Genomic DNA, 119706 nt, shown 5'->3' with positions numbered 1-119706 from the left:
TAGAACATATTAGCTAAGGGTATAGAAGTAATTCAAGCGGTCAAGCAACTTACACGGCGTGGGAAGCGGCAAAAGAAGACTTGATTCATTTAGGGACGTTTTGGCACGTGAATATCGCGTGACTTGTCCACAATTTTTTAATTATTATTTATTTTTATATATGTGCGTTTTTGACGCCGTTAGGGTTTCTGGTTGCATGATTTAATTGGTTTGCATGAGTTCCAAGGTCTTTCACGGCACCGTTAGTGACGCCGTTTATTGTCTGGTCCCCCATTCATTAGTACAATAAAGCATGCTTTTCTAGTGTTTGAGAGGGTGAGTTTCGGTATTTCACTTTTGCTTCATTCGGTGAGCTGATGTGTATTTAATGGATGTGATCAAGAAGGGCCACCGGTTCTTCTGGTCTTCTACGGATAAAATAACTAAGGGCTCGTTTAGATGGGTTTAATAAAAGCAGCTTTAAAATATTACTTTTGAAAGTGTTGAAACTTATTTTTAAAACAAGCAGTTATGCGTTTAGATAAAAGTGCTGAAGTTGCTATGCCAAACGTGAAAAGGGAAAAATGGAAGAAAGAGATGTTTGTGTTAAGTGGCTAATTTGGAGATTGTATAAAAATATTAAAGGCAAAAAGATAAAAATGTGGTCAACTTAAAACAGCTTATAAGCTAAAAAAAAAGCACCCCTACCCCAGCTTTTAACTTTTGGTTTAAAATAAGTTTTTTTAACTTACAATAAGTTATTTTGAGTATTGCCAAACAGCTAAATAAGTCAAAAATAAGTTTTTAAGTCAGTTTGACCAGCTTTTAAGCTGAGCCAAACATGCTCTAAATATTGGAAGACAGTTTTGGCGGATTATTTCGTGGATCCTCTATTCAAAAATCAGTTATTTTCAGTTTATTGGTACTGTTACTACTATTGTCATCGCTGTTGCGCAATTTGGCGGCTGCGACTTCTTTCTACAAACTTTTGATATTCTCTTGTTTCAAAATAACTTTGTTTTACACTCTCTTTAACTGATAGTAAATAATATTTTATTTAAACATGTGTAATTTTATTTTTATTTTAGTTACGGTATTCGATTAAACATAATATTTTGGGAAAAAAAGTCAGCATAGAGACTCATGGTTTCTGGCAGAAATTTACTTTAAGAACGATACTGTTACTTGGGTAAAATTTGGAAAGACTTCTAATCTTAATGAAGCAGATTAGAAGGTCATTTACGTCTTGCTGCCAATTTTTCCTCTTTGATTTTTTCTTCTGAAATTGAACTTTGTATTTTCTTTGTTTTATTGGCTTGAAAGTTTTGAGAAACTTTTATTTTGTATTTTTGATATTCTCTCGTGCATACATATTTTTTTAAAAAAGCTTTAAAAGCTAAGCTATAGTAATTTTTAAGTTGAAAAGTTGGTGAGTACCTATTTTCAGCTTTTAATTTTTCTGAAGTCATGTTAAATTTTTTTCAAGTTATTCTTAATTTTATCAAATACTCTAAAAACTAAATAATTTAAAAATAAAATTTAATCAACTTTTAAATCAATTGAGATAGCATTTTAGTTGCACCTAGTGATATCTAGTAGCATAGAAGCTGTAGGAAGATAAATGATTAGAAGGTCAAACTATTAAGTTTTTTTCAATATAAATATATGTTCTCAAAGTTTAATTTAGTATAATTTGATTAAATAAAATATGGTATTGAATGTTGAAGATAAAGATTAAAATTAATAGATAGTCGATCATTATTGTTCTTCATGTGACTAACCTCCTCTTTGCTTCTTACTAGTACTATTATTCCGGAGTAGTCACATATTTTTATTTTGTTATTTAATGCTTATATACCATCTGTTATTTTATTTATTTTGTATTTTTTTTTACAAGTTTTAATTTCTTATATTGTAATCTTAATTTTTTAAAATCAAAGATCTATTGGAAATAATCTATCTATCTTATAAAAGAAAGAATAAGATTTTGAAAGATTATGCTAGGTATGTTATTTGTTAAGAGCGGATGAGGAATAACGAGCTAATCTCATTGCATTTTGTTGAAATAACGAGCTAAAAGATTTAAACTGTTTGTATTTTGCACCTCAACTTTACTTATGTTGATTAAAAATGTAGTGCAAGCAGCCAATCGTACATTTGGTTGACAATTCAAAATAAGTCTACATACAATAAATTCTTGAAATTTAAACTTTTTTTTATTTTATGATATTTTTGATTGACTTCCTCATTGACCTTGTCGATTAAAATAATACCATCAAGAAAAACATACTTCTTGAGACCTCATATTTAGTATTGTTTTGATCAGTTCATTCATAATTTGAGTAAATAAATAGGGGTTAAATGCCAATTCTTGGTGCAGACTCGCTGTGTTATGAGAATCTCCTTTGCATCTTTTTATTTATTACTATTGTTTTCACATAAATGGTGGCTCAACTTAATTAACATTAACAGCTATTAACAAAATAAGAATACATATCATATAAGTAAACCGTAGTGTTTATTTTTATGTGCCGAATGTCGATGAATTCTCAAGTACTTTCTTCGTAAGACAATAATTTTTTACTATTAATTTAACATAAGGATTAATAAATAATAAATAATAAGAGTAATTTTACTAGAAATCCCCTTATTAAATATAAGTCATTTAAAACATTAAAAATGAATAGTATTTAATAATAAGGATAAAATAGATATAACAATTCAAGTTATTTATTAATTTTATCAACTAAACAAATATTATTAAATATTCTAAAATAGTATAGTAAATAAGTAAAGATTGAATTTTATATTTATCTCTCCAACTTATACTTTTTTATGTTGTCGAGTTTATTTTGAGTTTATATTGAATTATTCTTTTGATTTGACTTGTTAGATGCTTTTGGCGGGTAACTTTGATATTTAAAATATTCTTCTCAACTCTCTTTTTCTTAAATGAACTTTTAGCTTTAATAATGGTAGTGCATGAGTCAGTTTATTTATATAAAATAGTTTTATGCGTACTTAGTATCTTTATTGGTACAAGTTTTAGGAGTGTTTAGTGACATAATCACCATTTTAATGAAAGTTCGTATGATAAGATTAGGAATAGAGATGCAATATTAAGTAACTTTGTTCAAATATTATATTATATTAGAAAGTTTTTTTTTAAAATATATACAACTATATGATTGTAAGTTCTGTAACTAAAACTAAACTTCTTTTATGGTACTCCTATGAAGGGTTCACTAGTAAATAAACTTCAGTTACAATTATTATGAGATTATGTGATACAGATTTGTAGAGTACACAAGTGCGAGTCTCATGCGAAAAAATTACCTAACCTCTCAAGGTAAACACATGGCTAATATTATTTTCATCTCTTGATAATTTTTTATTTTAGTGAGTAATAAAGTGAAAATTAAAAATCACAAGTTCTGATACAAACATGTTACTCTATTTTCTTTGTTTTAATTTATTTATTTTATTCTTTTTAAAAATATATCTTTTTAAGTTTAATTTTCACATGGCTTTTTCACTACATTAAAGACATTTTATTTATTTCCTACATTCATTTATGATCACACAATTCTAAGTTTCTTTTAACGAAAAATTTTTGCTCCTTCCATTCAAATGTTTGTGAATAAAATTATTCAAGATTTATGCTGATAATAAGAATTAATCAACGTACATGTGGATTAACTTAAATATCATGTTTATAGAATAAATTTAAATTGGGAGTGGTAAAATCAAATTCAACCTATCTAATCTATCTATATTTGGACGGATTGTTGATTTGTCCATTCATTACCTTAACCCATTTCAATTCATTAAAAATTAAGTTGATATATAATATAGAATTAACTCATGAAAAATTTTGTTAAAATAATTTTAATTTTTTTTTAACTTGATATGTTGTATATAGGCTAATAAAGGGAAAAAAAATAATCTTTTGTTAGGAACTAAAATAGATTAAAAGAACATATAAAAAAACTTAAGCTAGTAAAACTTGGATTGGGTTCTAAATTACTTAACCATCTTGATTCTACTATATCTAATTGAATTGAATCTTGATTCAACTATTATCTTAATCCATTATGATCCATTCAAATTCGATTTATCCATCTCATTTGTCACCCAATTTCAAATGTAACATACTTATTACCTAAAGGATTGATAAGCAAATTCAATTTCATTTTTAAAAACCAGTCGGCCATTGTTTTACAAATACGCCTCGTGAATGTCGAGAGCCAAAGGAATCTTATCTGCCTTTTCTCACTTTCATTTCGCTGTTTGTTTGTGTTTTGGGCCCAGTGTTTTCCACTGTTCACTGCTAAAGCTACTCATAGCAATAGGGGGGTTCTCGTGCTAATCTTCCTCTTGCTGACACGTGGAGTGGAGAAAAAGTCTGGTTAGTTACTCTATTTTGTCATATTAAATATATGAAAGTATTAACTATTATCTAGTTTACTTTGTCTCCTTATATATTATTAGATAATTTTCGTCAAATTTGGAAATAAGTTTATATGAGTACAATCAATTTTACAAGTGAGGGTTAGAAAACTTCCTCAACCAAATATAGCTATTCCAGATATAAAAAGAAAATATAGCAAAAACTATACAAAATTTACCAGAAAGAAGCAACACAATAATAAAATAGTATTTCGATTAAAACAGATAAAAAAGACTAAGATAGATTATTGAAAAACAAAAACTATAGTAATTCAATTAGTATACATGTAAACATCAATCATCCTACACTTTTTTTTAATCTAAAACTAGTGCTTGATAAATATAGTAATAATTTATTAAATATTTATAACTATTAATTGTATATCCAATTATTATTATAATAATAACTTGTGAGTTAAGATCAAAAGTCTATTTCTTGTCGTGGTATTCAAATGAGGCTCACCCAATTCCTATTTCACCTGATATTCATTTGTTATCACTGAGAAAAAAATTAGTATAGTTAGTTACTCTATTTTGTCATGTTATATTATTACTTTTGGCTATTTGTATTTATGTGAGTGTTTGGTAGGAAGTTGCTTTAAGCAAAGCTGACATGTTTAAGTATTTGTCTCATGAGTCCAACGTTGATTATGTGATGTATGAAGAAACGGTTTATAGATGAGCCATTATAGTATTCAACTCTTTCTCCGGTATTTGGGCATGGCAAAACTTTTTTCACAAAAATCTTTTAAAAAGTTATAAAAACTTTTTTCACAAAAATCATTTTTTCATTTTTAAATAAATTTCTCTGAATAAAACAATTTTTTAAATTATTTTTAAATTTATCATAGTAGTCTCTGCTCATATATACATATTTTTGGTGATCTATCCGAATTGATGATATGATTATGATAAGTCTGTTAATTTATCAATAAGAATTATGGCGGAGTTATATAAATATTCTTTCATTTTTAAGCAATAGTTTTCATGTTCGAGTTTTGGATATGAAGGTGTTTTTCTTAGGGAACGATCTATCCCCAATGTGAGACTTGTGTGAATTTAAATTTAATTGGGACTTTAATGTGGATATCAGATACAAAATAAAAAATCGAAATCATCAAATCCTAACCAACTAGCTCACTATATCTGGCAAGCGACTATATAGCTATTTTTGAAAAGTTTATTTGAACGGGGATAAAATTTGGAAAGGTTATTCAATTTTAAATATGATTAAATTTTTTTTTAATATTCTGTTTGTGCAAATTATTCTAAGCATGGACTTTGTCTATCTTGTGCAACTTGCTTCATTTGGGCTTCATGGATATTATATGGGTCATTTGATATAGGCCCCAAGCAACGGAGTGTTGTCTAATTTAGGTGGGGTAGAGAAGGTTGCGGATATATGATTTTATCATCATCATATATCATCATATATTTGTGTTTTATAAATAACATTGCATGTGTTTATTTTTTGATAATTTCTAAATAATGTTTGAAGATATTTTAAATTTTAGATATAATATTTGAAATTTCATAATTTTACCTAAACTTTAGTCATATATTATTGTAGATAACAGAAATACTTGATTAATAATTTCCTCCATTTCAATTTATATCTTTTCAAGTAAATTTAGAACGTTCACATTCAACCTCAGCTCATGTCTTCAAATGCCACAAATTTTCTAGAAGATAACCGACTTTAAAGTAACTTTATAGGTGAGCTTTAGTATCAAATCCACACTACTTATTATTGCAATTATTGGAACACATATTATAGCCGCCGTGCATGGTTAAGGTCAATTATAAATCTATTTTTTTTTTTTAATTTTAAATGAAAAAGTTATATTAAGAAGAAAGATATAGATAACAGTTCAACAATTTAATATCTGCTTCGATAATATAAATTGTTATTAAAATTCATAAATTATGAAGAGTGAGACTGAGTTTTATCTATAATTCTATAACTTTCTCATCCTAAAGAGATATTTTCTCTATATCATGAGGTGTATATACTCCTATATTTTGGAATTTATGTCTTGCCTCATTCTTTTGGGAAAATGGTAAGTTTTGTGTTTAACACCTTAAGTTAATTTACAAAAAAAAAAAAGGATTTACCTTTCAGATAGGAGTTTTAAGGTTAAAATCTTTTCCAATGCTTTTTTGATCAACCTCATTACATAAAGTTTGTCCTAGTATAATTTGCCTCTTATATTTAATTATATAAACCATATTATACGAAAAATGGAATTTCTCTTCTATTTTTTTATAAAAAAAGAAGAATTGCGTAAGTGATTCACCTACATGCAAGTTGAAGTTAATTGATGTGTTTTTATCCAATTTTTAATAGAGAAAAGTGTTGGAGTGCATCATTGACTAGGTTGATGCAATTTTCTAAAATAAGTGTAAATGATTTAAAGGACTTTGTCTCCACGCCTAAATGATTGAACTTGGGAAGGAAGGTCCACCTACTCCAATTAGCCATTACTTAATTATTTAAACCTCTCAAGATAGAGTTGAATTGTGTTAAATTTTACTTGTTCATTATTAATTTCACGTACTTTTATAAAATTATAAATAAAAGAATAATTTTTTTTTAATATACTTTCTCTATTCTTTTTATGTGTCATCCTTACTATAAATAGTTGATTTATAATACTTCTTATTTCATTAAATCAATGTACAAATTACAATTTTTTTCAAATTCTGGATTGCAATCATACTTAAAAAAATGGTAAATAGTCATCTAACTGTATTTTAGTTTTTGAAATTTGGCATATTTATTATTTATTGAAAAATTAACTTTAAAAAAACATTACATGAGAGTAAAATTATAAACTTATTTAATTTCTTAATCAAGTGAGTTTTAAAAAGATAACATATAAAAAGAAATTAAGAAAGTAATAAGTACAATGTCTTATAAAAATGTAATACGAAAATAATTATAATTAATTTTAAGAGTAAATTAAAAATCTAAGTATAACATTATTCACTAAAATTTTAAAATAAATAAATATTATTGAACATTTTAAAATAATTCAGTGAACAATTATTACTAAACGGAGCGAGAAATAAAATTTTATCATCTAAAAGTTCATTATCCCAGACAAACGTATTTTATATTCTTTTTCTATAGTTCCCACATCCCAGGAGATCAATATCATTACTCCCTTCCGGCTTTCGGTAAAGGTATTTTATTTTATTTTATATTTTTCGTAAAAGATATTGATTGGATATCAATGTGTAAAGTAATAAAATAAGTAGTAACTAATGATGATGGACACAGTTTTTATTTGTATCTGATATTAATATCAAATTAATATATATATGATAATAATATATACACGGTGTAATATCATGAAAGTCATATATATAAATATATTGAGATATCAAAAGGAAATACTTAATTTTCTTGAAAGAAATTTAAAAAGACAAGCATAAATATATAAATATGAGGAGTTTATACCACGTATAGTTACTCAATTATGCACTCTTTTCTTAAAAATTTACTCAATTTTTAATTTTCACCTAAAAGTCGGTTAACTATGCACTTCTTTCATAGAAGGTCACTCAACTTTGAATTTTAACTCAAAGTTCACCCAAATATTCACTCTTTCCTAAAAAAGTCTTTCAATTTATTTAATTATTTTTAACTAAAATTTAATGATATTAATTGGTTATATAACAACCCAAATTTTTTTAAAAATAAAAAATACCATCCATTTAGGATGAAAGGCAAAATAAAATGGATCATATTATATTTTTTAACCGCTCGGATTAGATGGGTGGATCACTAAATGGTTAAAATGATATTTTTTATTTTTTAAAAGATTTGGATTGTTATAAACAATTAATATCAGTAAATTTTAGTTAAAAAACAATTAAATAGATTGAGTGACTTTCTGAGAAAATAGTGGATAGTTATGATTTTTGAGTTAAAATTCAAGGTTGAGTGACTTTCTAAGAAATAAGTGTATAATTGAGTGACTTTTGAGTGAAAATTGAGTGACTTTCTAAGATATGAGTGCATAGTTGAGTGATTGTGTGAGATATTAACTCTAGATATGAGATATGTATAACTAAAAAGTTATGCAAATTCAATCTTTAGAATACCTTTTGATGGGGCTTAATAATTTATGCTTGATATTTTAATGTTAGAAGTCTCGAGTTTACCTTCTGAATCAAACTTGTCATATCGAACTTGACTAGTCTGATAAGTGGATTTTTCTTGTGATTAAAAAATGTTTCACTCTAGAATAATCAAATATGTATTTGAAATACATGTCAAATAAGTGGATTTTTCTTGTGATTAAAAAATGTTCCACTCTAGAATAATCAAATATATATTTGAAATACATGTCAAATTCCTCTTCTTTTTTCCCTCTAGCATTGATTAAAAAATAAAAAAAGCATTGAATTGTGGAAGAATATTATGACTAAGTTGTTGATGACCACCACCGCTTAGAACTTATTCCAATGTGAGGCAAGTGTTCTTATTCAATGACTATGCAAGTGGGGATATGAGATATTTATTCTTCGATGTCTATCATCACTTAGTTTACCGAAATATTTTTTTGTCTAAATATAAAAAATAAATTATATCATATGCATATATTTAACTTCTATAATTTATTTATAAAATTATACATGATATCTTATTATTAATGTTTGTTATCACAATTTACCAATTGCATACACTTTATAACAAACAATACCAAAAATTTTGTTTTATAGTTTTTGTTGTTGTAATTATATGATATTCAAAGTTTTTGAATAATTTGAATATGTGTCGAGTAAATTTACTGTAATAGTTAAAAGCGCGCCACAAGAGCTTTTGAATTATAAGTATTGTTCATCCTACTCCGTCATAGTTATCTTATAGCATACTTTCTTAGAGAGCTCAGAAAAAATATTCTTATTAGATTCTTTTGTTTACTCGTGATGTGGTCTAATAATTAATAAAACATTGATTGAAAATAATAAGATTTTTAAATTTATATTTCTAGTAGAAACAAAAAAAAAAGATGGTTGACTACAATATATTTAAGCTTTAGAGAATAAAGTTATTCCAATTATATGTATATATATGAATGTCTCAAAAATTGCTCTTCTTCTATTTATTGGATTAAAAATACTCTATCACTCACCTATTTGAATCAAAAATATCTTTAGAGTTAAATTTAAGCCTAAAATTATCTTTACTTTTAACAGAAGCTGATGTGACAAATATACATTTTTAATTAAATATATGACATTATTTTATTGATTCACATATAATTAGGTTCATTTTCATTCACAATCAACCCTAACCCAAATCTAAATCCATTTCTCCCGCTTTCTTCATCTTTCTTCTAAAAGATTATTTGGAATATTAATAAAGTAATATCAATACAATCAGTAAAAGAACATGATATACCAAGTATTTCTCAAAAAAATTCAAAGTATTTCATAAGCTAATTGGAGATTGAACTCCTCCTCAACCATTAGAGGTTTCATTTTTTTTTTAAATGTGATAAACATGATTTGATTTGATGAGTGTCTTGCTTACTTGAAAGAATGAATGTATAATTTTTTTTTGTTCCCGTCTCAGTAAGTCCATTCATTCTTTTGATACGTTTTGGATACAAATTAAACTGCACTTATCTTTACTATCACAAAATTAGTAGGTCATTTAAATAAAAAATTCGAAAGAATGATGATATATAAAAGAATTTATAACTTTTTTTAAAAATTCAAATTTACCGAAAGAATTTGATAATATTTTATTAATCCTCATAATAATTAAGATGAAGATGAACATGAAGGTAGAAAAAGTAGGGTCTTAAATAAATAGGTTTGAATTGATGGATATAATTGAGAATGAAATTGGGTCTAATTACATGTGGACCAATAATCATAATGCAACATGTGAAATTTTAAAAATTATTTTTGTCATATCAACTTCTGTTAAAGGAAGGAATATTTTAGGTTAAAATTTAACTCTAAAGACATTTTTTATCCAAATAAATGGATGAAAAGACATTTTACTAACAGATGAAAGAAAAACATTTTTGAGTCATTTCTAATATCTTAAAGGCATTTTTAATCCTTTTTCCTTACCAAAAAATTACATTTTCACTAATATTAAAGAACAAAGAAACAGTAGTAGTACTTGGTTGAATACTTGTTCATCTTTTTGTTATGTGACTATTTTAGCCTTTGTTATATTAGAAAAAGATTTTACTGTTTACTCTGCTGTTTAAGTGTGAGGTCTCTCTCATACACAGAGTATTATAAAGAATTTTAATGTAAAAGAAAAGTATTAAATAATTGAGTCGGTGGTACTTTAAGTTAACCCAAATTTAATTTTTTATCCTTTTTATTATTGGTGTTTTATATTCGTTTTAAAATTTCAACTAATTAGAAATTACTCCTTGTTAAACTTTTTCTTTTTTCTAACATTCGAATTTGAGAACTTTTATTTTGACTATGAATGATTTTTTTTCCCTATATACATAAACTAGACTCTTCCATCTCCAAATTAACAAAAGCAACATTCCCAAAGTCTTTGTTATTTGATTTTGTTCGATATTTGTTTTGAAGTTTTAATTAATTACGAATTGTGTTGTGTAAAATTTGTTTAAAATAGTAATTGCTTGTTATAAAGATATACTTTTTTTAAGAATTCGAATTTAAGACTTTTGATAGTGAAGGATAAAATATCGTTGCAATTAATTATATTTAGTTGGTAAAGTATCATACTTTCGTGGCGTTCGAAAATATTTGCAACAAGAAATTATTATTGCAGTAAACTAGAATTTTCACTAACAATTATGGTTGAAAAAAATTGGCGGGAAAGTTAGTTAATGCTAAGACTGTTACGAAGACTTTTTACCAACAATGGAAATTGAAAATGTCCTCTTTGTGTTTGTAAATTGTTAGCAAATGTCATATTAGTTATGACATTACTAGTAAAATTAATACTAAACCACTCTGCAATTATATATGGTTTAAAATTGTACATTATTAACTAGTTGAAAGATGAGTTATACATACATTTTATTTATGAATTAAAAGTGATTTAAAAGTTAATTAGTGAAAATCTTAAAGATTTTTCACGAGAAAATGTAAATAACTAAATACCATCAATGTGAATACTACATGAAATAAGTGGCAACAAGGAAGGAGCAGTTGCAATATGGAAGATCATAATGTCAGTAATTTATATATTTTAAATATGATGAAATGAGTAAGATTCGTTCGTTTTTAATTAGGAATTTTGTGTTTGATTTTGAGAATGACAAAATTTCTAATAAGGGGTATTTTCTCCGTTCGTGAATATCATTAGACATAAAATTGTATACTCATTAGATAGAATTTATATAAATTTTATTATTTTTATCTTTTATAGAAACAGATAAATTGTTTCTGAAAAACCCTAAACTCAAGTAAAATACGTCAAAAAATATATAAAGAAAATAGAAATAACATTTTGACTTGTCGAAAATATTTCCGATGATATTCCAATGAAAACGTCCATAAAAATATTGCATGTTTTCAAATAGATATTTTGTAGATATATATGACACCTCCCCCTCCCTACCCCCCACCCCCACCCAAGTGGTTTTTTTAAGTAGGGACAATGAAGCATGTATCGATGCACCTATCTTTTTGCCAGCATCAGTAAAGACGATAAAAGCATTCATTAAAGATGGGTAATACAAGGATGCCTTATCTTATTGCTTTATCGAAACTTATACACATTCGATATTTATATCAAATTAATTATATTTTATTATATATTTTTAAATATATATCTATTACTTAATTATGATTAAGTAATATATATATTTACTTTAATTATTAAATATTAAAATTAAATTATTTAATTTGATATAAACAATTTGTTCAAAGTACAATAACTTAACCACCACCTACCTCCATATATGTCAATTTACTCATTTTTGTCTGTGCATTGGAGTCATTGCCAACCCCCACCACTTTGCCTAAACTCCAAAATGGTGTTATAAATTAAAATATTTCCACACAATTACCGAGTTGTCTTGTTTCATGTATGTGTGTGTATATATATCCACAGCCATAAAAGTTGAGACATGCATTAAAAAACAAAAAGATATACACATGGTATAGTATTATAAATTTACAAATAATATTAATATATTCAGTATAATTTTACCAAATAGAATGTAACGAGGATAAATAGAATATAATGAGAATAAAATATGTGCAATTATTAGGTTGAAAAAAGCAAATCTTCAATTATAAGTACAATATCTTGCGTTTTCTATCCAATATGATTTTTCAATCAGAATCAAACTCATTATTCGTGGAACAAGATTCTTTTTTTATTAAAATAAATTTAACTCAAAAATATATATTATTCCTTATTTTACAATATCCTCGATCCTCGAACCTAAGATGCTTTTAGAAAAGGTCAACGTACGGACAATCAGAAATAACCTCCAAATCCAAAAAAGTTAATTCAAATTTATATAGCTGAGATTTTATATTCGCCTCTATACATATTTAGGATATAATAAGAAAATTCTAAATTATGTGAGAATATTTTCATAAATTATTATATAAATTCTCAAAGAATCTCCATATAATTCATACTTTTCTTTTTCTTGTAGTACGACTATCTATTATCTTGGCCTCTATTTTATTTTGAAGATTCCAGCACTAGTCATTTTGATTTCCAGAAATTGAGAGCCATTAAGCATAGCACGTGTAAGTCGCTTGTTAAAATTTTCAAGGCAACTAAAATATGAAGAGATTATACTATAATTTATATTTTTATGGTATTAATTTATATGACACATTTTAAATTTCAAAATTCAAATAATTTTATTTTGTTAGTGAATTTTTCATTCTTTTAAATATTTTGAATTATTAATTATCGTGATTTATAATTTTTTTATATAATTTACAAATATATAAATTTTATTTTAAAAAATTTGAAGATTATGTAAATAAATTCTCAATCAAACCTAAATTGTTTGACTCAAAAAACGAAAATGTGTAACATAATATATTGAGACTTTCATCTAAGTAGCCTAGAGAATATGTTGAAAATTCGCATTCTAACCAACCAAGGTAATGGTGGAGTGGTAAGTACTTCATCTTTAACTTATAGATCTGGGGTTCGTGTTTCCTTGAATGTAGAGTCATCTTTGTTAGCGAGTATTTTATCCCAATATAGAACTTTCCTACCGAATTTAAATTAAATCAAACTCTAATATGAATTCGAATTCTACTAAGCTCCAATATAGATCACTCTTAGAATAAAGAACCATAAGAGACATTTGCCCTTTCACAAGTTCAAACATTATTAAGTCATCATTACTTAATTTCCTATTGTAATATTTAAATAACTTGTTCCGATCAAATGAACCAAAGAGTCCTACGTTCTTAAAATTAAATAAACGTAGTAGGTTGGCTTTTTAGTTATAGAGAACTTAAAAGGAATAAAAGTTGAAGCAAACCTAACCCTACTGATTAGTGTAAGACAACCAAATTATATTGTTTTCAATACTTCAATAAAATATTCCACATTCGTTCTTTTTTATCTGAAAATTTATCGAAAAATAACCATTCTACCCCATGAAAATAGACTGCGTATGTTGTTGCTTCAGCATTGAAACAGAAGTGCAAATATTGACTGGGCCAAATTTGGATCATAATAAGAGGGCTGATTTGTATCATCTTGGTGTTTATTCAACATCTTGGGCCTTAATTTGGATCACAATTACAATTTAGAGGGCTTAAGCTTGCTTCATGTTAATATACATTCATCATAGTAGGCCTTAATAACCCATTACATTTCTTGTATACACTTTGTACATACTGTATAATTTATAGTACAATGTGTATAATCAGAGTGTATGCATTATACACTTCCAATTTTATATCACCCTTCAATTCGAATAAGCAAAAGCAATATCTCCTTTCATTACTATACAGTCAGTTCCCGCGTCGTTGCCGCATGGCCGGGAACCACCATAAATAGAAAAAAAGATGAGCAACAATTCAATTTGATATGGACAGTACTGTTACATATCTGAATTTGCTTCAATCTGTAGTAGATTAAGAAAATGAGTCAAATATGTCCTGAGCTTAGTGGACAGAATCACCATATACATGTTGCCTGGTGGAACGTAGCAAATATCTCCTGAAATTAGTCAAGGTGCATACAAAAAACTAGAAAGTCGGGAAAATCATTCGAAAATTTCAGCACACATTAGTAAGCTGCTCCAAGATTACAAACCATGAAAAATAATTCCATAGTTGGCATTCAATACAAGCAGCACATTTAAATCCTGCCATGATAAAGTACATCTAGTGTACAAGTTGGTTCTGGAAAAACTTTCAAAAGCTAAGCAATCAGTTACAACCTGGATACAGTGTTGATCCTAACTGAAATAGATTAAAAGATTACTTTCGTAGAGGAGATGAGAAAGCTGCATAGATAGGGCAAAAGCTCGAATTTGATGTAATATTCATTCATGAGTTCGTCCCTTCTCATGCTTGGGTAGTGCGGTACAGTGAGGCTAATTCTGACTCTAATGCACAAGCAACGTGGACAAACGATTGAGCTAGTAAACGTAAGGTAAGATCCTGTAAGGAACAAGTTTACGGTATTCAGCCCACACATCTTTGTACTTCTCTGCACATCTAGCTTCGTCCCTTCTCTCCCTCCATATGAGTAGAATGAGAAGATATATGGGGTAAAAGTATGGAACCACAGAGCTGCAGGCATACACGAGTAATGTAATTTTTTTCACTACTATGCAAATTGTCATTGAAACTGAAGTAGCAAGAGTTCAAAATTATTACCTTATACCACAAGGTAAACTAAAAGACGATGCCAGCAACAAATCCCCGAGGTAATTACAGTGCCGTGCAATGCCCCTTCAGAAAATATATAATGATTTAGAATTTCGAAAATTTGAAGAACTGAAGAGAATTTATGTGCCACTATGCCACATTTGATGAGCTTCAGAAGAAATGTGGTTCAGAATGAAATGTTCACGGACACTAATCATATAGTTCAAGTATTTATCCAACAGCTAGCTCGCATGTATCTAAATTAAAAATTACATAGTCTTTCTCAATCTGGAGTCATTTCGTGTTCTGGATTATTAAGATACCGATAACACAGAGTAGAAAAGCAAGATCAAGAGCTTACCAATAGCCAGAAGCAAGCAACTTTCCCCCAATAACTTTTGGAGGACTACCCCATATGGGTGCCTTGGGATCCTTTTTAAATACATGCTTCTGCTTATTGGCTCCTCTGAACACCGAGTACCTTTCAATCCGAAACAGGGGTCCATGTCAAGAAATGTTAGTGAAAGCAACAAATAAACAAAAAATTGTCTGAAAAACATAACAAAAGTGCACAATACAGATGACGGAGGAAAAAATAGTATTGAGATGGCCTTGCATGCTTACCCAATAAGAAAGACGAGGCAATTGGCAATTATTGCTGCTGTTGTTAGCTCCACTTTGTTACTCAAAAGCCACCAACCCTGAAAAAGGAAGAGAAATATTATTAGATAGTAAACAGGTTAGTCTAGCTTTGTATACTGTCCTGCATTGAACAAGTGCAAATATCCTCATTACAAAGTCTCTCTATATATATGAGTAGAAGCGTGAGTCATTACAATCCATGCATTCGCATACGCCCTTTTCTCCAGTGTTATATTCTCACAAGTCACAGATGTAATAGAACTCAAAGTTGGAAACCAGAATCAGCTTCATCTATCTCTGTTTGTTACTCTTGTATGCCATTAATTCCAAATATATATTAGGTAGTGGCTGCAGTGAAATGAGAACTCCCGCTCCTAGATAATATTTAACTCTTCTCTTGATAAGGTAAAGTCATAAGCCTTCTTCACATGTCCTTGGACATACTATAAAACTTTTCCAAATACTATCTGACACACATCAGGACACCATTGTACCCGAACACAAATTGTTTAGACTCCTTTCCACAATGAACCCAACCATGAAATTGGCACCATGATAATCACAATCAGGCCACAGAACTATCAATTGCCTGGTCAACAGAAAATACAAAAACATTCTTGCTACAATTGAAAATCAAGAACATTAATGAGGCAAGAATGTTTAGGGCCATTATGGTAGATTTCTAGGTTGCAAATATGTTTAGGGTCATTGAACTCGAGTGGGAGAATGTTATGTATAAAAATTTTACCGGTTATTTCTAATTATTCTGTGTTTAATGAAGGAGAATAGTTACTTGTCTTATTAATAAACGAGAACAATTATTTACCCTATAATAAGTAGAGTAGAACTCTTTAATCAGGATACCCTCTTGGATATTGTTTTTTTAATGACAATGGACCCTACGGCCGCTACCCTTCGAATGCGCACAGGATAAACCCCACTCCTATGGAATGGTCCGTAAACCACACAAAAGAGGTCAACAGCAACATACACACCCCGTGCGACAAGCTGAACCTAGAAGGATAATATCCTGTCGTCGCAGACAAGGGGTTTCGAACTTGAGACCTCCATAATGGAAGTCTCAAGCCAAACCATCCAAGCCACCCCAAAGGGTCCCTATTGGATATTATCTAAAACAAAGTTATCAGGACTTCTCTCATTCTGTATGATTTCACAGCGCAATGGGTACTTTTAACAACATAAGTTGTTCACGTTTTGATTATTGGGGACACATGGAAATATTCGTCTGTGTTTTACGAAAAACAAAACTTGTTCAGAACATTTTCAGGAAGGGGACAACAGTTTCCATACATGGTTTCCTCAGAAAATAAAAGATAAACAAACACATGTGTTTCTCCTTTTCCATTTCTCTTCTTTAACAGGCCCTTGATTCAAATTCTTTAAAACTAAACACAAACAAAAAGTTTTCTGGGTATTCAAACAAGTAGTATATCCATTAAAATATCGTAGCATGAGGCGAGGTATAAATTCCAGGAAAAGGATATGTTGCATGGCCTAACCTTTACCATTTCAAAAAAAAAATGTGTTGGTATCCACGAAACTAGGCATCATTACATATAGTAGGAGATGAAGGACACAAGAAGTGATAGTTCAAAACTATGCTTTTGAAGAGAATTCATTTACAAGCTATACATTTGTGTTATACTAATACCAATGGTGTCATATACATTTGTATTATACTGATATCAAAGGTGCCATAATTCATATATAAACAAGGATAGATTTGTATGTGGCAATAAGAATTGGTTGTGAATACATGCCTGAATACTGAAGGTGAACGGTATAAAGACTAGATCACCAAAAACCAGCATGTAGCCCAACCTCTCTGCTATTATATCCCATCTGAGAATGGAGAAACAAGACTTTACACAACCGTAGCTGAGAAACTTAATGGAGGAAGATAATATTAAGACTACAAAGAAAGGGAAAGGTAAGAGGAATAGATGAGGTGACCACCATCAATATATAATCACTGGTTAACAATTAACAAAACAAACATATCATTCAGCCAATAATGAGACATTTTAGGGCTTAGAAAGGTCAAACCTTATAAATTCAAATTTTCAATAAAAATTCATGCTCCCAATAATATTGAATTGGTACATGCTACGTACAAATTAAAACCACTCACTATAGCTAAAAAACAATCATATCATAATTCAACACCCACCCACCCCCAAAACAATCCTAACATGAGAATAGTGGTGCCCCAGCCAGACCCTTCCAAGGTTTCTGGGAGTAGTTGTGTTCCGTAGGGTTCAAATGTTAGCATCACTAGAGGTTCTTCAGAGTTGCTTCGTTTCAACTGACATGTTATTGGATGTATAGAACTCGGAAGAAGTTTCTTGTTTTAATTCTAACCCTTGTGACCAGGCTACTAATCAACCACCCCTAGACCATGCAAAACAACCTATGCTGCCCTAACTCCCTCCATTTCCTTCCAGTTGTTGATTCTCTGACCATGACACCAGGGACCAAACCCAGCTACCTCATAAACAACAACACCTCAGTCCCAAACAAGTCCAGTCGGCAAACCTCATAATCCTTTAATTATACAGCTTCCAGCATTACCTTATTAAAGCACGAAAATGACCAGAAACCATATTATCCTTCCCAAGCTAATGCTTCTCATGGCTAAACACCTAAACCTTTTCCTACCCTCTTCTAATTTTGTTGCGTACAATGTGGTATTCTTGTCATATGGATGATTTATTTTGAATTTTAGATCAAAGCATAATAACAACACAACAAATAAAGATGAAGAAACTGCTAGTGAAAGAGAGATAAAATTCTGGACAGCTGACATAAATTAAAGAAGGGATAGAAGAGAAACACCAGTTCTTGCTTCACAACAACTTTTCAATCTTAAAAAAGTTAAACGGAGAAGAAGCCGCCAACTTACGTGGAGGTCATGAACTCTTCATAGAAGAAGTAGTCAAGGATGTAGAGCTGCAATTAAACACATATAAAAGAAGTTTTAAAAATCACTAGCAAATACTCAAGAAGGTATACTTGGAAGTGTACAGCCAGCGACTTACCCCACAAAATAGCTGGTAGAGAATCATTGATTGGCTCAATTTAGCCTCTACAACACATTTTGCAAGAACTGAAAGATTGATAAGTAACCATCCCATCATACCAGCTCTAACAAAGAAAAATCTACAGCAGAAAATTCATCATAAGCAGAGAAGTCAAAAGAAATAACCAAATAGCCTTGATTGAAGCTGAGAGTCATTAGTTCATTACAACAAAAATAACTATTCTGGCCTCTCAAAATCTCTTCGACTAGGAATTCAACTATGCTTGGAGTTTGACAGAAAATGAGTTCTGGTTCATCAAAAACATGTAAGTTTTTCATGCCAAACATCAATAGTTCACTCCAAACAAATTAAGGATTCTCTATATTTTCTTCCTTCAGGTAGCAGAAGAAAGCATTTTTAGAGCTAAACTAAATTAGGTTACAAAATATACAATTCACTATTGGTGGGAACTGCTGAGTGCTTATGGATTGGTCATTAACATGAAAAGGATTAAGCAAAGTTACTACCGGACATATCGAACAAAATAAACTAAATAATCAAATTATAGCCTGATGAAAACTTTGAATTCTCAATGTTCACTTGTAACAATGGTGAAAGACAAGGTCTGAGATATGAGTACATACTTGAGATCAATGCCCATGAATTCAGGATTCAGTTGTATCCCAAACCACCTAGTCAAGGAAATAGGATAGAAGAAAGATTAGGAGAGTATTCATTACAATAAAATCAACAGAATCTTAATGTAGAGAACAAAATAAATATCTTGCTCCAATGTGGTGAAAACACAAGATGTTATCAGTCTACAGTCGGCTTAATTTAACCATATTCGTACTGTGTTTGACCATCACTACCTATATATGTCGAATAATAGCCAAAATCATGTTACCCTGATTTCTATTGCAGAAGCTTTCCAGCAGTGAGCTGAGGATTCATAATACTGAGGTGTTCTCTTCAACGACAAACTTTCGTTGTCATGTGTCAAACCTAGATCAACCTACTCTTTTTTAATGAAAGCTGAAAAACAATGAATTTCCACAGCTAAATTATTCTTCTCCTTTTTCTTTTTCCGAAAAATGAACTACCGGTTGTTAAGGTGCACTCAGAGTCAAGTGAGAAAATTAATGACTGTTAATAGTCATATATTATTACAGATATATTAGAACTCTCGATTCTATGGTTATCTAAGTATATCTTGGGTAAAGGCCAAAATGCCGGTACTAATTGAGAAAATTAAAATTATTCACTCCTGCTCTTACTATTTAATAGTAATAAAAATCTTATGTTGAATGGTAACTTCACAACAATTCACAAACTGTCTTATAAATACACAGATAGATCAAAGGATGGATGGAAGACAGTTCAATAAAGAATGACATTACCATTTTATTAGTGTTAAGAACTTTTCAGAATATAAACGACAGCATAGAGTCAATTGACTTACCAGTCATGGATTAGATTTCCTGAGACATGAGGTTTCAGTGATGAACTCTTTGCACGTGAGTTCAGGCCAACCAAATAAAGCATCAATGTCACCTAAATATCATTCAGCCATTCACAATTAAGATACCAGAATGAAACTTCTAACTTGCTAGAAACTTTTGCAGAACAAGAAAGTTTGTGTCAATAAAAGCATAATCAAGAATAAATTACTTTCTTATGGTATGACATTCTTCACTTACAAGAACACTAAAGATAAGTGTTGTGGACAAAAGCTCAAGTCCTCTATCTGCTATAGCCTGCAATGCATTAGGAATAGGTGATTTCATCTCTTTATGAGTATACCAAAAACAGAAAACCTGTCCAAACATACAACACTCTAGACCTTCACATGTTTTCAGCATCATTTGAAGATGCAGCATTGTGAGCAATTTTGGATCCAAGTGAAGTTCTTTTAAGTAACCAGTTTGTACACTCATGTAAACAGCAGAATTTGTCCTTCTATTTCAGTTTTTGTACTTCACCAAGTTATTCTATAGGGATATTGAAGATGAACAGATTGACAATTTGTTTTGTACTTAACCAAGTAATTCTCCAGGGACGATGAAGATAAATCAGATTGACAACAATAGAAAGATAACAAAAGAACAAAAGCTAACAGTACATTGTCATCAAAAAAGCAGGAGGAAAAACAACAGAAAGGTACTACAGCAGTTGGACATCATACCACCAATTCTGTTGAAGGTTTTGGTATGAAATGAGAAAGCCATATAATATCACAATTATTTCTTTTTCACTGAAATGACAACCTGGTTCCTAAATTTAATGATATGAAAAGGAAGAATAAATTCACGTGAAATTATGCAGCTTCTCAATCTCACCATCCATGCAAGGAAAAGAAAGTAACAACAGAATATTTGTTCCACCGGAGACGAGACTCTTGGGAACAATGAGTACAAATCCTCACTCTCATCACTTCTACACGAAGTGTAGCAAGAAATTGTTCCTCGCTCATCCGCATAAGAAGGTTTTACAAGCAATACTTGTGCAAACAAACTTAATAAACAGGGAATGCAAATGAACCCAAAGTACATCCTTTGCTACAAAAGAAATATTCCACACTCACAGTAGGTGAAACAAGATTCATCTGCGACCCAACTCCAAGAAGCAAAACCAACAACAGAAGTGATAATAAACCTGAAATAGCAACAACAAATAATCTAAGCTCAACCCGCATGGAGAAACATGAAAATATACAAGGGCAGAGCTACAGTATTAAGTACGGGTTTGAACCAACCCAATAGTTTTTGCACAGACTCTATTAAATAAGCATTTATATATTAATCGCAAAGACATTACCAAAAACGAGCTATATATTCATCAAGAAGTTCAGAATCCATCAACTTCAAAGTCCTACCAAGCAAAACTACATTTTTTTTATGACAAGGGAAACCTACCCTTAAAGGGTGCGCACAGGTAAAACCCCCGCTCCTATGCAATAGCTCGCAAAACACATAGGAGACGTAACCCGCACCAGGCTTTCTCGATCCAGAAGGCAAACCCCTTGCTTTCGCTGGCAAAGGATTTCGAACTTGAGACGTCCAACATGGAAGTCCCAAGCTCAAACCACTGAGCCACCCCGAAGGGTCCAAGCAAAACTACACTATTAAATAGGAGTTAAAACAAACCCAATAACTTTTGCTTAAACCTTATAATTGTATTAGGAAATCCATTAGATAAGCATAAATATTCAAGTAACAACCCACTAACTAAGCAGGTTCGATAACAAGTTCAGAATCCATATACCTCAAATCCCACCAGGAAAAACTACAATATTCCCTAGGAGTCCAAACAAACTCAATAGCTTAGCTGAACGGGTTCCACAAAAAGTTCACAATCCATAAACTTCAAATCCCCTAGACAAAACTACAACATTAACCAAGAGTCCAGACGAACTCAATAGTTTTTGCTTAAATTATTCGAACCCCCATTAACTAAATGCTTTCGATAACAAGCTCAAAACCCATAAACTTCAAATCCTGACTCCACTCATCAAAATACACACCAATTCACATTACCATTGCAACGATAATGGAGTCGAGTTCCATCAGATAAAGTCGCCCCAGGAACAAGTTTTCCGGGTAGAATAGATCCAACGGTAGCTAAATAGAGAAAAAATCCGATCAACATAGACACCTATATTCACCAAAACAAGAACAAAATCAGCAAAAAAAAAAAATCACACAGATTGTATAGATACATGTACAGTCAAATAGAGAAGAAAAAATACTGACCGAAGTCCATGATGGAGTGAGAGAAATGAAGAGATTATTGAGATCCATTAGCAGATATTGAAGGTTCAAGTTCAGTATCAGTATATGTTTAAAGGTGGAGATGTCCGCCTAATATGCAGAGCATTTGGAGGGGCGCTAATTTAAAACGTGACCCAAAATTATAATCAAAATATTGGGGCTGCCATACGAAACAATGATTTGAAATAGGGAATTTTCACATATACAAAACAAAAAATTTATATTTGTATGTTATAGCAAAGTTTATATAATTGTGCTTCGTAGCAAACATATAACTGTATAATTCGCTATACATATATAATTGTATGCCTAAATTGTATAATTCGTTAGTCTCGCTATACATATACAATTGTATGATTCGCTGGCCTATTTCACAGTAATTGTATAATTCGCTAGCCTATTTCACTACAATTATATAATGCGTAATTGTATAATATGCTGCCTATTTCACTGTAATATTTGTATAAAAAAAAATTGCATACAATTGAATCGAAATAAAATATTTGTATATTGTATAATTATAAGTGTATCAGAGAAAGATATATTTTTTTCTCTCGCTTTATACAAAAATGAAAACATAACTTATACACTTCTGTTGTATAAAGCGAGAGAAATTATATTTCACTGCAATTGTATAATTCACAATTGTATAATTCGTTGGTATTTTTCGCTGCAACATTTATATAAAATTTGCATTTGTCTACTTTTGAATCGAAGTAAAATGTTCGTAAATTATATAATTAAGTGTATAGCACGAAAATATATGTTTTTGCATGTGTACATACAATTTTCTCTCGCTTTATACAAAACAAAAACACAATTTATACATTTCTATGTATAAAGTGAGAGAGCCGAGCAGAGGGAGAGTAGCGAGCGAGAACGAGAGAGTGGCGAGCAAGATTTTTGGGAGAGAGGCGACTGACAAACTTTGACAAACGTTTGCTCTGGAGTACAATTAAATCAAATCATATTTAGGTTATTAATTTGTTATTATATGCAATTATCCCTAGTAATAATACTAGGTCTATCTTTATAGAGCATGATAAAATTTTGTACATATCACCATTCACATTTCACTATTATTTTTAATATTTTGAAATTATGTTCATGTTTGAAGGTACTTAAATGTTACTTTAAAATTGAAAAATATATTATAGTAAATTGTTTATAAATTTGTAATATAATTTCAAAATGAATTTTGGATTTTTCATTATCAAATACTAATTTTTTTCATCAATCTATACCTATTGGCCATTCTCTAAATATGCCAACCCTAGAGGACCCGTTACGCACCCTATAATGTGATTTATTGGGATATATATTATTAATCATGTGCGTTTAGATATTGTATTTGTTTTATAGAATTATTATTTGTTAATTTTTAATAGATCGTATATTCGTTTATGGTGTCTATTTATTTATATAGTAGATGATTTAGTGTATAGAATTTAAGTTTATACACTATTAAATCATCGGTTCTCATAAATATAAAGCTTTTGTTTACAATCTAAGATGGAAATTGGACATGTAACCGATAAAATTGTACCACAAGATTATATGTAGCTTATCTTGATTATGGGAGTGATATGGTTCCAAATTCTTGTGCTACTGCATTTTGTATATATTGAACAAAATCAAATAAAGATATTTGTTTTAGACTGACTGACAAAAACATATTTTCTAAACTATTAAATGTACTGATATTCTCAAACCTGATATAACTATTATGATTTATATATGTTAATTATCGTTTTGATTTATTAAAAGGTAAGAATCTAAGACGGTTCAATATGTATGTAGGTTGAATGTTGATAATATATATTGGTAAAATAATAAGTTATTTGACAGGATTAATGTCTCGAGAAGCTTATAAGTTTTTATCGTGTCAAACCTTACAAGTGAATTGTGAATTCGACACATGAAATAAGTTAAGCAGTGATCTAAACGAAATTGATTTGTGAATTAAGCTTGTTAGTAATATAATTTATTGATTAGTATTTGTAATCTTAACTTGGTGAATTACATAGGTGTTTAATGCAATTTTTGAAATATAAATAGAGGAGTGCAATTACAATTTTTTAGTGGAATAATTTGTATTTTATTATAGTAAGAATAATTCAAATTAATTATTTAGAATTATTTGCATAATATGAAGTTTTAGTAATTAATTTTGTAGTCCCTAATGTGTCCATATTTAAGTAGAACTCATAATCTATTGTAAGAGAAAAAGAGAGAAGTATGTGTCTTTATCTAATCTAAGGAAAGGGATAAGTACATGTTATTTGCAATAAATTTTAAAGTGACGGAAAATCCATGACAATCACAAAAAAAATGAAGAAACATAATTTATTCACCAAGATTGCGGGTACAATTCTATTAATTTCTTAATTTTTCTCGCATAAGGTATTTATCCATAATTTGAGGATCGTTTGTGGTGTATTTCTCGATATATGATGATTTGGAATTTATGTAACATAATTTGAGGGTCATTAGTGACATATTTCTCAAGTTAGGATATTTGAATTTGATCTACATATTTGAGGGTGGTTAGATTTAAACTTGATTTACATAATTTGATGATCGTTAATGGCGTATTTCTCTAAATATGATGATTTGAACTTAATATTTACAATATGAGGGTCGTTAGTGGTGTATTTCTCGAATTAAAATGATTTGGACCTCTTTATAAGTATTTCATGAGTTTGTGGAATATTTGAGGTATTCAAGATGTCTTTTCAATGGAATATATTATCCCTTTATTTAGTCATGAACTAGGGGTTTAGGGTAGATTGCCTAAAAAAATTGAGAAAATGGTCTGAAAAATACTTTAACTTTGGTACATGCATTAGCAAGATTTACTATCTATTTATCTCTCAAAAACCCTTCATATCATTTTCACCATAATTATAGAGGATGCTTTTGTAAATAATTATTTCCATAATGTATACTTTATTTAACACATGAAATCAAACAATGCATAAATAATATTACGTGTATACAAATATAAGCATTACTAATGCAAATATATTTTTTTAAGAATCACCCCAAAATAACCTATAACTGCACAAACTCAACTCAGAAGATATTGAGGGAGGATCAATCCCGACCTCTAACCAACCAAGTCATCCTAAAGGACTGCAGACATTATGAATACACGTTATTTAACATTATTTTTTTAAACCTCGCCAAACGACTTAGATAATATTTGGTCATTAGCTAAACCTTAAAGATATTTTTTTCTATTACTAATTAATTAAAAATAAGTTGGTTCTAGAATGATACGGTAGTCCGCGAAGTATAATATCAAAACCCAAACTCTATTTCTCCCGCTTATAAACAAGCAAACACATAGTACACCCTAGCAGTCTCTTTCTTCCTCCATTTCTCCTCTAAAACCCTAATTTCTCTCTAAAACCCTAAAAGCAGCTATGGAGTTTTGGGGTAAATCTCTTTACATACACTAATTCAATTTGATATGTTTGTATTTGATTGTTTCAATTTCAATTGCTGTTTCATGTATTTGTGTTCGTTTTGCTGTTTATGTTTTATGTTTTTTTTTTTACATTTTGATTTGTATGCATGCGTTTGTTTTTGCTCAAACATCAGTGAAATCTTATTATTGTGTGTGATTTTGGTACTAGAAATGTTGAGGTTGGTGCAGATATATGCAATTTGTATTTTCTAATTTTGATTGGCTTGCTTGATTAAAAGAGTTTTCCTGCGTTGGACAGCTACTGTGTCCTTCAATTTCTATTGCTCTACCATGTGTTTATGTTTGTTTTGATGTTGATTTTGTGTGTTTTTTTTTTTGCGTTTTGGTTTGTATGCGTGTCTTTGTTTTTGCTCACATATCAGTAAAATCTTATTACTTTATCATGAAATAATAATGTTGTGTCTGATTTGTGTACTAGAAATGTTGAGGCTAGCATTTTGAGTATTCTATATTTGATTGTTTTGATACCAATTGCTCTTTAATGTATATATGTATGTATGTTTTTCTGTTAATGTTTTATGTGATTTTTTTAATGTGTTTTGCCCAAGCATCAATCAAATTTATTACATTATCATAAAAATGTTTTGTGTGAGATCTTATTAGCAGAAATGGTTGAGGTTTTAGATTATTTTAGCTGGCTACAGTGTATTTTTCCCTAGAGTGGAAATATTTTATTGTATTATCTCAAAAGTTATTAGATTTTAATTATAAGCCTCAAGTTAGTATCTTTCATACTTGAACATAGATTGTTTTAGCAGGTTATGTTTGTTTTCGGGGAAGAAATGATGAGGTATAGCCTAAGGTTAGGGGCCTTGGTTGGGGGTTTTGAGTCAAGAAGGGCAAAGTGGGAAAAAGTTGTTTGTCTCTTTGTAGTTTTTTTTGACTTTTGAGAAGGCAGGGGTGGACGTTGTGGTGAGGTTTACCATAAAAAGGATGAAGTTTCTTTTCACAACATATCTGTTTGGGTTTATGCGTCCTTCATTCAAAGTTCAAATTTTCTCTTATTTGTGTTCTGTTTCTGGTGCACTTTTATTGAACATGCTTAATATGTTACTTGTATTGCTATTCCTGAACTCTCATTTTCTGAATTGAATATTTATTTGTGCATAGGTGCTGAGGTGAAAAGTGGAGAGCCATTAACTGTACAGCCTGGAGATGGGATGGTTTTGCATCTTTCACAGGTTTTATAATTTGCTACAACTTGATAAGCTTAGTTATTCGTAGTTGTCATTAGCTAATTCTCATTACTATGTTGTTATCTGCAGGCATCTCTAGGTGAGTTGAAGAAGGATAAATCAGAAAGTGCCTGCTTGTCAGTGAATATTGATGGCAAGAAACTTGTTCTTGGGACACTCAACTCAGAGAAGGTGCCTCAACAGCAATTTGACCTGGTTTTTGATAAAGACTTTGAATTATCTCACAACTTGAAAAGTGGCAGTGTCTACTTTTTTGGATACAAGGCAACTAACCCGTTTGATGAATATCCTTTTTTATTTGTCTGTTAACTTTTATTTCTTATAGGCATTTATTTTTCGTTCGATGTAAAATTTTGTGTATTTGTTTCATTGACCAAACTTCTGTGGTTCACGGAAGAGGATGACGAAGATGATTATGATGGTAAATGCACATTTTCTTTTGTTTGGACATCCATACTGTTCTGTGATTAGTTATTGATCGTCTGGTGTTCTTGTGTTTTCAGATTCTGATGAGGATATCCCCCTCACTCTTGCCAACAGTGGTATGGAAAATGCTTTTTTTTTTTACCAAGATATTATGTCAATTTAATAGATGGTTATACATCTTAATTGGCTAATGTTATTGTCTACTTTGTTAACTGACTTCAGGTAAACCTGACCCTAAAGAGGCTGGGAAGTCTAACGCTGGAAAGGATTCTGCTTCAGGAAAGCAGAAGGTGAGGATTGTGGAGCCTACTAAAGATGATGAAGATGAGAGCTCTGATGATGATGGTTCTGACTTGGGAGAGGTACAATTTTTTTTATATCTTCATGGTGTTTAAATTATTGTCATGGTCTTTTGTAGTATTAGTTAGGGAAACCAATACAAGGACAAAAAATGGGTGCCACTTGTTTAAGCTTGTTTGATTATTTAACTGAAATGTTAAAATGCCCTACTAAATTGTGGTGTCCGGACAACATTTTTTAAAAATCAAATGTACATTATATTTATCTTCAACATGCCATTGCAAGGACTTCGAGAGAGTTGTACTATGTAATCTCTTCTCTTAAACAAAAAAGTAGTGGAAGGAAAGCTTATCACTCACTAATATGTAAGGAGATGCGGTAAAAACGTGCTTTGGCAAGAACACCTACTAGACAAAGTAATGTGTATGAGGTCCATCCTATACAAGAGGTGGGGTACCTCCCAAAAATAAATCTATGACTATGTAAGGAGATGCGGTAAAAACATGCTTTGGCAAGAACACCTACTAGACAAAGTAATGTGTATGAGGTCCATCCTATACAAGAGGTGGGGTACCTCCAAAAATAAATCTATGACTATCCACTTGTGGTAGGAGGTCATTCTTCATGGAGGCTGAAAGATATTCAGGTTGTTCTTTTTGAATTGCGCATGGTTGGTGGACTCCATCTATCAACTTTCACGAGGCCTTTAATAACTCCCTTGGTTTTAATTGTTTGTCTTACTTTCCTTTCTGGTTCTTTTAAAAGGTCTTTTTCTTTTTTCGACGACCTTTTAATATCAACTTTCCACCTGACATTTTTAAGACCTTAAGATCGAAAGTCATTTGGGTACATTATATATATCTTTAGTTTTAGAGCACTAGATTGATAAGTCTCCTTTACTTTCCTAAACTTTGTGCCAAGTCATAATTAGACAAACTAATTGAAACCGAGGGAAGTAAAACATTGAGATTGATATCATAAGCATTTTTTTGGGGAAGAAAATGGCGGCTACTTGGAATGGCTAAGAGATGTTGGCTGCTTGGTTTTCTTCACCAAAAACAGAGCTTCAATAATTTTACTTCATTCTTAGCCTTCTTCAATTCTTATATTTCATTCATACTTCTCTGAGGTATCATATTGTTTCAATTGACAGTAGAGCAGTTTAGTCATTTTCAACTTGGACCTATTGACATCTTTTAGAAATACACATCTGATTCCAGCTTAATGCTAGTGCCTCTGCTAGATTGGGCTGGAGGCTGTGTTGTGGTATTTGGGGCTGTTTAAAAGTGTTTTTGTGGTTTTGAATTATATTGAATGACTGAACAGTTTTCATCTCTTTTAGCTCAGAAGCATACTCTACTTAATGATGCATTACAAAACTGATATGCTATGCAGTTGCTTTTATCTAATTTGTGGCTATGCTTTTCTCTGTGTAATTTATTGAGTTATACTTCTGATGTATTTACTGTATAAATTATATTTGTATATTCAGGATGAAGACGACTCTGATGAGAGTGAGGAGGAGACACCAAAGAAGGTAGTGATATTTCTGGGGTGGATAATTTATTGTTTTGCTGAGTATTTTGTTGTATGATTTATTGTTATTATGTGGTTTCATCTCTATTTTAGGCTGAGCCTGCAAAAAAGAGGAAGGCAGATTCAGCTACAAAAACACCTGTCACTGATAAAAAGGCAAAATTGACAACACCTCAAAAAACTGGTTTGTCTTGTCACTCTAATTTTTTATTTTTACTTCTTCTGGTCCATATTATTCCAAGAAACTAAGAAGGTTTTGACTAATAGACCCTTGTGGTCGGCCCTTCCCCTTCCCCTGCGCATAGTGTGGCAGTTTAGTGCACCGGGCTGTCCTTTTATAGTTATTGTACCAGGAAAACTAAAATTGCTGAGTTTTTTTTTTCTGAAAGATGTAACTGATAAAATTAATTTGCTGGTACTGGTGGTCAAATGGCTCAATTTATTCAGTATCTTTTTCTACTTTTGTGGTTGATTTAGATGGCAAAAAAGGTGGTGTCCATGTAGCAACACCGCACCCTTCTAAGCAGGCTAGTAAGACTCCAAAATCAGCTGGATCTCATCACTGCAAGCCGTGCAACAGGTACATATATTAATATCTCAACAAATTCAATTTGTTCAAGTAGACGCATTTGGATGTTTGGTGTATTCATGTATTGGTTCCTTGCAGGAGTTTTGGTTCTGAAGGTGCTCTCGAATCTCACTCGAAAGCTAAACACAGTGCTGGAAAGTAAATAGACATGGAGACATTTAGTCTTTGTTTGGTTGTTACCTATGATCAGAAGAGAGCTTTTTTAGTCGTTTTTTTCCCCGTTTCGATTTGGTTCATCTGATGTAAAGGAAAGATGAGTTACATCTATTATGATCTATCTCTAGGTCAATCATCTGTTTTGATGTTTAAGACTTGTTATGTTTTCAATGAGAGTTTTGGATTGAATCAGAGAATGTTATTGCCTGTTGGTATCTTGTTATTTGGGAAAAAAAAAACTAATGTTAACATTACAATCTCAATCTATCATTAAGTATTTACTACTTTGAATCATGATCTTATTTCTCGAATTTTATTATCTTCTTGAAATTCATCGATGAATCGCATGAATACTGAAGAAGCTAAATATTCTTTTTTAATTTATTGCCTATTTATCCTGAATTAGTTTATATTGCTATATTTTTAATTATTGTCTTTTAGGTTTTACTTGTATATTTGAAAGTGTATTTAAGAGATTTGATATTACTGCTTCTCTATCTATACGTATTTTTTCAACTTGCGAATATAGCTTTAAGTGCGTTATTATATTATTAATATATATGATTGAATAATCCAACTAAAAAAAGTCAAATCAGAATAAGAAAAATCAAATTAAATTTATTTTAATCTGAATTTGAGTTATATATTTTTCAAACTGAAAACAAATAGTATAACATCAAATCAAATAATATTCAATACAAAAAAAGAAACAATACAATCAATAATTTGTTCATTTTTCTGATCTAACAATCAATTTTTGATGATCTAGAATATTGAATATAATACTAGTATATTCTTTATATTCTTGTCGTGTTCTCTCCTTGTTAATTACGAGTTCGATCAAATATAGTAACTTAAAATCAAATTTTAAAATGGTAATTTTTTTTATTGAAGATGTAACAATTATTAATTTGGAATGTATTTGAAGAATAAAATTTTAATAATACAATTACAATATGCAACCCTTCACCAAGGGTTGAGTTGAATCTTGCTAAATTGTACAACATATTCAAACTCAAAGATTGAGCAACTCTTCACCGAAAATTCTAATTTCTTCATGTCTTGAACTTCAATATCTTCTTGAAAATCATTGATAAATCGCTTGAAAAAAGTAGAAGACAAATATTTTCTTGAAACTTCATATTTCACTTTGTTTTCGCTCACATACACGATAAAAAATGCGTTCTTGCATTTTTTTTGCAACTTCTTAGCACTTATAACTTTCTTCTTCTTATTACTATTATTCATCAACATCTCCTTCATCCTTCTGCAAATATCAAAAACCTCCATTGATGAATTAACCTAAAAACTTTTAGTAAAAAAATAATAGCGGAAAAAGACTTGTGAGTATTTTAGTAACTTTTGAGAAAAATGTAAGTTATATATAGTTTTTATTTTCGTAAAATTCGGATCCTAATAAAAGTAGGATTAATTAAAGTAGGATTTAAATAAGGAAACAAACATATAAATATATAGCAATAACAATTTTTTTAAATCCTAATTGAAGTAGATTTAAGTCGGCTAATCAACTTTCCAAATTTCTTCTCAATGGGTTTAGGGTATTTTTTCTTATAAAAAAAAGTAAATAATTATTATAAATATTTGTGTATATATAATTCAATTTATTATATTTAAAAATATATGAAAATAATTAGTATTAGTAGGTATGTTTCATCATAATAAGTACATAAATAATATTAACACATAATTTGATCATGATAAAAATTAAAAACTCTTTTTCCAAAATAGAAGCCTAAAACATATGCCTTATTTTTTTTATAAGCATAGAGTTGACCTCGACTATATTCCCATATTCTTACAATAACTTTTATGCTCTATGATTTTTTATTTTTCTGTTCTTTCTTCTATATACTCGTATTCTCTAAGAGTAGTATAAAATAAAATCGTGATCTATTTCAAGTCTGGATTTAAAAGTAATAATTTATTTAGTACATCAATTTATACCACATTCATAAACCAAAATATTATATATATTATTTTTGACTTAATTAAACATTGAGCTGGTTTGCCCGAGAGGTTAAGGGGGAAGACTTAAGATCTTCTGCACATAAGTGCGCATGGGTTCGAACCCCATAGCCAGCAATTTTTTTAAAATTTTTTTTTTTAATGTTAATTTTTTTTTAAAAATTTCCTCTTTATTCATATTTCATTCGATTTCGCTCCATGTAACGCCGATTAAATGGGAAAGCATTCTCTATCGAAACTCTTTTTACATTTTTAGAATTTGAACATGAGATTTTATCTATTCCATGATAACCGTCAATGATATCGAAAGCGATCGAGTGATATATTCTTTTCAGATAGATAGAAAGAGATTTGATGCTAGTTGTACGTTTGGTTTTTATTTTACTTTCTAATAAACTTTTATGTATATCATTTATAGTTGGTTCTACTATTCTTTGTGGTTGATAGCTCACAAAATTGTATAGAAGTTTTACATTATTTCCTCTACTTTAGTTAATTGTATTATCGGAAAAGGATCTAAAATATTCTTAAATTATTTGAATTGATACGAAATTATCCTTCATCCACCTATTGGCTCTCAGTATCTTTTTATCCATATTTGAATTCAATACTGACCACTTTTATAGGAGTTAACTATACCCAACTCAAATTAACCACACCCTCCCAAAATTACATTTACCCCCATCGATTAAAACAAATGCACCCTTCATTCCCAATATTTTACTTCCTCTTCCAACTTTACTTCCCCAACAAAAAATTACTACCTAAATATACCATAAGAAATTTACCAAAACATGCATGATTTTTTATGATAATACATGTGCGTACTTAGGTAGTGTTTTTAGAGATCGTAAGCGAATATATTGGAGAAGAAAGCTGCAAGATTAAGTGAAATGTTAGAAAATTGTTACTTGGGACGGGTGAAATTAATTTATTTGGATCGAAGCGTGTATTTAAATGATAATCTGTTATAAAAGTGACCAATATTGGACGCAAAGAGATATTTGAGAGCGGATAGGAGTATGACAAGGGAGTAAGATAATTTTGTACCATTTTCAATACTTTAAAGTGTTTTAAGCCCTTTTTCCATTGTAATATTAACTATAGTTATTTTTATTCAAGTCCTTTCTAATAAATAATAGTTTTCTCCAAAAAGAGCACATCTTATGTTATATAGCAAAGTAAAGATTGAGATTTGAAAAAACCAAAACCATCAAAATATTAATTAGAACATAGTAGAAACTTGCATATCAAAGTTTTACAGTAACCAAGCCTAAAAAAAACTCTTTTTTTTTCTTTTCAGAATTCAAAATACTAATAAAACCTCAGAAAACAAAACTTGTTTTTGAGTCTGCTTGTTATTTCACCAAGGTCATATAATATAATCCTAAAATGACCAATCTAAGAGGAATTTATTTTTGGCAGATCAACAACTCAACAATCTCAACACTTGGAACTGCTGAAATTTAGTAGGGCTCAACGGGCTTGCGGAAGCTTGCTCCTGCATAAACAGCCTCTGATCCGAGTTCCTCTTCGATCCTCAACAGCTAAATAGGATGAACGAAATATCAGAAAAGCTTGCTGGGAATGCAAGTGTACTTGAAAGAGTTCAACGGCTGGATTTTTGAACGATAAATTACCTGGTTGTACTTGGCGAGACGCTCTGACCTGCAAGGAGCTCCAGTCTTGATTTGTCCCTGATTATATTCGGGAGAATACTCGTTAAGTTAACACCTACAATCTGTTGAGTATCATAATCTGGATTCTATAAAGCTTACCGTTGACAAACCGACAGCAAGATCAGCAATGAAGGTATCTTCTGTTTCTCCACTGCAACAATTAGTTTTATGAGATAATTAGAACATGACTACTCGAAATTTATTATACTTTCTGTGAAGTGATATCGTGGAGGATGAGGATCGTTGGTTCTTTACCTGCGGTGACTGGTCATTACACCCCAACCTGCCTTCTTGGACATCTTCACAGCTTCAATACTCTCGGTCACACTACCGATTTGGTTAACCTGACACACAGCGAGAGAGAAATGTTTTAATACAATCTCAAAGAGGAAACTTTGATTATCATGACGGGGATATATATGACCTATACCTTGAGAAGAAGAGCATTGCAAGTCTTCTCTGCAATTGCCTTGGCGACCCTCTGCAAGCCATTATAAATAAGTAAACATGGTAAACAATAACACCTAGAGAAATTGATTGACGGTCTGTCTTTTCTTTTCAATGGCAACAAAAACTGTGATATGCAACCACTTAATATAGTTCAAGCTTCAACCTTACCTTAGGGTTGGTGACAAGAAGGTCATCACCGACAATCTGTACTTGCTCCCCAATCTCAGCAGTGAGCTTAGCATAGGTCTCCCAGTCATCTTGGTCAAATGGATCTTCAATTGAAACAATAGGGTACTCGGACACAAATGACTTGTATAAGTCCTTGAGTTGGTCACCTGATATCTTTTGTGAGCCGTCATTGCTCTGCAAAGAAGAATTGATATGAGCAAAACTGAACAACGTATGAACAGTTTGACTACAAGACTACCTCGAAAAAAGCATGTGTGAAAGAAGCAATAGTTAGTACTTGCCTCTTCTTTGAAGTTCAGGTCATAAGATTTGTCCTTTCCGTAAAATTCAGATGCTGCAACATCCATTCCAATGACCACCTAAAAAGAAAATCATCTCAGCCACCAGATCATCTAACAACAGCTATGAAAACAAAGAATTGTGCGACTCAAAATGTAATTGAGATACTCACCTTTCCAGTGTAACCTGCTTTCTCAATGGCTGTCTTGAGCAATTCAAGACCTTCCTTGTTCTCCTGAATTTTCGAAACCATATTCATGTCAGTGCACTGGGGTAACATTCAACAGGATGTAATACAACAGCATAAGAATGTACTTCACCTGGATATTAGGAGCAAAACCACCCTCATCACCGACATTTGTGGCATCCTGACCATATTTCTTCTTAATCACAGCCTGCAATTAAAGCATAACTATTATCAGACAAAACAAGATAAAGAGGAGAAAGTATAACATGAACAAAGTCAAATGAGATTGTGAGCTTGAATGGAGCCAAAGACACCAATCGATCCCCTAAATTCAAAAGCATATATAAGATTGGTCCACCTAAAACAATATTTAGAGGTAATAAAAGCTCTCAAACCTTCAAATGGTGATAGACTTCACAGCCCATCTTCATGGCCTCCTTGAAATTAGCAGCTCCAACAGGAAGGATCATAAATTCCTGCAAGATAACTACTAATGAGAATCGTTCTAGTAAAGAGCACACGGATGCATAGTTGACGCAAACTAATGGCATACCTGCATTGCGAGTTTGTTTCCGGCATGAGATCCACCATTAATCACATTGAAGGCAGGAACTGGTAATACCAACTTCTTGTTACCAGCCAAATCAGCAATGTGCTGCAAAGAGAGGAGGCAATATATACAAGTAACCACATGATCGCAGATTAATCCAATTGCAACTAGAAACTTAATTTGTCCTAGTAGCCTTTAGGTAATAGAGAATCAAATGGTGGAATTTATTTTATCTCCTATTTTATTTTTTGCATTGGGGTGGGAGGAACGTGAGTCACATATAGGAACAGTAAACATGGGGAAGATTAAAGGTTCATATGGTTTCTGCCTTGCCAATTGGCAATAGTTCAATAGCGATGCAAGGCTTAGGCCTTAGGGTGTAGATAAATCCAAAGAATGTGCATGGACTCCATGAAAACCAATGAATCCCTCTCTTGACTACTGTTTAAACAATCAAGATAAATCATCCTACGAAATAACTAAAGTAAAAGTGAGACATCATTCTTCACAAGCACAAAATATTAACGTAAACATTTTCTGCCTAATATACAAAAGACAACTACTCGGGAAGTCAGACACTCGAACAAGAAGTGATTCTCTGTATACCTTGTACAATGGCACATTCCTGACAGCAGCGCCAGCTTTACACACAGCAAGTGACACAGCAAGGATGGCATTTGCACCAAGCTGAAGAAAAGCCAATACAGTTATATTCATGAAAGATGAACTTCTCTTGATAGAATAATTAACTTTATACTTGGCATAAATAGTAACACCTTTTCTTTGCACCAACCCCACTCATTTTGAGTTCCATCTAACTGATGAACCATGAAGTTATCAAGACCAGTCTGATCAGTTGGGTCCTGGAAAATAGTAATACTTTGTATGTCAGAAATGAACAATAATAGCAACTTAACAAAAAAATAGCCTATTAAGATATTAACGGGAGAAATACAACAAACCTTGCCAACAAGAGCAGGGCCAATAATTGAGTTGACATTGTTAACAGCCTACACGGGAAGAACAGCATTAAAAAATATTAATCAAAATGATCAGTATAATCATCAAACTAAAGCTTAGCAGTGAAACGCCAACCTTCGAAACACCCTTTCCGAGGTAGTCAGATCCTCCATCCCTCAATTCAAGGGCTTCGTAAATTCCTATTATTGAACAAGTAAAGATAACGCATTACCTTTCAACTCAAAGGGTAATAACAAAAGGACACATTTGCCAAGAACGTTAACAGCGTTCAAAATAACAGAAAGTAGCAAAGATTCACATTTCCACCCAAACTGATATATGCAAAATCCGTGGATCAGATGAGCTACAAGCATTTCAATTTGTTTGTTTGTCTCGCTTTCTTTTTTTAGTACGTTTAAAAAAAATATCTCTTCCTTTTTTGCTAACTCTTTAATTTCAACTTTCAACACCGTGTTTAAGACCACAAGATTAAACGAGATTTTGGTACATTCTACAAATCATTAGTTTAAGACCACAAGGTTCAAAACTCTCCAAACTCCATGGTCAGTCAAAACCATACAAACAAATTAAAACCAGAGGGAGTATTTTTGTTTTAGAATAGTGACATGCTGTTACTAAAAATGTATTCTTTTTAGTGAAGAACAAGTATCTATAGCTGAACATAAACTGATCAAAAGGGTGAAGTTTAATAAATACACACTTGAAAGGAAGTCTCTATAATTTCCAAGCAAACAAACAAGAAACTCTGAGTTCGATTACACAAGTTAAATAACGAACTAATTACGCATCTGCACATACAATTTTCAACACAGTCTAATCAATCAGTGTTTGAAAAAGTCACTATATACAAGAACAAAGCTAGATCATTACCGGTGGATGCACCACTTGGAACAGCAGCTCTGGCAAACACACCATTTGAGATATGTACATCAACCTGCATAGATACACAACAAACAAATCAATACACCTGAGGAAAAACATCTCTACTATTGCAACAACTAGCATGTCTGAGCCCATAAAAATCAAATCTTGAATCCACCTCCGTGTTCAAACTGATTTAACAAAACTTATCAGCATCAATAACCAATCCAACACAACCAACTAATTATTCAAAAAAACATCTTTACAAAAATCCAAACAAAACTTATAGCAGCAACAAATAGATACAACACAACTACTCTGCAACCTCCATTTAAAAGTCCAAACAAAACCCATAACAGCAACATACAATCTAAGCAAAATCAGCAAATCGATAAACATAAACATTAAAAAAAACTCAAAAAGTTTGAATCTTGAAACAAATACAACACAACTAATCTGCATCAACAACCAATCTAACAAAACCAAACACTCTCAAACAAACTCCATTCAGAAATCCAAACAAAACCCATTATAACAACAAATTATTTAAACAAAATCAGCAAATGGGTAAGCATAAAAAACTCAAAAAGTTCAAATCTTGAAACAGATCGAAAAGAATCTATAAAAAAACATCAAAAAAAATCTGAAAAAAGAGAGATCTGAATGAAAACAAACCTCGACTGTGGGGTTACCACGGCTGTCAAAGATCTGACGAGCTTTAATGGATTTGATAGTTGCCATTAGATCTATGAACAGAGAAATAGTAGAAAAGAGTGAAGAGAAAAAAGTTTATAGTTTTTTTTTTTCAATGAACAAATTGGATGAGAAGTGGCAGCACGTATATGTAGAAAAAATTGGGTTAATTACAACCGTTGATTTGGTTTTATGATGTTGATTATCTATATTGCATTTTTAGTCCTTTAGTTAGTTAGTCTGACACAAAATATACGTCTTTTTAACTTGACTTCAATCGATAATTATATTCTTCAACGGATATATAAATAGATTATTAACCTTTTATAAATTTGAACCAAAAAAATGTAAACGTCTTGCGTTACGTAATATAAATAGAACACTACGTAAGACATGACTTATTAGTCATTGAATGGTAGAACCATAAATGACTCTTAAATATTAGGAATACGCATAATAATAACTAAAAGAAACTAATAAAGTGAAATGAGGGACTAAAATGTTGTTTATTTTCTTTTTAATTATAATTAAGTGAGCTAATTGTATATTCCAAATCTATGTGCTTTAGAAAGGTACCCTCGAGTGTGTCGAAATGTTGTTAATGTATTTCTAAATCTAGGGGTGGATTTCCAATGAAGAAAAGTTGTTAGGTAGTTTTTTGTCTTTTCAAATATATAATAAAATAATTTGAAATTTAACACCTAGTTAAATTAATAAAAATAAAGAAATTGTTATTTTTTTAAAATTAAAGGGAAGGTTACAATATATAATGTTTAGTGATAGTTTGGAGAAATTGTATAGTTACAATTAATGAATAACTATAAATTAGATATAAATTGATATTGAGTTATTGCCTTGTGTATTACAACTTGATTAACAAGCCAAGTGTAATAAATACTTGTTTATTGCCTTTGTGTGAATCTAATAATAAACAATTATAATGTTACTAATTTGATTGATAGTTATTAAAGTCATGTTTGGATTAATTTTAAAAAATAACTTTTAAATCGAAATTAAAAAATCAAACTGAAATGATTTTTAAGTTAAAAAGTAAAAGGTGGGAGAGACTTATTTTTGGTTTATGACTTTTTTAAAGTCATTTTTTACCTTGTCAAACACTTCGTAATTTATTTTAAATTATTTTTTATTTATTTTAGAGTTATTTTTTATATTTGTCAAACACTTTCAGAAGTCAAAAAACTAACTTAAAAATAGGTTTGATCAACTTTTAAGTCAATTCAAACGAATTCTAAATTTGATTGAACATATAAGTTATTTTATTTATTAATTTTTAATTATTCAGTATTGACTTGATATATATTATGAACAGATAAAAATGAACAGAGATATAAATTTGATTTGTTGGACAACAAGAAGAGAAACACTTGTAAAAAGTGACATTTTAGTTCAAAAGCAATGGAATATTCGTTAAAATGATGCTATTTGTATACTGTCTTACTTTGTGGGGCACGTGGGGGCTACTTATTTTCAAATATTTACGTTACATCTTGAGTTATATTCACAAAAAGGAAATTAAAAAAAAATATTGAAATTTTTTGTGAACTATTTAAAATATGTTAATTTTATATTTTATCAGCATAAAAAAATATTTATCATTAGTTAACTATCTTAAAATAAAACGAAGATAACATAATCTTGGAACAACAAAACATGTTATTGATAATCAGATAGAGAAGGAAGGAAAAATTACTTTATAATGTAAATGTAATGAAGCTACAAATCTTTCTTTCTTTTTTTTTTAAAAGTATTTAAAATGATTATAAGAAAATAGTTAAATAAATTAAAACTTTATAAAAGTTGAACAAATTAATTATGTCATGATGTGTTATTTAATTTATTTTAATTTAAATAATTTTAGATGTGTCATTTATTAACTTAGGGCTGACCATAAACATCAGAAAATTGAAATATCGTATCGAATCGATTTTTTTTGGTTTTTTGAATTTTGGTTCGATATTCGGTATATATTTTTATATTTTTTGGTATTTTAGTTTGATTTTCGGTATGTAATTTTGTGTTATTCGATATTTCGGTTTACCGAAATATATTATATTATAATATATATTTATATTATATTAATTATTAATGTTAAACAATAAATATTATAATTTAAAATAAAAAATTAAAAGATAAAAGACACTTTTTGATGTAACTATTTTTAGTCCATTAAAGGGAAAATTCAAACAAAAAAATTGTAAATTTTTAAAAGACCAACTAAGCAGGCCCATTAAAAGAATCGAAATAACAAAATCGAATCAAAATAATAAAAAATCGAACCTAAATAATAAAAACCAAATCGAATCAAATTATTTTGATTCGGTGTTCGGTACACATTGTACAAAAATCAAAAATCGAAAAACCGGAAAAAAAACAACTGAATCGAATTACCGAATGTCCACCCCTATATTAACTTAAACTTATAATTTAATTCAATTTGTTCATTTAACACCTATTTCATCGTTTACAAAATATTTTTTTATAAAAAAAAAAAAAGAAGATAATATAATTAAGGAGAATCTTTGTTTTGCCATGTTAGCTTTTGACTTTTTATATTTTTCTTCTTTTTCATATTTTCTTAAATATAAGTATTTAAAAAAATAAAAAAAAAAGGATGAACAAATGCCGTCCTGAATAAGTAGACTTTCCATTAGAAATAAATTATTTTTTTATAATACAAAGTAAACTCAAAAAGAGAATATATAGCAATAGTTGATGAACAATTGTTTAATTAATGGCAAAAGAAAATTATACTAGCAATTAAAATAGACAATAATGTGATAAACTATAAAATATTATATATATTTTTAGGCGTGATTTGGTTCGTCATGCTTTATTATATTTCAAACTATATAATAAAATCAAAATTAATCACTTTTCAAATATATGAACCTTTAGTCCAAGTGTCCAACTCAAAAGTGAAGGCCATTTTCACACAAATCTTTTATTCCATCTACCTACTTTTATTTTCACATTTTTTTTATTGGTTGGATACAAAATTAGAACTATCTAGAAAAAATCAGACAATTAAAAAGTAAATTTCAAGTTAACGAAACATAAAAATCATATTTATATAATATAGGTATAATTTATAGTTACACTATATGAAATTTTATATTTGCTGTAACTATTAATATGTATATTTCAGTATAAATATAAAAAAATTAATTGTATAATTATTTCAGTATACATATAAAAAAAAATTAATTTATAATATGTTTTTGTATAAAGTTAGGAAGAGAGGAAGACGAAAGAAAACTGGATAGTGGAAGATCTATATTTGTATAATTATAAATTATAAGTATATAAGACGAAGATATATATGTATTTGTGTTTGTATATATACAATTTTCTCTCGCTTTATACAAATACAAACACAATTTATGCACTTGTGTTTGTATAAAGTGAGATAGACGAGCGAGATTCTCTGGGAGAGAGGCATGCAAAAATATGTATATACACAGTTTTTCCTCACTTTATACAAAAACAACCACATTTTATACAAATGTGTTTGTATAAAAGTGAGAAAGACGAGGAAGCTAATGAGAAACTATAGTGTGATAATTTTAGAAAGAGAGAAGCGAATGACAATAGTTTGCTGGAGGTTACAATTAAATCAAATTGTAATTATAACATTTAATTTAAATTAATAATTTACTATTTTATATGATCTTTCCTATTAAAAAGATAGAAAAATTATTTTCGATAGATCCACGTTTTAAATCAAAGCATTACAATATAATTATTGATTTTAGTCACTATGCAACAGAAATACACAAAAGGAATTGATAAGTTTCTCTATCGGACGGCCTTCGTAAAATTGATCATAATTCATAAATTAATGTGAAAACTTTTAACTTAAAAAAAGAAATTGAAATACAAAAAAAAAGGTTTGTTATTTCGAATTAACAAAAAATTTGTCTGGACATCAGATGTTAAAACGTCTATTTTTTGAATATAATATTTTTTTAAAATAAAAATAACACTCTATACACATTTAAGATAATATATATAAGTTAAAAACATAGTTTTTAAAAATAAACTACTTATAGCATATTGTTATCGAATTATAGCATATCAATATAGTTTGAAAGTGGATGTTGGGCTTAGCCCATATAAGAAAGTAGCAAAAAATGATTTTAGGCCCATTAACTTAATATCTGTATATTGTTAGGCCCAATAACTTAATATATATACATATTTTTTATTGAACCTGTTAGGAAATTTTTAATTCCGTCACCAGTTCAAAGCCAAAACGAAACCAATAACCCGAACAAAAAAAGTTATTAGTTTGGCGGTTTTAATAACGATTTTGATTTTTTTGATTATCGGGCTATTAATTCTTAACAATTTATGATTTTCTCTTAGTGGGTTAATCAATAATGCGATAATAAATTAGATAATTATATTTATACAATTTTGTATATGAAGTCCTTGACTAAGGGTTTGATTTCCCACTTCTATTTTTATTTTTGATTGTTTTAAACACTTGATTATTCTGCAATAAGCTAAATTGATAAACTTTAAAACCGAACCGACCGATATGCAATATAATCCTTCATTGTAGTGATTTGAATCAAAATTTTCATCAACACATTCAGTATATTGACAAGTAAAACACTAAGAATTCAATGTAATCTCGTAAGTGAGAATCTAAAACGAGTGAAATGTCGTAGAGAGGTTATTTCTAATGAAGAAATGGCTCAAAAATCATTGCGTCCCTAGCTCCACCCATGGCAACATCTTGGTTAATTTACCTCACAAGTACAAACAACGCGTGAAATTCATATACTTTTTTCAAATTTTCTTAATAAATTTTTTGACTCTGCTACTGTTTAACGAAAATAGATGGTAGAGAAATGTAAACATTAGCTCTGCATTGAAATTTGAAACCAAATTACATCTCAGTAAAATGAATAGGAAAAAAAAAATCATATCTTTTTTGCATTTCCTTCCTATGTATATGATGCTGCATTTAACCATAGGACTCTTTCTGAGAATATACACAAAGAGAACAAACACGATTCGAGCCCTGACCCTGACCCTGACCCTCAGGGCTCGAATCACTTTCATGTTTGAAATGACCTAAAAAGAATATACCAAACTATTTATCTCTTTACAAAATGATCAAAAAACAACACCCCAAAACAAGAAAGGGCGCTTCAACGCCACACTTTTTTTTTTGGTGCTACTGAGAGGGGAGCACAGGGCGAAAAAGCTGAAGATTCATACCATAAGATCAGTTTCACGAGCGTTGATTATGAATTGGGGACGAAAGTACCAACGTAACCAAATCCAACGATGAGAAAGGCGAATGCTTGAATGAAGAGGTAGAGGAAATAGTGGTTAGTACCAAATGCAATGTCATAACATCCACAGAAGAAGAGGTATGCACCAGCAGCAAACTCTAACAAATGGATCCTGTCGATGATTGAACGATATGGGAAACTTTACTAGTCTTGTACATTGTCTACGAAAAGCTGAAAACTCGTATTTGTAACGATGAAATGTTACCTGTCACCTAGCCTCATTCGATGTTTTTTAAACGCTTTGGTAGCTGATTTTAACTTCAGCGCGTCCCCTAATTTCTCCGTGACAATCCATTCATTCACTCGTCCTGCCTCCAACAAGCCGATGAAGGTGGCCTTAGTACGGTGGAGTGACATTACATTCTCGAAAAGGATCCAAAATACCAGCAGATGGAGTGACCTGTTTTTGATTCAGCATAAACAATAGCTCAGCATTTCTAGTTCAAACAAATTATAATCCCGGTATAATTTAGCCTACGAACCAAATGACCCCTAACATATCTACGTAAACTTTCAGCCGTTAGGACCACAACGTTATCAAGCAAACGAAGTATGACAGATGCAATGCAAGTATACGGAGAACTGACCGTGGAGTTCCAACAGCATTTAGAAGCGTAATGATGGCAGGAATGTAAACAGCTCCCCACTTCGGAACCTCAACTTCAGGTACTAATACAGTGGCGGGTAATACCACAACATAGAATACGAAAGTAACAATATGAGCTACGACCTTCCTAACGAAGAAGAAGCTGTAAATCACATGAACTTTTTTCCACAAAGATACTTTCTGCAAAGCAAACAAAGCCGATAAAAAGAAGTTCAGCGGGGACTTAGATTGAGTACTAAACAGTCTTTAGGAAATGGCGATTTTTGTATTACCTTGTTTCTTATGATCTCCATACACATTTTCCTGAAGAGATTGGCTGGGCCACAGGACCAACGATGTTGTTGATAACGATAGGCCTTCAACGTACTTGGTAATTCGTTTTTTACCTATATGATTGAACAACGGTCACGTGACATAACTTACTCTATCCATTTTCTCGACTTGTATACATGACAATATGATCTCCACGACGACTCCCAAGTCCATATTAAGGCTAATAAACGTCTTTCTTAAAGGGCATGCTAAAACCTTAAAAGACAGATAATATGGACAAAACGATAGTATGTTGTAGCATCCATTTCTCTATCATTTCATGACAACGGATAGGAAATGCCAGAAGCGGAATATGTTTAGAAATCTTAAAAGACAGATAATATTTCGTACATATAGTACATTATAGTGTTTATTTATCTTACATTACGAGACAACGTATATGAAATGTGATAGAGGAGAGAGTATATGTACCTTGACAGAACCAAGGAACAAGAATTTCCATCCCTTGAGACTAGCACGGACAGCGAGGTCCATATCCTCAACCGTTGTCCTGTCCTTCCAACCTCCAGCCTCATCTATCGCCGCGATTCTCCAAACACCTGCAGTGCCTGTAGACACAACATTCACATTTTAGATTCTTCGTTGGACCACAACGAATTCACACGGAACATATAGAGTTCAACATTTTTCTTGGACCACTAGTTGTTGTTTCAACTAACATGTTGCTTACTAACTTGTCACTTTCAATGGAGCTAAAGTTAAGTACTCAAGTGAAGAGCGGATTCAGAATTTGAAGCTACAAGTTCCTATAGCGACTTCAAGTTAATTACTAACACAATAGTAACTGGATTCATCGTCAAATATTTATATATAATACGGAGAATTAATACCATTAAATCCGAAAAAAGCATGTGTTGAAGAGCCAACTTCTTGCTCCACAGAGAAATGATAATCTAATGACATTTCTTGCATTCTTGTCATTAGACATTCATCAGCATTAACTATAAAAATCACCAACCAAAAAAAAATAAAATAAAATTATTTCACAACAATAACAATAACATATCAGGTGTATAAATATACACTCATAATAGCTAACGGAACTTCTCTACAAAACATATTTTTTAGACAAGGTGTGTATCTGACCACCCTTCACTAGCCCAATGACTGAGAGGGTAATGTGTACTAAGACCTTATCCGCCTATCTTATGCAGGTAAAAAATTGTTTTTAATAGACCTTCAGCTCGAATATAACGTATCAAAAAAGGTAAGAGAAGGAAAAATATCAACAAATTAAAAAGACAAAGAAGAAAATTAAAATCAATATTTTTCGAACGGGCATTTTTTTTTTCAAAAGTTTGAGTTATATTTATTTATTTAACAATTTAATTTTGACCTATTAAAATAAAAATTAAAAAAATAATTCTCAAAGACACCAAAAATCGTGTTGGCTAGTAAAAAAGAATGTTCTTTTAGGTCCACAATTTTTATAGCACATGCAATTGTTGGTTACTTTGTGAATTTAAAGACAAAAATACCCTTGTCATTATCAATAACTCCAAAAATGACCATACCTTTGAGAATGTATTAAAGATTTTCTTCACTTTTTTTTAAGTACAAAAAAAAGCTTCCATTCACAATGCAAAAGCAATATAGGTGAATATTGTTATCGAATTCTTAAAAAATAATGTACTTAGTAAATATCAAACATGAACGCGTCAACATTTTTAGATAATCAAAATCAATATAGGTGATAAGTTATGTTCTCGAATTATTAAAAATATTGAAGGATACATGTTGGATTCGACACATACTTACCAAATCTAGGAAAAAGAAAAGCAATATAGGGGTATTTATTGTCTTAGTAATAAAAAATACTTGTAATATTAAGTGCTTCTTACGAAACCATAAAGACTTTTTTTTTTCACTTTAATCAACTCCTCTTTTCAGCTTTTTAGCATGCATCAAAACAAAACAACTTTTAGCATAACATAGATTTTTTTTTTTTTATCAAACATTAAAATTATTACTAATAATGAGTATTTTCTTTTTAATTCCATATGGGGTTTGGTATCAACTTTGATTAATCAGGATTTATGTTTAAGAATCCCACTTAAAAGGGGGTAACGATTTTCTATTAAAAACGATTTTATATTCTAAATTTAAACCTGAAATTTCTAGTTCAAAATAAAAAAATACTTATCGATCTACCATAACATTTTATTGACCAAAAAAAATTAGTGCATTTGAATTGACAATTCAGAACTAGGGCCAAAGTTCATGAGCCACCACAATACTATATGTGGCCTAAAAAATACTGGCCTACAAAAGATTGTACCTAAGTTTGGTCATTATTATGTGCACACAAAAATATTGGTAATGTGTAAAAGTCACCGACAGTGTTGATGAGTTATTATTTAGTAGAGAAATAATATAAATATATTATGGAAGGGTAAAAAATAAATGGTTATTACCTAGTAATTATAATTAAAAAGTTTGAAAATCATAAAATGATAGAAGACTTCTTCTGATTTTATATTAACCTTTGGTAAACAGAATTATCGTATATGTCAAAAAGATATCTCCTACATACCTACTTGCTCGATGCGCTACGAAATTCTAGTGAATGCCCTTATTTAGGGCTTTTTTTTGGATAAACTAATGTAAATTACAAATTGCTAGATAACTTCGTCCACGAACTAAGTTTTGGTAGACTAAATTATCGCCTCTTGATATAAAGAAAAAGGAGCGACCTTATGAAAAAAATTATTAGAACAAAATCTCTCGTATAAAAACAACGAACTAAATACGCGCTTTATGTGCTATGAAATTCTAATAGATTCCCTTAATTTAGCCATCTTCTTATCCTAAAACCCCAAGTTCCACCCAGAGGCGAAATCAACATTAAAACTTCAACGATTCAAAATGTCATTGTTTTATTAAAGGCTGAATTAGAATTCAAACTTTATTGGTTCAGACTACCACTAAAGATGTGATCAAGATTTAAATTTTATAAATTCAGAGTATTCTACTAAAAATGAAATTAAGATTCAAACTTTATGAGTTTAGAATACAGCTAAACTAAATAACCATTTGTACTACTCGAAATACGTGCAAGACGGTTCGGACACCATCTTTATCAAAAGTAATTAGTAATACTACTATATGAGGAAAGTTAAAAAAAAGTAAGTAAAACTTACCATATTTCCACCTAGCTTGAACAAGTGAAAGTTCATGATTGTGAACTAGAAATGGAATTGTTTGCCATAGAAAATCAGGTTCAGGTTGAAAATCAGCATCAAAAATACCAACAAAATCACATTGTTTCACATAAGAATGTTTCAATCCTTCTTTCAAAGCACCTGCTTTGTATCCATTCCTATTGTCTCTCACTTCATATTTTATATTTATCCCTTTGTTTGCCCATCTTTGGCATTCAATTTCCACCAAATTCTGCAACCAAATTTCAAAAATCACTTAAAAAGGAGGTTTGAGTATTTATCTCTAAATTAAATAAATATCATAGTCTGTTCGGTCAAACTTAAAAAACGATTCTCTTTAAAAAATGTGTCACAAAAAACACTTTTGAAGAGTGACAACTTTGCGTTCGATTTATTAATTTGAAAAGTACCTTTTGTATAACAATATAAGAGTTATAATTTATGCTTAATCAAGATTCCGAAATGTTTTGAAGATAGTCCTACAAGTGGGATCTGAAAAAGCTAATGATTGTTCCTCTACCTTAGAGGGTAAAAATTGTTTCACATAGACTTTTGATTTGAGACAATCAAGAAAAGGTTCATAAATCTTAAATCAATTTCAAATTTCAAAAAAAGAGTTTCCAGGGTTTATCTATAATGTAAAATAACAATAATAATAATAAATTAATTACTATACTTTTTTTTTAATTATTCTTACAATACCTTAGTAATGGGGTCTGTTGAATCATCAAGAACTTGTACTATAATACGATCAGAAGGCCAAGAAAGTCCACATGCAGCTCCAATTGAAAGCTGATAAACCTGTGTAAACAAACAAACAAACAAAAAAATTAAGAATTTTACCTAAAACAAAGTCATTATCTATACAAAATTCTAATAAGTCGAAAAAAAAACACTAGGCGATTTCCTTCATCAAATTAAACTTTGACGAATAAAGACACTCGACACAAATAACGTAAAATAGGTAGCAAATATTCGATAAAATAATCAAAATACATCAAAACAAAAACTAGACAATTTATTCACATATATTGATTAAAAGTAGCAGATATCCTATGAAATATTCAAAATACTTCAAAAACAAGCTAGACAATTTCTTTTCGTAACATATATCTAATGAAATAATTAAGATACATGCAAACAAACTCTAGGTGAATTGAATTACTCATGTTTAGTTAGGCATTTGACCATCTATCCTATCTTATCCGTTTGGCGATGAAATTTGATTAGATTTTCAAAATCCTATCTTTCCATATTTCCAAACTCCTAAACTTCAAACTTTTTTTTATCCAAATAAATTCAAATTTTTTCAAATTTCAAAAATCTATTATCAAACGAAAACTTATTGCAATGCACGAAAAAAAGACAAAAATGAAAAGAATGCAAACCTCTTTTTCGTTATACATTGGAATTTGAACAAGAACCATAGGATAAGATGAATTAGCAAGCTCAACATCATCTTTTAATGGCTCCCATTTGTATTTTTTTTGTGGTTTTTTACCAAAAACTTTCAATAAAGTAATGACAACAAACATATAAACTCTTTCAACAAACAACATTACAGACATAACAAGACATAAAAAAACTGAAATCCTTAAAAGAGGAACAATCAATGGAGCTTTGATTTGTCCCCACATTATACCAAATTGTTCTGTTATATCATCTCTTGTTTCATAAAATGTATTATAAACAATATTTGTTCCTGATAACCCCTCCATTATACAAAAAAAAAGAACAAAAAAAACAGGGGATTCTTGAAAATGTGAAAAATTCAGAAAATAGCTCAAACCCACCACAAAATTTTGCTATAAAGCAAAAAAGATTCTTTTTTTTCTTCAAAAAATGAAAAAAAAAATGGTGGGGTGGGGGTGAAAACAGGGGATTCTTGAAAAAGTGTGTTTTTTTTTCTAAAAAATTGCAGAAAAAAGGTGAGATTTTTTTTATCCTATTGGAATGTCAGAGAAGACAGACAAATAGCTTAAAACTCACCACTAAATTTATGGCTTAAATAATTTTTTTTCTCAGAAAATGTAGAAAAAAATTGAATTTTGCAACAAAAAAATCAGAAAAAAGGAAATGGGGTTGTTTAATTTTGTGTTTGAAGAAAAGAAATGGGAGCAAAAAAAAAAAGCAAATATTTTTTTAAATTTTGTTTATGAGAGCTCTGTATTAATGGCTATTGAAAAATGTTGGTAACAGAGAGAGAGAGAGAGAGTGAAGATGGAGAGAGAAAGAGAAGAATGGTTCTCTTTTTATAGAGAAGCTCTACTTTGCCTTCTGGTTTGAGTTGCTTCTTAAAAATTATTACACTTTTGATCCCTCAATTATAAATTTTAATTTAAATTTATGTGTAATTAGTATAATAGTTTATTAGGTATATATTAAACTTTTTGTTAATTAAAATGTCTGATTGTGAACTTTTTAAATAAAACTATATAACTATCGAATATGGAACGACAGTCTTGGGTAAAGCTAGGGAGTGTTAAGGGGTTCATTTGAACCTTATTTGTTGGACAATTTATATTACGTTAGTTGTTTTTTAATGTACACGTAATAGATTTGAATGATATTAACTTATTTGTACGTTTATTTCTTTATATTCTGAATCTTCTTAGTGAAAAATCTTTAATTATGTCACTAGTAATATTACGAACTACACATCGATTATTGAGTAGCTTAAGATTCTATATGTTGAGTATGAAAAAGGTAAGATACACCCTAACCTTATCCTTGTCTGTTATTTTCATTACTCTCACGATACTGATTTAAAAATAACAATAGTATTTCAATGTAATCTCATAATCTGAAATTTAGAACGAATAAGTGTACACGTATTTTATCTCATTTCTGTCCTGAATTAGGTTATTTTTTATAGACACGGAATTGTAGAGAAAAACAATTCAAAACCCTCCACTCTAGGTTAGGTAGGACTTAATAATTTGTTAAATTTGTGAAGATTCACGAAAATTCATAAAAATTGAGGTTTTAAATATGTTTAGTGAGAAATTAAGACCAAAATTGTAATTTATTAATATTTCAAGGGATTAAAAGTGTAATTCTTTTCATTTTCAAAATAGGAAAAAACATGACAAATATTATTTATTAAAATTTTCTAAATAAACAATTTAACGGTTCAAATGTTTTAAGTGCACGCCGGCAATACCTATTTGTATGAAAAAACACAAATCATGTGAATTATCCAAATTTAAATTTGTATAAACTCACTAAACACAAGTTTAGCAGGTAATTAACTGTTGATTCAACGGTCACTAACGTTTATATTTTTTTTTTTAAAAAAAAAATATAAATTGGCATGCAAAATAATAAATTTCCATATTAAACCAAAATAAAAAAATCATTATTGTTTTTAAATAAAAATTACATAGGAACAAGGGAGGGGTTATTTGATGATCACTCAACGTCTCTTTTTTATCTTTCTTTTTTTTACTTAGATAAATAACTTATTTCACCATATTATATAAAATTTCATTCATTTGAGAAGATCACAAAAGTCCATGTTCTCTTCTATTTATTTTCAGATATATCACGTAAAATTTTCAGATAAATCACTTTACATTGATAGGATATACTATTTTACATGATGTATTAGAACATATCTGATGTATTAAGATAAGTGACGTGACCAAAATTAAAACGTGATACATCAAAACATTGAGAAATAATTGAAATTAATAAAATTACATGCAAAGTAGATTTCTCTTTTTTAGTAATCTTAACCAACGGACTAATGTGAAAGTTAAATAGAAGTATTATGATATATATTTTATTTACAAATAATATATAGTATCGATTAACAAGATATGAAATGAAATTAACAATTGGCATGAAAAAGAATGAATTATAGTGTAGTTTTAATGAAATGGACCAACACGTGAGAACATCCCCTATAGATTCAATCCCGTCTTATCGATTATTTGGATTGACTTAAAAAAATATTTTTAATTTTTAAATTATTTTTAATCTTGTTAAATATTTTCTAATTATGTTATATTTATTTTAAGTTATTTTTAAGCAAATCAAATATTTGTACCAAGCTAAAAAGGAGGTGTAGTTCCTTGATTATTGGAATGTTTTTATGATTAGTGACACATCAATGCATTTTGTTGCAAGTGGTAGGACAAATTTAATTTTAGTTTTTGAATTATTATACATATAAAGTTTTTGAATTATTATACATATAAACATAAACCAATTAAGTTTCTTTTTTTAAAAAATAAAAATTAGAAGTGCTATTTTAGGGTTAAAATTTCCATATTTAATTCAATACAATAAATAGATGACATGTCTTCAGTTATATAATTATTAATTATAATTAATTAATATTTTTTTACTTTATTAAATTCTTTGTTATTATCCGCAAGAGAGTAGAACAAAAGTGAAAAAATTATCAAAATCAATTTTCCAAACGCTTTCAAACACAAATAATTTCATACTCAAGCTTTAAATTTGAAATCTCTAATAAAAGATAATATTATTTTTAATTTCATTATTAATGTATCTACCTAACAATCATGATTGTAATATAAATGAAACTATATATATATATATAATTATTTATTCTAAATATTTTTTTAATTGCCAATTTTACATCCACACAAAATAAACTCCATTAATACAAAAGGCAGATAGAAGGAAGCTTTCTAAGCACATGCTACTTTTATGTCACATAAATAATGGACTTCTCTTTGACCATATACAGTTGTGATGTTAAATCATCCACAAATATATTATTAAGTTAAAAAAAATAAATATATATTTCCTCTTTTATTTGGAGAAATTTGAACTAAAGATACAATTTTTTGGGGAATAAAAATTTAAATTACATCCAATGATGAACTTGTAACTAAAAAAGAAATTGTGAATTTTCAATGATAATAAAAGTAATGTTGTGATCATATATTATTCGTTTTAATTTAAAAAATCTCATAAATTATTATTTTTAAATTATGACATTATCAAATTTGAATGCGCATATTTGTTTGTCTTATGAACCTTTTCGTTTCAATTTCCTCTTTAGCTATGAAATAAAATTCAACTAAGTTATCATATTAAACTTATAAAGTCAAATATTATTCAGTATCATTTTTACACATCCTATTAAACGAGTCTGATTTAATTATTCTCATCAATTTTGCAATATGTGGTTGATAGTACAAAATAAAACATGATAAAATATTTATCAATCTAATTTTTTTGTAAAAATAAAATCCCTAGCAAATTAAAACTGATGTCTAGTTTGAACTGTTGCATTAACTTCAAACTTGTTAAAGAAACTGTTGTCTGGCAGTGATATTGGAAATAGACACCTAACCTCATTTATAACAAACACTTAATATTTCTAACTATATTTTAGTACTATTGACCTAGACAATACGTTGATCGAAGATCGAAGGTACTGATAGACTTTTCGTAATATATTAGTTAAAATAAACACATATTATTATAAACATCATGATTATAAGTCGTGGCAAAGTTAGAATTTGGTCTAAGGAGTGTCAAAATATAAAGAGATAAAATCGCGTAAAAGTCAAGGCGTGTCAATATGTAATATAAATATACATAAAAAAATATTTTAATTATAGCAACACAACATAATTTTTCGACGAAGCTAAGGGGTATCAGTCGACACCCCTTCACTGCATGTGGCTCCGCCACTGATTACAAGTATATCGACCTAAACATTGTTGCTTGTTTTTCATATGTTATTCACTTAACTCAATATGTGACAAACTTTATGATTGATAATTGAGATATTTATACTTTTAATCAAAGGTTTCGAATTTAAATTTCAAAAAATAAAATATAAATTTAGTTAAACTTTAATATAGACATCAAATATTAAATTAAAAAAAATTATATGCAATGAAGTAGAAATCCACTCGATGACAATTTTTTAGTTTTGAATATGTTTTCATTATAGTGAGTTAAGCTACTCTTAAATTAAATATTTTATAATAATGTTTGATTTTTATTAATTTTTCTTATATCAACCTCATATAGCAAACATGGGACCTAAAAACAGTTTCTTCATAGTTAAATTAAGTTTAATTTGGACATAATACAGCTTCAATCAGAAGTTACACTAATTATGTCCCTAATCATGTTTCTATTTACTAATTAGAAAACTTGTCAATTTTAAAAAAAATTAATATATGTAGGGATAGTATAATGGTTGGTTATTATTGGATCTTATTATAGGATTTTGATTAAAAATTTTGGTTTAAGTGTTCTCAAAGCTTTAATCATATGGCCTAAGCCTTAATTATAACAATTTCATCAGTCATATAATTTTTTTTAATAATCATATAAACTCCACTTGTTTTAATTTATGTATATTACTCTACTTTTAATTCTGTTTAGAAATTATCCTTTTTCTATTATTTTTTTTAAGTTTAGTGTCTAATCAAACTAATTAGACACATTAAACGAATTGTGTATAGTTTCAAAATGTGCACTATATTTATTTATTAAATATATAAATATTTGACTGGAAATTTAATTATTATCATATACTTACTTAAGATTTCAAAAAGAAAAATAAATCACATAAAACATGCAATGATCGGAAAGAGAATTTTATATTATGTTTAAATATTTTATAGGGTTGACCTAATTATATTTAATCAGCAGAGAAAATTAACATTCTTTTTAAATATTCGTAGAGTTTTTAAATAACAAGTTAATATTTTCATATAATTAATTTATCTAAGAATCGCTTAAAAAAGACATAACTGTTTCATCAAATCTAGATAGAAAATGTCTAATAGAAATATTTTATCAGCATTTAGAAACTCAATTAAAATAAATCATAACTCGATATAAATGTATAGAGTGACAAATCTAAAAGGTTATAAATGTACTTTGCATTTTTTTGGGACATAGATGGGGTACCATTTTATTCATGTACAAAATTATTTTTTGATTTTCCCAAATGCAACAACTTCACGTGTGACATTCCTTTATAAAACTTAAATCAAGGAAAAAAACAAAATTATCTTATAAATATCTTTGTTTAGTAAATAGTAGGCAAAATCTTTAGTTATTTATGTTATTTTCAAACAAAAAAAAAAAGTTATGATATGTCCCCATTTTACCATGAAAAGAAAAAAACATTCCTAGTACGTTGGACCAAGTAATAAATTAAGGTATATCAAACGAAATTTAAAATTATCTCGATTAATATCTGAAATTTATTTGTTCGACTGGTAGAGGTTTACATTATATATAATTTATTTAAAAGAAAGTAGTCCCGATATGAAATTCTTTAGGTTCTTTATTGAATTTGAACTTGAATTTTTTTTTACCAGACAAATGATTTAAAACCTATAATATCAATGGAAAAAAAGAAGTAATGTAATATGTTTGGACGAATTAATCTTAAATTTTTTGTATTTATCTTCAACGCGATCCAAAAATAAAATAAAATTGGTAAAGTTGAAAATCCATAAAGTTTATTCTAATTCCATCTCTAATGAGAAAACATATATAAACATTATTTCTTTAAATCACATTCCAATTTTTTTTTTTGTGCATCAAATCCATATGATTAATTTATTTGACCTCCTTTAATCATCTAAAATTGACTGATCATTCTTTTAATTTTGTTATTAAAACTTAGATAAATGCTTTAGAATATGCCTAGCTTCTTCCTAAAACTATTTCATTTCTAGGTCATTGAAAAAATAGATCATTAAAATTCGGAATGAGATAAACAAAGTTTTTTTCATAAATAGTATATCTTATGATTAAATTATTTTAACATATTTTATTACGAGATAATAATTCTTCCATTTTAATATAAATGATATTTAAGAAAAATAATGATACTTAAAATTAACATTCAATATCAAAGAAAAAATATTTTTAAAAAAAGTTGACCTAAAAAGTTAAAATATATCAAAAAATAATGGATTTAACTTTATGTCCAAAATTCATCAAATAATGTTTAAAATTCTCCTCTTAAAATCACTTTTAGCTTACCAATCAATAGAGTTTGAATCTATTTTTGAGTTGTCGGTAGCAATTAAAAATTTAAATATGCATGCAACGTACTTCACTAATTCACTTGTTTTTATTCGATCATCGATATTTTTATGAAAATTTGCTCAAATTTAAATTTACGCAAAAAAATTTCTTATAAGACGCTAATATTTTTTCTAGCACTCATAACTAGTAGGGTTCGACCTCGAAAACTCATAACCATTCCATGTTTGTTATTCATTCTTTTTGTTAGATTTTGGATAATTATACTAATTAGTTAGATTTTCATTTGGCTATATTAAAAATTGATTAATCGTTCATTTGACCCCCCCATCCCACCCCCCAAAAAAAAATTCACAAAAAATAGTAGTACTATAAAATAAAAGGTTATCAATAAATAAAATAAAATATAATGATTAACATAAGTTGATATAACCCCAACAGAGGACATGTTTAATTACTTTATATTTCATAAACATTATGATTCAAAAAATAAATATGGTGGGGTTGTGGACATATTGGGTCAAACATCATCAAAGTAAATAATAAAATGTGTCCAAAACCTAAAATCATTTTAATTTTGTCCTTTTGAAATATAACATTAGTCAAGGTCACTAATTGTCGGTGCCACAAAAAAAAAACATGCTACTATCCCTCATTCCGACTCATAATATTTTGTTCGAGAGTTAAATTATTTAAATTTTAATAAATATTTTAAAATATATTTATTTTTTATATTTAATATAAGAAAACTTATAAATTTTATATATATAATAAATTGTATAACTTTTTAATATAAAAATCTCATTTTCAAACTCCAAGTTATTTTTTCTAAGCGCACATTTAGTTGATTAACTGTGCCACCTTCCTTCTACTAGTTGATTTAACCGTATCAACCGCTCGGCTCAAGTCTCTACGGGCTCAGCAACAGCTTTTTGAGCTGGGCCACCAGCTTGAGGATGTTCCGGATGCTGGACTTCAGCAATGGTAGTCACTGCTTCTTCAGTCTGAGAATCTGACAGACAATTTAAATAACGGAAAATCAAAAGAAGATAGTATCGAGAATGACTGGAAAGATGAAAACAAAATTAGATCAAAAAACACTAATTTAATAGAATAATTTAACTTTAAAAATTCATTAAATTAACTTTTTAAAAGCAAAACATAAAATATTTTTTGTAATTATTTTACATATTTAAAGTTCAATATAAATTTTTAAGAATTTTCTAATATTGATTTTTTTAAAAGCAAATCATGACAACTATTGTGTGATGGAAGGAGTATTACTTAAAAGTCAAGAATCTTATAAAAACATTAGTTAATTAAATTATGTATTTATTTGGTTACATTGACCAATATTTTATTTTCTTAAAACTATGGTGTTTCTAATTAATATCTACTTACCGGCCTAATAACTTGTCCTAATAAGCTTAAAATTGACGTTAAAATTATGGTCAAAGAATCAACTTTCTAACTAAAAATGTTTTTAATTGACATTAGAAACATGGCTTAAAAAATAATCATATTTTTCTAACTAAATAATTCTCGTCTTTTCCTTCTACTCTTTTGGTTGATGTTTTTTACGTGGAATATATAAAAGCACGAATAAAATTAAATAATTATTGCTACACTTTATTCCAAATTAAAGCAAAAGAACAAAATAATAGAGTTTGTAAGAAGCATTTGTTTAGTATGTAATATTATGCTTTTTATATATTCAAACACTACACCAAATACAAGTTGGTGAAAAAGCTAAACTTTTGAAAAGTATATTAGCTTAAGTCTAAAATATTTAAAATGTGTATGAGAGATATAATTTAAGTAAGTTTACAGTCAAATACATATTAAAATCTTGTGAGATAAATTTCTAGGTCCAACTAGTTGTTGAAAGATTATTATAACTTTGGAAATGCAAATAATATGTTCTTACTTCATCGATACAAATACAAATGATAACTGTCAAAATATCTTTTTCAATAATACAAAATACATATACATATGATAACATTTGTGGCACACACCCAACATCAAATGCATATATATATAAATAAATACATACATATGAATACGAAATACAATAATGATACAATTGTGTTCACATATTTTTGTCCGATAATACTAAATACATACACACATGATAACATTTGCAAAACACACCTAACATCAAATGCATATATATATATATATATATATATATTGGGCTAATACAATGGGCTCAGAAAAGCCCAAAAGGAAAGGCCCAATAAGAAATAAAAATGGAGATGCGGGGTATCGATCCCCGTACCTCTCGCATGCTAAGCGAGCGCTCTACCATCTGAGCTACATCCCCATCATGTTATTTTTTCTTTTTCAATAAAAAAATATAATTATATCTGTAATTATCAATAAATTAAATTATATAAATCTTATAATAATTTATAAATAAAATGAATATTAAATTTTAATCAAACACAAATTCTTTAAATTTATCATTTTTTTTAAGTTCAACATTTTTATTCTAATTATTTGACTCCTAGATCAGTTCATTTAAACCTTTTATTGTATCTTTACTTGCCCTACGTCACATAAATTACATACGTTTTTTTCTTTAACGAAATCACTTTACAAGTAATTCTAATATTGTTTAATTAAGTCTTGAATTGGTAATAATTTTTATGTGAGTTGTTTCTATGAAGAGATAGACAAATACTCGTACTGAAGTGTATATTAGTAAAAAGAAAAAAATATTAAAACCCGTAGGGAAATTAAATCTCCCATAAACAAAATTTTCAAACAGTCAGAATAGAATAGAGATCTTCAATTTATAAATCAATAAACTCTTTCTTAAAAAAAAAATTAATCAAATATGAAAGAAAATCGTATTTTTATTTTTAAAAAAATTCAACTATTATAATAATATATACTTTTGACTTTTTTAAGAAAAAAAATAAATTTTCAAACAAAAGAAAAAAATCAGGGCAAAAACTCTAATCTTTCACGTATTAAGGTAGATGCTCATGTCTATTGAAATAGCAAAAAAAATCTACTTTCAAATAGAAAAAACAAAAAAAAACTGAACCAAATCTAACCAACCATAACTAAACCATCACATCATTTTTATCATTTGATTCGATTTTAAAAATTTAAGAAATCAATTAAATTAAATTAATTTTAAAAATATAACCAATTCAAATCGAACGACAAACAATATCATAAAATAATCTTTAAAATATATCGTAATTTGCCAAAAAATTAAAAAGAAGATCACACGTTACGTTGTATATGTAACATCTTATTGAACTTATGATATATATTAAAAACTCACATATTTTCTTGTAAAACACGATCAACAACATGAACCCTAGCTACACCTTCATCCACAACTTTAGCAACATCAATTTCTCCAACAACTAAACCTTCAACTCCACTTACTTCACCTCTCAACAACCTCCTTTCTTCCTCTTGGTCAACATAATTCGGATCGTTCTCGTCTATAGCCACAGGTAAATCATCGTCAAGTTCATATTCCATCGCGTCTCGCGGTCCTTCCCACGTGAATTTTCCACCATGTCCCGATTTTGATTGTTTATTTAACGGTATTCCATCAATCGAACGACGATCTTTTCTATGTACACCTTTGTCTACGAGTTTTTTTTCCATGTGTTTTAGGGTTTCTATGTTATGTGTGTTAGTCTCAAGCTTAGTTATCTTTGTTTTGCCTTCTTCATCATGACTTACTGCTCTAAATGTTACTGTTTCCTTCTTATCATCTATGGGATTCATTTTTATTTTTATTTCACTTGATTTTTTTTGAAAATGAAGTGTATGTTATATGAAAAGTAAGGTATATATAGAGATTGGAGGCGGTGGGGGTGTGACACGTGTAGCAAGAATCTATAGTAAGAGTGCCACTTTTTATCTTTGCTATATAGACACATACACTTTTTTTCAGGAAAAAAAAATCGATGGTGATAAGATTTGGATAATTGAAAAAATTAGATCAATTTTAACTGTGGTGTATTACGGAGATTATTTCATTTTTAATTAAAAATTTTGAATTTTAAGTCTTGTTATCGTCTATGAGGAAATTTTGTTAGAAAATACAAAGCGTTATTCGTAAATGAGTTTTGCGTTATCTCATGTAAAATTTAATTAAAATTTTAATATAAGCTTCAAACATTAAATGTGAAATAATTTTTTTCTTAGTAAAAATTAGAGTTGGTAAATTTTTTTTTGGAAAACTTGGGATCGAATTTGTAGTCACTATTCTTCGGACACATAACCAAGTAAAACTTATTTTTTGTGTTATAACTTTATTAATTATACAAAAATGTCAAATATACCATTTATTATGTGTATATAAGAATTAGACCAACGTGGTTTTGGTACGGTGATAGAAATATTACACTCTTAATTAGAATTTTTGAATATGAATTTTACTTTAAAAAAACTTAAATAAAGAGCAACCCTCAAATGATCCCTGATGCAATTTGAATTTAATTAAAATTCTTAAATAAATTTTATAATGCATAATTTAAATTTAATCAAAATTCTATTATAAATTCAGATAGAAAACAATTTTTATTTTTTGTATAAGAGTTAGAGTTGATTTTTAGGAAACTTGGGGTTGAATTTTGCCGTTGTTATTCTTTGAACGCATAACTAAGTAAATTTGTTTTATAACCTATAAAATGTATATAAAAAATATATAAATTATATTAAATAAATTTAGTGGGAACTCGATGAGAAATGCTGGAAAGAAATTGGTCTTTTAATTTTCCTATGAATTATTATCTACTATATCAACTCGATCAATATTACTACTGGATTTATATTATATTTTATAATTTTTTTAGTTTCTTTTATGTTTTATTTGGTAAAAATTTCATGTAAGATTTTCTAATCAAGGGATATCAGAAATCCTTGTAACTGTTTATTAGAGGTTACAATTGAACCTTTATGTTGAATTCAATAATAGATATTTTCACTATTTTCGTATTAAATTTACTTTTTATATCTATAGTGTGATAATTATTATTCATTGTTATATGTTATAGGAAGAAAATAAGTGAGCGAGATTCATTGTTATATGTTATAGGAAGAAAATAAGTGAGCGAGATTCATTGTTATATGTTATAGGAAGAAAATAAGTGAGCGAGACTGAGAGAGAGGAGACAGACAAGAGAGCAAAAGTGAAAGAAAGACAAATTATATATATATACTCATTATATATATATATATGACAAGGAAAATTGAGAGAAAAGAAGAAAAGCGAACGAAACTAGAAGATAGAGAAGAAAAGCGAGCGAGAACAAAAAATACAAAAAGTGATGAATTGTACATATATATAAAATTGTATATCATATATATATATATATATTTGTATATATAAAAAGTGAAATCTGAAAGAAGGAAAAAAGAGAAGAGTGACATTGAAAAAGGGAGGAGAGGCAAAAATTATATACGTGTATAGATTAAATAATTATGTATATATATATATATATATATATATATTTTAATGAATTATACATATACAAATATAATTAATTGTACAAATTTTAAATTAACCCATGCTATATAAACATGATTAATCGTACAAATTCGAAATCAATCCACATGATTAATCATACAAATTCGAAATCAATCCACATGATTAATATATAACTATAACAAATAATTAAATAATATAAATTTAATTAGCCCATAATTTTCCCTTTAAACTTTAATAATATAAGTGAGTTATGAATCAAAAGGACAAATAGATTAGGAGATCTAATCTAATTCAAATATGTCATTTGATTACATCTAAATATAAAATTAAAAAAAAAAAGAGTAAAAATTTAAAACTCAATAGACCAAGAAAATCACTAACAAAATTTATGAAGAAAAAGTTCAGTTATTATTCCACCACATACAAGTAATTAACAAACACAAATCAACAATTATTTTTCCCCCTAAAATCACAAGAGGTAAGAAATGATTAATCAATTTTCAAATTAGGATCAATTTCAATTCTAGCAACACCTTCTTCAGCCAATTTTGCTACTTCAATTTCACCCACAATAACTCCTCCTTCATCATCCTCTGCTTCTTCATTCACATTATGATTCAGATCTCTCTCATCCGCATTATACTTATCAGGTCCTTCCCATGTATACTTACCTCCGTGTCCTTTCTTCGGATCATGCTTTAACGGCAGCCCATCCGATGGATGCCGTTCCAACCTCTGCACCCCTTTTTCCGTCAACTTTTTTTCGACATACTTGACAGTATCGACGTTTTTAGTATCCAGATCCAGTTTTTCTATGTGTTTTCGTCCTTCTTCGTTTGCTCTGCACTCTGTTTTGATCGAAACTTTCCCATTCTTCGTTTCCTGTACCACTGCCTTCATTTTTTATTTTTTTTTTGCTTTTGTTGAATTTGATTTTTGTTAGTAGATCGAAGTTTTTTCAGTGAAGATGGAGAAAGTGGAAGGTTAAATTGGGTATTTATAATATTATTAGAAGGTGCTGGAAAAACTAGAAGGTTCTACTACATGAGAGCTTTCTGGAGAAACTCTAGATAATTGTAGAGAACAAATCAAAAAAAATAATAATATGATAAATGACATAAGTTTATTCTAATTATCGGTTTATTTTGACGAATTAAAATAATATATTTGATGTAAATTTAATTTAAAATTATAAGATTTAATTTTATTTTTTTTAAGTTTATGTCAAGTCAAACTAATCACTCTAGAGTATAACTTTTTGAAAATCAGAAGCTTATAAATTATTTACTTAATAGAGATATAATGGTAAATTTACTATGTCAATTATGCGTAAAAGTTAAAAGTAGACATGTAATAAAGTGAGTATATTTCAGCTAATTTAAAATATATTTTACTTATTTTAGACATTTTCCGTAGACGTATCAAAAGCAAAAGATAGTCTTGATTTTGATAGTTTTTGAATTTAAATGTTTGAATTCTTAGTTAGTGTTTGACTATAGATTTTTAAATATTCTTGGTAAATATTATTTGGATGAAATTTCACCATGTGTTTGGCTATAGTATCTGGAAAATATATTTCACTTTTTTAGAAATATATGATTTATACCCATAAATTTTAAAAATATCAAAACTAACCATAAGTTTGTATTGTACGAGTCAATAGGATCTTTGTTACAACAATAACAAATAGTGTCCGTAACACTAGAATAAAATAGTGTCCGTGACACTAGAATAATGTGGTAATTTGGAGTGACTGCAACAAGCATCATTTCATACATCGTGAAGTAAAACACATGACTTTGTTGTTTTGAGCTCATTTTCATCAATAACCATATTATCATTCATCATTCATAAAATATTTCATCATTACTTTGAAATTAACGTAAAAAATTATGTAATACAATGTAAGCAACAAATATAGAGGGTATTTTTGTAAAATATAAAAATTTTGGATAAAATTTTAATTTTTAAAAATCCTCAATAAAAAGATTTGACCCAAATACTAGAAAAAACTAGTATTTGAAAATTTGAGATATTTGTCAAATAATGACAAAGTGTATGGACAAACACTATTTGCCAATTTTTCCCCAAATATCATTTGAGAAATCTATAGCCAAACAGGCCCTTAAACTTGTAGCTTTATAGAGAATTTTACGACGTTTGTATCACGAATTTTCTCTAGCGTTTTGTTTAGAATTTCTATCCCTTTTCTGAAGTATGGGGAGTTCTATTAATAGTTTTAAAATAGGGGAGTTACGATTCGAACATGATTTCTTTCAGCCAATCAGATTTAAGTGGCATGATATGTGAATTTTATAGAGTGAATTTGTCATCTTGACGCATGTCATGATTCTATTGGTCTCTTAGTTGACTTGGCATGCCATATCATTTGCACACACAGCGTCAAGATGAGCCTTTAGAAAAAAATGAATCGGGCTTAATAAATATGAGCCCAAATTAACTAATTTAGATTTTAATTAAGTCCATATTTATTGGACTTAATTTTTTAACTCAATTATATCAATTCACAAATTTATTTGGACTAACATATTTATGAACTTAATATAATCCGAACCATTTTATTAATTATATATATATATATATATATATATATATATATATATAAAATGTGCAACTAACAATTTATTAATAGAAAAACATGATCATATTGACGATAATTAAATAGATGGAATTATTTTAGTGTATTTTAATGAAAATTATGTTATTATGTTTTAATTAAAATATTAATTAAATAAATTGAATAACTTTTGTTGGTAAAAGACTTGGTTCATTAATTAGACATTCTGAAAGAAAAATCCTAGTGATCATAAAATAGGAATAATACACAAGTATTTCATTAATATATGTCTGAAATTTTAGAGATATATTTACGCTAAAGTCTTATTATTTTCTAAAGTTATTTTATTAATAATATTCTATCATTTTTTGACTTATATGACATTATCTTTTGGGCGTAACATTAATTGACTTTTTCTAAAAAAAATTAATGCCACGCATATAAAAAAAAGGATAGAAAATTACTTATAAAATAAATTTAAAAAGATAATAAGAACTTAGTACAATATAAGTGTGTCTTTTAAAATTTTAAACATAAATCGAGAGAACACTTGTACATTTTCCCATAAAATATTATCTCTTTTTAAAAAAATATAAAATATAGGATAACATTTGTGCACATCGTCATCGAGTTAATATTACTTAATTCAATAGTTGTTGTCCTTGTGCTATCTGATGGATTCAGCATACCCCTGACTCTCTTTATCTTTTGGATTATTTATTTCGAAGAAACACTTCTTATCAATGATTTATTTATATTTAATTAAGAAAAATATTTTATTTATTGTATCATTTAATTATCAATCGTCTTAAAGATTTTAATTAAAATATTTAATTTATTATTATAATAATAATAATGTAATTAATTTAAAACACTTTGATAGTAAAAATTACTATCAATCAAAAAAGAAAAAGATGACTAGTATTTTTAATAATTTAAACTGTTCTATCAACTACTTTTTATTTAAAAATTATATATATATATATATATATATATATATATATATATATGACTACATTATAAAGTAACTTTGGCTAGATGCAATAATTAGAATTCTATAGCATTGTAAAAACAAGAAAGAGTTGTATGTGAAAAAGTAAATTCAAATTTTCTAAGTTACGTTTGATATAGAATAGCGTCTTGCCTTTAACGTGAAATTTCTAATGCAAATTTAAATTCAATTTAATTTTAAAAATAAATATTAAATATCGGATAAAAAAATTATTTTTATATATTTTTTAAATAACTTAGCTTCTTCCTGATTAAATGAATTGAATCCTTTAAGAATAAACTAAATTAGCAACTAGAATTAAATTGCATTTGTGTAAAAATGTGAAGAAGTATCAAGTATGTTTAAGGAATTTGTAGTTTTCAAGAAAAAAAAATTCTAGAATAAAATAGAAAAGAAATAATTAATTTTATTTTAAATTTCTAAAATAATTTATGAGAACTATTTTTTAGAAACCACAGCTGCTAATTTGATCTTTCTTCCGTACTTGATTAAATGTCAATATATACGACAATAATAAAATATTCACCGTAATTTTAATTCCCACAAAATAAATTTAAAGAGCGTAAAATATATATAGTTTTATTTTAGAGATAAAGAAATTATTTTTGAACCTTAATTCATGAAAATAAATAAATAGACCTTATTCAGGAGAATATAAATGAGGAATGCAATACGAGAAATTTCTTAGAGTTATATATACTCAACTTAATTAAGCATACATAACTTTAGAGTTCTAGTGAAATTTGATGTGCTAATTACTGATAATTTTATCAAAATGAAATTTAAATTGAAAACCTTAAAGATGAATTTGAATTCACTCAACAACTAACTCAACATTTAATTTTTACTTATAGATTAAATGAGAGTACAACTTACCAAAATTTTACTTGGAAAGTGAAAAGGTTATATCTTTTAATTATACATAATTTTAAGATTTTTTATTTACCATTAATTAATGGAATTAATAGACCTTTTATTTTCTCCCACTATAAATATGTAAGATCACCATAGTCTTTTATCTATATATATTTTTTTTTAAAAAGGCTTTCTTCTAATTAATTTCAAAGTATGGCAAGTAATCTAAAGTTGAAAAATGTTGTGGTTGATTCTAATGATAATAATAGTGATTACGAAGATGAAAAAGTTGCTAAAAATTTAGACTTTTATTTTTCTTTGGAAAAATTGAACCTTGGTCCTAAAAAAAAACTTCTTGTCCTTAATCTTGGTGGGCTACTAGTCGATAGGGTGCATCGCCGCAACGAATCAACGGTGCGGAGATACACCCCGGACCTTTCTCATGGCAATTTCCTAGGTTCGTATATTTTGTGTGTTTTTATTTTTATTGTTTCTCATCTGATATTTAATAATCGTATTCATAATTTTATAATTTTTGATTTGGTATTATTTTTAATTATGTTATAAGTTAAACATATTTATAATTTGTTTTTTTTAATTAAAACAGTCTTCAAGAGACCTTATTGTGATCAATTTATGAAGTTTTGCCTTGAAAGATTTGAAGTTGGACTATGGTCCTCTGCTATGGAGTAAGTATTAATTAATTAAATTAATATAATGGTATTTGTTTTAATTAGTGAATTAATTAATTGATTAATTAATCTAATCATTGTTACTTTTTTGACTTTTCTTTTGTTCATATGATAGTCGAAATGTGGAACCAATTTTAGACAACATTATGATTGGACTTCGAAAAAAATTGGTATTTGTATGGGTAAGTGAATTTTAATTTAATTTAGTTTAATTTATTAAATAAAAAATTGTATTATTTTTGAATATTTTTTACTTTTGTAGGATCAAGATAAATGTATTGATAGTGGTTTTTCAACTGTGGAGAAAAAAAACAAGCCAATATTTTTGAAGAAATTGAAGAAAATATGGGAAAATAATTATTATGGTAGTAGATTTTCAGAATCTAACACACTTTTAATTGATGATGAACCCCATGTTGCTCTATTAAACCCTGTAAGTTTTAATTATTTTTCATTAATTAATTTATTAATTAAATCAATATGATTAGTTAGACTAATTGTTAATTTTTTTAAAAAAATTTGCAGCCTAATACTGGTGTTTTTCCTCCTGCTTACAAAGTTAAAAATAATAGAGACACATTTCTAGGTAATTAACTTGTCCTTCATATTTATCAATAATCAAATTTCAATTTTTTTTAAATATTTCGCTGAGTTAGTTCAATAGATGGTATCTGATAATTGAGTACACGTAGCTTATATAGTCTAGTGGAAATGCCTAGCTAAAAAAAATGAATTACTATTATGTATTGACGTTATAATTTATATCAAAGTCTGATATGATAATTCGATAAAAAAATTATCGTTTTTGTTTTTTTGATAGATGCTAAGGGTGAAATGCATGAGTTTTTGGAGGGACTAGTTGATGCTGATGATGTTCCAACATATGTTAAAGGACATCAATTTGGACAACCTGCGATAACAAATACTCATAAGGATTGGGATTATTATTCTAAGATAATTCGCGATGTGGAAGATCCTAGCTTTGGTTGTTCTGATTATGAATCCCATTACTCTTATTAACGACTCTAATTACTAGTATTTAGTTCTATGAATAAGGCTAATGTTTTGGTGTGGTTTTATGTTGTTTTTTTCGCATGTCGCAGGTGTTTTGGGACTTTATTGTTCTATGGGGTTATTAATGATATAAACTATGTTTTGATAATGTTTTGCTATCATCTATGCTGATTATGTCAATAGTCTTTTATGCCTTTTCCTATGTTTGATATTAATTATATATTTTTTGTCTGTTTCATTTTGTTTATTCGTTTTTATAATTAAGAATAGTTTTATGCCTTTTCCTATGTTTGATATTAATTATATATATTTTGTCTGTTTCATTTTGTTTATTCGTTTTTATAATTAAGAATAGTTTTATGGAAAATGTACAACTATTCACTCAACGTATATTCGAAATCTCAGAAACACACTTACATTATACTAAAGTTCTATTACCTCCTGAACTTATTTTATATGTAATTTTCTACCTCTTTTGGGCCTACGTGACACTAGTTTGGAAAAAAAGTCAATCAGTGTTGGACTCACAAGATAGTGTCACGTAGGCCGAAAGGGGATAAAAAACTATTAATAAAATAAGTTTAGGGGTGTAATAGGATCTTTATATAGTATAAGTGTGTCTCTGAGATTTCGGGTATTGGTTGATGGGGTACTTGTGCATTATCCCATAGTTTTATTATATTTTTATGTTATTTTTTTTAGGATTTTAAAATATCATTAATAAGATTAGTTTGGAGAATATTCTTAGTAATTCAATGATTGTTAATATTAATTTTTATGTTGTTGATGAATGTTTTGATTTTTCATCGAACAATACCTCTTTCATTTTATTTTGTTGATAAAAATTCGATTTTTCATACTAGGTTAGCTAGCTTGGTAAATTCATTTATTATTGTTGTTTCAAATTATATGTCCTGGTTTATCAGGATAATACTATCAAATTATTTTTTATTTTTTGAATTTAAAATACAATTGTTTTGTTAGTCTCTTTCACTTTTTAGTAGGAATTGTCCTCAGCTTAATTATGTAGTTAATGAGTACAATATATTTTAACAAAGGGCACAATAACAATAACATGAATCTTAATAAAAGGTAAGGACGATTAGTAATTTTATTTATTATAACGTGAATGAAAGATAAATACGACAGATAATTCAAGACGGACGAGGACGATTAATAATTTTATTTAGTATAATGTGAATGAAAGATAAATACGACAGATAATTCAAAATGGACGAGTAAAAGAAAGCCATAGACCCCTTGATAAACTCTTGATCCTCGAAAATTGAAAAGGCTCCTTAATTTAATTAAAGAATTTAAAGGGTTTAATTTATCTTTATTATTTAATGAATCATAAAATACCACTATAAATATAAAATCACCAAAGTTTATTTTTCCAACAAACTATCACTAAAGTCTTTTTATTTTCTTCAAAATTCAACGATGGCACAAAAAATTCCTAACTTGAAATTGAAGAATGTGATTTCTCATAATGATAATTATAGTGATGATGAAAGTAAAAATAAAATTAGTGGAAAATTAGAGTTGTACCTTCCGTTGGAGAAGTTGTACCTTGGTCCAAAAAAGAAACTCATCGTGCTTAATCTTGGTGGTTTGTTGGTTCATAGGGTTCACAAAAGAGATTGGTTTAGTGTTCGAACCTATAAACCAGACTTGGTTTGCGGGAATTTCAAAGGTTTGTTTAAATTTATGTGACGATATTTGAATTTCAGAAATCTAGACATAATTTTTTATAATAAATAATAATGAATTTTTGCGTCTTTTATAATATTTTTAATTGTTAGTTAATGTGTCTTATGCTAATTTTTCATTGTTTTCAAATATGTGAATTTTTTCAATTATTCAGTATTCAGTATTTGAATTTATAGTCGAATTTTATTGTTTTTGGGAATTAAGCTAATTACTTCTTTTTCTTTTTTTTTTTGTAATACAAGTAGCTACTGAATTTTCTATGATAGTTATTGGTGTTTTTACTTTTGTTCAATACATAATAATCGGAGTTTAATTTTAATTGATTGGTTCGAGTGATCGAGAAATATAATGATTTTATATGTATTTTTTTGTGTATATCTCCATAATTATAGTGCTATGATTAAGAGTTTAGGGGTTTTAAAAAACATGGTAATTAGATTGAAAGGGGATCCGAACCTATATATATTTATTTAAATTTCTAGTAAAAGTTACAAGATTTACGAAAAAGTTACTAGTGGATTCGTTTAAATCCATGATGACATAAAATAATTGTGAAATATAATTATAAAATAATTCTCCATTATATTTTATTTTTGTTTTGTTTGTTTAACTAATGTTATAATGATGTATTTTTTCAAAATGCAGTTTTCAAAAGGCCTTTCTGTGAACCATTCTTGAAGTTTTGCCTCGAAAGATTTGAAGTTGGGATATGGTCTTCTGCCATGGAGTTAGTATTCCTTAATTAAATTTGTTTAAATCTAGTAAATTAAATAGTTAATCTATTGGATTTTTATCATGAATTTTTCACTTTCCCTATTTTCTTTTTTCAACGTGATTTAAAATGTTTTTTCTTTGTGTCGATCGTTTGTCAGAATTATTTCTTGAGGTAGTGATGTAAGGGTATATAAGTCTATTTATGTATTTTCCTCTTCAGATCGCACTTATGAAATTACATTAGATTTTTTGTTGTTATATTTATGTATTCAAACTATATTATTATTATTATAGTTTGCTTTTGTCCATATATTTTTTTTAATTATTATAGGAGAAATATGGATGCTATTTTGGATAACATCATGGTTGGTCTTAGAAGAAAGTTGTTATTTGTATGGGTAAGTAATTGTTTATTTTAATTAGAACTAACTTTTGCTTATTTATTGTAGTTAAATTTTTGTGAAAAGAAATTATACTTGTTTAATTATGAATTTTTTCAATGAAAATAGTAACAAATTAAATTAATTTATTTTTGTAGGATCAAGAAAAATGTATTGATAGTGGATTCAAATGCTTGGAGAAAAAAGAAAAGCCCATTTTCTTGAAGCAAATGAAAAAAATATGGGAAAATAAATATAATATTCTTCCTTTTCGTGGTGGAAAATTTTCAGAATCAAACACAATTATGATTGATGATGAACCCCATACTGCTCTAATAAATCCTGTAAGTTTTTTCGTAATTTATTTTTTATACTGGCGATGTATATTATTTAAACTCGTGTATTATTTTATTGAAACTAAATCTATATTTCTTTGTTTGATTTTATTTGCAGCCTAATACTGCGATTTTCCCTCATGTTTTCAAAGTTGGAAATGGCAAAGACACATTTCTTGGTAACAAATTGTTTAAATAGATAGGTTAATGTAATTTTTTTTCACTGTCAGTGTATATAATAAGTTCGATTTGATTTGTTTATGTAGGTCCCGAGGGTGATCTCCAGAAGTTTCTAGATGGTCTTGTTGATGCAAATGATGTTCCAACGTACGTTAAAGAACATTCCTTAATTGGACAACCTGCGATAACAACTTTTCATCCTGATTGGAATTACTATGCTAAGATTATTGTACGTTTCGTTGGCATAAAAAAAGAAGTTTCTTAAGTTTAGTCAGGTTGAGTATCGGTAGTTGTATTAGTGTCGATATTTGATTTCTTTTATATAATAATATCTAATATGTTATCGTTCATCAGTGTTACAACATCTTGTACATTGATACCCATGGTTTTTGACCCCATTACATATAAACTGTCAAAATAAGCTAGTCCAACTTAACCCTAACGAGCTAGAGAGCTAATCGGATTGTTAAAGGGCCTAGCAGCTCGATCGAGCCTTAAACGGGCAACGGATTGAGGTGTATTGACCCTTTTAATTAAAGAATCTATAAAATAACAGTTCAACTCAACCCTAATCAGGCCACGATTTGGCCCTTGAACCAAAAAATGAAAGGAATTAGACTATCTCATATGTCAAGCCCATTTCGATGGCTCTAATTAGATACAAGACTTCCAAATAGGGGCCCAAAAGACATTATATTGTCAACATCTCTTCCTAAATTATCATATCCATAGAGGATTATAAAAACATTACAATAACTAGAAAAACAAAAGATATATTAGCCTTTTTTTCTAGTCATGTCAGCAGCATAATACTTAAAAAAGTTTCTAATAAGGCAAGTCCTAATGATTCCTCAAAAGTTACAATCAGCACAGACAAGAGCAAAACAAGGAATCTGCTAAGCAGAAAAGAACTATAGTCAAGTTTTGGTTTCGATCCATCGAGTTTTACTTTACTTACTCCATAGGTATAGACACGTTGATATCGGGATATGATCTCTGCTCGAATGCTGGTTCAGATCCGTTACAGTCAGAAGTGTCTGTAGAGGTGGAATTCGGCATGTCCTTGTTACTCGTGCTGTTGTCAGCTTCACCATGGTTGTGGCTTGGTACTTGAGATGTCTGAGTCAGAGTAATGTTGCTCGACGGTGGTGCTTGTGAGACAGGTCTTATCATTGAAACAGGATCTGGAGAGCTGTGGATGACTGGAGGCCCTCTTGATTCGATCTGATGATGCTTCCTTTTGTTATGTGTTTTAAACGCATTTGGCATGAAACTTCCAACCACCATCTAGCAAATGTAAGAAAATTACATTCAATAAATATGCTAACGAGTAACGATGTTGGCTGTGAATGAGGTATATATGGCCTACGCAGATGATACACGTTCACATCATTTTCTAATTCACTAACATAATCAACAACTTAGCTCGTAAAGAGGACAACCATCTTCAGTATAGGGAACAAGCAAACACAGGCAGAGCGCTGAGCTCTAAGGGACTTCTAATTTATTCTATATATATAAACACATGCATAAAAGGACTTACTTGGATGGGGCTTGCAGCCGTAAGGGAACCAGCAATACCACCACCAATAACACGCCCATCTGGGCCAGCTAGAGAAACACTCAATCCACCGGACCTAGTTTTCATGCCACCGTTATCAGAAACAGTGTATGACCCTGTTAATGCTAAGATCTCAAAGCGGCCCTGCATTGTCAGAGTAATTTAACATGAATTTTCAGGACATGGAAGGTGATACACTTCAATTTACTCAGACGCGATAAAACAATTCTGAAATAAAAAGCACATGAAAGCTGATCTAATAAAAAGATGGAGAGTGAGATTTTCAGGCTATATAATAATTTATAGTAGAAAGCATATCGGTTAGTCATTCATGGAACCCAAAGTGAGACGATTATAGGGTATCTGATAACCATTTTCATCGAGACATATAGTGTCAAGTGTCAACTCTATCCGATCCTAAGCCTACCAAACATTACGTGATGCTATGCTGAGCAAAAAACTGGGTGCTTACAACGTTCTGGTGATATGTGTTTTGTGATTCTAAATTTGAATTTCAGTACGATTGGTCCAAGTCAAAACAGTAGTTGTAAAACAAGAAGAACATTTTAACACAACTACCGAAAACAAGAAACTGATTCATGCTTTGTACTATAACATAAGCAAAGTCCTTCTGAATGAACACAGAAATAGCATATACAGGGGATTTGAACTCATACAAAGTAAATTAACTTAATCCTGTTTTAAATAAATAACTAGAACAAATAAGAGAAGTGACGATTATCAGTTGAAGATTCATTGCATATGCAACCACAGACTTGAATTTCCTCATCATTATTGTGCCTTCATTAAGAAGCACAGGAACTCCTGGCAAACTTTGCTACTTTAAAAGTCCAACCATGTAAAAGCAACATAGGATTAAGGCTTCAACTAGAGTTCCATTAATACAATGATTCGGACAGTAATTATCATTCTTCTACAAAGCGATTTAGTACTAACTTTGAATTAGATTTCAGTAATAAGTTAATCTTTCTGTGCACATGTAAATGTAGCACTAACTCAAGGGTACACTAAGCCCTAAGGGAGTGATTTAGTCAAATTTCTTTTTAATGATAGTAATACAACTCTTCGAGGAAGTTTATTTTCTGTTTTTTTGGAGGATCAGCCTGCCTCTCTCCATTTCCCCACTTAAATACCAGACTGTTGTCTACAACATGATTCGAACTCATGACATTCCCCTAACCCACACATCACATGTTCTGCTCTTACACCTAATACTGATTTTTTTCTAGTAGTTTTAAGAGTGTTGTCTAGACCAACTCAAATGCACCTCAGCTGTTCCACCACATACCTGCAATCTCTTAGTAAGACTGCTACCTATTAACTCCGCCTACCAAAGCTAGAACATATGGGATAATTACACAATACATATATATACTTTATCAACCAGAAAAGGAAGGGGGAGAGAGGGAGGGGGGAGGGGGGGGGGATTATCCTGCAGAGAATCCATCCTCCAGATAATTAGATTCTTGATCATGACAATTTTCCTAATTTTTTTCTTTGTTTTTTCATGTAGGGTGGTTGAGGTAGGGCAACAACAATAACAGAAGAACCCCAGGTAACTAAAATCCAGTAAAAGCTGATGCAATCTTGAAAAAGATAACAAGTACTCTATTTGTTTCAATTTGTCCGTTTTACTTTTTTAGTCCATTTCACAAAAGAATGTCTTTTTCCTTTTTTAACAACTCTTTAGTTCCCAACTTTTTCACATCGGATGTTTAAAACCAAAGCTTTTGCTACATGTTATCTATCTTTACTTTCTTAAACTCCCTACCAAAGTCAAAACTAGACAAACAAATCAAAACGACGGAGTACAAAACACAAAACTAGGAGAAAAGAATGAAAACAAGAATCATACCTCATATGTCAAGAGACCTCCAGAAGAACCAGGCTGACGAATAGTAACATTCGAAACAGCACCATTGGCAGACAGAACACAAATCCCTCTTGAACCCTTCTGCACAAAAGAATAAACCTTTCCTGCCACATCCTACATAACACACCACATAACAATTCTCAAATCTTTCAAGAAAATCTAAAGTAAACAAACATCTCAGATCTGAAAAACAGAAACAATAAACAAGAAATTTTTTTTACCTCTCCAGTATGAACAGTAACTACATGAGGCATAAAGTCACCTCCTGCTGTGTGAGCAAACAGTTCACCTTCATAGACCAAAAAACAAACACTCAACATCACCATAAAGGCATTAGGTAAAACAAACTAAAGCAAACAAAACCAAAATATTGGATCTTTTTGCCTGCTCATTTCAGATTTACCCAAAAAAAATTATTTTTTTTTTAGAAATTCTAGGGTTCTTCTCCCTTCTAATCAACAAAACAATTTTTTAAAAAATACCCCAAAAAGGCTAAAGAAAATAATGAAACAATAACACAACCTAAGAAAAAATTTCTATCCGGGAATTTTAGTAGCTCAATTGATTGTTCGATTTCCCACATCGTAATCACCTCCCCCATTTCTGCTTCTCCTACCTCTACCCCAATTTATTTTTTTTAACAGATCTTTAAGCAAAATCTCCATAAACACCCAAAAAACACAGAGCTAAACAAAGTTTTTTTTTTTCTGGGGGGATTTTTAGACTTACCCAAAGAAGCTATTAATTGCAAGTTACCAGCACCAGTAGGCCTTCCACGTCCTCTTTTAGATGAAGAAAAGCCACCGGAAGAAAGCACCGGCGAAGTTATAGTAAAACCAGTCGGCGGCGATGTTACTCCGCCACCACCAGGTGACGTGACAGCTCCGCCAACAACAACCCCCCCACCACCACCACTTCCTACTGCAGCTGCTGCTGCTGCTTTAGCAGCTGCTGCAGCAGCAGCTTTTATATATTGAGGTGTTAAATTTCCATCAGCATCATATTTTCTTGGTCTTCCTCTTTTCTTTTTGTCACCACTACCCACTACTACCCCATTACCCCCACTACCCACCATCCCTCCACCCCCAGTTCCTCCTAAACTGATATCCATCACTTGGGTTCCCACTACCCCACCAACCCCACTGCTAAAACTCCCATTTGCTCCTGCTTCTGCTCCTCCTGCCACCACTGGTACCACCGCCAACGGTTGTTCTGGTGGTGGTGAATCATACTCCGAGTTAACCCCTAGTGACCCAGATTCTGTACTCTCTTTATCTTCCATTTCCATCATCTACAAAACAAAAAAAAAACAGAGTACTATCAAGAATGAAGTTCAAACTGATGAAAAAATGGCGCCACAAAGAAAAAAAAATGGGGTTTTCAGATTAGTACTGATTTCTGATTTTCAGTAAAAAAAATTGAGTTTTTGGAGTTTGTAAAGTTTGAGCTTCCCTCCATTAATGGAGTGAAAAATAGAAAAACAAAAGTGAAAGATAAAAAAAATAAAAAAAATAAACTAATATATATGTATATTATATATTTATATTGTATATATATAAATATAATATTTGCCTTTTGTCTGGACTCCTATTACACCAAAAGTGTTTGTTTAATAGATAATTAAATGACAAAAATGCCCCTAGGTTTACTTTTTTTATTTTCCTTATTACCCTTTGTAGATAAAACGAAACAAGGTCGAAATTGTCCTTAAACTATGCGGAAAAGGAGTAATTTTACCCTTCGTGAATACTTGATCTTGAATTTGTTCTCGAGAGTGTTGTTATGAGTGGTGGACACCAGAGGTTTTATATCAAAACAGTTTAACCTGCTGCGGTTTTTTCATTAATGAAGTTAAAACGTGAAATTTACATGTAAACACGTGTTCTGTATCCACTGTTTTACGCGGACTTGAGTAAGTTTATATTATGAATTGCCTTTGTCCTTTTTGGTTAACAGAGTCAAGGATTAATTAAACGTTAGTTGACGTAGTTAGCGTTTGAACAAAGCTATATGTTTGTTTTTACGCGGAAAAGAGTAAATTACTACTATGACTGTGCCTTTGTTCTTTTCGATAAACTGGTCAAAGATAATTAATCGTCCGTTACTTCTTTAGCTTTCGAGAAAAGTAATATATTGTTTTACGTGAACACGAGTCAGTTTCAACTGTGAATCGACTTTTGTCATTTTCGATTAACATGTCAAAGATTAATTAATTATCAGGTAACGTATTTAGCGTTTGAAAAAAAGTCATGTGTTCAGACGTAATGGCAATAACAATATACTTGGTTTGATCTCACAAGTAAAGTTTAAGAAATTGATGCGTTCGTAAATCTTATTTTTATCTAAATTTGGTCCAAACACATGAAAGAGATTTGACACTTATTTTTAGTGGGTGTGAAACTATTATAGTTAAAAGGGTAAATTTGACCTTTACTTTTTATTTTATTTTAGACAAATGACAATATTTATTTTCATATTTGGAGATTTATGATTTATGAATTATGAATTATAATTATCAAATCTTATTAATTTTCCGTAAATGGGACTATAGAAGGATATGTTTTATTAAAGAATATATTTTATTTATTATCATATTCACTCATTATTAGAATATTTTAATTAAATTCATTTGTGATTTGATAAGTTTTAAAGTTACAATTTCTGTGATATCTTTTTGTATCTTTTTGACTTAGTTGTCAATAATTTGTCTATATATTATATCATATAATTCCGGGAAACGTTATAATTTATGTGGAAAAAGAAAGTATTTTATTTTCTTTCTCAATTAGAAATACCAAAAAAATAAAATAAAAAAACATATGCTTTTTGGCCCAAAATAATAAAATAAAAAAAATAAAATGCAATCCCTTTTAACCATAAAAATGATTCTTTATACTATACTTTTTTTCCTTCCGTTACGAAAGAGATTATCTTAGATTAATTAGTAATGTATTTAATTTATTCTAAAAATAAAAACAGGTTTAATATTCATCGTAAATGTTCTAAAATGATGTAATTATCTTATTTGCATATTTTAAAATAATAGAGTAAAAACAATAATACTAGTTTAGAACTAAAAGAAAATTAATTAATTAAAAATTAGATTAATAAGGATAAATATAGTTTTATTAAAAAACAAAGGTTATGGACAACTTCTCTCTGCCTTACGTGACATGAATTTAAATTAATCGAGAGTTCTAATCTATAAAAGACAAAAAATCATACAATAAAAGCTAGTATATTTCTAAGTAATAAAACATATTTTATAAATAAATTATTATATATTTGGGTAGAAGTATTTATTAAACTTAATAATAAATCATTTAAAAGATAACATAGAGCGTGACGATTTGATAAAAGAAAACGACTCTACCTAGATTTTTTGTTTGTTATTATCATCTTTTAATGTAATAAAAAAAATATTAACAAATTATTATAATGAATAAATATAATTCTTCTTTCCTTAATTTAAAATATTAAGTTTAATCTTTATAAATTTAATAAAAAACATTTTTATTTGAAAAATAAATAAATATTAATTAATCGAGTCAATAAATTTATCGTTCATACTAGGAATAGAAATATTAAAGGAAGAAAAATAAAAGTGAGAGAAAAGAAAAATGACAATTGATATGGACATAAATGAGAATAGAAAATAATTTGGGGGGTAAAAGCGACTTTAAATATTATTAATACACAAATAAATAAAACCGGTGAAAATATTCAAACAACAAAAAGCCAGTCAACGTATGATGTGCTGTTAAAGCTTAAAATCCTGCAATAAAATAATGCTTTAATTCAATTATTTATTATTGGTAATAAAAATTAAAAAATAATAGTACATACCCTAAGTTTTCCCTATAATTCTAAGTTGAAAAAAGGGGTCATAATTATTTTACATAATGTCACTTTACATTTGAGAGATTTGTTTTATAATTTAAAAGGTCAATCGTATTTCCTTATATTTTTGCAAGAGATTAGTTTTATAAATTAAAAGGTCGAATAGGAAAATATTATTATATGTGATTTGCATTACATAGTTTTACTTTTTATAATAATTTTTTTAGGATAACTTTCACATGTAGCAAGTAAAAAATTTATATTTGTATGTTATAGCAAAGTTTATATAATTGCGCTCTATAGCAAACATAGAAACTGTATAATTCGCTATATATATACAGTTGAAACAAATTGTATAAAACGAAGTGTATAAAACAAAAAAGAGAAAGACACCTGGACAGAGAACTATATAAAAACGAATTGTATTATTATAAGTGTATAGAACGATTATAAACAATTTGAATTTGTATAAAACGAGAAAGAGAGAAAGACAAAAGTGACTTGACAAGGAACATACAATTGAATCGAATTGTATAAAACGAGAAAGAGAGAAATTAGATACAATTTGAAAATTGTATAAAACGAGAAAGAGAGAAGGGCAAAAGAAAATGATAGGAAAGTATTTTTATTGTATAATTATAAGTGTATAGGACGAAAATATATGTACTTGCATGTGTATATACAATTTTCTCACGCTTTATACAAACAGAAAAGCAATTTATACATTTCGCTTATGTTTGTATAAGTGAGAAAGGCGAGGGTGGCGAGCGCGATTTGGGAGAGCGGCGAGCGAGATCTGGAAGAGGGGAGAGAGCAGAACAAAAATATATATATTTATATAATTTTCTCTTTTTTATACAATTAAAAACAATTTTTATACACTTGTGTTTGTATAAAAAGTGAGGATGCGAGCGAGAGATTGAAGGAGAGGGGCGAGCGAGTATTTGAAATAGTGGCGCCTGACAATTTTTTGCAAACGTTTGTTATGAAGCACAATTAAATCAAACCCTAGCTACTCTATTTATTTTAGGTTATTAGTTTGTTATTATATATAATTTTCTCCTTTTTTTTATAACTTAAATTCGATAATAACTTTTTCAATTACATCAAAACTCTATTGAATAATATCTTATATTTTTACAAAAAATTAATTTTATAATTTAAAAGATCGAATCAGAAAATATTATTATATGTGATATGCTAGTTTTATCTTTTATTAAAAAAAAAAAAAATTATAACTTAAGTTCAATAATAACTTTTTCAGTTGCATTGAAATTCTATTGAATAATAAAATGTACAAATAATTATTTTAAAAAAAGTACAAATCCCTAAACAAAGTCATCTTGGCTCTATTTTAAATATTATAGGATAACTGAAAAAAATCAAAATTCGAGAAACATTGGGTTTGCTTATTTCTCACTACACTATATACTTTATACATTTTTATTATTATCTTTTTTTCAAAAAAAAAAAGTAATTAAAAAAATATTTAAATTCAAAAGAAGAAAAAATCAAACCTAATTATGGTCTTCTCAACTGTAATTTTGACTCTTTACCTAATTACTCCCACTTACATAAATATAAAATAATAAAATAATATTTATTATTTATAGTAATAATATTTTTATTTATTTAATCACTTTTAATTCATTTATAATATAAATTTAATAAATATTATAATGAACAATTTATTATTCACATATAATACAAATTTTAATGATGAATAATACATTTATCACACATTTTAATACACTTATAATACAATGTGATAATTTTTTACCAAACAAACATGATAAATTTCAAAAAACAATTATAATTCATATATATTGCATACACAATTTACTTTTAATACATATTACAGATTTAACAAAGCATTGTTATAAATGGTAATAAACAAAAAATATCGCTAAAATCAGTAATTATTTTTTAAAATGTATTAATTTATATAATTTTTCTTTTATCATAACTTAATATTATATCATTAAAAATTTTGAGGCGCAAAACAGTGAGTATTGAAAATAAAATGAGAGAAGATTATTTGTATATTTTATGTATAGACATATAAGTATATCAATATATAGTAAAATTATGATAGGGAAAGATATATTAAAATGATCAGTATGAAATTATATGAAAAACTATCTCAAAAGACTTATAATTTTTTATATAAATACATAATTAAAGATTTAGATTTAAAATAAAAAATAAAAAAATAAAAATCCATATATATATATATATATATATATATATATATATATATATAAATAATAATATTGAAATATGGGTTATACAAATTAATTTATGAAATTAGGTAATCTTTCACATTTGTTTCATGACAAACTTGATTAAAATAAATTGAGAATATTCTCATGATTTTCATTTGTTGACAAGCACTTATAATGTGGATGAATGTAAAACATGCATAGTCAAAATTAACAAAAACAATTTATTGATTCAACTACCAATTCTATATGTTGAGTGTAAAAGAATATTTATATTAATATATTGTTTAAAAGATGATTACAAATAATTATTCAAAAGATAAAATAGTCATTCGTCTTCTTTTTAAAAAATGTATAATTAAATTATGTGGGAGTGACTTTTCTAACGGATAAGAGGAGGGAAAGCGAAGTTGAGAAGGTTTGAACATATAAAGAGGAGGTGTGTTGCGTCTCAATGAGAAGGTGTGACGACGTTGTTATAGTTGGGTATATGGAGAGGTAAAGGTAAATCGAAAAAGTATTAGAGAGACGACTTAATTAGATAGTACATGATGTAGCTTAATATTATCGTGGACATGACTCTAGATAGAAAGGAGTGGAGATCACGTATTACGATAGAAGGTTAATATGGGTAAAAAGTATTGTCTTGCCTTGCGGGAGTTTAGACTTGTTAGTGTTTCGTAGTACTCATAATACCTTTATAGCTCTTCTTATATACTTCATCTGTCCCATTTTACGTGACATTTTTTATTTTTCAAGAGTCAATCAGTTTAACTTTGATCGGACATTTGCGTATGAAATTTTCAAATATTTTGGAATTAAATTTATATATTTGTAAATTACGTAAAAGAGTATTATAAGTCACAATAATTGATAATTCAAAATGTTAAAAAGATCTATGAAAAAATCAAGATAAAAGATACACTTATTTAAATTTCAAAATGTAAAAAATATCGCATAAAATAAAACGAAGAAAATATTGTTTATAATATTTCGATAATTGCATTATTTTGATGTCATTGTTATTTTTTTTCTTGTAGTCCTTGCAATATATTTTTTTATTAATTATTAGGTTTTCTTCATTATTTTTACAAAGGTTTTTCAAAAGAAAAGCCCCATAAATATCAAATGTAAGACCCCACACCTCATTAAGATAACTCGTACAATGGAACTACTTATTACAATAATAAATTCAAATTAAAGTATACTATTCCTATAAATAATATATTAGTAGTTCATATAAATTAAATTGTAAATATTTATTTTAAATGTCGTTATCTCAAAAACCTCCTATTTTAATCTAGACAACCCTTTATGTAAATCTTCAATTTTACTTTTCTTAAACCAAATGGAAAAAGAAAAAAAAAAACTATTTATGCACGCATCATAAAAGGAGGAATAGATAATTCCTCTTTTGATCCTCAATTATTGATAAATCAGATCAAAAATTAATAAATTTAATGAAGAAATTATCTAAATATATAACTTATTTTATTATATATATATTTTTTTAAAAATCACTATATAAAAAAGTTATAAAAAATTCTACCCTTCTATTTTTGGATACATCACTTTACGTGATAGATTAATTAGAATACATCACTTTATGCAATGTATTAAGGACATTGAGTGAAGTATTTGAAATTAAAATATAATGATTGCGATGTTGAGTGATATATTCAAAATTAAAAAGCAATATGCCAAGATGTCAGAATTCCATCAAATTTAAAAATATTTTATAATTTTAAAAAAATAAAAAATATGATATAATTAGCTCACAATTAAAACTTTGAAATTTGAGTAAATTCTTCTTTAATAGATTGTGTATTTCTAATATTTAATTAAGTAAAATATGTAGTTTTGATTCTTCTCAAAAGGTTGACTATCACGTAAGTCGTCATAATATTTAGGAAAAATATAAGTTAGTATCGTTTTTTGATTTATTATGAAAATAGACAACAAATAATAGTATGATTGGTTCGAGAATTTGATATGCCGAGTAAATTTTTTTATTGTGTTGCATTTGTGTGATCAAGCATAGGGCTTAACATAAAATAGCGAAAATTGCATAATAGAATTATCAAAACAAGCTGAATTTTTTAATAATTTGATATTCGATAATTCAATATTCAGGAGTTAATTTTAGAATTATGGCATTTGCATCAAGGGTCGGTATGAGACAATTAGTACCATATGATATTCGCTGTTTTTTTAAATATCGGTATGAGACAATTAGTACCATGTCTTTCAATTGTATCAATTTATCTTCTTACTTTTAAAATTTTCTATTATATTATGTCTCCACATAAAAATAGAAATAATAGAGTAACTTTGTAATACAATCGACTATAACTTTAATACGATATCATCAAATATTATATACCAAACAAAAGTTTAATTTATCAATTTTCAAATTAAGAAATCGAATTAAAATTTTGATATATAATATCTAGTTCTATCGACTAATTATCGAATTTATTAATCTGAAAATTTAAATGAATAATCAATTTAAAATTTATAAAAATGAATAATCAAATTAATTAAAACTTAAAATATACTTTTAACTAAGTATTATAATTATTAAAAAAATGTTTTATCATCCAAAAAGCAAAAGACAAAACAAGGAGATTTTTATTTTTTTTTTGTGTGTGTTGGGGGTGCGGGGTGGTGGGGGTGGGGGGATTTAAAAATATAAAATATACAGAGGTAAAGGAGAAGTAATAATATGAAAGAAGCAGATTCCTTGGTGATAAGCATTGTGGAAAATATCTAATTTTACCAAATTTAATTATTTTATTGTATTATTTTAATCAAGATATTGATGTGACAGCCAAATATGAGTTTACTATTAAAATAATAAAAGAGAAATTTAATTTTGAAACTTTAATTTATTTAGAGTTCCAAAAGAATTGTCTTGGTAAAGCAGTAGGTCATCTACATGCATCAACAAAATAAAAAATAAAAAATTAGAGTATTCAATAGTCCCAACAACAAATTAATTATTACTAAAAAAGAAAAAAATAAAAAATAGCCCTTTTTTTTTTTTAATCTTTAGAAGGAAGAAAGTCCAAGTATACTATAGACAAGTATATTTATTAAACTAATAATAATTCATTTGAGTTGTCAATTTTAGAGTGCAATAGGGCCCCACTTGAATCCAATTTGCAATTTAATAAAAAAAATCAAAAGACATAAGATTAGTTATATCATGAAAAAATAATGCTTATAAATCTTTAAAATATATAACTAAACAATATTTAAGATAATCTAATAAATACATATAAATCAGAGTTGTGCGTATATATTATATATATAATTAAATCGAACATGATACAAAAGATATCTATACCCTGAACCGTTGATACAACAGTAAAAATTTAATAAATTATTGACTCAAGTAAAGCACATATTTTTTATTATAATATAAAAAATGCGTATTAAAAAAAAGGCAATGAATAAAAAAAAACATTTGCAAGTTGTCACATGAAAAAATAGACTGTATAATACTTGCTACATATAATTTCCATTATATCACTTCAATATATATATATATATATATTAATTTTAATTAAGTATAATTATAAATATCCAAATACATTCTTTAAAATCAGATAAAAACATTTGGGCTGGTAACACATACTATAATAATAATTATAGATAGTAATATCGATAAAAATCAAATTATTTTTAACAATTTAAAAATATGAAATTAATATTGTTAGTGATTATGATTTAATATATTGTGTACCAATTAAGCTTTTTAAAAATAAATGTAAAATAAGTGATATGATTTAAATTATTCTTCGCAATTCAAAAATATAAAGTTAAAATCGTTAGTAATCGACTTGAACATGCTTCGTATAAGAAATAAATCATTTCTTAAATAAGGTTTAAAAAAAATGAATTTTTTTTTTTTTTTTTGCTCAGGAAAATAAACATGAAATTAATAAAGCTGCAATGTGATAATTAAAGGCTATAAATTCAGAATCTAATAAAACTTTTAAGGCCCTCCCCCATGTGATTTGATTCTTTAATATTCACGCCCCAAGACCTTATTATATTAATTAAATTAATTTACAAAAATCGAAGAAAGTTACTAATTTTATATTTTTTTTAAAATAAATTATAAATATCTTGGACTCAAAGTTTGTGCTTTCTCACGTTTAGTCAAATCTTACCCCCAACGAAAAGTGTGCACCTAATAATAATAATAATAATAATAATAATAAAAAAATATTTAAAATATTTTGTGTATTTTGGCATTTAATAGATTTAGGCATGCTAAAGATAAGATCAAAAGTTAATCATTTCTTGCATTAATTAAAAATAACAATAAATAGTTATAGTTGAATTGTAAAATATTAGTACTTCCTTACAAGGCAATTAATCATGATAATAAGGGTAATTATCAATTTTAAAGATTAGGACAAGAGTGATTAATTTGTTAATTTTATAGGTAATTTGAAGAGTGATTAAATTGTTAATCTTTATGGTCAAACATTAATTTTAATAGATAGAATAGGAGTAGTATTTTTTTCTCTTTTTTTTCCTTTTCTTAACATATATATATTTTAGAAGAAAATACAACTTTTTTAGTAAGTATATATTTTGAGATAATAATTTTATTTTATGTTGACGATTATTAATTTTAAAGTAATGATAAATTACTCTTCTTTCAATATCTCGTAAAAAGGACATAAAATTAATTAAATTTATAAAAAACTACAAAACTAAATATAAATTGCTTCTCGAAAGTTATTGTCATTTAATTCTAATAAAAATATCATGGCTTAAACTTGAAAAAAATATAAAGAAATTGTAGGGTCAAAGCTAATTAACGAGACTTTATTTATTTACTAATTAAGTTACTAAAGTATTTTTTTTCTTCTAAAGAATAATAGTCAATTTGGGAATTGGGATTTTATTATTTAACTCATATTGTAGTAGGTAAAAATAATAATTAAATTTATTTATTTCAAAATTAATTTCAGACGTATGACGTTTGCTTTATATCTTGAGATTAATCATTTTTGTTAGAACATCAGACTCACATAATTGAAGTTCATTCGTTTTTATTGAACTTTAGACGTCTGTCGTTATATTCTATTATGTTTGTCTGAATTTTAAATATACAGTGTTGAAGTACTACAGATTACAGTCATATGTTAACGAATTAAGTCATTTTCACTTAAAGTTAATGCATTATGTTTTTTGAAGTTCATACATATATAATGAAGTTTAGTTCTTTTTGTTTGACTCTAAATAGAAATTTTTTCGAACTTCAGTTATATGAAATTTGTACGATCCGTATATTTGAAGTTATCGCAAAGTGGGTAGATAATAATATAAAATGGACTCTCAAATCCTAGTGAACTAGGGTGCATGGGCCTAGGTTTATAAATGGATCAACCATTTTATTATTTTTTGTCAAAAAAGTCCATGAAGAGACTTATTATGGAATACTAAAACACCTTATATAGTACTAAAAAGCCCATTTTCTTATGATTACGATTACGAGTATAATACGTCGTCCCTCGTACGATACTTATTCTATTAAAATGAAATTTTTGAGTTAACGCGATGTTATATTCTTTTCAGATTATTATTGTATCATAGTACGGGATCACTCGGTATCCGATTTGCATCTAGCAAACTAAACGGGCCTTACAAAGTGGAACAAAAATGTTTGGGCTTTTAAAATTGTTTTGGAAATAAGCCCACAACAAATTTTCAGTTAGGCAGACAAGTTTATGGGCCTATACTGATATTATACGTGATATATAGTGATTGAAATTTGAAATCCTGAGCGAGAATCGATTTTCTTTTTCCTGTGGATTATGATTGAAATATTAAGTTTTTTAAATAAGATTTGAAATCTAATTTCATATATATATTTTGGATTTTTTTTGTTATTTTTAGTAATTCGAAATCTTCTATTACATTTGGAAAATATGAGTCTTAATTTTATATGTATAGACGTGCAATAATTTATCGATCACAATTTATTTAATAAATAGTTAATTATGCTACAAACCATTAATTAAAAAAATTAATATCTTTCCTATGACGTATCCTTTCATTTTCTCATAAAATTAGCGCATCAAGTATGGTGATTGATTATGATTCGATATAAATAAAATCAGTACTTTCTGAATATACTAATTTCTAAATAACTCTAGAGAAATCGAACCCTTAAAAATGAAAAATTTAGTCTCTGATTGATGGATTATTTGAATTTTTTAAAAATTTGATTACACATCCTATATTTTTTTAATTAATTTTTATTTTTTTTATTACTACGTATGATAAAAATAAAAATATTTAATGCTTATAGTTGAAAGGGATTTAAAGATATATTTTAGATAGAATTTAATAGGGGTTGGCAAGTATGAATTTTCAATCCTTTATTTATTGAAAGGGAGATAGGGTTGTTCCATCCTATCAAGAAGATTGAGACATGGATGATAGGGAGATAGAGTGACTAGTTGAATTTCGATAATTTTAGTTGTGTTTATTACGAAGAAAAATATTTTTATAAAAAATATTATTTAAGTAATTGAATAATTTTGTTATTTAATTTTTATATTTTATAAGAAAAATTACTTTAAGAATATTTATAATTAATGCAAATAAATTGTATATAATAGCAAATTAATAATCTAAAATAAATGGAGTAACTAGGGTTTGATTTAATTGTGTTCCATAGCAAACATTTCCAAAAAATTGTCAGGCGCCTCTCTCTCAAATATCTCGCTCGCCATTCTCCTCCAATCTCTCGCTCGCTTCCTCACTTTTTATACAAACGCAAGTGTATAAAAATTGTTACTAATTGTATAAAGAAGAGAAATTGTATAAATACGTATATTTTTGTTCCCCTCTCTCCCCTTTTCCAGATCTCGCTCGCCACTCTCCCAAATCTCGCTCGGCACCCTCGCCTTTCTCACTTATACAAACAGAAGCGAAATGTATAAGTTGCGTTTCTGTTTGTATAGAGCGTGAGAAAATTGTATATACACATGCAAGTACATATATTTTCGTCCTATACACTTATAATTATACAATAAAAATACTCTCCTGCCCAGTTTCTTTTGCCTTTCTCTCTTTCTCGTTTTATACAATTTCCAAATTGTATCTAATTTCTCTCTTTTTCGTTTTATATAATTCGATTCAATTGTATATTCCTTGTCAAGTCTCTTTTGTCTTTCTCTCTTTCTCATGTTATACAAATTCAAATTGTATATAATCATTCTATACACTTATAATAATATAATTCGTTTTATACACTTCGTTTTTATACAGTTCTCTGACCAAGTGTCTTTCTCTTTTTTGTTTTATACACTTCGTTATATACAATTTGCTTCAACGGTATATATAGTGAATTATACAGTTTCTATGTTTGCCATGGAACAATTATACAAATTTTGCTATATCATATAAATATGAATTTTTTATCTGTTATGTGTGAAAGTTGCCGTAAATATTATGTGGAGGTACAACTTAGGAGGAAAGTGTTTGGAGGATAAAAAAGAGAATCGACATGAGTGTTGCTTATAGAGCTTTTTTCTTATTCTCTAAGTTTATTTTCTTTATTTTATTAGACTTTAATTTCGGAATAATTAAAGAAGCAATCACCATTTTATAAAGAAAAAAAAGATATTATTTAATTTATAGCGAATTTGGTTAAAATATCAATAAATTTTATATAACTTATTATTTATATATTTGAACTATATCTAATTCTAGAAACACCCGTATATTTAGATGCATAAATTTTAAAATATCGCTAAAATATCACATGATATATTAAATGATCTTAAGAAAAAAAAGATGCCCACCTACAACTAGGGTTGGAGAGCTAGTAATTAGCAATAATATTTTTTTGGCCACCTATAATATAATTATTTTCTATAATTTATATTTTACTAGTTTTTCTTATAAATAAATTTGCATATTGTGTTATGTTAAATGTTAATAATAATAAAATTTTGATATGATAAACAAAAGTAATTTGGATAAAACACATTGTTATACAAAAATTTGACTTTAACATGATTATTAATCTCAAAAAGGGACATTTGCCCTGTTTAAATTTATGTCTTTACCTTTTATTTTAGTTCAAAGATTATCTTTTATATATTTATTAAGTTTAACAAACAATATTTTGATTTTATATTGAATAAAAATATTTATAGGATTATATGCTTTAAATTATAAGATTAAGTGATATTTTTGATATATTATACATATAGTATATTTCTAATTTAAATTATAAAATATATATATTTTAAGTACTAAACATGTTTTAGATTATACACATTGTGTTACCACTTATTAGCAGAGTTATGTAATTTTAATAATAATAATAATAATAATAATAATAAGCAGTTTCTATTTTGATATGTGCCGCTTTCCTATAATCAAAAGATACGAAAATGTCTCTTTTTTTAAAGTTACGAGGCTATTTGTTAAATTTTTTCGATAGAGTTGAGATATTCAATAATATATAAAATATAAATTAAACATTATTTGGATGAAGAATACATATCAAAGAAATATTTAATTATTACTTTTTAGAAGAATATTGGACGTTTAAAGTGTATGATTACGACTTCATTACGAACTCCTAATGATATCATTTCATGACAATTAAAGTTAAAATCACTATAGTTTGAAAAAATTACTCCTGTATTTTATTTTTTTAAAATTTTTTATTAAGTATTATCTGATACTTATTTTGAATTTTGATTAATTTAAAATTATATAGAAATTATTTATTTCAAGGATAACATTTTTTATTTTCTAATAAATAAAAATTTTATTTTTTCAAGACTCAATCATACAATTTTGGACAGAGTGAAACTATAACGTACAATACATGCAAAATTATAATTAAACGAATCTTTTCAACCTTAATTCCGCCTTTATCATAACACAAATATCATGGTAACTTATGATTTCACCCATATCATTAAGATCAAAAGATATCATCGTTTTAATTTGATAAAGACATGAAGTTATTGCATGCTTATTCTTCAATAATTTTAATCATATTTTATTTCTAAAGAGGCGCGATTACTATAGAGTATGATGAAATGAATGAGATTTTTTCACTTTAAAGTATAGACACAAACTCAAGTTCTAAACACAAAAAATCTGAATAACGAACATTTCTCTTTTGGGAAAAAGGACAGATATACCCCTAAACTATTGTAAATGGTATTTTTGGGACATTGATGCCCCTGCTGTCATACTTTTGGGACATTGATGTCCCTGCCGTCATACTTTTGGGACATTAGTGCCCGTGCTCTCTCTTCGTTAGAATCAAGGGCATATATGCTCTAATTTATGGATGACAGGAACTCCAATGTCCCAAAAGAATGACGGAGGGTATCTGCATACTATTTTACGATAATTCAAGGATTAATTTATCCTTTTTCCCTTCTCTTTTTATAAATAGAATGGGTGAAGGTTAACTCGGAGATACAAATCTAAACTACTAAAGACATAAGAGTATATAATAATTAATATGTTAAAACTGTACTATTAGTCTATAATTTAGAATAGAGTATATAATAATTAATATATTAAAACTATACTACTACTCTATAATTTAGAATAATAATTTCAAAAATCTAATCATTTCAAGCAAAAATTTTATAAGAACCAAAATAAGTAGCTAATAATATAATATGGACCAAAGGTCCAATATTATTCCCTTTACGATTACATTCGATTTCCTTCAATCTTTTTGATTCATATTGAATTTTTACATGCCACAACTTTCTCTTCACTTATTTTTTACCGATCTGAGTTATAATGAGATAGTTCGAAATCTCTCTATCCTTTATAAGAAATTACGAAAAAAAGTCTTTGAAAATAAATAACTTTTTAAAATGAAGCTTATAATGCTTGTATACCAATTTAATCTGATCTTCATATAATTGTTGAACACGGAATAAATAAATTTTTTTATAATTTATGTATTTTCTTTTTTTATTGAAAAAAAAATATTCCAAGGACCACATTATTGGCTTCCATTCTAAATACATTCACCTAAAATAAATGGAATGTAATGTGTAGAATCTTAGATTAGGATGGTTCACCTAATTAATATGGCTAGTTCTCCAATTTTTTATTTTTTATTTTTAAAAATTCTTGATATTAATATATTTGTACTAGTTAGGCTATTAGCTAATTTGTATAACCAATTAAACAAGCAAATGAGAAGCTACAAATATTGGTAAATTTGTGTTTATTTTAATTTTAAACGCTTCTATTCGAACACACAATTGATAATAAAGGATTAAACTAAATTTTTGAGTTTATGAATTCTAGAAAATGAAGCGTACAAATTTCTTAATAAATTACTATACATAACAAGAGAATTCATAGACGTAAAATGAAAATGAAGCTAAATAAATTTATTATGTACAATAGCTTGCAAATTAAACATGAGATATATAGTGCACTATATAAATCCAATATGATACGATAATTGAAAAGACGTCATCTTTTATGAATATCACTTGCTACATCGATTCAGTTATCTTTACGATTTTTGATAAAATTAAGCTACATTTTTTTTAATTCTCCGTTTTTAAAATTATATTAAAAGGACAATATTTGATGGAACATTATAGAAGAATCACACTACAAAATGTGTTTATAATTTTACTAATTTTCATAATATTTGCATTAATTATAGGACCAATTTTGAGACAATTGATTAGATTATGTTTTCATTAGTCTAGTGGACAAAACTTTCCCTTTGAGAAAATGGAGTAGTTGGATGGTTTATCTTTTTTCCTTTTGAAGACAAATTTAACAATTATGAGCTAAAGGGTCACAATTTTAAAATTGACATAAAAAAACCATTTCTCAAATGCTCCAAAATTTCCTCCTTTCATTGTAGAAATTAAACTAGACACATTAATACGATTTTTCAAGTATTCAATCGATTATCATATTTACTGAAATTTTACGAGTGAGATTTCGAAGAGTGAATTATACATAACCTTACCATATAAGGATAGAGAATGATAAACCACATTGACTCAAGTAAAACATATCAAACAAGTAAAAAAAAGTTTCAATAAAAAAAAACTAACAATCGTAACAACAATCAATATGAGAAGGAAAAAAAAAAGACAACATGTAATAACAATTTCAAAGTCTAAGAAGGCAGGAGAACAAGGAAATAACAATACAGTTAAATTAGACGGTGTGACTATCTGACTACCTATAAATTTATTACTATAATCTCGACCTTCATGTTTTCTCATCTATAATCATATCCTTAGAAAGATGTGATATATCATATTTTATCTAATTACCTCTTTCCAATATAAACGAAAGAGCTATTCGATATTTCTAATTAGAACAAATTAGTAAGAGTTTGTGTTGGATAAATCAATGATTAAGGATATGACATATCTTGATGTCTTCCTAATAGACACATAATCTCCACATGATTTATAAAATTTAATAACAAAACTATAGTATAAAACTAATCTCAACAAGCACTTGAAGAGACATATTACATGCAAGAACATAAAACAACTAGCACATCATCATAATTATCAATAACAAAATATATATATATATATATATATATATATATATAGATATATAGATATAATAAAATGAATATTGTTAGACACATCATATGCCTAGTATCTCTGAAATTACAATGAAAGATTTGTGGTCAAACAGCCCATAGATTTCTATCAACTTTACAACTTTTAATCATTTTTGTTTTTCTCATTCGATTTACTACCCATTTTGAAATCCAATTTTAAGGGTAAAATATGTTATTTACAAAATTTATTTTAATTCATTATCTCTAATTACGAATAAAAATAAGGAATATATTTACTAGCATACGATAATCTTTAAAGAGTATCTTTAATTATATTATTTCTTAATTCGTATTTAATGTCTGTATTGAGATTCGACTAATTCAAATTCATATAGTAAAGTTTAACTTTGGAGGTAAACACAACTCCTATCATCATAGACGACTACATTATCATAACTCAAATCAAGATCTCTAGGTTAACAATAAAGCATACGTACCGCTATACAATAGCCTTCTACGATTAACTCTAACTCTTTTATTTTTTCTCGATGTCTGCTGCCTATTTTGATAATTCAAATTCATATCGTAAATTTCACTTTCAAGATAAGATACATTTTATTCAAAAATTACTTCATTCTTAAAACTCGAGTCCGATCCGATCAATACCAAAAAAAATAAAAATAAAAATTCCACAGGGATATGCTCCATTAAATTCCCCAAATAGACAGCCAAAACAAGAAAAAATTACAGTGGCATTTCGTATAAGTGAATATATTTAAACATAAATAAATTGTTTTTTTTTAGATAATTCCAAATTATATTACTTCGGTTCTTACGGCGCACTTTAGCATCTTCCCCCTTTAATTATTAGCCTACTCATAACTCTCAAGTGTAAAGTAGCACAAACTCTACATTTCTCCCCTTTTTCTGTTACGGGTCCTTCCTATTTTGCGCTGGTGGTGCGTACGTTATAAACCTTCACCCTCACAGCTCAGTTCTCTTTCTCTCTCAAAGAATCAAATGTTTCTTCAGATTTTTCAGCTTACTTCTCATTTTCCAAACAAAGGGTGAGTTCTCATTTTCTTTTCTTGGGTTTTTTTAGTGTTCTTTTAGCTGCATTTTTGTTGTAAAGATTTGTTTTTTTTTTCATTTCTGTTTGATGGTGAAGATGACAAATTTTTTTGCTAAAAATGGAATCTTTTTTTTGTTTTTGGGGGTGGGGGTAGAGTTAATCTTCACTTTGTGGCAAATTATTTATTCATTTGAAGAATTTTTGTTGTAAAGATTTGTTTTTTTTTTTTTGTGATGTTCATATTCTATTTGATGGTGAAGATGATTGAAGAGAAGAAAAAGGGTAAAAATGGAATATTTATTTGTTTAGGTTACTGTTAATCTTCAGTTTGTGGCAAAAAAATTTATTTATTTGCTGCATTTTTGTTGTAAAGACTTTTTGTTTGTTTGTTTGTTTGATGGTGAAGAGGATTTAAGTGTAAAATGGGCTAAAAATGAAATCTTTATTTTTTTTCTTGGGGTTAAAGTTGATCTTCAGGTTGTAGCAAAGAATTTGTGTATTTGGTTATAAATTGTTTGAAGAAGAAGGGTTAAAGTTGAATCTTGATTTTACAAAAAGCATTTTGTGATGGTTTTTAATGTTCCTTTTTTTGTAAAGAAAATCTTTATGTTAAAATTTTGGCTGATTAATAGTTCTCTAAGAACCCCTTTTCAATTTAAAGATTTGGAATTTCATGGATGTGTTGTGTTATCTGGATATAGGGTTTTGTATTTTCATTGTATCTTGAAGTTGTTTTTCATAATTGTCAAAAGATATGGAAAAACTAGAATGTGTGGTTTGTTTTGTGCTTAAATTTCTGACTTTTCTTCTCTGTTTGAGTTTGTTTTCTTGTTCTTTCAGTTATTCTGAAACCTGAATGGAAGTAAATAGCCACAATTAGGCAAAGCATTGTGCTTTTTTTGAGTTTCTGTGGATAACTGGTGGAAAGTGTGTTAGTGAAAGTAGTTTTTGTTGGACTTTAGTTATTTGCTTTGATAAAAATTGCTTCTTTAAGGATGTCGAACAGTTGGATCGAAAAGAGAACAAGAAAAAAAAGAGATTTCAACTATTAGTTAGGAAACCAGTTAGGAAAGAATACTGGCTGTTCTTCTTGTCCTTTTTCTTTTGTGTATTTAAATTGCTATGTTGCGAGATTTAGAATTTGGAGTGTGTATGTTGCTTTTAGAATAATAAGATGAGCTTTATTAGTCGGATCATCCTAAGGAATCCACACTATGGTGGTTTAAGCAATGTTTTTTCAAAGTTGTTGTCTTGTCATTGTTATGGTGGTTAATGTTCTCTCTTCTCTTTTCAACAGGTAGGTGGAGTTCATGAGATTATCATCTAGTTCTGTTTTTTGTACTGGGGCATGATGGGAGTCGAAACTGTGACAGAATCATTTTTTAACTTGTGGAGAACTTCGCGGAAGAGCTCTACTTCAGAGCCCGAGAGGAAGAATGTTATAGGAATTCTTGCATTTGAAATTGCAACTTTGATGTCTAAGGTGGTTAACTTGTGGCAGTGTCTAAGTGAAAGGCGAATCGACAAGTTAAGAGAAGAAATCTCGAGTTCACTTGGCATTCAGAAGCTTGTTGCTGAAGATGACAAATATCTTATGGATCTTGCTATTGCTGAGATAATTGACAATTTGGGATCTCTGACGAAGTCATTGGCTACACTCGGTAAGAGATGTGCTGATCCAGTTTATCACAATCTTGAACGAATATTTGAAGATCCAGTTGAAATCGAACTCAATGGGTGTGCATGGAGATATAAGCTTAAGAAAATGGAGCGCAAGGTTAAGAAAATGGAGAGATTTGTTGCAGCCACGACTCAATTGTATCAGGAGCTCGAAGTGCTCGCAGAGCTTGAGCAAACATTGAGGCGGATGCAGGCTGGTGCTAGTTCAGGTCAGATGAAACTGCTCGAGTTTAGGCAAAAGGTTATATGGCAACGAGAGGAAGTGAAGAATTTGAGAGAAATGTCTCCTTGGGTTAGAACTTATGACTATACTGTTCGTCTTTTGCTTCGATCTATTTTCACAATAATCATGAGGATTAAGTACCTATTTGGGACAAATCAGTCTGAAGTTTCCGGAGGAAGCAACCATTTTGAGGGCATCGATAACGGTTATCTTGATCGTAGCCGGTCTATATCTGCTCTTACTCTGTCGTCTGTTTATCCATCTGAAAATAGCACGTCGGAGTCTTATTTAGGTTCTATAGGCAGGTCATTTTCAAGCCTTGGTCTAAGTGGAAATAAAGATAGACCAACTAATAGAAAATCCCTTGCTCGACAGTCATCTGTCTTTTGCGGAAAGCCACCACAGCCAAGATCCAGGCGATTTGCTAATGTTGGATCTTTTAAAGGATGCATGAATAGTGGCACTGATTCACCTGTTCTTGAGAGTTGCATGCCTTCCAACAGTGATGTATCAAAATCAGATGACAGTTTCCAAAAAGATACTGATAAGTTTGAAGACACAAATCCTGTTCCCGCCTCCTCCAATGGCGTAATTTTGACTAAAGGTTCTCTTTTCAATTTCAAGCGTAAGCTGTTAATCGTTCCTGAAGATACTCTTGGTTATGCTGCTTTAACACTCAAGTACGCGAACATCATCATACTTCTAGAGAAACTGGCGTCGGCTCCACATTTAATCAGTCTTGATGCTAGAGATGATCTATACAATATGCTGCCTGCTAGCATTAGAAACTCTCTAAGGTTAAGATTAAAATTGTTCGCTAAATCATTGACTTCATCTGTTTATGATGCTTCTCTTGCAGCAGAGTGGAGTTTGGCACTCGGAAGGATATTAGAATGGTTGTCTCCACTTGCTCATAACACGATAAGGTGGCATTCTGAACGGAACTTTGAGAAACAACGACTGGTTTATGGGGCTAACGTGCTTCTCGTGCAGACTCTCTACTTTGCAAACCAAACCAGAACTGAAGCTGCAGTCATTGAACTTCTCATGGGTCTGAATTACCTTTCAAGATTCGGAAGAGAGGTTAGTGCAAAACCGTTGATGGAGTCATCTTGCGGTAGAACTAGTAGTGAGTATTTTATCCACAGGGATAGTAACTCGAACGCGTACAACCACATGTATCATGATTAATACACCTAAATGACTAATCCAGAATCACTCAAAGATGAGTTTGTTGTTTGCTTGATTGAGTTTGTAGTGAGATTTTGTATATTCTTTGTTTCTTTCTTGCTGCTGCAAACTGTTCATTCCTCATGTTGACATAAAACTTGTGCTCTTCTATTGATTTATATATACTCAAGAACTTTGTTATTTGGAGAATTAATGAATTGTTGTCTACTTCTCTCCGTTTCACATTATTTCGTTATCGTTATTGTTCTCATTGGAGGTAAGGGTCCTTCGAAAGTAGCCTCTCTACCTCCACGAGGTAGAGTTAAGGTTTGCATACGCTCCACCCCCCTCCCCCCCCCCCCCTTTTTTTTTTTCTTCAAGAAATTGCTTTATTTTAAGTTGAGGGTCTATCGGAAAACAACAACTTCTTTATCTTTACGAGGTAGGTATAATGCACGTGTACATTTTACCCTCTCCAAACTCTCCATTTTGGAATTACACCGGATATGTTAGTGTTTTTGTTTCATTAGTCAAACAATGCAATGCTTTCTTTGAAAACATAATCATATAAATTCATAGTCTACGATCACAACTGAGTTACGTAATGGCTTTATCTGAAGCTAGTCCTTTCAACTCGAACTATATTATACATACAAAAGTAATATATGTGATTACACTCGTTTAAAACTTGTTGACTCTAGATTCTAGATTTGTGTCTAAGGTCATTAACCAAATGTCATAGCCAAACCCTAATTTGCAAATATTATATTTGAAATCATACATGTATGGACAAACAAAAATTAATCATTCCAAGGAGATAGAAAGAGAACATTTTGAAGAACAAAAAGGAAGACAAAATTGGACAATAAAACATTTATCCAGCCTGTTAGGCCATTATTTTTTACTAGTACAGATTAGTATTACATTATTTTCTTAAAAAGCTCTTGGTCCACAATGGGTTAGTGATGTTTAATAAATTTTATAGTGGAAAATGTTGCTTTATATTAAAAAAAAATATTACACATTTTTAGTGGAAGAAAATTTTAGTTAATTGGGAAATGACTTAAATTGTTTTTCTTGGTGAGGTTTGTACTTAAAAAGTGTTATGGTGGTGGTGGTGGTGTTCGACTAAACAAAAAGTATTACTTTCATCGACTCAAAATACTTATCATATTTTTCATTTACATATATCTTAAAAGATTTATTTAAAAGGTATATAGGTGACTTTTTTTAAATTCTTATTTATGTCTTAGGATATAATCTCTTAAGAATGTACGATAAGTGTATACTGCTATATAATGTATAAATATTAGAGAAAAGATTCTATTCAATGCAACTTTCTCTCGCATTTGTGAAAAAACGATATCCGCAATTTATATTTTTAACCATAATATATACACACTAATAATTTCAACCATCATATCATAATCTATAACTGGAATACTAATAGAGGTGGATTTCAAATTCTTGATGAAATGTACTTATAGTTTTGAATTAAATTCTACATCTTAAAAACATTACACTCTATCAAAAACTCAATAAGTAAACTTTTAATTAGTATTTATTTTTACTTCTATATTATACCCCAAATACATTTTTTCTTTGCATATTATTAAAAAAGAGAGGCGTTTTTTAATTTTAAAAGAGAGTATTTTCTCAAAGTTTAACCAAATAGGTTATACTAAATGTGAATATTGACAAATAATTATCTACGCTAGATATTCATCGTAAACCATATTAATTCATTATTATAGTATTATATTTAATTTATCGTTAAGTAACGATGAAAATATTTATATCTTAAATAATGTTCGATTTAATAGATGACTACTTAAATATTTTATTTTATCTATTTAATAAATTTATTTAATCTTTTATTTATCTTCGTAATTATCTCTAATTCGTATGTTATTTTACTTGTACTTTACACTTCACGTTATAAACATATAACATTATATAACGATGCAAAATGATACTGTTGTTATAAATACATTGAATTGAGTGGATTGTCCATTAAGCTTATCATAAACTTATCCTTATCAAGAATATGTATTTCCAAGGTGATGAATCTTTTTGGGATAGAAATGTATCTACTAATGTGACATTAAACATGGTGACGTTTTGGTTGATTTCTCTACCTATAAATAGAGATATCATTCACCATTGTAATATACACTTAAATAAGAAGAAATTCTTATCTTCCATTTTACTTCTCTTGTTTTCATCTCTTTATATTTATATTGTCATGAGCTTGATTTTATAACAACTATTTTAGATATTAACACATTATTTACATTGGGTAAGAATTGACAGTTAATTAACGAATCTGAACTAAAATCCGTTAACGTACCGAATCTGAGATCCGAACTAAATAGATAGAAATTACTGAGAACTGAGAGTAGATAAGCCGATTTCGCCGGCGCCGGAGAGCAGATTCACCGGCGAATCAAGTTCCCCGTTGCTGTTAAAGGTACAACTCTTGAATCTCTCAAAAAAACTTATTTTTTTTTCAATTTGTTTACTCCTTGTTAAATTTTCAGCAAGTTTAATTCCTTTGTTTCTAATTAGCTCCTTAGAACTCGGCGATGTTGTATTGGTGTAAAGTAGAAAGGTTGAGGTAGGTTGATGAGTAGTTTAACTAGAGGTGTATTCAGGATTTGAGTTTTATTGGTTCGATATGAGGATTCTAAATGGATTGGGAATTGTAATTGTTTGTGCTTGTTTAGTGAATTTTTTGAACACATATATAGTGTATGAGCAAAAGTTATTGGGTTCACGTTCATAGGTTTAGGATGAACATGTAAGTTACAAATCCATAGTCTAATAATAGTCTAACTATGATGAATTCTTTGAAAACACAGAGCAGAATGGAAATGGGGATGATAATGAAGTGTTCGAGCCAGTCTACATGGAGGTGGATTCAGGGTTTGAATTTTATGGGTCCGAGTTCAGGAAATTGGGTTGGGAATCAATGATTTGTACTTATGTAATGAAGTTTTTAACACATATATAGAGATTGAGCCAAAGCTATTGGGTTTCATGGGTTCAGATGAAACCATAACTAACAACCTCTAAGTTTAATGATAGTCTAACCATGATGAGTTCTTTGAATACATAGAGCGGTGTTGTGCGGAATTTGAGATAATACGAGAAAATATAAACGCGAAAAATAAGACAACAGATTTACGTGGTTCACCAACAAATTGGCTACGTCCACGGGAAGAGAGGGAGCAGTTTTATTATGGAGAGGCAAAAACAGAATTACAGAATAGGGTTTCCCATAGCGTCTATATATAGTGCTAAGCTACGCCCTAACAGGCTTGGGCCCAACATACAGAATCAACAGAAAATTAAGGGCCCAATACAACAACATTGTATACCGTCGGCCCGGGGGCGTCTCCGCCCCCCCGGACCCCCAGGCCAGGGGGCGCGTCGCCCCCCTGGACCCCCCGACTCGCTGACCGGGCAGCGAGACCCCCGTCCTTTCTGTTTGTAGCGGGTCCGATTCAAGGCATTCAACAAATCTCCACCTTGACTTGAATTCTCCGAACAGATTCTTCAGACGCACTATGATAGTGCCAAGCCTCCCCCTCTTCCTCAGAGTTGCCCCGCAGGGCAATTAACAGCTTCTGATGTTGAGCAAGTCCAAACAGTGTTGAAACTTGCTCTGTGGAACCGGCTTTGTGAACATATCAGCAGGATTATCAGCAGTTCCTACTTTCTTCACCTTGATTCTCTTCTCACTTCTTAGAAAATGATACCTTACGTCAATATGCTTGGTTCTCTCATGATGGACTTGATCCTTGGCTAGACAAATTGCGCTCAAACTGTCACAATACACCGTAGCCTGATCATGATGCAGACCAAGATCACTAACCAGCCCTTTCAACCAAATCCCTTCTTTTGCAGCCTCTGTCAAGGCCATGTACTCCGCTTCCGTAGTAGACAAAGTCACTGTAGGTTGCAAAGTTGCCTTCCAACTGACGACAGATCCTCCAAGGGTAAACACATAGCCAGTCATCGATCTTCTTGTGTCAACATCTCCAGCATAGTCTGAATCAGAATAGCCAGTAACCAAGCACTGAGTATCACCTCCATAAATGAGACCAACGTCAGATGTACCTCTAAGGTACCGGAAAATTCTCTTCACAGCCTGCCAATGTTCTCTCCCTGGTTGTCCCATGAATCTGCTCACTACACTGACTGCATGTGCTAAATCTGGCCTTGTACAGACCATAGCATACATCAAACTTCCTACGGCACTGGCATAAGGGACTCGTGACATATACTCCTTCTCTTCTTCTGACTGTGGAGCGAACATGGCAGTGAGATGGATATTGGCAGCACTGGGGGTATCAATGGGCTTAGATGAAGACATGCCAAACCTCGCCAAGACCTTCTGAATGTAGCTTCTCTGTGACAAGAAAAGTTTCCTTCTCTCTCTGTCTCTAATGATCTCCATCCCTAAAATCTTCCGAGCGGCTCCCAGATCCTTCATCTCAAACTCAGCACTAAGTAAACCCTTCAGCTTCTGAATGTCATACTTCTTCTTTGCAGCTATCAACATATCATCTACATAAAGCACCAGATAGATGAATGAATCATCATTGAGCCTATTGTAGTAGACACAACAATCATATGAGCTCCGAGTATAGCCCAACTTCACCATATAGCTGTCAAACCTTTTATACCACTGCCTTGGAGACTGCTTAAGTCCATATAAGGACTTCTTCAACTTGCAGACGTGATTTTCCTTCCCTGGAACTTGGAAACCATCCGGCTGAGTCATGTATATCTCTTCCTCCAACTCTCCATGTAGAAACGCTGTCTTCACATCAAGTTGTTCAAGCTCCAGATTCTGATGTGCAACTATCGCTAGTAACACTCGGATGGAAGTATGTCTGACCACTGGTGAGAAGATCTCATTATAGTCCACTCCCTCTCTTTGGTTGAAACCTCTGGCAACAACCCTGGCTTTATACTTGACTCCTTCTGCTGGTGATATCCCTTCCTTCTTCTTGAAAACCCATTTGCAAGTAATAATCTTTCTCCCCGAAGGCTGTATGACCAGATCCCATGTCTGATTCTTGTGTAGGGACTCCATCTCATCTCCCATAGCGGCAAACCATTTTTCAGAATCAGAACTTAAAATGGCTTCTTTGTAAGTAGACGGCTCAGATGTATCTACCTCTTCAGCAACCTGCAGTGCATAACCCACCATGTCCTCAAAACCATACCTCGTAGGTGGCCGAACTCCAACCCTCCTTGGCCGATCTTGAGCTATACTCTGATGGATATCTGATGGCATAGATTCTGGAATATCAGTTTCAGTCTGTGGCTCTTGATCCTCCTCTTCAGGTTCCTTTAAATCGCTCTCGTTCTGAATGACTTGAAACTCCACCTGTTTGTCAAGACTCCCAGTTTCTGACGTAGTTGTAGGCTTCACAATGGTTCTAAGCAGAGGACTTTCATCAAAGACAACGTTCCTGCTCATAATAACCCTCTTTTCTGCTGGAGACCAGATTCTGAAACCTTTCACTCCATCTCCGTAGCCCACAAATACTCCCTTTTTAGCTCTTGGTTCTAACTTACCTTCACTGACGTGATAGTAAGCCGTACAACCAAAAGCTTTCAGATTTGAATAATCAGCAGCTTTTCCAGACCACATCTCCATAGGTGTCTTGCACTGTATACCTGTATGTGGTCCGCGGTTAATCAAGTAGCAAGCTGTACTAACCGCTTCTGCCCAGAATCTTCTATCTAGCCCAGCATTAGAGAGCATGCACCTTGCTCTCTCCAGAAGTGTTTGATTCATCCGCTCAGCTACACCGTTCTGCTGTGGTGTATTTCTGACTGTGCGATGTCGAGCAATCCCTTCATCCTTACAGAATTGATCAAATTCAGACCAACAGAATTCCAGCCCATTATCAGTTCGCAACCTCTTGATCTTCTTCCCTGTTTGATTTTCCATCAAAATTTTCCACTCCTTGAACTTCTGGAAGGCTTCACTTTTATGCTTCATCATGTACACCCAAGTCATCCTTGAGTAGTCATCAATAATGGACACAAAAAATCTGCAGCCTCCCAAAGACTCAACACGGCATGGACCCCAGCAATCAGAATGGATATAATCAAGTGTGCCTTTTGTTCTATGAATGGCCTTTGGAAACTTGTTGCGATGTAGTTTTCCAAAAACACAATGTTCACAAAACTCTAGGCTCTTAACCTTATGACCAGCAAGTAAATCCTCCTTTGACAGAATTTGCATCCCTCTTTCACCCATATGACCAAGTCTTATGTGCCATAACTTAGTCATATCCTTCTGGTGAAATTCTGACGATGCAACATGGGCTGAACCTGTAACCGTGGAACCTTGTAGAAAATACAAAGTACCACGCATGACACCTTTCAGAATCAAATTTGAACCCTTCCAGACCCGCAAGACTCCATCTTTTCCCGACCAGCTGAATCCCTTGCTGTCCAAAAGACTGAGAGATATCAGATTTTTCGTCATCAATGGAACGTGCCTGACCTCGTTCAATGTGCAGAAGCTACCGTCATGTGTCCTTATCTTGATCGAGCCTGTCCCAACCACCTTGCAGACAGAACTGTTGGCCATCGAGATGCTGCCTCCGTCTACCTGCTCATAAGTCGTGAACCACTCTCTCCTAGGACAGATGTGATAGGATGCCCCAGAATCAAGAACCCACACATCTGAATGATGAGTGTGCTCATCCGCAACTAGGGCAATATCTTCTTCAGAATTGGTGTCTTCTTCAGCAACAGCAGCAGACACTGATTGTTTTTCCGATTGCTTCTTCTTCTTCGGACAATCAAATTTCCAATGTCCCTTCTCCTTGCAGTAATTACAAACATCATCCGGCTTTGCACCCTTCGACATCGGCTTATTTTTCTTTCCGCCGTTTTTCCTTCCCTTTCTGCTACTGGTGAACAGACCGGAAGGCTGTATGTCCGTACTTGTGCCGTTAGCCTTATGCCGTAATTCCCTGCTATGAAGGGCTGATCTGACTTCTTCCAGTGACACAGTATCTTTCCCAACAATGAACGATTGAACAAAATTCTCAAACGACATTGGGAGAGATACTAACAGAATCAGGGCAGCATCTTCATCCTCGATCTTCACATCGATATTACGCAATTCTAATAACAAAGTATTCAATTGCTCTAAGTGTTCCCTGAGTTGTGTACCTTCAGCCATTCGTAAACCGAATAGACGTTGTTTCAGAAGCAGCTTGTTGGTTAGAGATTTTGTCATGTACAAACTCTCCAGCTTCAACCACAGACCAGCAGCAGTCTCTTCATCCGAGACCTCCGTGATGACGTCATCCGCGAGACACAGCATGATCGTCGAGTGCGCCTTTTCCTCCAGAATCGCCATCTCAGGAGTAACGACGGCGTTCTTGTCTTTCGACAACGGCGCCCAGAAGCCTTGCTGTTTCAACAAGGCCCGCATCTTGATCTGCCATAAACTGAAACTGTTCCTCCCTGTGAATTTGTCGATTTTCACGTTCAAAGCAGACATCTCGAATTCTCCAAGAACACCGATTAACCGAGAGGCTCTGATACCAATTTGTTGTGCGGAATTTGAGATAATACGAGAAAATATAAACGCGAAAAATAAGACAACAGATTTACGTGGTTCACCAACAAATTGGCTACGTCCACGGGAAGAGAGGGAGCAGTTTTATTATGGAGAGGCAAAAACAGAATTACAGAATAGGGTTTCCCATAGCGTCTATATATAGTGCTAAGCTACGCCCTAACAGGCTTGGGCCCAACATACAGAATCAACAGAAAATTAAGGGCCCAATACAACAACATTGTATACCGTCGGCCCGGGGGCGTCTCCGCCCCCCCGGACCCCCAGGCCAGGGGGCGCGTCGCCCCCCTGGACCCCCCGACTCGCTGACCGGGCAGCGAGACCCCCGTCCTTTCTGTTTGTAGCGGGTCCGATTCAAGGCATTCAACAAGCGGAATGGATAAAATGGTTGATTTAGCTTACCTAAGCTAATTTTGGGTTGAGGGGTAAGTGATTTGTTGAGGAATATTAGCCACCTTAGACTTGAAATGGTGAGCAAGAAGGAAAATGTGATTAATTGTTTAGGCCATTAATTGGACTCAGGGTGACACGTTTAGTGAATTGGGTAATGTTCATTCTTCCATGTGGCCCGTGTAAGTTTGTCTGCAAGATGATAGATATTTCATTTTCTGCTAATAATTAATTACTATATGCTGTTTTGCTGTGTTCTTTTGGGCTGAAGAGTTGATAGTGTGATGTGGTGAAATGATGGTAGAATTGGCAGTAATTTTGTAATTCCAGCTTGTGTATAACATGATTTTCTTAAGTATCACTCTTGATAATTTTTGCTTATTTTTCAAACTTCCGTAATCTGTTTTTCCCGTTTGATTGATGTTTATTATCTTAGCTATGAGAAACCTAATTGGAGTTGACGGTGGCCCTTGTGAGAAGATGTCACTAAACTAAAAAAAGTGTAATTTAAGCCGATGCTAATTCGCATGTTGGATGTATTTACTTTAATGTTGCACTCAAATGTTTATGATTGTGGGGAGAAAGATAATTGGGTTATATAATATGCATAATTTAACTGCAAATTATCTCAGATGATTGTGAATATTAGCAGGAATCTATTAAGGAAAGAGAGGAACGGAGATCAATTATGGTTTTCTCCATGGTGATGAGCTTTTCACCTAGTTTATGTCTTCCAAGGAGCCGCATGGTTATGCAGAAAGCAATCCAATGCTCTTCTTCTGTTTCGACAGCATCTGAGTCCGTCAAGTTTGATCTTAAGACTTATTGGACAACTCTAATTAGTGATATCAACCAGAAACTTGATGAGGCAGTTCCAGTCAAGTACCCAAATCAGATTTATGAGGCCATGCGCTACTCTGTCCTGGCCAAGGGTGCCAAAAGGTCCCCACCCATCATGTGTGTCGCAGCTTGTGAGCTTTTCGGAGGAAATCGCCTTGCTGCCTTTCCCACTGCCTGTGCCTTAGAGATGGTTAGTTCTTCATTTTCTTTCATCTTTATTTGCTTTGCAGGAGGACCCCTCCCCCTCTACCTTGGTTAACCCCACAAAAAGATGAGTTAAAATTGATGTTGTTGGGGTGTTCACAAAGAATATTGTCAAATTGAACTACTGAGAAACTATGTATATGTTTCTTAGGACTTTGCTCTGCTTGTTCCACTCCTGTAGCCTTGGTGGAACGGTGCAAACATTACTCAAGTTGATTGAGGATCTTTTGTTAGATAATAAACTAAAGCATCCATGTTGTAGGATTAGCCTTTAGTTTTTGTTATTAAGGATTCTCATATCCTCCACAACTGCACCGCGTAACTTGAGCATCTTCTATTGATTGTCTCTACAAACAGATCCTTGAATCGATACAAAATTAAATTTGGCTGATGTGGGGTTTGTGGTTCTGGTAAATGAACTGCTTTGATACTATGTCTTATGGCCTTTGAACTGCAGTAGTCATGATGTATATACCAAATCTTTTTAAATCAAGCTTCTAAGATAATGCTTGAGCTTTACCACCCTAATCATTTTATCTTTACATTAGCCATGCTTATCCAGTTTAAGGAAAAAAGAGTTTTGAAAAGCAGAAATATGAACATTTTGACTTTTTGTTTTTTGATAAAGGTGGTATCTAGATCAGTTTGTACGCACCTGAACTGATCCGTTGTTTACCTGATAGATTCTACAAGAACAACTATTAGGAAGCTCAGCCACTAAAGCTTATACATGTGGAAAGAATTCACCTAGTGACGCCTCTGTTGGGATTCATACCTTGGTCTCCAAGGATATTTCATGTTTTTGACTGCTTGGCCATTTTCTTAGAATTTGAACCATTATTAGATTAAGTTCAGATGTATGTCTTTTGGGTGCAAAATGAGCAACACCAGCGATGTAAAATAGTAAAGTGAACTTCATCTGCCTTGTGGATTAGAAGGAGCCAACATTTTTTGCAACTGTCATTTCTGCACATCTTTCTGTACTCAGGTTCAATGAGGTCTGTTTTAACTTAACAAAGGAAAAAAATTCTGCTTATTTTTGTGCTATTCATGATAAAATATGACCAAATTCTCGAGGCAGCTAAACATGCAACAACACGTAGGTTCAGCTACTTAATACATCACATTTTTCAACTTTAAGTGCTTAGTTGTGTAATATGGTCACAGAATGAAGTTTAATTCTATATGATATGGCAATTTCTAACTCAATATCTTTGTAGGTTGATCCTCTAATTGAGCTTGAGATGTGCTATTGTATTGATGTTTACATTAGACACAAAATCTTAATTCCATATTTGACCTGGATCAATTTATATTAGGTTCATGCTGCTTCATTGATTCATGATGATTTGCCCTGCATGGATGATGACACAACTCGACGAGGTCTACCTGCAAATCACACAGTTTTTGGTGTAGATATGGCAATTTTAGCCGGGGATGCCTTGTTCCCTCTTGGTTTCCAGCATATTGTGTCCCACACTCCAAGTGATCTCGTTCCCGAGGATCGAGTCCTCCGGGTTATTACAGAGATTGCTCGAGCTGTGGGGTCCACTGGCATGGCTGCTGGTCAGTTCCTTGACCTTGAGGGTGGACCAAATGCTGTTGATTTTGTTCAAGAAAAGAAATATGGTGAAATGGGTGAGTGCTCTGCCGTTTGTGGAGCTCTCTTGGCTGGTGCTTCAGATGAGGAGATCCAACACATGAGAAAATACGGTCGAGCTGTTGGTGTCTTATATCGTGTTGTTGACGATATATTGGAAGCAAAGAAGACGGAGAACAAAACTGAGGGGAAGAAAAAGAAAGGCAAAAGCTATGTCAGCGTTTATGGCATTGAGAAGGCTGTGAAAGTTGCTGAGGATCTAAGAGCGCAGGCTAAGAGAGAGTTAGATGGTCTCGAGAAATACGGCGATAAAGTCATGCCACTTTACAGTTTTCTTGATTATGCTGCAGATAGAGGTTTTAGCATTGATGGCCAAGTCTAGATCATGTTTAGCATTGCTGTCTTGTGTTTTATCATGATTCTTGACCTAAACTTTGTTGTATGGATATATCCTTAGCTAAATACAGTCGAACCCCTCTATAACACCACGTTCGTCTGGATATATTTTGGATGCTGAGAGAACATGTTATATAGCTTAATATGAAAGCCGGTCCAAAGAAAACTTGGCCGTTATTGTGAAATGTTGTTATAGACGATGATTGTTACGGACAATTTTTTTCTGCTTTTATGATCAGTTTGGTTTCATTGCCTAGAGATTGATACAAAGTTCATGGAAGTGTCAGCTCCATTTAACTCAGCTATATTTAATATTGTTTCTGCAGAGCTCCATGTGATTTAGAATTGAAAATGTATAACCTTAACTAATGAAATAATTTGAAGTATTTTAATTTTTCTTTGAAGTTGTGCTAATGTTGGAAATGGTGAAGGATCCTAGTGCATCTGTCTAAACTCTGAGGTTAACCAGAGATAGTTTCTCGATGCACGTGTATGCCAAATCATATAGAATATGATATCGTAAAATAATGATGAGGGCGGGTCAATCATGAGTCGATAGGCTTCTAATCTGACAAACTTTTGAGAATCCTACATTGAAACATGAGAAGAAAGTGAAGAACTTTATAAAGCATAACATAAGTTCAATGTTACACCATTATTTGAATTCGATTTTAGCATAGCTCAAAAGGCAAATCCGTGAAGTCTACTAGGCCGCCTAAGTGTACTAAATTTGGTCATTACATACAGAGATAAAAAAACAGAAGTAATATGGCGATTTTTACTTAACCAGATGTTTTTGTTGGTACTGCTGTCAAAGGATTGAATTTCCTCACTGTCATTCCCATCCTCTCCTTCATGTCCATTGATACAGGAGTGACATTACTAGGAAGCTCCCAATCGAATTCATGAAGCAACGAGCCTAAAACAAAGTGTAACATTCGATTACCTAAAGGAAGGCCTACACACATCCTTCTACCAGCACCAAATGGTAAGAACTCGTAACACTGTCCTTTGAAGTCAGTCTTCGAGTTAAGGAACCTCTCAGGCTTGAAATCCAAAGGGTCGTCCCAGTATTCAGGATCTCTTCCAATTGCCCATACGTTCACAAACACTTGAGTGTCTTCTGGTATGTCATACCCCATGAAGTTAGTATCGTGCATCGCTCTTCTTGGCACTAAGAATGGAAGAGGAGGATGTAATCTTAACACTTCTTTAACCACAGCTTGCATATAGGGCAGATTGTCAATCTCACTTTCTTCAAACTTCTTCTTTTGAACTACAATTCGAGATATCTCTGCTTTTACTCTTCCCATTGCTTCAGGATGGCGTAGGAGCTCTGTCAACGTCCATTCTACACTGCTGCTAGTCGTCTCTGACCCCGCTAAAAACATCTCCTGCATTTTATATCTAATCAAGACTAATCGCAAGCAAACTATGTACATTAGCATTCTTGATTTTCCATATCAACAATAGTTTCAATTTGTCTGTTTTAATTTCCTTTTTAGTCTGTTTGAAAAAAGAATCTTTCTTTTCACATGACAAGTCAAAAACCAGACAAGCAAATTGAAAGAGACGGAATGTGCATTGTAAGACTTACCAATATGAATATAGTGATCTGATGTTCTGATAGCTTACTTGGTTCATCTTTTCCACTACCCTCAAATTCAAGCAACACATCTAAAAAATCTTTCTTTTTCACTTCACCATGTTCGCGCTCCTTCATTCGTTCCTTAACAAACGTAGAGGCAATGCCAAGAGCTATTCCTATTTCGCGATGCATCTTCTTCTTCAAGCCTTGTAAATCAAACCTCCTAAGACATGGAAAAATGTCTGAGATATTCGGAATGCTTGACAAAACCATGATCCTCATCATAGCATTGAAGAACTCGGAAGCTTTCTTTGATCCTGGATGGACTAAATCACGCGAAAACATCAAGTTCCCTAGCATATTAAACGTTGAGAGGAACACAAATCGCGTTACCTCAATCCCACTTCCCTTGACTTCCTTTGAACTCACTTCATTCTCAATCCAATGAATCATATCATCAACACATTTCCTCCTTATATCCATTGTTTCATTGATCCTTTTGTGCACGAACATTTCAACGGTGCATATCCTTCTTAGCACGCGCCAATACGTCCCATACCGGGCTATAGCTAATGACCCTAGGTTGTAGTCATGAACCAACATGGTGTCCATGATTTTACGCTCCGCGAAGACAAAATCGTGGTTCTTGAAAAACTCAGTAGCTGTTTTGGCTGATAAAATTGACATGGTTTTGACAGAGCCAATTTTGAACCATACAATAGGTCCATATTTTTGTTTATACTGTGCTATTGTTTGATATGGTAATGCTCCTAGATCAAACATGTTGCCAAAAATTGGGATTCCAGGTGGTCCTGGTGGTAACTTGTAACAAGAAGAATTTCTTTTGGAAAATACTATGATTAGAGTTGTTGATACTATGATGATTATAGACCAAACAACATAGTTCCAATCCCAATCCATTTTTTTTTCCTCAAAATTTTGAAGTGTTTTTTTGATGTTGTTGCTTCAAGATGCCATTTATTTATAGTAACTATACCCTCTATGTTGCTTGGATTATCGCAAAATGTTGGTGCCCTCGTGTCAGATCTTGTAAAGATGTATTACTTTTCGAGTATCTGTTAGCATATATGAAGAGTCTGAGCAATATAGATAACCTGTGAGACTAATTTCCCATATATAAGTATAAAAACTACAAATGTATGATTAGGATATATCAAAGAATTAATATCACTACAATACGAGTCCATGTTGTTTGGATTGTTCAAAAATATGATCGTATTTGCGTTGGATTGTATAAAAAAATATGCTATTTTTGAAGGATTAGATATGTATATGTCGACATATTTGAAGAGTTTGAGCAAAATTAATTACGAATGACATTAATATTTCCTATATAAGTAAAACTATAATATATAAATAAGATATATGACGTAAAAATCTCTCGTTTCACTCTCGCTTTTTACCGCGTCATTAAGGTTTAGACTGTGATATAAATATTAGTTACTTCGAACAATATAACATATTTAAGATGATAAGTTTTAATTTTTTTTTAAATTTTTTAAAATTTTGTATTAAATCAAAATACCTTAAGTAAATATAAATTAAAATAGAAAACGTAGAATGTACTGAACGTGCTGCCATTTGCCCACTTCGAGATATTCGATATAGGATTTTCATTATTAAAAAAAAAACAAAAGCGTATAATATTATTATATGCCCATGTTAGCTGAGATTGGCTCACATTACAAAGTTTATTATAAGTTAATTTTAAGATTTTCTCTACTAATTAGCATGACACTTCGTATTTTCAAATGATTATTTTATTAAGCTTTAACTCATATGTTATGTGTTGAGTCGTAAAATTTTTATAGATGGATAAATATTTATTCGTAACGAGCATTTATAATTAAGAAAGGTCAATACATGTTCATTTGCTTGTGTGCGTCCTATAAAACTAACCCGTAGTTAAATCTATTCTTTAATTTTAACTCATTTATAATGTTGTTATATAAAATTGAACAAGTAAATACATGTATCTTACGTGATATAATATATATATATAGAACACACAATTGATATTTATACATAAGTCAAATATATTTATTTATTCAATTTGTATGAATTTAACATTCAAAATTAAAAATTATACATAAATATCAATTGGCACAAAATCATTAATAGATGAGAAAATCTAAATGACGTCTATAGAAAGGAATATCCAAAAGAATTTTGAATTTTGGCGAAAAAAAAAATTTAAAAAAGGTGCCAACTCATTATTATTCTATAAATAAAGCAATATTATTAAATATATTATCCTAATTTGCTACCCAATCGAATTATCGATAAGATTGTTCACTTGATCACCTTTTTATTATGGTAGCCTCCCTCTCAAATACGTCGTTATCAATCATCTAATATTAATAGTTAATTTGAATTTTAAAGTGAGATTTTCTTTAAAAAATTTAAAATATAAAAAAAATAAAAATTACTTACATATATAATATAATTTTTTAACGAAAAAGATATCAAAGATACATATTTATTTTTCTAGAGACCTTTGCCTTCCCTCAATTTTTTCATAATTATAATAATAAGAAAAATAAGATTATTTTCCAACTAAAATATGAATATGATTATCACGAAGTTATTATTTTCACGGACTAATTCTATATATATCTGTATCGTTAATTAAAATTTTAAATCTTGAGATTAAATTACTTAATTTGATACAAATATGGGTAAACATATATTTATTTTCTGTAGTTGTTTTATATCATTTCAAATGAATTAATTTAATAATAAAATTTTCAATCTATTGCTTAATTGATAACTTTTTATAATACAGTTAGTAATAAGATAAGAAATAAAGAAACATAAAATATTAAATGGACGGTGGGTGATGTATATTTTAGTGATGTAATATTACTGTTTTTGTTTTTGTTACCTAGTCATGGCCAAATTATTTGATTTTTTATTCATAAGTTGACAAACTAAAAATAAAAAAAAATAAAAATGTTCATTTTTCTAAATTGACATGTATTGTAATAATCAAATATATACCAATTAATTATGTATTCTTTCAACTTTGGAAATATCTCATAGGACTATAGTTTGTGTTTTTTTAATTGCAAAATATAAATTATTAACCATGTGGAAGAATAAGATTGTATTTAACTTTTTACTTTAATTAAAAAAAAGTTAACGTGGATCTTATAAGATTATAATAGTAATTCAAATAATTAAAGATAATGTAAATTACACTGACCATATGATTTCTTTAAAAAAAAGAACTTGCAATTTACATTTAATTACAAATTACATGACTTTCATTGTGTTTGATGTTTTTTTTTCGCAAAAAGTCGTGAAGCTAAAATTTCACTAATAAAATTTAAAATAAAAAAAAATAAACACATAAAAAAAATTCACTAAATTCAACATTTACTATATTACATACACATACACGTAACACTAACTTTGCCGTCAACGCATATAACTCAAATTCAATATTTTTATAAATACAATATAATAACTAGCATGTTTTCATATGCTTATTTAAGGTACCACACTACCATTGTTAAATACAAAAATCAATCAATCTTCTTCCTCAAATTCTTGAGAGAAAAAATGGATTGGGAATTTAATTTTTACATACTTTGTTCTACTATAATCTTTTTATTAGCTTTTATCTTCTTGATTTACCAAAAAAATTCATCTTTTTCCAAGTATAATTTACCTCCAGGACCAAATGGATTACCAATTTTTGGTAACTATTTGATCTTGCTGGATCAGAACCATACAAAAAAATTGCAAGTTTAAAAGACAAATATGGCCCTATTTTATGGCTAAAAATTGGTCCCTCAATGAACATAATGGTAATTCAAACATCATATTCATCAAGTGAATTATTCAAGTATCATGATGTTACATTTTCAGATAGGAACATAGTTGATGTTAATTTAGCACATAATTTCTATAAAGGGTCAATGGCTTTAGCTCCCTATGGTAATTATTGGCGATTTTCGAGACGAATTTGTACTGTGGAAATGTTTGTACACAAAAGGATAAACGAGACAACACTCATTAGGCAAAAATCGATGAATAGAATGCTTGGATGGATAGAGAAAAAAGCGAGCTCAGGAGGAGGGGTAATCGAGGGGATTGAAGTGACACGTTATGTGTTCCTAGCATCGTTTAATATGCTAGGTAACATGATTTTGTCTAAAGACTTAGTGACGGATCCAGAATCTGAAAAAGGGTCAATGTTTTTTAACGCGATGATGGGGATCATGGAATGGTCCGGCGTTCCGAATATTTCGGATATTTTTCCATGTCTAAAAATGTTTGATCTACAAGGTTTAAGGAAAAAAATGAAACGTGATATGGGAAAAGCTATAGAAATTATTAAGAATTTTATTGAAGAACGTATAGAAGAAAGAAAAAAAGGTGAAGAAAATAAATCAATTAAAGATTTATTGGATGTTTTGCTTGATTTTGAAGGAAGTGGAAAAGGTGAACCAGCTAAATTATCAGAACATGAAATCACAATTATTATATTGGTAAGTTTTTTGTACTCTTCTCGTCTCAAATTATCTATTGTGATTTCAAATTGTTTTTTCTTAGAGAGAAACCGTTTTACCCTTTCAATTGTTTTATGATGGGATGTATAGTTAATTTCGAGATTTTGTCTAGGTTCTAAATTTTATTCTCTTTGTTCTATTTTATGTGATATGATTTGGCGTGCAAAGGTGAGATATTGACTAATTTTTAGTGTAAAACTTAAACGTACAATTTTTATTTTTTTTTTTAAAAAAATATACATATAAAAATTAAGTACTTTATAGTATAGTATTACCTCTGTTCCATTTTATATGTCACCTTTCGAATTTCAAGAGTCAAACAAGTCTATCTTTGACCGTAAAGTTTTCATAGATCTTTTAAACATGTTGAATTATCAATTACTGTGACTTATAGTACTTTTTACGTAGTTTACATATATATAACTTTCATTTCAAAAAAATTGAAGATTCCATGTACAAATATCTGATCAAACTTAAACTGTTTGACTCAAAACATAAAAGGTATCATATAAATTGGCACAGAGAGAGTAATGAATAATTCAAAATATTTAAAGATAGTAAAAAAATATACATGGTTAAATTTTTTTTTATTTCTCTAAATAATAAGTGTCACGTAATATGAAACAAAAGGTGTAGTACTTTATCTCGAAAGAATTTGACTTACATGTATGCGAGTCTAAAGATTTTCTTTTATCTGTTGTAACATGTAACTTACCTGATTTTTAATATTACAAATCTCTTTTTTCTTATAGAGAAAGTTGTGATATAATAGTATGAAAATTCTTTAGAGAGACGATGTATATAAGTTAAACTCGTCTTCGAAAATTTCGTAGGAAATGTTTCTAGCTGGAACAGAAACAACTAGTAGCAGTGTGGAGTGGGCATTGACTGAGTTATTGCGCCATCCACGAGCTATGACCAAAGTGAAATTAGAAATTTCACAAGTAATTGGTCCTAATAAAAAGTTCAAAGAGCGTCACATAGACAGTCTACCATATATGCAAGCGATTCTCAAGGAATCGTTATGTTTACATCCTCCACTCCCTTTCTTAATTCCAAGAAAAGCAATTCAAGACACAAAGTTCATGGGCCATGATGTACCAAAAGGGACTCAAGTGCTTGTGAACGTCTGGGCAATTGGAAGAGATCCTGAATGTTGGAACGACCCTTTCGAGTTCAAGCCCGAGAGGTTTCTTGAATCAAAAGTAGATGTTAAGGGGCAAAATCACGAGTTGATTCCATTTGGTGCTGGGAGAAGGATGTGTGCTGGCCTTCCTCTAGGTCATCGTATGATGCATTTCGCGTTTGGATCGTTGCTTCATGAATTCGATTGGGAGCTTCCTAATAATGTTTCTCCTAAGTCCATTAACATGGAGGAAAGTATGGGAATTACAGCAAGGAAAAAACAACCTTTGAAAGTGATACCTAAAAGAGTTTGATGTTAGTTGTGTATTTATAATTTTTCTCATGAATTAGTATTGGTTTGGTTGAAAGTCTTGTGTAAATTTATTATAGGTTGAATGATTTAATGAGGTGAGAACATATGTTAATCAATCATATGATTAAGTGTTAAAAGTCTATGTAAAAACACGTCTTATGAATTTATTGACTTGATATAAACACCAAATGTGAATAATACAACATAGAACATTACGATACGTACGCCTATTTGTATTTGTTTTGTAAATATTTTGAGTTAAAGTTATTAAATTCAGATAAACATTACGATACGTACGCCTACATCTATGTTTGATGAAGTCCTACATGTGGAAGGAAAATAATTTTCGAACACATTACTATGAAAATTACATTTATATAACTTATATTTAGGGACAAAATTTAAATAGTTGCCAAAAAAAGAGAGGCTATCTTGTGCAAATAATCCAATACCATAGCTATTTCTCATATTGTGACTGAAATATTTCATTTTTACTTAAATAAAAGTTCTCAAATATTTCTAATGGGGTAATGTTTCTCAAATATTTGAAATATCTTCATAAAACTTCTTGTATGAACTCATATGTCTCTAGTATGTATATAATAATTGTATAATGACATCTCAAAATAAAATAAAAAACACCACATACATTGAATCATGCTCAAAGGTGTACAATTACAATTTGGGGGAAAAGGTAGAAGTATCTGCCTAAACTATGACCAAAATCTCTATAGAAACACATCTTGACTAAATCAAGATCCTATTAGCCCTCTGAATTCATTTTTTTTTGAAAATTTTGTACACCTTTTTGGCTTATATGATATCTAAATATATCCCACGCGCCTCAACTGCTTGGAGTCACGGGGTGTGCCACATAAGCTAAAAGGTGTACAAAAGTACTAAAAAAATAAATTCAGGGGAATAATAGAACCTTAATTTAGTTAATTCGATCATAATCTAAGGGGTACTTGAGTCTTCTCCCTTACAATTTGAGCTATAACTTCTACTTATTCTTATTTTTTTGTCCTTTGGGGGATATTTTTTATGTACAAACATGGTATAGCCTTTAATGGAATTGCTTTCTTCAAAGTCATCCCCATTCTTTCATTCATGTCCAAATCTTGTGGTTTCACTCCATTAGCTAAGACCCAATCAAACTTGTGTAGAATTGACCCTAAAGTAAGTGGTAACATACGAGAAGCAAGGGGAACGGCAGGGCACATTCTTCGACCAGAACCAAATGGTATGAACTCAAAATGATGACCTTTATAATCTACCATGTTAGGTTCCAAGAATCTCTCTGGCTTGAATTTCAAAGGATCTTTCCACGTCTTTGGATCCCTACCAATCGCCCAAACGTTAACAAGAATTTGTGTTTCTTTTGGGATGTGATAACCTAACATGTTACAAGAGTCCATGGCCATGTGTGGGACTAAGAATGGAAGTGGAGGGTGTAACCTTAGGGTTTCTTTGATCACCGCGTTTAAGTAAGAAAGTTTGTCCAAGTCTTCTTCTTCTAGCTTTTTCGAGGGGTTGATGACTCTTCTTAACTCATCTTGAACTTTTTGGAGAGTAGTAGGGTTGTGGAGTAGCTCAGCCATTGCCCATTCTAATGTACTTGTAGTTGTATCTGTCCCTGCTGTGAACATCTCCTAATAAAAAAAGACAAAATCAAACACTTTAATCTTGTGATATATATATATATATAGGCTATAGTATGCTTTTATTTATTTAATTATATCTTCAACCAAAATCGCGTTTTTAAAAACAAAACGTATACCACTAATTAAGAGAAACTTAAAACCTCTTAATGAAACTTCAAAGTATAAATCCCCTAAATGTATTGATGGTAAATTTTTGTTTAAAATAAGCACTTTTGATATCCATTTGGAGAGTTTTTTTCATTACTTAGTGTATATCATGTTTAAATACAAACTTATTGCCAAATAGTTGGGCTGAGTTTGATATATTCTTTTTCCCCAACCCAAATAAATAGGACCATCACACAAAGTGTACCCCAACAAAATAATATTGTTAATTTGCTTTATTATTTGGTGGTTATTGAACACCAAAATCATATCCAACAAGATAATTTAAATTTTGAAATCATTAGGTAATAATAAATAATCATTATTATTGGACTCATTTAACTACCAACAAATGATGTTAGTAACTTGATAATAGAACATGTTATAGTACGGTATATATAAGTTAAATTTTAAAATATACGAGCATAATATAGAGTATTACTTACAAAAAGTATGGTATTAATCGTTTGAGATGAAAACCTAGAAGGCCCCTCAACACCATCACCACGATATCGAAGAAGTACATCTAAATAATCCTTTTTTCTCTCATCACTATTTTCGATATCTTCCATTCTTTCTCTAAGGTATTCACCCGCGATGGCAAATGCCCTTCTAACATGAAATTGCGTCTTCCTCCTTATACCTTGTGGATCCAGACATCTCAAAATAGTAAAGTAGTCCGCGATATTAGGTTTTCCTGCATACTCCATAACTTTTCCTGCATGGTAGAAGAACTTTGCACCTCGATCTGATGTTGGATCAACTAGGTCTTTTGAAATCATAAGGTTTCCAATTAGGTTAAATGACATTAAGAAGAAAAACCTTCCAACATCAATGGAAGTTGTGCTTGAATTAGCCGCGTCTTCCATGAATTCAAGCATTTGATCTATGCATTTTGTACGTACACCTCTCATGGCATCAAGACGACTTGTAATGAAGAACTCTGTGGTGCATAATCGTCTTAACATACGCCATTGTGGACCATATTGATTAGTGATGAGTGAACCCTCATTTCCTATATCGCCTTTCATGGATTCGTATATCTTTCTACCTGACAGCACCAGAGGTGTGGTCTAGCGGTTAATTAAGTTTACTGATATAGTTTTTTATTAGCTAATGAAGTATATAGGAAAATATAATGGAAAGAAGAGTAGAGTTTAAATTTAACCATATATGTTACTACCTCCGTCTCATTTTCTATGTCATATTTCGGATTTCAAGAGTAAAACAAGTCTATTTTTTGACCTTAAACATTTTGAATTATCAATTATTGTGACTCATAGTACTTTTTACGTAATTTACAAATATATAAATTTCATTCCAAAAAAATTGAAGATTCCATGCTCAAATGTTGTTTGACTCTCAAAACATAAAAAATGTCATATAAATTGGGACAGAGAAAGTAATTAAAACCCTGAAAAGTCGAAGTAAATACGAGTTGATATATAACACCATTATTAAAACACTTTTGTTCCTTAAATTATTTCATAACTTGATTTTAGTACACATAAATTTGCTCGATGAAAATCATGGGATATATAAGAAAAACATCCACATTTATAGTTGTGCAGATAGTTATGAAAATCACGAGAGATCAGAGTTTAGATTTCACTATATATATATATATATATATATATATATATAAAATATTTTATATAATCGAGGTACGTGAAAGATGTACCTGCGAGGACGATATCATGATTCTTGAACATTTCACGAGCCACTTCATTAGATGAAATAACTATTGTGGTCATTGAACCTAGCCATAGGGTCATCATAGGACCATGTTTGTTAGCCAATTTTGCAAATGATACATGTGGTGCAAAACCTGATTGAAAAATGTTGGCTAATAGTTGCCACCACCGTGGTCCTGGTGGCAACCGCCCATACTCCTCGAGTCGTCGTTGTCGTCGCTCCGTCAATATAGCCCATGCAGCCCATGCAAGTAAAAGTAGGAGCAAACCTAAAATCTCATATTCCATTTTTACCTTTTTTTTTATATTTGATTTATAATCTGCATATATCAAAAGAAATAACAAAGTAATTAGCAACTTAAGCTAGCGTTTGACCATAAATTTAGTTGAAATTTAAAAGAAAGAAAGGAGTTTTTCAAGCTTGAAGTCGTATTTGCACATGCATAATATTTATTACTTGATATTTATCTTTTGTGAGGTAAAAAAGTTATTTCTGATAAATTTTCGGCTCAGAATATTTTTTGAAACAAATTTACAAGAAAAAATGACAGCAAAAATATCGAGGATGGCATACTTTATCAACAAATAATATTTTCATTTTTTTGAAGAAAAAAATATTTCTGATAGTAAAAAATAAAGAAGAGTAATTGTGAAGAAATTAAAAAGAATTTAGAGATCATGAAAAATAAATCTGAGGAAAAAGATTGAAGGAATCAACCTGAGTGAATGTACAAATTTTGTGTTTAACCAATGAGAGTATTTATAGAGAAATAGTACTATACTATAGTGCTGTTTTTTCCCCTTTTTTGGAGGATTTTTTTATATAGGGAAAAGGACAAAAGATATCTTTGAACTATCGTAAATGATACGCAGATATACTTCGTTATATTTTAGGGATATTGTTGTTTCTATCGTCAAAAAACAAGAGTATATATATTCTTTATACTAACGGACATACACGTGTCATCGGATCGGTGGATAAGATTGTGTCATGTGTCTCTATTTAATATTCCGTTAGAGTGAATGACATATATGCTCTAATTTTTAAAAAGCAGAGACACAAATATCCCTAAAATATAACGAATTGGTATCTGCAAACCATTTAAAATAGTTCTAAGATATATTTATTCTTTTTCCCTTTTATATATACATAATTAACAATATTAATTATTTTGACGAGGAAGAGGGTCAAATCACAATAATAAAAAAATTGTCCCTTGTGATGAAGAGAAGCATTTAAAAAAAAAAACAAATAATTATAATCAAAATAATAACTATGAGTGTGAACGAGACATATCATGTATTTTTTGAATAATATTTTTTAATTATTTCATTTTGTCAAGTTCAATATTATCTTAGATTAATCAATAAGATATATTTATATTCTTGATGAAATGATAAAAAATTGTAATTTGTAACAATTGATTTTATTGATCGACTAAGCAAGAGGTATTAAATGATTAATTTAAGTCGTCAATTTAGATTACATATATTTTTTTTAGAATCCTAAAATAACTCGCAGTTGTTATAATTTCTATCATAGCCTCTCTGTTTTTTGAATGAGCACTTTGTGTGCACTGAATAAAACCCAAAAAGTTAACAAGTTATAAGCCATTATAATAATTTATTTTTTTAATATGGTAAAAATAAAATTTGCTTATATTTTATAATACATGACAAAGAAGTTTACGAGTATACCCAAATATCATTGTTGTATTAAA

The 119706-nt window shown here is 29.7% G+C and overlaps 14 protein-coding genes and 2 non-coding genes across 20 annotated transcripts; 7 read left to right on the top strand and 9 right to left on the bottom strand.

Annotated features, from left to right (window-relative positions):
• Positions 1-14642: 14642 nt before the first annotated feature.
• HYD2 (delta14-sterol reductase) lies at positions 14643-22797 on the bottom strand. The gene is made up of 13 exons (NM_001251870.2): positions 22688-22797; positions 22472-22589; positions 21520-21590; positions 20636-20692; positions 20398-20489; positions 19580-19627; positions 18954-19074; positions 18818-18864; positions 17676-17757; positions 15877-15953; positions 15614-15733; positions 15262-15336; positions 14643-15174 (listed from the first exon to the last, which is right to left on the bottom strand). The coding sequence occupies exons 1-13, from the start codon at positions 22733-22735 to the stop codon at positions 15021-15023; spliced, it is 1110 nt and encodes a 369-aa protein (NP_001238799.2). The 5' UTR covers positions 22736-22797; the 3' UTR covers positions 14643-15020.
• Positions 22798-25792: 2995 nt separating this feature from the next.
• On the top strand, positions 25793-30692 carry LOC101244607 (histone deacetylase HDT1). The gene is made up of 10 exons (XM_004246518.5): positions 25793-26146; positions 27309-27379; positions 27464-27678; positions 27787-27815; positions 27898-27936; positions 28043-28182; positions 29613-29657; positions 29750-29840; positions 30134-30236; positions 30324-30692. The coding sequence occupies exons 1-10, from the start codon at positions 26134-26136 to the stop codon at positions 30385-30387; spliced, it is 810 nt and encodes a 269-aa protein (XP_004246566.1). The 5' UTR covers positions 25793-26133; the 3' UTR covers positions 30388-30692.
• Positions 30693-32421: 1729 nt separating this feature from the next.
• On the top strand, positions 32422-32504 carry TRNAL-UAA (transfer RNA leucine (anticodon UAA)). The gene has a single exon. It is a non-coding gene; the product is annotated as a tRNA-Leu (tRNA).
• A 1191-nt stretch (positions 32505-33695) lies between these two features.
• PGH1 (enolase) lies at positions 33696-38363 on the bottom strand. The gene is made up of 17 exons (NM_001247151.2): positions 38239-38363; positions 37573-37636; positions 36817-36881; positions 36684-36731; positions 36498-36584; positions 36328-36408; positions 35725-35826; positions 35567-35647; positions 35305-35379; positions 35157-35219; positions 34987-35064; positions 34685-34879; positions 34497-34547; positions 34322-34410; positions 34166-34217; positions 34028-34084; positions 33696-33934 (listed from the first exon to the last, which is right to left on the bottom strand). Exons 1-17 carry the CDS (start codon positions 38302-38304, stop codon positions 33854-33856), a joined length of 1335 nt encoding a protein of 444 aa, NP_001234080.1. The 5' UTR covers positions 38305-38363; the 3' UTR covers positions 33696-33853.
• A 4763-nt stretch (positions 38364-43126) lies between these two features.
• Positions 43127-49940, bottom strand: LOC101244896 (glucomannan 4-beta-mannosyltransferase 9-like). 2 transcript variants are annotated; one of them, XM_010327637.4, is made up of 9 exons: positions 49073-49940; positions 48387-48485; positions 47664-47916; positions 45354-45464; positions 44935-45071; positions 44463-44576; positions 44171-44370; positions 43789-43983; positions 43127-43695 (listed from the first exon to the last, which is right to left on the bottom strand). In XM_010327637.4, the coding sequence occupies exons 1-9, from the start codon at positions 49400-49402 to the stop codon at positions 43533-43535; spliced, it is 1602 nt and encodes a 533-aa protein (XP_010325939.2). In that variant the 5' UTR covers positions 49403-49940; the 3' UTR covers positions 43127-43532. The 2 variants fall into 2 exon arrangements, with proteins under 2 accessions (XP_010325939.2, XP_010325940.2); XM_010327638.4 differs by lacking the exon at positions 45354-45464 and having other exon boundaries at positions 49073-49906.
• Positions 49941-57706: 7766 nt separating this feature from the next.
• Positions 57707-59499, bottom strand: LOC112942132 (uncharacterized). Its single transcript, XM_026032842.2, has one exon. The coding sequence runs from the start codon at positions 59445-59447 to the stop codon at positions 58986-58988; it is 462 nt and encodes a 153-aa protein (XP_025888627.1). The 5' UTR covers positions 59448-59499; the 3' UTR covers positions 57707-58985.
• TRNAA-AGC (transfer RNA alanine (anticodon AGC)) lies at positions 57942-58014 on the bottom strand. The gene has a single exon. It is a non-coding gene; the product is annotated as a tRNA-Ala (tRNA).
• A 2041-nt stretch (positions 59500-61540) lies between the features above and the next one.
• LOC101245195 (uncharacterized) lies at positions 61541-62269 on the bottom strand. The gene has a single exon (XM_004246520.5). The coding sequence runs from the start codon at positions 62053-62055 to the stop codon at positions 61645-61647; it is 411 nt and encodes a 136-aa protein (XP_004246568.1). The 5' UTR covers positions 62056-62269; the 3' UTR covers positions 61541-61644.
• Positions 62270-65813: 3544 nt separating this feature from the next.
• Positions 65814-67312, top strand: LOC101245485 (uncharacterized). The gene is made up of 6 exons (XM_069289049.1): positions 65814-66057; positions 66208-66289; positions 66408-66474; positions 66555-66725; positions 66818-66878; positions 67113-67312. Exons 1-6 carry the CDS (start codon positions 65814-65816, stop codon positions 67310-67312), a joined length of 825 nt encoding a protein of 274 aa, XP_069145150.1.
• A 1412-nt stretch (positions 67313-68724) lies between these two features.
• Positions 68725-70966, top strand: LOC101264362 (uncharacterized). Its single transcript, XM_069289048.1, has 5 exons — positions 68725-69002; positions 69665-69750; positions 70272-70562; positions 70648-70651; positions 70715-70966. Exons 1-5 carry the CDS (start codon positions 68750-68752, stop codon positions 70891-70893), a joined length of 813 nt encoding a protein of 270 aa, XP_069145149.1. The 5' UTR covers positions 68725-68749; the 3' UTR covers positions 70894-70966.
• A 336-nt stretch (positions 70967-71302) lies between these two features.
• Positions 71303-75624, bottom strand: LOC101245788 (AT-hook motif nuclear-localized protein 7). Its single transcript, XM_004246522.5, has 6 exons — positions 75476-75624; positions 74813-75374; positions 74305-74372; positions 74066-74197; positions 72172-72333; positions 71303-71915 (listed from the first exon to the last, which is right to left on the bottom strand). The coding sequence occupies exons 1-6, from the start codon at positions 75539-75541 to the stop codon at positions 71583-71585; spliced, it is 1323 nt and encodes a 440-aa protein (XP_004246570.2). The 5' UTR covers positions 75542-75624; the 3' UTR covers positions 71303-71582.
• A 16991-nt stretch (positions 75625-92615) lies between these two features.
• On the top strand, positions 92616-96078 carry LOC101246082 (uncharacterized). Its single transcript, NM_001366708.1, has 2 exons — positions 92616-92790; positions 94093-96078. Exon 2 carries the CDS (start codon positions 94144-94146, stop codon positions 95887-95889), a length of 1746 nt encoding a protein of 581 aa, NP_001353637.1. The 5' UTR covers positions 92616-92790; positions 94093-94143; the 3' UTR covers positions 95890-96078.
• Positions 96079-98165: 2087 nt separating this feature from the next.
• GGPS (geranylgeranyl diphosphate synthase) lies at positions 98166-107135 on the top strand. 4 transcript variants are annotated; one of them, XM_010327641.4, is made up of 3 exons: positions 98166-98338; positions 104512-104909; positions 106243-107104. In XM_010327641.4, exons 2-3 carry the CDS (start codon positions 104568-104570, stop codon positions 106903-106905), a joined length of 1005 nt encoding a protein of 334 aa, XP_010325943.1. In that variant the 5' UTR covers positions 98166-98338; positions 104512-104567; the 3' UTR covers positions 106906-107104. The 4 variants fall into 4 exon arrangements, with proteins under 4 accessions (XP_010325943.1, NP_001353636.1, NP_001353635.1 ...); NM_001366707.1 differs by having other exon boundaries at positions 98189-98338; positions 104532-104909; positions 106243-107135; NM_001366706.1 differs by having other exon boundaries at positions 98189-98338; positions 104529-104909; positions 106243-107135.
• Positions 107136-107512: 377 nt separating this feature from the next.
• Positions 107513-109615, bottom strand: LOC101264665 (cytochrome P450 76A2-like). Its single transcript, XM_004246853.5, has 2 exons — positions 108517-109615; positions 107513-108313 (listed from the first exon to the last, which is right to left on the bottom strand). The coding sequence occupies exons 1-2, from the start codon at positions 109426-109428 to the stop codon at positions 107702-107704; spliced, it is 1524 nt and encodes a 507-aa protein (XP_004246901.1). The 5' UTR covers positions 109429-109615; the 3' UTR covers positions 107513-107701.
• Positions 109616-112038: 2423 nt separating this feature from the next.
• LOC101246853 (cytochrome P450 76A1-like) lies at positions 112039-114672 on the top strand. Its single transcript, XM_004246526.5, is given in 3 exon segments — positions 112039-112234; positions 112237-113024; positions 113879-114672. Coding segments are annotated over 3 exon segments (1536 nt in total). The 5' UTR covers positions 112039-112092; the 3' UTR covers positions 114485-114672.
• A 438-nt stretch (positions 114673-115110) lies between these two features.
• LOC101247153 (iridoid oxidase-like) lies at positions 115111-118717 on the bottom strand. Its single transcript, XM_004246527.5, has 3 exons — positions 117973-118717; positions 116738-117342; positions 115111-116135 (listed from the first exon to the last, which is right to left on the bottom strand). Exons 1-3 carry the CDS (start codon positions 118271-118273, stop codon positions 115497-115499), a joined length of 1545 nt encoding a protein of 514 aa, XP_004246575.1. The 5' UTR covers positions 118274-118717; the 3' UTR covers positions 115111-115496.
• Between the last annotated feature and the right edge of the window lie 989 nt (positions 118718-119706).

Source organism: Solanum lycopersicum, chromosome 9 (genome assembly GCF_036512215.1).
Source record: "Solanum lycopersicum chromosome 9, SLM_r2.1".
NCBI lineage: Eukaryota > Viridiplantae > Streptophyta > Magnoliopsida > Solanales > Solanaceae > Solanum > Solanum lycopersicum.
The sequence above is the reverse complement of the archived record's forward strand: the minus strand, read 5'-3'. Positions and strand labels throughout refer to the sequence as shown.

What these genes read in the sequence shown, in the direction of transcription:
- LOC101264665 (XM_004246853.5), bottom strand. Translation starts at nt 109,428, where the DNA reads ATGGATTGGGATTGGAACTATGTTGTTTGGTCTATAATCATCATAGTA. An exon ending in AGATCACTATATTCATATTG is followed by an intron (nt 108,314 to 108,516) that starts GTAAGTCTTACA and finishes TATAAAATGCAG; the next exon opens with GAGATGTTTTTAGCGGGGTC.
- LOC101247153 (XM_004246527.5), bottom strand. Translation starts at nt 118,273, where the DNA reads ATGGAATATGAGATTTTAGGTTTGCTCCTACTTTTACTTGCATGGGCT. An exon ending in TCATGATATCGTCCTCGCAG is followed by an intron (nt 117,343 to 117,972) that starts GTACATCTTTCA and finishes TGGTGCTGTCAG; the next exon opens with GTAGAAAGATATACGAATCC. An exon ending in CGATTAATACCATACTTTTT is followed by an intron (nt 116,136 to 116,737) that starts GTAAGTAATACT and finishes TTTTTTTATTAG; the next exon opens with GAGATGTTCACAGCAGGGAC.
- LOC101244896 (XM_010327637.4), bottom strand. Translation starts at nt 49,402, where the DNA reads ATGGAGGGGTTATCAGGAACAAATATTGTTTATAATACATTTTATGAA. An exon ending in CAATGTATAACGAAAAAGAG is followed by an intron (nt 48,486 to 49,072) that starts GTTTGCATTCTT and finishes TTGTTTACACAG; the next exon opens with GTTTATCAGCTTTCAATTGG. An exon ending in TGCTTTTTTCGGATTTAATG is followed by an intron (nt 45,072 to 45,353) that starts GTATTAATTCTC and finishes TTGTGTCTACAG; the next exon opens with GCACTGCAGGTGTTTGGAGA.
- PGH1 (NM_001247151.2), bottom strand. Translation starts at nt 38,304, where the DNA reads ATGGCAACTATCAAATCCATTAAAGCTCGTCAGATCTTTGACAGCCGT. An exon ending in GCCCTGCTCTTGTTGGCAAG is followed by an intron (nt 36,585 to 36,683) that starts GTTTGTTGTATT and finishes ACTATTTTCCAG; the next exon opens with GACCCAACTGATCAGACTGG. An exon ending in GTTTTGCTCCTAATATCCAG is followed by an intron (nt 35,220 to 35,304) that starts GTGAAGTACATT and finishes TCGAAAATTCAG; the next exon opens with GAGAACAAGGAAGGTCTTGA.
- LOC101246082 (NM_001366708.1), top strand. Translation starts at nt 94,144, where the DNA reads ATGATGGGAGTCGAAACTGTGACAGAATCATTTTTTAACTTGTGGAGA.
- GGPS (NM_001366707.1), top strand. Translation starts at nt 104,568, where the DNA reads ATGGTTTTCTCCATGGTGATGAGCTTTTCACCTAGTTTATGTCTTCCA. An exon ending in CTGCCTGTGCCTTAGAGATG is followed by an intron (nt 104,910 to 106,242) that starts GTTAGTTCTTCA and finishes AATTTATATTAG; the next exon opens with GTTCATGCTGCTTCATTGAT.
- LOC101245195 (XM_004246520.5), bottom strand. Translation starts at nt 62,055, where the DNA reads ATGAAGGCAGTGGTACAGGAAACGAAGAATGGGAAAGTTTCGATCAAA.
- LOC101245788 (XM_004246522.5), bottom strand. Translation starts at nt 75,541, where the DNA reads ATGGAGGGAAGCTCAAACTTTACAAACTCCAAAAACTCAATTTTTTTT. An exon ending in TTACTGAAAATCAGAAATCA is followed by an intron (nt 75,375 to 75,475) that starts GTACTAATCTGA and finishes TTTGTTTTGTAG; the next exon opens with ATGATGGAAATGGAAGATAA. An exon ending in GCAATTAATAGCTTCTTTGG is followed by an intron (nt 74,373 to 74,812) that starts GTAAGTCTAAAA and finishes TGGTCTATGAAG; the next exon opens with GTGAACTGTTTGCTCACACA.
- HYD2 (NM_001251870.2), bottom strand. Translation starts at nt 22,735, where the DNA reads ATGGATCTCAATAATCTCTTCATTTCTCTCACTCCATCATGGACTTCG. An exon ending in TGAATCTTGTTTCACCTACT is followed by an intron (nt 20,693 to 21,519) that starts GTGAGTGTGGAA and finishes AATGCATTGCAG; the next exon opens with GCTATAGCAGATAGAGGACT. An exon ending in GGAAATCTAATCCATGACTG is followed by an intron (nt 19,628 to 20,397) that starts GTAAGTCAATTG and finishes TTCCTTGACTAG; the next exon opens with GTGGTTTGGGATACAACTGA.
- LOC101244607 (XM_004246518.5), top strand. An exon ending in TGGTTTTGCATCTTTCACAG is followed by an intron (nt 27,380 to 27,463) that starts GTTTTATAATTT and finishes TGTTATCTGCAG; the next exon opens with GCATCTCTAGGTGAGTTGAA. An exon ending in CCTCACTCTTGCCAACAGTG is followed by an intron (nt 27,937 to 28,042) that starts GTATGGAAAATG and finishes AACTGACTTCAG; the next exon opens with GTAAACCTGACCCTAAAGAG.
- LOC112942132 (XM_026032842.2), bottom strand. Translation starts at nt 59,447, where the DNA reads ATGAATCCCATAGATGATAAGAAGGAAACAGTAACATTTAGAGCAGTA.
- LOC101264362 (XM_069289048.1), top strand. Translation starts at nt 68,750, where the DNA reads ATGGCACAAAAAATTCCTAACTTGAAATTGAAGAATGTGATTTCTCAT. An exon ending in GGTTTGCGGGAATTTCAAAG is followed by an intron (nt 69,003 to 69,664) that starts GTTTGTTTAAAT and finishes TTCAAAATGCAG; the next exon opens with TTTTCAAAAGGCCTTTCTGT. An exon ending in GGTCTTCTGCCATGGAGTTA is followed by an intron (nt 69,751 to 70,271) that starts GTATTCCTTAAT and finishes TTATTTTTGTAG; the next exon opens with GATCAAGAAAAATGTATTGA.
- LOC101245485 (XM_069289049.1), top strand. Translation starts at nt 65,814, where the DNA reads ATGGCAAGTAATCTAAAGTTGAAAAATGTTGTGGTTGATTCTAATGAT. An exon ending in TTCTCATGGCAATTTCCTAG is followed by an intron (nt 66,058 to 66,207) that starts GTTCGTATATTT and finishes TAATTAAAACAG; the next exon opens with TCTTCAAGAGACCTTATTGT. An exon ending in ATGTTGCTCTATTAAACCCT is followed by an intron (nt 66,726 to 66,817) that starts GTAAGTTTTAAT and finishes AAAAATTTGCAG; the next exon opens with CCTAATACTGGTGTTTTTCC.